We start from the raw sequence: 141,033 nt of genomic DNA on the forward strand, positions 1-141,033 counted from the left end.
AAATAAAACCTTCCCGTGACCCACAAACACACAGTATATTGACAGAGGCTGTTCTGCTCTGTTGCCCTGTTGTAATAGAGGTAATATAACATTCTTCTTCCACTCATTATAATGATGTTTATGGATTTGGTGACATCAAGGAACATATGCAGACTTCTGGCAACAAAACTTGCTTCTTTTCAGCAGTGTTGGGGTATTACAAATTTGTAATTTTTCCTGCAGGAGAGGGGTGGGAGGTACCCCCATCAACTGTAATCAGAGGCGAGGCTTTGAAATGAGTTGATCAAACTAAGTGGTGCTACTTAGGGATGTCCGAAGGTGCGTTTCCAAACACCAGTGGACTACGACAGGGACATCTTCCTTCTGTAGAGAAAGTTGATCTGTTAAGATCTTCCTTCCTCCCTACCTGCCTCCTCCAAGTAGAGGGCAAATGGTAGGAGGAAGACAATTCAGGTCAATTGATCTTAAAATGGTCTTCCCATTCCTGTGAGGAATTCAGTATTCCCATAAGGCGCTTTGAAAACTGGCTAATGCTCTGACCCCTGCTCTTCGTGGGCTAAAATGGTGTTGCGTTTCACTACAGACCCTATCAAGTCTCACCACCACCACTGAGGATGACCATTGACCATCAGAGCGCTGAGGCTGTCTGCTGAGCTACCGGTAGCCAACGCTGCCAACTGGGCATGATGCTGTTCCCCATCAGGGACTAAGGGAAGGGGGCGTTCAGCATCTCATGTTTTGGTGGGTCTGACAAGATGAGAACCCATGTACATGTTTTGTTCAGCTTTAAGACAAGCTTCTGTGTGAATCTGATTAAAATGATTCATTTACTTGCTAACATCAAACTCTAAACCTTAAGTACGTTATAAGGAGCCAGGAATCAGGGTCTGAGTTTCTCCTGCTAGTTTGTGTGTTGCTCAGTCCCCCCGTGCCCTGATGAAGCTCTGCGAGGTCTGCCAGGTGAAGGAGCTCTGGGGCTAACGTGTGTAACGGGGAAGTCCCTGCCAGTGACTGGCCACCAGTCACCGTTGGCTCAGTTGTCCTGATATCCAGAATAAACAAGGACTGGCCTCTGTCACTGCAGCGGACGTGCAGCCCCTGCAAAGGCTGTCCCTGGTGTCCTGTATTTTTATAGCTAATGTAATTAATGCCAGGAATAGCTGAATTTTATCTGATACAGCAAAAGCCCTCCTCTGAGCTCAGCCATTAGAAAGGCTTGGTATTGTCTTGCTGGAGTATGCTGGGCAGGAAGGACAAGGAAAAAAACAGGATTAGGGTTATATTTCTGGGTAACTTTAGTATTATTACCATTTTAACATTGCTTTGGTGGCATACAGTGGCCTCGTAATGCGAACGCATACCGAAGCGCAGCTATTGGGCCACAACCGAGCATTGGAGAGTCCCATGCTTTCCAGGGTCCCCCAAAAACAGCCAGACCCCTCTCCCTGCCTTGCCACCACTCTCCAAAGCAGTGCTAGCCACAATCCCATGGGATGTTTGCCCAGCTAGTGATGACAGAAGGGCTCGGAAAGTCTCTGCTGAACAGTGCGGAGTCGCTCAGGCGGCTCTACACATTGTTTCTGTACTGCTTTTACTCCCCTTGTGTCCGGGAGCGATGTGGGTAGAGAGATACGAGCTTGTAGTGCAGCGATGGTTATACCTGTAAAAAGGGGTTTCTACCGGTCTGGTTCCATAAATTTGTAGGAATGTGCAACACCTACATAAAGGCACCTTTGTCTGGATGCTGCTGCATCGAGCTAGGAGAGTTCCTGCTTTAATTATGCCATCTCATAATGGGAATGACTTAAACCAGTAAAAATACTATACGTAAACATAGTCTGAAGACTACATCTAGTCTTCAGCGGAGTCTGATGTCCGAAGTGAGGAGTCTCTCTGTTCTCCGACAGTATTTTGAAAAGCAATGATGTTATAAGTTCACGCTGAGGTTACTGAGCCTTCATCAGGGTTCAGAGAAACCCAAAAAACTCCTTTTACTCCTCCTCCCTGCGCATGTACTCCTCAGCCATAGAAAGGGCAATACTTGACGGTTGCCATAGTCGTGACATGAGGAGTCACTGCATTTCTGTTCTTTAGAAAACACCTGTACCACCTGTGCAGCGTCCGGGTGCTCCTGAGGGTCAAGTGAATCCCAGAATAACTTCTGTGGGACCAGCAATAAATTATCTGGACAATTAGTTGCTACCTGTGTTTTATATCCTCAGTCTGCGGCATCCTTGAATCGGCAGAAAGCTTTTCTAGGTTTTAGATGTCGCCTCCAGCTTTTTGTCGTCATCAAATGAGGGATTTTGGCAGTTCCTAATATTTTTTACTCTCCCATTGCATAGCCACTTTGCATCTAATATTTCTTGGCCGATTCTTCAATAGTAGCTGTAGTCAGGGGACTAGTGAGAAGTCTAATGCATCCCTTATCTCTCTCATAGTGCTATTTATTTCAGTGTCTATCAGCTCCTTGTGAGCAATATTTTAACAAACAGGCTAGAGGGAGGATTGCTAACTTGTGAATTATTTTGATAGTTGTTCCTCCTCTTCTTTTTTTCTTTTAACTCTGCAGATGCTATTGAGTTTGGAGGCAGTGAGACCCCAGAGATCTACCAGGGGTCACCATGCATCAATCTCCTCCCACCAGAATTGACCGTGAGATACAGATGTTCTGTTGCTCCTTAGCTGGTCAAATGCAACACAGACACCATGCTGGAAACTATTTGATTTTGGTCTCTGGTTCCTGAGGGTCCTCGATTATTTCAAGGATTTCCCCTGCAGGGAAAGAGCCTAGACCTCAAGCTCAAAATGCACCAGCTTGCAGGAAGCCTGGGGTGGGATATTGCTGGCAGCGAGGCTGAGGATAATTACGGCAAGCAGGGAGCCCTGAGGGAGTCAGGCACCGCGTTTTCTCATGTGGCTGCTCCGCTTGCCAAGGTTAGCAGACCCCTTTCTATGGCGGCACATTTCATTGATCAAAGTAAGAACAGGGCAGCGATTTATGGTGTATGACAGCTTGAAAAGCAATGCTTTTCACCAGATGCTGCCATACATGGAGACAAGATCGACAACCCAGCTGCTGCCTTTCTTTTGAAAGCCGGCTTCTTCCTAGGTGGTCAGTACCAGAGCCTGGCTGGAGCGGCTACAGCATCATCCAAACCCTCCTCCGCTGGGACAACTTGCTTCAAGACCAGCTTGAATCACACAAGAAGTTACCTTTGCATTTTGCTAGAGGACCAAAGAAAGATGTTTGCCAAGAGCTGGTGGATTCGCATTTAAGAACGGCTATAGCTTTTCCAGTCTTTGAATCTGTAAGTATCTTCCCAGAGACATGAAAATGTGTAAATAAGTCTGCCAGCTCCAGTTTTCCCTTTCAGTGCCAACTTCTTAACAAAAAAGTCTCCATCTGAAGTCCAACAGCATTTCACAGAATCACAGAATCAGTAAGGCTGGAAAAGACCTGTAAGATCATCAAGTCCAACCATCGACCAACAAACACCACCATGCCCATTAAACCATGTCCCACATTTAATGCTTTATCATTAACAAACCATTTGCTTTTCTCCTGTCCTGAAAAAGGTATTTGATAATATAAAGGACGCTTGACCCTATGACATGTTTTGATGGGGTCATTTATATCCTTCATTTTAGCAACCTCTACCTTGGTGTTCTCACCGTCTAACTGTTGGATCTACTTGCAGTAACCCATTAGACACTTATTTCACAGCACCTCACGGACTCAGAAATGTCCAGGCTTTGCAGAGTTGTACCCTCGGCAGTACTTTGCCGCTCCTTTTGCTGGGCTTTATTTTGCCGGGTTTGACAGACAGGTTGGCAATGTGCAGATTTCTCTGCAATTCACCCTGCTCCTGCTTCCAGTGACTGCAGCCAGGTGAGACCTTGGCAAGGCAGGGCTCCACTATCCCCCTCTGGATACATCTGGAATAGGTGGACCTCCACGAGGCCACATTTTCAATAGTGTCCTTAAATGTTCCTGGTTGCTGCACATTAAGTGTTCATTCTCCAAAGATTCCCATAAAAACCATGTCCTCCAGCGTAGCCAATATATCCCTTGTCGCACATAGTCTGAAGGCGACTGAAAGAGGTGGTGGGGACAGAGAGGTGGCTGGATGCTGGTGAAGTTGGGGACAATCACAGAAAACATGGTAGCTTGTAAAAGCTTTGCCCCGGAGCCGGCACCGGTTTTAACCACGGCCATCTACACCGCAACATAATGCATGATCTCGCATTTTAACTATGTGGTAGTCTCTGCTGCAGGGCGCAGGACCAATCCATACAAGGGCAAGGCAAACCCAAAGACGTATCCACTGACTTTTGATCAAGAGCCTTGTTTCTCCAAATGAGCTCCTTAAAGCACAAGAGTAGGAATGATTTTCAGTCTTTTGTATGTCTCTTATTTGGAGCAACGTAATCCTTTGTAGCAGGATTCGGAGATGGACCTTGGTCTGGCTGAGTGACCCTACCCGCACAAATCTGATCTAATAAGGTGGTTTTATCCCCTTTTTGTGTCTCCTCATTTCCATGAGAATCTTCTCCGTTTCTTTTCTTCTTTTCCCAGCTCTTGCATAGGAACTTGATGATACCCATGAAGACAGGAGTGGTGGTTCTGGGGCATTTTGGCAGAGCTGCCAGGGTTCCCCGCTCCTCATGCCAGGCTCCTCGGGGAAGCGGTGACCTCCGCTGTGCTCTGCTGGGTGGTGGCTGGAGACGAGCTGGGGTGGCTGAGTTTGGTATATATGAAACAACATTTACAATTTTACATATTTGTTTATTCCCTGTTTTTCAAGGAAACGTGTAAATACAGCAGATTTAAGCATCTGGTAGAGCATTGTATGACCAGTCTGGTTCATCAGGGAGCTGGGGCTGGTATCACCCCGTTAGCCCTTCATAGACGTGCCAGCCTTCATTTATGGAGCTCTCCTGAGGACTCCTGAGAAGCAACCTCTGTACCAAGGTGAGCAGACAGCGTCCTGGGCAAGCAAGTGGCGTGAGATATGGTGGGATGGAGAGAGACGTGAGGACGGTGTGCAGGGCACGGCTGAGACTGGATTCTCTCTGCCAGACCCATCCTACCTCCCAAACATGTGGAGCCTCTCTCCCCTCTCCGAGTTTCCATGGCTTGTCCCCTTCTTGTCACTTTTTGCAACGTCTTCAGAGGACTCGGGCAAAATGGAGAACACCCCTTAGAGGTCTCAGTGGATGATCTCATTTTACATCTCTGCTAGCTGCGTACACACACGCTTGTTATTCCGGTGCAGCCCTAGATGTTACTCGTGTAAGTTTTGCTGAAAGCTGCATGTTTGGAGCCAGGAGCAGGAGAATCAATGAGAGTTGTTTCCCTCCGTGTTTGCCTTTCACGCTCGGATCCCCTGCCATTTCATCAGGTGAGAGCGTGAAGGTTTTCCTCCACCCCAGCATCCTGGCTACGTCTAAAACCTCACCCAGCCTGGCAACTCTTCCGCTCTCCTTTAAGGAAATTCTCCTTAAATGACCATCATTTTGTCAGCACCGGGCACGCTTCGTTATTAATAATTGAGTAGGAAAACTGCCTTAGTATCAGTGCTGCTGACACGTGTCTTGAGTTGGAACCAGGTTTCCAAAGAGAATTGCTTGAAAGGGGTAGTTAGGGAAGCAATTTCCTCGATGGTACGCGCTAATGCACATCTCCAAGCCTGTCTTGGAGCTGCTGGAGCCGGGGAGTCGAGCAGCTCCGTTGAACGGTGCCTCCTTGGGGATCAGTGTCTTGTTTCATCAGGGCCATCTGCTTGCAACACAGCCTCACTCAGCTCCAAGTCCTACAACAAGCTGCTTTCATTGCTGGCTGGAAATGGTTTGAAAAATCTGAGTGTTGTAGGTAAACATGACGTGAGGTTATGGGATATAGCCATCCAGGGAGTTATCTCGCCAGCAGGCATTTACGGGGTGTTAGCGCGCACGAAGAGGGGCCCAGAGCTGCTTCAGGCATCTTGCTGCAGACCCACCCGAGGTGTGAGCTGGAGCTGTGCTCCCGGCCTGTGCCGACGGCCGGTCGGAGGCGGTGGGATGGGACATCTCTCGTGTGCCGCCCAAACCAGCACGTCTCATAACCAGGCTGCCCCGAAGGCCCAGCGGGGCTTGAGTCAGGCTTTGCCCTCAACACGCACAGAGGTCTCAGTTTTGCAAAAACAAATTCTGCAAATATTCACCCGCTGTTGATGGGACGATAAGGTTTTGCAAGGCAAAAGCCTGCTTTTATATTCAAGGGGCTGTTTGAAACTGGAAGAGCCCAATGGAACTGACTGCCTGCCTGGTTAAATAAATCCTTCGCAACCCCTTCTTCCTCAGCTCCTCTTCCTCACCGATTCTGCGTGCGTCACCGGGCGGGAGAGCAGCCTGTGATACATTTGCAAGGGGCGCTTTTTTGAGGTCCATTTGTTAAGCTGATTTATTTTGTTGCCTCTGTGTCCCTGGGGTCCCTGTGAGCCAACTCATCACCGGCACGGGGCAGAGCTGACGTTGCTGGAGAGGCAGATGCCAGTGCCCTCACAGCACAACATGACGGTGTTCTCAGTGACGAAACAGGGTCTTCTCAAAGCAACCTCTTGACAACGGCTAAACAAATATAGCGTGAGCAGTGCTTCCCACGCAAACCAGTATTTCCTAGTGCTTTCACCAGCACCCAGATGCTGCCGCTTCTTCTCTTTCCCCTTCAGCTGCGCACCTATCCCCCGTTGCAGCTCACACCAGAGGGTTAAACGCGCTCTTCCTCCCAGCCCTCGTCCCCCATCGCCTGGCGATCACTGCCTCCTGCATCGGGCGAGTCAGCGCGTGCCGCTTTCGCAAGGATTTAGGCTGCAACGCCTAATTTACCACTAACGGGGCTTAAGAAGGAGTGTTTGTGCATCCAGACTGAGAGCTGATCGGCGTGGTGGGGTCATGCGTTCAGGCTGGAAGATGGGCGTTTCGCACCCTGCTCCAAAATGTGCTGTATGTAGAATTAGATTAGGTATTCCAGGCCTGGCATCGTCTTTTCTTCTATTTTCTTCAGTGCGGAAGAGATCTGTGTCCTCCTCCTCCCCAGCCCCAGGTAGGACAGACCTTGGAAGATCGCTGCTGCTTTCACGGTGAATTCAGACCCGAGGTCATCCCCGAACCCCAGACTGGGCACAGGAGAATGAGTATAAATACAAATTTTTAAGGGCTGCCCCATCCACTTTGGATACGTAGACCCATGTAGGTTTTAGCGTTTACTTTTTATTTTTACTTTTCTTATACATCTTTTTTTGTGTTTGTTTTCGGCAGGGCTTATTTGTATGAATTGCACTTCACCATCCAAGGTAAGGAAAACGCTAGCATCCCAGCGGCCAATTCCCACACTTTGTTTAGGAATAAATGGAAGAGATGCTGTGTTTAATTATCTCAGCCTGCCTACCATGATATTTTCACTAATACTTGGCTTTAATGAGCTAGGAAATCTGGGCCTTTGCATGCTGGTGGATATACTCATCCTTTCTTCAGCTAAATATGTTATGGGATCGCTTCCACGGAGATGAGCAACTGCTTCCTTTGAACTCATGAACCGTCAAGATTCACTAATTTGCTTAGACCACCTGCTTGGCTAATATTACTGCAGGCCTCTTGTTTTCTCTCTGAATAGGTAAACAGAAACGTAGATGGTGCCTAGACGGCACGCGTGTTGCCGGACCAAGCCACCCCGGGATGCCGGCAGCGGAGGTCGGTCAGACCACGCCATCAGCTCTGCCCCGGCCAAATAACGACAGCGCGGGCGACGCCAAGCCCCGCCAACAGCCTCCGCTCTCTGCCCCGGGACTTGCAGCCCTGCAGAAATGCTCTGGCTCGATCTGTGAAGATCCCGAGGAATTGCCATCTAAAATAGAATTATCCTGCTGCTCCACTCGCTCTGCCTTGTGTTTGTGCAGAGCTGGCTGGGGTGTCTCTGCTCCCGGGGCACACTGTCTGCACATGGGATGGTCCATCCGTGGGGAAGAGAGTTGACCACGGAGGTGGTGACGAGTCCCTCCACCCCAGCCGATTAGCCCCAGAAAAGGAGATTTGCTTCCAGCCAGCTTGGGGATCCTTCTATCGCACTGATCTGCACGGGCACCCGCCCCGCGACGCATCTTGTGATGCAGCAGGGTATTTCTTCCACGAGTCGCAGATGTATTTTTTAATTACCATAGAGACCTCCAAACGTCACAGCGTACGCTGTTACGTCAGGATCTCACTGCTCTGCGTCTGCTTCCTGGGGACGCTATGGGGAATAGCTGCTTGCAGTCTCCCGCGTGGCGGATGATTATTTTGGGGTTTATTATCAGGTGCGCTCTTGATGTCTTCTGGAACACGGGACGGACTCTGTGGCTTCGGTCCTTTTACTGTCACTCATTCGTGACTTGCTGTATGTGGGGGGACACCATCTCTCGCCGATCTGCCCGGCCTCGCAGAGGGCTGTGTTTGATGTTTCAGCCCTAAATATTCTTCCGATCGCTGCTATTACCGCTCTAGACGTGCGAAATGCAAAACCTGAGAGGCGTTATCGGCAAAGCAAGCTTGGCAACCCTTAAATTAGCAATGTGCAAGCTCACGCCGTTCTGCCTGGAGCTCCTCGTGCTGTTAACGCCGACAGTTTAACGAGCCTCGCTCCGTCTTCCCGTGCAAGACGTGCACACCGGCGCGACAGATGGGGTATCCTCCCAGCTCCGCAGGCCCCCCCTCAGCACGCCCGGACGGCGGGAGGGCTGTTGGCACCCAGGTGAGGAGAAGGGGACTCTTTGCTTGACCATTTATTAGGAAGGTGCCGGAGGATGAGACAGATGGCTGGGGTTTGTTGGCAGGGAACTCCACTCCTGTTTGTTTCATTAGTCACCAGACGTACGGAAAGCTAAAGCGCGTTACGTGCAAACTCGTAAGCGGGGTGAGATGGACCGTTCGCGCTTGGAGCTGCTGGAAGTGACTCGGTGATCCTCATCTCGCAGTCCTACTGCAGGATCACAGAATCCCACAGAATCACTAAGGTTGGAGAAGACCTGTAAGATCATCAAGTCCAACCATCAACCCAACCCCACCATGCCCATTAAGCCATGTCCCGCAGTGCCATGTCCACACGTTCCTTGAACACCTCCAGGGATGGTGACTCCACCACCTCCCTGGGCAGCCTCTTCCAATGCTTCACCACTCTCTCCATAAAGACATTTTTCCTAATATCCAGCCTGAACCTCCCCTGGTAAAACTTGAGGCCATTTCCTCTTGTCCATCACTTGTCACTTGGGAGAAGAGACCAACACCCACCTCACCACAACCCCTTTCAGGTTGTAGAGAGCGATGAGGTCTCCCCTCAGCCTCCTCTTCTCCAGACTGAACAACCCCAGTTCCCACTGGGAATATCCAGCCTAAACCTCCCCTGGTGCAACTTGAGGCCGTCTCCTCTCGTCCCATCGATGCTCCTGCACATGGGACCGGGCATTCCCGGTGGCGTCGGGCAGCCTTTAGCCACATGCTTTGCTTTTTAAGCCGAAGGGTGCACAAACCCGGAGTTTTCCTCTCTCCAGCACCCACCGGAGCGCGCAGCCACTTTTGGGGAGTGGATTCACCGGTGGAAGCGTTCAGCCCCTGGTTTGCCGGGATCCCATCACGTCTTCCTCTCTTGCCATCTCCCAATGCCTCAGCACGTCTCTCACTCACCTCGGAGCTTCCCTGTCCGTCGAGCAACAGGGACTGGAAATTGCTGCAAAGGTTCCAGTGTCGCTTCGTCCCTGAAGCCGTGCGGGGAGCAGACGTTCGACATCCTTCCGCTGTGCCCACGAATAAACACACTTTACGCCTTTATTTCGGCTTTATAAAGATTCTGCTCAAGATTCGCTGTTTTCTTGCAAACGCTTGTGCTGGGGCTTTGGGGGTGGTTCCCCCCCCAATTTCCTGTCTTGGATAGAGCGGTGGATAGACCCTTGAATAGCAGGGAAATAAAATCTGCGGGGGAAATCGATAGCCCGAAACACAAATCTCCGTGCCCCCGTTAGCGCTCGCGGGGTGAAACCCACCCAAACCCCGCGGCAGCATTTACCACCGATGCAAAAAGTCCCCCAAAAAATTATAAAATCATTTTTTTAAAGCCCTTTTTTAACGATGCGACATTTACCGCAGCACAAAGTAGCATTTTCCACACCCCCCCCCCCCAAAAAAAATAACCAACCCACCCTGCCATTACCCCGCACTCCACTAGATGGTGGTTTCCTCCAGCGGGAAATCCGCAGTTGGGGGGGGGGGGGACACACACACCGGGGCAGTGACTTCGGGCTAAGGGCCGTCCCACACCCCCCCCCGCACTGGAGGAGCACCCCGAATTCCCGGGGGGGGGGGATTGCACGGGAGCGCAGGGAGTTGCGCGGCGTTTGCGCGGCGTTTGCACGGGTTTGCAACCGGCGGAGCGCGCGCGCCGGGGGAAGGGGAGGGGAGGCGGGGGGGGGGGGGGGACGCGCGCGGCGCGCGCGTCCCCCCCCCCCCCCGCCTCCCCTCCCCTTCCCCCGGCGCGCGCCCCGCCCCTCCCCGCCCCCCATGACGTCACCGCTATGCAAATGAGCGGCATGTGGGGAGCGGGGGCTCGGCGCGCCGCCGGGCTCAGTCTCGCGCCGCGGAGCCGCCGCTGCCGCCGCTCGCGCCCCGCGCCCCCCCTTCCCCCCTCCCCTTTCCCCGCCATGGCACGGCCCCCCCCAGCGCCGCGCCGTCCCCCCCCGCTCCCCGGGGCCGGTGTGAGTCAGGTGAGTGTTTTAGTGCGGAGGGGGGTAACTTTTTTTTGGGGGGGGGGGGGGGGGGTGCATACGACGACTCACTTCCCCCCCCCCCCCTTTAGCTGTGCGTTGGTGCAGTGGGGACACCCACTGGATGCATTGGGGGGGTTGCTTGTCCCCCCCTAAACAGGGGTGCTGGGTGCATGGGGGGGTTGCTTATTCCCCCCCCCCGCCATGCGGTTCTGCATGTGGGGGGGTTGCTTATCCCGGGGTGCTGGATGCATTGCGGGGGTTGCTTACCCCCCCCCTCCCCGGGGGGTGCTGGATGCGCTGAGGGGGGGCTTCCCCCCACCCCTGGGTGCTGTTGGAGGGGAGTTCCCTCTCTTCCCCCGGGGTGCTGGATGCATGGGGGGGTTGCTTGTCCCCCCCCACTGCGTGGGGGTTGCTTACACCCCCCACGCCCCCGTGCTGCTGGGTGCACCCTGGGGGGGGGTGCTCCCACCCCGTGCTGGGTGCGCTGGGAGGGGGTGCAAACCGGGCTTGGGTGGGGGGGGGTGGGTGCTCCCTGCGCTGGGGGTGTCGGAGATCTCCTTGAGGGGGAGGAAGGCAGCGGGGCTGCGGTGCTCGGGCCGCTGCGTGCCAGGGCCGAGGGCGAGCCTTCCTCCTCCTCCTCCTCCTGACGCCCCCCTCTCTCTTCCAGGTGTGAGGCCCCCGGCGCCCCCCGCCGGGAGGAGGCCGCCCCCGCCGCTCCCTGCCCTGCCCGCCGCAGCCTGGCCGGGGGCAGCCCCGACGCTGGGCTTTTCCTTTTTTTGGCTTAATTTTTTGGCCGCCCCCCTCCCTCCCTCCCTCCCTCCCTCCGTGTCGCCGTCAGGGAATCCAGCACCGCACCGAAGCCAGAAGAGAGGGAGCAAAACCCAACCCAGGCCGAAAGCTGCGTCCGAACCAAAACCCACCCTTTTCATTGCGAAGGAGATTCTTTTCTTTTTTTTTTTTAAATAATTTTTATTATTATTATTTTTTAATCCTGACCCAAGGCGCAGGGGAGGAAGCGGAGTCGGGGCGGGGAGGCTTTCCCGGTTATTTATTTTCTCCCCCCGCAGCGGTGTCTCCTCCGGCCGCCGGCTCACCATGATGTTTCGAGACCAGGTTGGCGTCTTGGCCGGTTGGTTCAAGGGCTGGAACGAGTGCGAGCAGACTGTTGCGCTGCTCTCGCTCCTGAAACGCGTCAGCCGGACCCAAGCTCGCTTCCTCCAGCTCTGCCTGGAGCACTCCCTGGCAGACTGCACCGAGCTCCACATCCTCGAAGGGGAGGCCAACAACCCCGGTGAGTGGTTCGTGCTGCAGCCCTGCTTGAACGATGCTCTAATGCGGGCGAAATTTAAAAAAAAAACCAAAAAAACCCCAAAAACAGGCAATGAAGGAGGGAGGTCGGGGCGCCGGGGCTCCCCAGCTCGCTTGCATTCTTCTTATATAAATATAAGAAGCTTCTCTTCTTGTATTTGATTTTTCAAGCGGGTTGATGGCTTGTTGCAGTTTGATTTTTCACGGCAAACTACTCCGGTCTATGGCGCGGTGTAACTACGGTAGCATGAATGATTGGTGGGGTGGGTTTTTTTTCTTTCCATCCCCCCCCCTTCCTCCTTCCATGCAGTTTCCTGTGAAATAAGTAAGTCAGGTCACGTAGAGTCTGGATTTTCTAGGCTTCTTTTGGACAACGTGGCTTGCTTTGCTTTCTGCAACATGCAGAAGCAGCCCGTCACTACCTCAGACGAACTGTTATTTTCTAACAGTTAGAAAGCAGCTGGGTTATCCTTTTTTTTTTTTTTTTTTTAAATGTGGCAATTCCTATTTCATCATTCAGATCCTGTTTGGACGCATTTTTTCCTCCGGCTCTGAATACCCCCTTGTGTTTCTGTGGAGCTCTAAGAAAATACGCGTAGGCTGTTTTATGTTACCGAACGTACAGGGTGCATTACAGAAAATGTGCACGGCTACGAAAGCGTATTTTGGTTTTATTTATGCACCGTTACAAGTTACTCAACTCCGCAGACGTAAATGGAGTTAGAGCAGGATGGAAATGGCACGAGCGATGTGCGAATCGCGCTGTGTGTTAACGTATTTATTTATTGGGGGGGGGTGCATTACAAATGTGTATGTTCCGAAGTGTGTATGTGCAGATACATGCCGGGATGCAAGTTGCTTTAAGCAGAGTTTCTGAAACACAGAGTATGAGCCGGGGGGGTGAAATCTGTCTTTAAGTTGCACAGTTCTGTTTCCCCGACCTCTCCAAAAAAAAAAATAAACCCTACAAAAAAAAAAAAGCAAAGCAACCCCCCCCAGTTTGCAAAGCATCCCTTTTGTTTAAAATCCCGGGGGGGCCCCGGGAGCTCTCGCTTTTCAGGCTGTGCGTGTCGAAGCGGTGCCGGGGAGCAGCCGGCTGGGTTTCGGGATGGGTGGAAATCTTGCGGCTGGATCCCGAACAGAGCCCCCAGTGTTGACGGGGCGGGAGGAATGCAGGGTTCTTCTCCAGCTGTTCCCTATTAGAGCACCGAGCCGGCAGGATTTGGCAGCTGCCTCTGCTGCCATTTGATGACAAGGTCCAGCGCAACGCCGTCTTCGACCGAGGACGGATTTAAGTCCTTCTGCAGGAAACCAAGCCCGGGGCGCGAAGGGATCGGGGCTGGTTATGGCGGGGGGGGACACGACAAGGCTGGAATTGGCCGTTCCCTTATATAGCTCGCAGGAATGAGAGGGAGGAATGCTGCCGAGTGCGTCTGGGCGCAATACCGCTGGTTTTATAAACAGCTGAAGGGCTGAACCTCATCCATTTGGGTGGGGAGGCCCCGGGGGGGCCATGCTCTCTAAACTCAGCTGCTCCGGGATAAATGTGCAGCCTCCCATGCCGGCCTTAGCACAGGCTTGCTGCGATTCCCGCTGCAAATCGGCGTGAGCAATATATTTTTAATTCTACTTTTTTTTTATCAGCATCGCGATTTTTCATTCAACTTGTGTTTTTGGCGGTAGCCGTGTCCCCTAGGTTGGTCAGGTAATTAGAGGGGGGGTGTGATTTACCCCCTGACCGCAGAAAAGGTGAATTATGAAGGGGAAAACAGCGTTTTGAAGTCTTCCCAGATACAAAGTCACGTATGGCGGTCTGCGTGGTGGCATTTGCTGGGTGTAAGCCGGGGTGGAAACCAGGGGTTGGGCCCTCCCCATCTCTACTCGTGCGAGCGATCCCTGCTTGCCCCTGTAATCCCATTGACCTTGCTTGGCGCGAGGATTTCTCCTGCGAGCGAAGCTTGGCACCCAGCCTCCTGCCTGTCCCCTAGTGCCTTTCTGGAGCTGCCTGCGCTTTCCCTGACGTTTCTTCCAAAAATGAGCTGTTCCTCCAGGGCATTTTTAACTCCGATAGCGAAACCTGGATCTGTCGAGTTCCTCTTTCTGGCCGCACACCCCTCCGTACAGCTTTCCCATGGGATGGATGTATCCATGCATCCTACGGAGCAGGACGTGCGCTTTTCCGAGCCGCTCAGTCCTGTTGCCGTGGAGGGAAGGGTGGCTGAGGTTTGCAACCAAGAACCGTTGGGAAATAGCTTTTTGTCTCCAGTGTTAATGCTGTCTTCTTCGTAAAACCACCTGTATTTTTTTAAACCGCTCCTATTCGGTGCCCCTTTCGCAGTCCGGCATTCCTCACTTGCCTGGCAATGGAATCACACCGAGTTCTCCTGAAAAGCAGCGTCATCGTCTAACCTCGCGTTGCTCTATACTGTTTGAATCCCATTGTTTGCATAACTAATTTGGGCTCGATTCCCTCCCGGGCTGGGGGCTGAGGTGGCTCCTGGTCCGTTTTCCTGGTGCTTGCTGACTTGGAGATGGTGGCTCCCTGCTTGTCGGTGCCCCACCAGCATCCTTGTTGATGTTGGGGATGTGGCAACAGCGGTGTGCGAGGGACCGCGAGGTGACCGGGGTGCACAGCCTAGATGGGACGTAGGAGCTGGCTCTAAGACGTGGTGTGGTCACTTGCAACGAAGCATGGGTGAAATCCTCTGTCTGGCAAGCGGTGTCACCATGAGTTAAGCAACGCCGGTCTGAATGCAACGTGCTGGTCTCATGTGGCGGAGCAAGTGTCAGAATTGACTTAAACGGTGGGTCCTTGTGAGAAGAGAGTCGTTTCGTACATGCAGGACCTCTTGCTTGCCCCAACCCTGTTGGGGAGGTGGGAAAACTTGAACGTTATCCCTAGTCCACAGCCGTTAGAAGGAGGTGGCAGCCCTGCTGTGTTCCTTGGTGGATGGGCACCATCCTTGGCAATATCAGCACCAACAACTGAGATCAGGAGGGGGCCTAAAGCGAGACCGGAGTACGAAATCCTCGCCGGCTGGTGGAGCTGGGCTCATGAGCCTTCAGGTGTGTGGACCAGGCATGGAGGAAAACTCCTCTCAGCAAAGGTGTCCGGGTTGTTTCCTGCCTGGTAGACTCTAAGTGAGAGGTCTGCTGTATGGCAGATGAGATGGGAAAACCTCAAGGAAGAAAAATAACTCTTTTGAACTAGTTAATTGACATGGAGAAGCAAGTATATTTATTTTGAAGGGGTTCTATCGTATTTTTTTTCCACGTTGGAGTGTGTTTTTGATAACAACAGCCAAGCCCTCCTCGTTAGGACTGCAAACCCAGCGTGGCTCTGCTGCACACAGCCACGTATGACCCTCAAAAAGCCCTGAGGAGCCTCCTCAGGCTTCTGTGGCTCTTTGGATAGCTGCTCGAGCACGGAGGGGTGGATATAACCACATTGCCCACCTCAGAGGAGAGGCATCCTGCAGAAAGCGGCGCTGGTGTCTCGGAGCACACCGGAGATGTGGTGGCTACGTGCGGTGCAGGGGCTGCGCGACCACCTGCAATCCGTAGTGCATGTAAAGGTATTGCTTGATTGTAAAGGTAAAATAGAAGCGAGAAGCAAACACGGAAGGAAATCTATACGTTTCTTCGTTAGGTGAAGTGTACAGCTTGTGGTTATCCTACATGGTGGCTATGAGTAGCCTCACAGACCTTTAATGGTTTAACTGGTGAAGAATGTGGGTTGCTGCTAATTCAGTTTGAGTGCCAACGGCTTGGCCTGCCGTGCATGGGGAAGAATATGGAAACCATATTATCCGTGCCCAGAAATAGAAGTTTCAGGTATTACATAGCGCTATTTAAAAGCCTGCTATAACTTCCTTCCTTCCTTCCAGCCTGGCCTCGCCGGGCGGCTTCGGTCCCAGCTGCTCGGAGCCGTCAGGACGCGGCGACCTCCTCCGAGCCGCCGGTAAAGGTCAGGCAGGAGCGTAACGTGCCCCATGGTGGGACCGGAACCCGTGCTCCTCCTGTGCCCACCGGCTGGGGCTGAGGCACCGAGGGGTGCCGGGTATAGCTGCTCTACGGGGTACAGACCCTATGAGGAGACGGGGGCTGCTGTATCCATGAAAAGCGGTCCATAGGCTTTTGGCGTTGAGTGCAGGATGCGCTTCTGCTCCCGCCTGCGCGGACACCCCCTCTCTGATGGCCAGAGGTGTGACTGAGGCTTTTTTCCAGGATAGTCCCACATCCCATCCCACCAGCCCCGGCTTCGGAGCTGCCGTGGCTTCCTCGCTCCTGCAGTCTCTGCTGGCTGACAGAGGTGGCCGAAGGCTCCCGTGGGTCCTCCAGGTATCCAAACACACACCCGCACTGATGGTAGTGGGGTGACAGCTTTAAGCTCTTGGTTTTGAAGGACAGCAAGCTTTCTTTGCTCTGTGCACAGGACATTAGCTACTTCACGTGTTAAAGCCAAAATCTTTATTTCATTTTGGCAGGCTGTCAAGTGTCACAACGAGAGCATCAAACCAACCTAGATTTCTCGTCCTGGGAAGGACTGGCCAAAGGAAGAGACAAGGGTTGCAGGGAGTGGTAATGTCTTTAATTAGACCAAGTGATGCAGCTGGAAAAAATGGCCAAGCACGAAGGTGCACTGGCTCAAAGGAGGGCTTGTGTCGTTGTGGTTTGGTTTTTTTTTTTTCCCCAACTGTACCAGCTGGTCTATTAAAAGATATTACATGTTCCTGCAGACCTCGCCTCTTATATCCTTAGGTGGCTGTGGCTCCAGCCCTACGACTGTTGCTGCCACCCCGGCCGTGGACAGTCTCCCAGCTCGTCGGGAAGCTGCTACCCCTCCGCCATGTGAATTTTGCAGTTCGCCCCCAGTGACCCCCACTGATGGAAAATCATCCCGGTGCCCAATTTGAAGACGGTTCCAAGTTGTTTTTATTTTTCTTGGCTTACAGTTGCGTTGCAATACTGAGCTCTAGTTTAAGTGCCCTTGGGCTGTGTGAGAGCATCGCTGCGCTGTCCCGTGGAAGGGACCGGAGGGTCTGAGCAGGCATCCTGGGAGGAGGACGGGGCGAGGGGCTAAGCCCCATGCTCAACGGGATCGGTAGGAAGTTTTAAGTGCAACACTGGACGTTGGCATTGCCTGGTCCCCTCTGCTCACTTGTCTCTGCCCGGAGGGGGGTATGAGCAGCCCTGCCAGCTCTGCTCTTTAAAAATCATGAGCTGGGACTCTTAAATGGAGAGATCTGTTGGACACTGGCTTCTTTTAATCTGCATGCTGTTGCTTGAGCTGCTGCCATGCGTCTTGCCCAGGTTTTGTTTGCAAACTTGAGGGCTAAAAGTTATCTATGCTGGGTTTTTTTGGAGAATAGCAAGGGGAGGGGTATAGAGGTACAGAGCAATGTTAGCCAGGGGCTCTGAGCAAGGCTGCACACCCAGTATTCTCTTGCTATTCAAAGATATTTTTGTTTTTAAAGACGCTTTTCAGAGTAGCTGTGGGAAGCACCGCAGGCCAGCGTTTGGCTCACGCCAGCCTTGGCTGGAGGCAGGTCTGTGGCGCGGCATGAAGAAGGCTCTCCTCCTCGCCCTGTTGATGGGACCTAGAGGAGACGCCTCTGGGCTTGTGCTTAACCCTTCTGTATTTTCTCCTATTTGCTTAAAAACACCTTTCCTTGTGGTTCCTGGCACGCGTCCCTTGCCATCGGAGAAGGAGGGAGAAGCTCCCTGTGGCTCGCTCCCAAAGCACCGGCGGTACGGACGGCGAGGTCTCCTCCGCGGGGCAGAGCTGACGAGAGCTGGGTCGTTTGCGTGGCGGGTCTGCCTCTTCCCATGCAGCAAAGCTCGCCGGGGGAAACTTTTTTTAGTTTAAAACGAGAGGGAGGGAGGAAAAAGTTAACTAATGAGAACAGTGTGGTTTGCTGCCTGCAGCATCGCGTGGTGCAAACGGGTCTGCCCGCGGGTGGGCTGCTTTCGCCTAAAGAGACTTCTCCCTACTTTGCAGTGTCCTTTTAACCACTTTGTCATGTCATGCATGCCTCGGTGAGGGGCCTGATGTCAGGGTTAATTTCCCCGCTGACTGCAGTTGGGAAAAATCCCACTGTTGAAGTGCATGTGCAAGACGCAGAGAAGCATTTTGTGCATCGTTGCAGACCGGAGCTGGAGTTCTCTGCCTGCACCAGCTTGTTGTCCCTTGATTTCTATCCAAATGCCCCCCTTCTGTGCGGATATCTCGTGTTTGCGCTTGGAAAAGTAGTGGAAAATAAGTTCTGCCCCACAACAGTGGGCACGGGGAGGCTGTAGGTGAAGGGGAGGAACTGCACGGGCCATCGCTGACGGTGTATGGCAGTCGTCAACCTGTCAAGATATCTTTGACCTCTCCCATCAATCCATAACGTTAGATCAGCAGCTGAGTAAGAACCAACTGTAGAGCCATCAATGAAAATAATCTAGTTTGCGAATACACTTATCTTCAAGCGAGATTAAATGGATGAACGGGGAAAGCACTCTGCTCGCAGCCCGGGCCGTTGCCAGTGGATGTGGTCATGTCCTTTGGCGTCTTAGACCTCAGCATCTGAGCAAAGCAGCGTGCCCGTCTCGCCACATATATTTCACACGTTTGTGTTTGGGCCAGCTGCTTTTAAAACAGTTGACGTTCCGGTCAGCAAAAGTTTCTTGCAAAGTTTCCCTGAAGGAGTTGGTGAAGGTTTCTGTGGACCAGGTGGATGACGGTGCGAATTCCCGTCTTCCTACAATTTCTCAAGCTTTGGCCTTTCTTTTTCTCATTCCCATCAAAAAACACCTTTATTTAATTTGTGGCCCATGAAAGCAATTTTTTTACCAAGCTGGGAGTTAATGTTCGCCATCGGCGTGAGTAACTGAAATAGTAATTAGTGTGAACGCTTGCTTTATTTTAAGATGCATTCGTCAGTGCTTTAGCTCTCCAGCTTCGTGCTTGCGTCTAATGTTACCGCAGATAACTGCTTGGAGAAAGGGCACCCCTTGCACTACCACTGCATCCAAACCCCAGGGGTCAGAGCCGACAGCTCCTCGGGGTTGGATCCATCGGAGGGTGGAGAAGCTGGTGTACTACAGCGGCTGCTGGGCGGGGTTTTGGGGTTCCCCCCGATGGCCCCACTCTTCTCCCCACTTCTCGCGGGGTGCCGAGTGAGCGCGGGAGCCCGCGGCAGGGCACAAGTCAGCGTGTTTGAGACCCTTTCTGTCTGTGGAAACCTGGGAGTGGGAATTGGCTCCAGGGATTGCAGCTGGGATGAACCCTTACATGAGTTGTGTATATGCATGTATACCTCTGTGCACGTGCCCCTTGTATTTTCTTTATTTTCACTGAACAAACAAGAGGATTACTTTTCTTGCTGACTCTTGGTCACGCAATAGCTGCTAAGGGATCTAAAAGATGCTAAAAGAGGCTGCAGGCCCTGATGCAGGGGATGCACAGGCTTGCATGCTCACCCCTTTCCTCTTAAAAAAACCCGACGCATTTATCTTTGCAGTGCTCTGGTCCTAAGAAGGAGACCCAGAGATTTGCAGAGGTCACTGCTGAGCGTGAGTTCGGCCATGGCAAACAGCCAAGCCATTGGCTTTCCATCTCGGCCCCAGTAATTACAAATAAAGTTGAGGCTGGAGCGAGCAGATCCGTTCCCGACTTTCCGCCTGCGCGCCGCTTCCTCTTCCGCAGCAGATGCGTGAAGTGGAGGGGCAGGACCTCATCAAAACAAGGTTGGGATTGTTTCTCTGTTGGAGAAGGTGGTGATGGCTTTTTTTTTTATATATGGGAAGGGGTGTTACAGGCAGAGGGAGTTGCGTTTCTGGCACGGGGGGATTGCAGGCTGGGTTTTCTCTCCTGGAGCAGAGGGCTTGGGACGGTCTCGCCCATCGCGTGACGGCCGTGCAATTCGGTCTGCTCCGATTCTGGGTCATCAGCAGAAAATGAGCCTGGTCAGGGTCGGGGGACCGGCTCCGGAGGCAGAAACCCGGTTTGCTTTGTACCTGGCAGGAGTTAGCTGTGCGAGGCAGATGCATGGGCTTTTACCAGCCTTTCCGTGCAGGAGGCAAACGCCTCTGTCCAAGGCAAGAAGAGATGTAAGGGAAGGATTTATCAGTGCAGATTCACCCATCCGATGCCTGGTTCACAGCTTGCGGTTTTATTTGTGTGTTCGCATGCGCTTGCTGATGAAGCCTGTGGACTTCTGATCTCCGAGTTGAAACCGGGGTGATAACCGTGTGTTTTGCCCCTATTAATTCTGGCTGCTGCCCTTTGCAGACATTTCAGGGCGTTTGTAGCGCTTGAGCTGTTTGCGCAAAAACGTTCTTGTATTATATAAAAATAAACCACGGGGTCGAAAAAGACTTTCTCCTGTGTGCATTGCCGTGCCTGAACAAACTCACCATCGTTTCGTATTGTGAACGTGGGACTTGCCGTTAGGGAAGACAGGGATGGATGGTACTGACGGCTCTGCACCGAGGGCTGAGCCAGCTTCTGCCGCAATCCCTGCAAGCCTTCCCTGACGTTTGCAGGAGCTGGACGTGGCCCAGCGTGTTGAGCTATCATGCCTGAAGATGTTATTTTACTTAAAGTAATGTTAATATTGTGAGTGTCATCTGCAGGATTCAGCAGCTTTGCTCTTGAGCAGGGCAGCCCTGGCGTAGAAGCACAGGGCGCTTTAAAAAGCTTCTTTTCTGTTACTGGTCCTCCCAAGTAATTCGTTCCAGATTTCTCTTTTTCTTTTTTTTTTTGATAAAACTTATTTCAGACAAACCACAAACCTGCCTTACTTTTAACCAGTTAGTTCTCCTGCTCCTTGCCTACGCTGTTGCCTGGTGGGATGTGGGCATGTGCCGTGTTTGGAGTTTTAATTGTGATAAGGAGTCATTGAGTGGGTGGATAAAACAGGGTTTGACCAGGTTTAGCCACTGCCATGCCACTGCGTATTTTCTTGTTTCTGTGTTTTCAAAGAAGAAAAAACCCTGAACATCACAGATCGGTTCTTCTTGTCCTCAGGTTTTTATTATTGTCCCCTTCTCTCTGTCCCTCGTCTGCAATGGGAAGTGAAAAAGGAAGAAAATTGGGAGAGAAATGTGGAGGAAAAAACCCTCAACTCTTGTTGTGGCGAAACTTGGCTGATGTGACTTTTGCGAGCAGAACATAGTGTTTCTGCAGTGGCTGTGGTCTACGTTCATGCACTTCCCCGGTTTTCACAGTTTTCCTGTTGGGATGTATTCCCCTTGTTTCTCACGCGGCAAACATCAGTGTGATATTTTTTTTTTTTTTTTTTTCCCCCCTATCTTTTTTCTGTCTGTTCCCCGGTGTGCTCAAATTGCCCATGGAGTTAGCTTGGTTCTGGGTAGGTTTTTTTTAAATTCTTACAGTTCCAAAGAAGTGGATTATTTAAAAAAAAAAAAAAAAACACAAAGCCCCCAGGCTGTTTCCCTCCAGATAATGCGAACATAGATGAAATGTTGAGTTATAACTACCTGAGTGACCTTTTAAGATAAGAATTGTTATTGACTGGCGGTATTACGCTAAACTGATAAGAATCCTTTTAAAAAGAGGAGGAAAAAAACCCAACAAACCCTCCAGTAACCATAACAACTTACTCGCCAGCGCACAGCTCCTTGACGATGGTGCTGGGATCTCCCGGGCAGCCCCGTGGGGATCCCATCCGGCAGCCCCTCGGGGAGGGGACGACCTGGGAATCCTCCCCGGAGCTTCAGGTTGGTGCTGCGAGAGATGCCCGAGGTCACTTGGCTGTGACTGTCGCTGTCAGCCCCTGAATTTTCATCGTCCGTAGGGAATTTTAGCTGGAGAGTTGGCCTGGGGCTCGGTCCTGTGCTGGTGGAGTGCGGTGTGGTGGGAGGGAGGGGTGGAAGGGGAGAAGGTGCCGGGGGCAGAAGGATGCTTTTGGAAGTCAAAGGAGGATGCTTTTGATGGTCACTGCTTAAGAAATGAGCAGCCGGGCAAGGAAGGCTCTTCCTTACCATTTCTGTGCCGGAGGCACAGCGCAGCCCTTGGAGCCCCGCCAGGACCCGGGTCCCATCCCTGCACCCCGGCAGAGGTGCCAGCTCCTGTTTTGGGTTACTGTAACGGAGTTAGGAGTCTGGTGTGAGCATACATGTACCTAAAGCCTTCCTTCACCCAGCTGAGCCCTGCTTGGTGTGTTTGCCCATGCTGCTCCCGGGGATACCGTCAATTTAAGGCAGAATTCACACTTTTGCCATGGACTCGGTTACCTTCTGTTACCAGGGATTGCCGCTGGGATTGTTAGAGCTAAAGTAAACCAACCGCCAGCAATTGATTTTTTTTTTTTAGTTACCACCTGCTTTTCTTCTTCCTCCCCCACCCCTTTGCATTTGTATTACCTGCGTGGCGTGGGTTCCCACATTCCGTGGAACGCGTGTGTCCGCGCTCGCGGGCGAGCCGAAAGTTGAACGAGCGAGAAGCAGCGCCTTGGAAAGCGCAGAGACCCAGGAGGTCTGAAAGGAGAGGGGATAGGCCTGATAAAACAAAAAAAAATACTCTAAATGTCTTAGAATTAGGTCTAGGGGAAAAAAAAATACATCCATTTGAAGACACACCAGCAGAAGAGGCAAAGGTGTGCGACTCAGCGTGTCCGTTCAGGAAATCAATTACTTAAACCTGCTCGGTTAAAAGAGTCATCGCAGCAGCATGAATTCTTTTAACAATAGCTCTTAGCGCTGTGTAAAGGTGTCTTCTCGGACTGCGCTCGCTAACCTTTCATCACATTATTCTGAAGCAGTCAGTTGGATGCTGAATGCTTTTTGTAGCCGATGTCAAATCTCGGTCAGCCGGAGAGCCTTTATAAATAAAGGTGTCTGCTTGTATTCAGGCATACGTGGATAATAGCTGCTGTAATTCAGCTGTCCAGCTCGGCTACCCGGCTTTTATAAATGACTGATCAGAGATTCCACTGAGAATGAGTATTTAAAGCGATGGAGCTGCTAAAAGTGGTCTCTGTACTAATAAGTATAGCGAGCCTCTATCCCCAGGACAGGTGGCCGGCGTTGCCCTCCTTCCACCCATGTCCCGGGTTTATATTTCACACAAAGCAAATGTTGCGTTAATAAAACTTTTGTGTTGCGCTTAGATTGCAAGGCTCTGCATTAATTTTTTGCAAGCTGCACTCGAATCTTTCAGTTTGTCATCTTTTCTTTTTCCTTTTATATTTTTTTTTACGGGAGCGGGTGAACACTCGGCGATCTCTCTGGACAAGCCACAGCAGCTGGAGGATACTGGTTTCTCTATGGAGTGGAGGAATTTCATCAGAGGAGCTATTGTTCCACTGTGTTCTCAGCATTTTGGCAACTGTTCTTTAGATTAACCCTACAGAAAGGGGAGGGTGCTCTTTGCCGGGTCTGAAATAATTGCAAAAATGTGGGCAGATGCTTTTGCATTGTTAGAAGTCGATACTGGTTGGTAGTGGGGAAACATGGTGTGGGATTAAGGAACGAAGAAGCCCGAGTTCTTTAAATCCTTCCTAAAGCCAAACTGGATGTTAGCATTGATGTTCAGTTGGTTTCTGTTTTTAAAATAGGAATAGTTCGGGGTTTTTTTGCCCTACCCTGAGCGGTCGATAATCTCGGTGCGTAATACCCGGGGGTCCTGCCGCACGAGGGGCACGGAGCCCAGCCCTGCTGAGGCTTTGGGCTTGCCCGTGCCTTGCCCCGGCACCCCGTAGACCCCTGAGATCCGACTCCTTGCTGGTGTAACGCCCCTGATTTCGGCAGGTTTGCTCCCACCGTGGATTTGATGCTGTTTGCACATCTCTGAAATCAGCCTTTGGTTGGCACCCGGTTCCTGGGTGCGCAACTCGCTGGCAGCTTGCGGGGAGCATCGCCTGTCCCCTTGCAGCCCGTGGCCGGGATCGGGTGGCTCCGTCCCCGTGCCAGCCACTTCTGTACCCTCCCGGGGAGGGGAGATGCTGAGAGCTGCCGCAGAGCCAAGATTCTTGCTGTGGGGCTCCGTGGGCCATTCCTTCCCGCCCGGAGGGCTGCGCTGGGTTGCAGCTGGCACACCCAGCCCATGTCCCTAATGAACTAACACAGAATACGCACTCGCTGGATAATCCGTTTTCCTGGGCACAGGCTTGAAAAGGAGGAGGATTTGGTAGGAGAGCAAGCGTCCCACATTTGGCTTAGATATGGGAGGTGGGGAAGGAAACCCTCTTTCAGCTCTGAAATGTTTGTGCATAGGTTACCTCTGTGCAGGGCCCTTATTTTAAGATGTATTTCTCCATGCATTTATTTATTCCTATCCTGCAGCTTGAGTCGTGGCTGTTTATATCGCTGTATATCCACGGGCGGCATACCCCAGCCCTTTCACCACTTGCAGAAAACATCTCAGCAGAATGTGCCTTCTCTGGGGTGACTTCTGTTTGCTTATTTCTTTAATTAAAACAAAAAAAAAGGTTGCTAAAGCTTTCCCCAGGAGACAATCAGCACTTCTGAGTGACTTCTCGCATTCCCGGGCTCTTGGCCCCGTCCTGCGTGGGAAGGCAGGGCTGTCCCAGCGCTCAGCTGATGCTCACGCGCTGGTTCCTTTTCCGTCTCCCCCAGCACCGACCAGGCTTGGAGCCCTGCGCCCGTGCCACATTGCGACGGAAACGAATCCCACCTCGAGGATGGGAGCGAAGAGGGATGTAGTCTGCGGCTTGATGAACCACCCTGCTGAAGTCGGAGGTGCTTTTAGCTGGGTTTAATTCCAGCGAGTGAGTCGTGCTCACCATTGAAACGTAAAAAATAACTGCTTGGGGGTTTGAGTGTAATTATTCTGAATTTATCCTGCTGAATTTGGCCCCCTGGCACTGGTGGAAAATGGGAACAACCTCCCTAATCTTGCTAGGGCCACTGTGAATCTGGCAGCAATCTCCTTGATCTGGAGAAAACGCTTTGCGATGCTGAATCTCCCTTTCTACGAAAGCAAACCAAGATGTTCACAAGTAGATCACAGAATCACTAAGGTTGGAAAACCTTAGAACTCGCTGTGCACGGTAGCCTGGGCTCTTACCTCTTCATGCCCTGCCACGAGTGCAAGGATGCATCGCCCATCCGTGATCCGGCGTGGTCCCGGAGGAGACGGAGGAGCCCGTGAGCTGTGGCCAAGGGGTGATGAAACTCTTCGCTCGCTGTGCAGCACCTTCTTTCTCGGCCGGTGCCTGCAGAGCCAAATTCAGCCCCCAGCTCCTTTAGTTGCCAGCTCTGCAACACGTAGCCAAGGTTTGGTTTGGTTTTTTTTATCTGATGTGCATATTTTGGTTCAGTTTACCCGTACAATGACACTAATTTGCTTTATTATACGCAAAGAGATTAAAAATGCATCTGGTGGAGAGGATTAAAAACTAGTAATCTGGCTGTTAAGAAGCACGCGATGTTTTAGGATTTCCTTTCTAGGTGTGCAGAGCTCTGTAACAGCAGCAAATGTGATCCTTTGTAGTTGCAGCTTTCATAGGCAGAGCTCATTAAAGCTAGTGTGATTGTTCAAGTAAACAAGAAATGAATGAATTTAAAATATAAGATTATATCCTACCACATTAAAGCAGTAGTCATGATTTAAGAGTTGGATTAGGTCTGGTTTTTTTTTTTGTACGTGAACCTGGAGCAATAGGGTTGCTTTACCTTTTAAAGCATTTAACAATCGCTCCAATTTTCTTTTAATGTTGCAGTGCTTCAAAATAATGCGAGGTCAGACCGAGCGTAACTAATTCCAGTTTGAAAGCGGAGGGTAGCCTGTTCCTCAATAGACTTACAATTAGTGCAACAATGCTGCTGCCTTCAAGAGGGATGTAGCAGGAAACGAGACCGCTGGAATCTTGGTAAATAAAAATATGCGCTTGGGGATTTTTTTTTTCTTTTCCATTTTGTACGAGGAGAAGGGGGAACCCTATAAAAGCCAAGGTTTAATTTCATTTTGCTTGCTTTTACCTGTGCTTCTGGCCCGAGAGGACGCGTGGCAGGAGGTCAAGACGTGGCGAAAGTGCCCTTGCATCCTTCAGGGGCTGGCACGCCTCTCCGAGGGTGCTGTCTTTTGAGTCCTCATCGCTTGGTTTGTCCGGGTTTACCCCGTGGCGGGGTCCCACGGACGCCGAGAGCTTTTCTCCCGGGGTCTGAGTCAGTCTGGTGCTGCTGCATGAGCCCTGCGGCTCCGTCCCAGCCGGGCGCTGGGCTTTCGGGGTGCCATCGTCTTGCTGTTTTGCAAAATCTTTTTGTTGCACCGACGAGACTCGTTGTTGTGAATATTAGCTTCGTCATCTTGATGTCAAAAAACCCCACCCCTGGCTATTTTCGCATAGCTCTTGGTGTGCTACCCGTTCTGGCCTCCCGCGTAACAAGAAGCCCGGAGCATCCTCCCGCCTTCCCCGCAGTGAATCCCGCAGCGTGCGCGTGGCCAAAGCGTATCTTGCTTCAGTCAGGTCGCCCGTGGGGCTCCTGCCGCCTGTCCTGGCCGCGGTGCTGCTCTGATGGATGGTGTTAATAGCAAAGAACTGTCACTGTGTCACCTTAGTGTTTCAGGTGCTGCCCGGGGTCCTCCACCGCCGTCCTTAGAGAACCGTTTCACAGCTTGTCGCTTACTGCGTGTGTTAATTTTGCTTTCAAAGTCTGGACCACCGCCGCCGCAACCCGTGTGTGACCCTCTCTTCCGTACGTCGTGTTCTCCGGCTGCCGGAGGTGGCTGGGAGCCTGGTGACACCGTGAGCACGGGTGGGGAAAGGGGAGCTCCCGTGCCCTCGCTCCAGAGAGACTATTTTCACGACGTAGAGGTTGCTGGTGATCTCAGCGAGCGTTTGCTGCCATGTCCCGGAGGGGAGACGGTGAGGACGAGTCCCGTTTCCCACCAGCCTTCCCCGGGCGGGGGCTGTCGGGGAGCCCCGGGGCTGCCCCATCACCACCGGGATGCGGGTGCTGGTCCCTGGACCGCTCTGACTCTTCCCCGCGCGGGATGTGGCCGCCAACCTCCCGTCCCCCTCGGTGCCAGCTGGAGCCCTGCCAGCAGCACCAGACCTCCCTGGGCATCACCTTCCCGCTGGCAGAGCCGCGGCCAAATGAAAAGCATTTTCCTTTCTCCGTCTCCTACCTGCCGTGCGACCGCCCGGCCTCGGGGAGGGAGATGGGGCTGTGGGCATCTCTCCAGCCATGCCTCGGTCTGCTTTTCTCTCCCTTAAAATGCCTGCGCACCCTGGTTCGCAAATAGTCAGCTCTGCCTCGCTCCATTGAGGTTTTTTATTTTCGTTAACTCCTTATGTGCCCTTGGCTGATGGAATTTGGTCGTCCTAGAAATCCCAGCGTGTGCTCTGTGCTTGCGCTCTTTTTCTTTTTTTTTTTTATAGCAAAGACCGTATGTTGCAGCTCCCGGGAGCGGAAAGCTGCGTTAACTTTTCATCTCTGTCATCGCTAATTTAAGGGGTGAGAAAGTGGCCTGGGTCTGTGTTTAAGAACTGGGCATATACCAATAGTACCAGTGTGAGTACTGAATAACTCAATAAGCCGAAGAATGTAGCGATAGCTAAGATTAAATCTGTTCTTAATTGGCTGGGTTATAAATAGCGGCGTTTTCTCCGAATGGAATTAATTTATTATTTTTCAATTGCCGAAACAAGACTCAGCAGCCCAAACCCCACAGTTAGCATTAATACAATAATAAGGTGTTTCCAAAAGGTGCGTTTGGCATTTGTAACACAGAGTACAATCTAACAAACCAAAAGCTGTGTCAAAATACTGTTAAGGTGGTAATTAAAACTTTTAAAAAAAAAAAAAGTAGACTAGATGAGTACATTCCAAATTGTGACTTTTCAATGAAGCTCTTTCATAAAAAACATTGTTTCTTGCCAAAACAAATTCAAAGGCATTTTTGTAATTTCTGTTGGGGAAAGGAGGAGTGTTTATCCAGCCTTTCACGTTGGCTGGGCTTTTTGACTTTTATTTAAAAAAAAAAAAAAGGCAGTGCAAAAAGAGGTATTTTTGTCTGGATGTGCATTAAAAAGCCTCGCTCCTGTCCTCTCCAGAGCGCTGTGCGAAGCGGGGTGAAGGCTGGAGAGCGATGCGCCTTGGGGGTGCAAGGCTTCTTTAGCATCAGAGCCGAAATCCAGCGGCGATGGCATCCCCTCGCACGTTGCGTTTGGGGCAGGCGCGGGGCCCAACGTGGTTCCTAACGGCACGAGGATGCCGGGGCTGCTGCCGACATCGGTGGCGAAGCTCCCCTTGCCTCCGGTGGCTCCTGCTTTTGGAGGAGGAACCCCGCCGCGGGTGCTCGGGGTGGGGACGGGGTTCCCCCGCTTGCTTCGCGGAGCATCTTCTGCAGCGGCATGCATCCAACCGCTGCACAACGCAGAACTGCTTGAAGTATTTATAGTTTTTCCCTTCTGATTTTTTTTTTTTTTATCCTTCCCATTTTGGATATGTTTTTGACAGCTTTTACCTGCTGAGTCACCATTCATCCTCTTGCACGGGAGCTACTCCTGCCATACCAATTCCCCGAGCAGGCTTGAGCAACCATCACATAAAAATAAATCCTGTCAAGGAAGTGGTTTTTTCCCCCCCCCCCTTTTTTTTTTTTCATATCACCAACTGCTTTTCCTGCTGTGTGTTTGCTTTCTTACACAAGATGGCTATTTTATAGATGCGATGCCTTCACGTTGCTAAGGATGGCTTTATGATTTATCACCTCCCGCCGCAGCGTACCGTATGGAGGAACTGTATGTTGAAACCAGATAACGGCGCAACTTTTGAAGATAACTATATCTGATTCTGCAACAAGTGCTCTGGTTTTCCTAAGGTGGACTTTTTCGGTGGTAAACCACAACTTGAGCACAAACTGTTTGATTCGCGTCGCTCCGCTTAATAAATAACTCCCCGTCCGCAGCGAGAAGCCGTGGCTGTTGCTTCTGATGGGTGGGAAGGGAGGGTTGGTCTTGCCGAGGGTAACCCCACTATCCCAGTTGGTTTTCTTTCCCACTGACCAGGTTCAGATGGCACCAGTGTTTACAGCTGTTTTTGCAATGTTACTCAGTGCTTCATCTGCGATGACTGCCTGTTGACGGCCGCACTGCGACGGCCACCTCTCTGGAAAACCTCTTGGAAAGATTTTGGATACGTGCAACGCCGCTCATTTAGGGTGTGGAAGCACCTGCCTTCCTGTCGCTTCAAGCGCTTTCTGCCCCAAAAATGCATCTCGGATTTATTTGCTTTGCTTTATTAGCTGTGGTTTTGCACATTGGGTGGTAAATGTCAAGAATATCATTAGCTCCTTCCTGTCTCTATATTCTCACTGGTTGATATCTCTATATTCTCACCACGGTTGATGGTGCGGATGAAAGGGGAATGCTTTATGGCATGCACGGCTGTTCTGCCTGGGTGGTGTATTCCGTATTTTGTGGGTGCTCCCACCTTCCTTCTTTCCGGGGAATACACCGCAGAAATAAAATATTCAGTCTATTTATAAATTTCAGTCTATGCCTTAATCCCTCTATATATTAATCCTCCAGGTGGTTGCGTTTCGCTGTGATACAGCTGCTAGCGGGACGTTAATCTTGGTGAAAGTCTATTTTAGCTTTCTCCCGGTCGTACAGCCTGCTGTCATCGCGCGGGGCAAATCCTACCCCAGGAAAGAGGAAGGGAGACTATTTAAGGAGGAACAATTTGGGAGAGAACAACTGCAGCTGAAACCGAAGCCAGGTTTGGGAGGAGGAGGCTGGGAAGGAGCTATTTCAGGGGACGGCTTGCCTGGCCACGTTGGTCTTGGGCGCGGAGGTGTCCGTCCACCTCCTTGGTATCAATGATCAGTGCTAGTTTTGATACAAGCGGTCGAACGCGTGACTATTTCTTGCCACGCTTGCGCGGGGAGACGCAGAGATGTTGCGTGCCACTGGTGGTGTGGGTGCCGTGCTCGGACCCTCGGTGGTTTGGGGGTGTCTGGTAGGTTTTGTGGCATCCTTTGGGGTTCTGCTTGTGTGCAGGTACATGTTGCAGGCGCCACGGGCGTTAAACGTGTCGTGTGTTGCGTGCCTGCTCCTTCCTTAAGGGTTTTTATATATCACCTTCCGACGGGGTCGGATCACAAGCAGCCTCATCGCCAAACTGGAGTCTCATCCTGCTTGCAAAGATACACCTTGCTTTCTTTCTCCTGGTTTCTTCCAAGGATTGGCCCGTCTTTTCCATAACTATACATCTGATGTCCTGGGAATACGCTGTATTGATCGCCCAGTAAATCCTTGACCTCGAATTCATCAGGGCAGCTCACATCCCCGTAGGAGTGGGGTTTAAGTGTGAAACCCGCGGGATGTATTTGCCATCCCGGCTGCGATGCTCTAGCCCTTGCCCCTGTGGTTTTTCTTGACGACACGGAGGGCGACAAGCTTTGTACTTCTGCTGCTTTTAAATCTGAGTGAGTAATTCAATAACGAGTAGCTATCAGTTCGTTGCTTTCATGTTGAGGAGAAATCCTGTCCTTTGAAAGCCTTTTATATAAGAATTGGAGAGTGAGCTGATTTCTAATCTTGCGCGACTAACCAGTCCTCGAACATAAGGCTTCCCTTTATCATCGCAGTCTCTTTTGTTATAGCAATCTTCAGCATATGGTTTTCGGAGAATTTAACATCTAGATCAGTCAGACACATGGTGACACACTCTTAGTCCTTTCTGCGCATGGAAGTCTAAAAATGGCCTTTTTTTTTTTAAGTTTCCAGGATGCTTGTGAGTACTTAGCGCTAGAAAGGAAAACAAGAGGCCCACCAACACCAACAGTTTTTGCAAAAGAAGGTTTCTAAAAATGCATCTCCTTTTGGCGAGGGGAGCACGTGTGCCTGGGCTAGAACACAAAAATTGTTGACGCGCTTTGCTAAATTCGCGGCGGGTTTTTTAGTGCCGGGGATTTGGGTTTTTCTAACAGTTGGAAAAAGCTTGTAAAACTGGGGGTTGTATGCAGTGGTTTTCCCTCCGTTCTTATCCCTGCGGCTTCCCACCGGGCTCTCCACATCGGGGTCCTGGATCGTCTCCTTGGCGTCTGCGGTGATCCTCGTGCACCGAGCCTGGGCACGAGCTTCCTTCTACCCTACGTCTTTCTGCTTGTTTAAGATGGAGATTTTATAAATACAGGTTTTCCTTCCCTCCCTATCAGCCTACGCGGGGACTCGAGGGCAAGCGGCTTGTCACGTCCTGCATCCCGGGGAGAGCCGGGATGCTGCAGCCCCTCTCCTCTCTGGCATTAGGTGCTTTTGGCCGGGTCGAAAGGCTAAAATTGCAGTAGGGATGCGTTTAGGGGAAAGGGGCGGTGGTGACACTGGCTGTGCGTCCCCACTCCTGAGCGAAAAGGGTTTGTTGCTGCAGGAAAAAAAAACCTTCAGGGTTGTGGGGTGGGACTGGGCGGTTGGGGCTGGAGCTGGGGCCGCTGCGGTGGTACTCCTTCTGTCCAAAGGATTTCAGCTTCCTATTATATGTCAAATAGAAGGTGAATTGGGGCGTGCAGGATTTAAATTGTTTTTGAAAAATCAGCTTTTTCCCGGTTACTGTTCATCCTTCCTCTCAGATGTCCCTTTGGCTGGTGATGTGTGGTGAAGAGGAGAAAAAAAGAAGGGGAAATCCTACTCGGGGATAAAGAAAAGTGTATTGTCCTCAGAGCCAGGCAGCGAAGCGTGAGAAGGACTCGCGCAGGATTTGTTGTGGCCGCATGTTTCTCAGCTTGAGCCATTTTCCCGTCAAAGCAGAAGCTACACAAATATCTCGTTTTTTATGATTGCCGTGATAGAAGAAGCATTTTCTGTCTGAAATAATAGCTGTGGGGGATTTCTTGGGTAGTTCAGAGCGATAGTGAGCCTTTTCACCCAAGCTGGGCTCTCCGAGTCACCGAGGGTGATGGTGATGTGCTACGGCGTATCTGAACCTTGCTCAAAACATGCAAGCTTTGCTTCATTATTTTCTTTTTTTCCAGTGGGGTTACATCCACCACTCATTTTGTACGCTGCTTTTTTTTAGTGGTGAAGCACTGGAAGAGGCTGCCCAGGGAGGTGGTGGAGTCACCATCACTGGAGGTGTTCAAGGAACGTGTGGACGTGGCACTGCGGGACACGGTTTAGTGGGCATGGTGGGGTTGGGTTGGTGGTTGGACTTGATGATCTTACAGGTCTTTTCCAACCTTAGTGACTCTGTGATTTTTTTTTTTCTAGTGCGTGCATGTGCTTTTTCTTGGTTCGTGCGCTTTTTCTTGGTCCGCACACAACCAAGAGCTAATTCCCAGGGAAGGCTCCCTGTCGGCATCCCGAGAGGAGCGGGATGAAGGCACGCCAGGACAGCGGGGTGCAGAGGGGGTGTGCAGCACCCTGAGTTGAGAGATCCCCAGGCAAACCCCGCTTCGTGCCGTCCTCCCTCCCCTCGCTCAGCTGGGGGGTCTCCTCCGGCTCTGCCCTGGTGTCTTTGGAGACCTTCCCAGAGAGCATCGCCGGGGGAGACCTCGCGTAGCCGGTGGGGATGGTCGGATGCCAGCTTCCATCCCTGGAGGTATTTAAAAAACGTGTAGACGTGGTGCTTAGGGACATAGTTTAGTGGTGGACTTGGCAGGGTTAGGCTTGCGGTTGGACTCAATGATCTTAAAGGTCTTTTCCAACCTAAATGATTCTACGATTCCACTCTGGGAGGGGGACGGATAGGAATTGGCGCGTGGTAGGGCGAGGAGGTGCCTGCCCACCCGGGCTTGCTGCGGGGTGGGAGCAAGGGGACCCTTTGGCTCCAGGGAGGACCCCTCGTTGCCTCCCACGTGCCGCGGGATGACTGTGAGAGTGATGCCCCTAATCCAGACCTCTTACAGCTGCTGCTGCGCTGCTTTGGGCGGGGAAATGGGAAAGGTTTGGATGAAGGCACTGTGGTGGGTGCCAGAGCTGCTCACCCCGTCCAAGACTGCGAGATAAGCCGAAGGAAAGCGTGGGGATGTATTCCCTCCCTCCCTCCCGCCCGGCACGCACATAACCCCGAGGCTTGGCTGTTCTTTCAAAGCTGCTCTCTGGCTGTTTTAAATTTAGGAGCCGGCTCACGCAGACGTGGGCTGTGAGCGGCTGCGTCGTGGGGCAGGAGCAGGACGGGGCGTCCCCAAGGACCGGAGCTGCTCCTCCTCCCCCCGGCTGGATCCGCTGCCCTCCCTGGCTCCCGCTTCAAGTCATCGGGAATTAAGGAGTTTGGGGGGAGCTTTTGGTGTTGGGGGAAGAGAAGCAGCAGTGAGAGCGGCTCTTGGGGGGTCTCGAGGTCGGTGCACCCACATCCCTGCATCCCCCATGTACGACCTTGTTGTTTAATTGCATTCGGGCTATAAAACGTGCTCTTTTTGGCTTGAAAAGTCACGTTGGCGTGGACTCGCAGAGCACACAAGCACGCAGCTCCTGCCTCTGCAGGCATGGGTTGAAGTCAGAGTATCAGCATCTGTCTCGATGCTTGACCTTTTGTGTGGGGGGAAAAAAATGACAAATACGTAAAGATCTGTGCTAAAGGCAGTCCCGGTGGGATGGCTTCATCTTTAGCCCCTGTCTGTTTCTTGGTCCTCTCCTCGCTCTGGAAGAGGAAGATAATCTACCTGGCAAGAGTGTTGGGAGGCTAAATTAATTCACGCTGAGGTCTTCGGATAGAAAACGCTGCAGTAAGCACAGAGCGTGGGTGTCGGCACGGTGCTGTATAGCACTCGCATGGCGCCTGTTAACGTACACGTAGAAATGTGCTGATACTTTTCAGCGTGGCTTTAAAAATCACCTGTACCGTTGAAAGTGTAAATATAGGAAGAATAATCAGCCCAGCGGAGCTCTGTGCAACCTCCAGCTCCCGAAGCGAAGCCTTCTCTTTCCCTTCTTTCTGTACCCGCGTCCTCATCCCTGCTCAGGATGTGCACATGCAAGACTTTATTTTTCTCTATGTGATGGTCACAGGGGATTGCAGCTCTTCTTCAAGAGGCCTGACTCTGCTCTTGTCATCAGGCAGCCAGGTTTAAATAAAAGGAAAGTTTCTTTGGGTGGGAAAAATAAATAAGGCTCCACCTGAATTTCCTGGGTTGGTTTTTTTTTTTGTGTGTGTCAAGAATAGCCTGGAACGCTCCTCGCTAGAAACAAATAAGAGCTGAGGTGTCTGAGCTGAGTATAATAATTTATTTGAACAGAGTATAATAATTTATTTTAAGCACACTGCGGAAGCAGGAGGCTGCAATAGCTTCGCAATCCTTAATGCGGGTGAAGGGGGGAGAGATGGGGATGGGGGTTTCTGCTTTAGGGTGTGCCTGGACATGGCCATGCACATCTTGGCCAAAAAATGTGGGGACCCCCCCCGCCCCGCCGCCGTTTATCCAGCGTGCGAGAAGCGTTGCTTTGCTTCATCGCCATGTGGGTGAAGGTGAAATTGCTCCGCAGACCCCTCTGCTGCCCTTGCACTGAGGTTTCCTTGCGTAAGGCTTGGTGCAGCTTCTTGGCAGAGATGGGAGTTGTAGGAATAGGGTTCTCCTTAACAGAAGATCTTTGAAGATGAGTAAGTATGCCTTTGGTCTGGAAAATGCTTTCAGATCCTTAGATCCTTCGGCCAGAAGGGAGCATGCTGATCCTCTGGTCTGGCCAGACAGTTGCGCTCTGTCATTCCCGTAGCTGAGCTCCTGGTTTTTGGGTGAGCTGGATTTTATTTCGGCATTTTCCATCAATGCCGCGAAATGGGGTCAGCTCTTGCCCGCCGCTCTCTCCGGCGGATGATGTGCTGCTCTGGCAGGAAATCCTCTCTCCTGTGCCTAACCTCACCGATGGTACATGTCAGCAGCGTGTCGGGCTTTTATCGGGAGATGGAAGCAGATGCTCAGCGCTGGAGGGGGAAGGTGGTTCCTACGTGTTTGGCTCTCACCATCCCTTCTCCTGCCCCGCGAAGGGACAGTGACGGGTAGCAGCATCCCTTCTCCCTGCCCCTTGGCTGCCTGTTTCCAGCGGGTCCCATCCGCATCACGAGGGGCAAATAAATAAATAAATGCAGCTGGGGGGTATCCCCACTCGGAGCGACTGGCTGGCTTGCAGCCGATGGAACACACCAGTTGCAGGGACTTCAGCCGGGGCCAGCGGGTTTTCTTCTGCCAGGAAGAGCCAGGTTGGGCGATAAAGGCCCCCTTGTTAATGCATATTGCTGTAAGCTATGTTTCCACAGCTTTCCGTCTGTTTACCGAGAGTATTCAGACATGTAATTCCACCGGATCTGGCTGCTTACGGAGAAGGCTGGGTTATTTGTGTTTCATAAATAAGGCCAGAAAACGCAAGGTCCGGAGCACTGAAAGCCAGCTCTGCATCACTCCTAACGGGGTTTCTTTTTTGGTTCCACTCTCCTGCCTTTTGCTTTTTTTTTTTTTTTTTTTAATTATTTTTAATAGCCTCCCTTCCCTCTGGCCTATGTGTGCCCTGTTATCCATGTTCTCTCCCAAAACTTAGCGAAACCCTGCAAGCCAACCACGTTGCCACGGAAGAAGGCATTTCTGCCCCCTTTGCACCCCTTCTGGCTTTCTCCCATGTGCTTTAAGCCGCGCAGGATGCGGCCCCCGGCACAGCTGAGCAAACCTCGCTGCTGGAAGGAGGACCAGCACGGGGCTGCTTTTAGTATCCGCTCCTGCCTTAAATCGTTTGTGGCTCCATGTCCGGCTTGTGCCCCTCCGGAGCAGAGTCTTATATGGGCTCCCCATGGTCCCTCTCACCTGGAGGGTCCTTTTTCTGGTTTAATCCTGCTAGGGTGGTGGTTTGGGGGTTTTCGTATGGTAAAACCTTATTTTGAGCGGAGCCGGGATTACATATAATGAGACCTGGGTGCCCCTGAGGAAGGGAGGAGCGATCCATCGGGAGGAGATGGTCCCGGTGCATCCCCTGGCGAACCCCTTCCTGGTATGGCAGGGGCGTTGGTGGACCTGCTCTCATCTTGGTGCTCACCAAGATGCTCCCCACCACCTTTTGCTCCCCACCACCTTTTCCCACCTCTCCCGGTTGTCCTCCTGGCCGTAAAACCAGCAAAAGGAAGAGAATGGTTTACGCTAGCACCTGTGTGAGTTGAGAGCTCTGCATCCATCTGCCTTCCGTGGGGCACAGCATCCCTCCCTCATCTCCGGTGGAGCCCATGGGAAAAGCAGCTCTGTAAAGGTAAACGAGCAGTTCGGTTAATTAGAGCTCTCTGGACCTTTTCCAGCTGGATGCCTGTGGAAGCAGGGGACAGCTTGTGTCCTCAAGCCGGGCACCTGGACCACGGCTCCAGGGCTCGCAGTGGGACCCTGCGGTGATGGTCGGGCTCCGCAGGGAAAAGAAACAAACCCCTAAAGCCTATTTTTTTTTTCATAAAAAGGTCTCTAATGATAGTTTAGCAGTCCAGCCTGTCCTTAAAGCACCTTGTAGGAGCTGTTAAAGTAAAAGCAGTGCTGGTACAAATGCAGCCATATGTTCATCTGAACAGGGAGGTGTTGATTCAATTAGCAGAAGTGTTTGGAGGAACATCTGTGAAGGGGTGGGAGAGATTTCCCATACCACCGGCACGGCAAGTCCTGTTCCTGTCGGACCCGTGCTTGGTCTCCGGAGCCGAGCCAGACTCCTCCTGTGAGACTGTCTCACTGCGATGCTGCTGCCTCCCTCAGAAGGGGAAAAAAAAACCCCAAAACCTGTGATTTTCCAGTCTGCCCTGCTGCTCAGGGAGGTTTGCAGGACAACCGACGGGCACAGCAATAGCATGGCCTGTCCTTCAGCCAGGCAAGCCTCGGTTTTCCTAAGTTGGAAGGAATTGCTTTGGATAAGCTCTGTAAAGTCTGGATTCGTGTCCTGTTGGAGTCAGTGAACAGATGCCCGTTGTTTTATGGAGCTGTGGATGAAAACATGAGAGCTTTCCTTTGGCCGTAGCCTACGGGGCTCACAGCTGGGGATGCCCCAGGTATGGGAGAAGCACCGAGCCGAGGTCATTTACCTGCGCGCCTGGGACCCTCGGTGCCGAAATTGGGGAGGTTAAAAGTAGCCTGTGTATGTGTCGTCAAACTCCTGCCGTACCCGTCCGGTTAGCTGTATCCCTTAGCCCGCAACCTGCCGGGTGCCGTGTCCTCAGCCTGGTAGGGGATTTGGGCTGGGGACATCCCGACGGGACGTGTGGCCAGCTGTATTGGTGACTGACTAGCAGATGCATGGGAAGGCCTCCCAGTAGCAAGGCCTATAAAGTGATGCTTTCCCAGTATAAATTCTCATTTTCCAACAATCCAGCATTTCTGGGCACTTCCTTAGGTTCTATCCAGACCGGCTGGGCCGAGATGTACGTTTGGGAAACAGACCCCATGAGCAGAAGAACAATAGGAAGCTGTTCGGGCTACTTCTTTTCTAATGGAAAACAGACTTAAGGACTTTGTTTCTTGTTCTGGGGGGAAGTAAATGAGTCTTTGAAGCTTTGCTCGCTCTCTGTCTGACTTTTCAGCATAGCAATTAATATAACCCCCCATTTTAAATGTATCCTCAGAGAAGAGCATCCATGGTGTCGGACCGTAGATTTGGGGATGATGGATCACCACGACCGTAGCAGTTTGGGGATGATGCAGACTGCACTTGGCAACTTCTGCGTTTGCTGGTCTGGGCTGCAGCAGGGAGGAGATGGGGCTAATCCTACAAAATAACGACGTGCACAGGTTCTGCGCTTTGTCTCTTCAAAGCATCACGCAGCTGTGAACTAGTTAACACCAAACTTTTATCCGCTCGGTCACGAAATTGTAGACCAAATTGTGAACCGCAGGGGAGCGATGGCAGACCCCGGGTCTCGCCCGGGCTCGCTCTTCCCCTGGCTTGATGTGCAGCTGGATATCGTGTCACATCCCAAAAGCAAGGAAATATTAAAGTCCGTAAAATGTTTGACACCCGAGACATGTTTAGGAAGGCGTGACCCTCCAGGAGAAGGTTTGCATTAGCAAAGAGCAATACGTGAGCTGTATAACCAGCATAATCTTCAAGCAGGCTATGTCCAAGAGACTCTAGATGCTGATAATAAGCCCAGTTAGACTCTTACGGTGTTTTTTTTTAAATGCCCCATGGGATGTTTCCAATGGCATTTGATGTTTCAGACTTCCTTGGTAGGACAGCAGTAGGATCTAGAAATATCCGAGGCATTAACAGTGTCTCTGTCTCTCTTCCTCTTCCCATCCAAAGATAATAAGAGCTGCAGGGTTTGCCCTTCCCCCAAAGCTGCAGGGCTTGTATTGCTCTTCCTTGCATATTTTGGCAGGGAGAAAACAGCCTTGAAGTATGGTAAAAGACAGAAATATGCTGGAGCATCAGGAATCAAACCAGCCTCTTTGAGGCTGGAGTAAGAGAACATAAAGATTTTTCGTTCTTTCTAAAGGCGTTACGAGCGAAGCTGTCGGTTTGGGGGATGGAGGATCACAAAGCGCTTTCCTGGACCGGAGAAATGATTCAAACTGACAGATTTCAAAATGAAAACAAAACTGGGGAAAAGCTGAATTCTTTTGCACGGTTTAAAAACCAAAAAAACTGCGTTTGCTTTGCAGTTTTTGCCGATGTTATTTCTCAAGCTGTGCATTAATGATTTGAAGGTAGCGGTAACTTCTTGACTATTCCGTTGGCTTTTAAACCTTTTTTTGCTGGGCGGGGTGGCTGGTTTTTCTTCCCTCTTGTGCCCATGGGCATCAGAGCGGTCGCTGTGGCTCTGTGCTGATGGGGGGAGCTGGCGATCCCCTAACAGAGGGGGACCAGGAGCTTGGGTTTGGCCGCTGCAGGCTGTCGTGCGATGCCCAAGGTGTCTCGGGCATTGAAAGGCCTTTGGGAGCGAGAAGTAGGAAAAAGGTAAACTTGCTGCACTGCGTGGACAGTTTCAGTCCTATGTGGCATATGCTGGTACCAGGAATCTCTCGGCTTCGTGTGCTGAAGATATACGCAATTTGAACCTGTGTGTAAGTGATTTTTAGACACAATAGTGTCACTCAACAGTGAGCGTAGGGAAGATAAAAAATAAAAAAAAAACAAACAAAAAACCCCCAAACAGAACAATGCATCTATGCACCTTTATTTTTTTAAAGGAGACCTCGTTAGCTGGTAGCGCTCGTCCCTGCTGTGGCTTTGCAGAGGGGATTGCGGTGGCTCAGGGGGAGGCAGCGTGAAGGGCTGCGGCGGGGTCCCCGTCCCCTGGCCAAAGTGAACCGCGGATCCCCCTGTACGGGCGTCACTGCCTCGCAGCAGGCTGTCACCCCAGGGAGCGAGGATGGGGCGTTTGGGAGCCGGCAGCTTGCCTTTTCCCTCTCCCCAGCCCCCTGAGCATCACTCGGGGCTGATGCAAGGCTGTGCCCTGCTTGCGGGGGATCCTGGCTCGTCCCTGGACCCGTGGTGCTCCGCTTCAGCCCGGTGTGTCTGCAGCCCAAAAGAGCCAGCGGGCACAACACCGTCGTGCGGCATCGAGGATGACCGAGCGTCGACTACGGTGACACCCGCTCCCCACCCGCGGCACCGCTCGCTGAGGTCAGTGCTCCCGGTGTGCCCGTCTTGGGCTCAGCGTGGACGTTTTATTTTCTGTCGCCAGCCACGAGTACTCCTGTGTGCTCCCAGATAAGTCGCTGTTGATCTGGTGTGGCCACAGCTCCCGCTGTTCCCTGCAAACCTGGCTTGGCTCCATCGGGAGCTGGTCACGTCGCCCAGGGCTCCAACCTGGTGCAGCAGCACAGAGCTCAGCCTGGGAAGAATATATGATGGACTGGCACAGGAGAGTCGCTTTACTGCGTTGTTTAATGGATGTTCAATTTTTTCTATGACTACATCTATCATGATGACCCCGGAGTGCTGACGTTCAAGTTGTGAGCGCAGTCGGATCCTAAGGGAGGAGAGACCTTTGAGAAGTGACCAGAAAGTCCCTGTTCATAATAGAGGATGCTCTGATTTAAACCAGAGTTCTGTAGGGGGTTTTTTTGGGAAAAAAATAGGCAAAGAAGAAACACGTGATGTGTCAGTAATGCCTTCAGAAAAAAAATTAGAATTATTCCAGATCGAAAAGCACAAGGAATGTGGTGCGGAGCTTTTTGTGGTGCTTCTGGTGCACACCGCGCATCGCTCCCTCCCTCCTGTCCCGTCTTTTGTTTTCATTTCCCTGCAGGCAGCGGTGCATCCATCCTACGGGTTTGCTCCTGAGCAATGCCGAATTGCGTCTGCCTGCAATTTGTCTTTCTGCAGAAGGGTGTTTTTGCCGGTTGAAAAACAGATCTTCAGTCTTTCAAAGATGAGGTGGCTTCAGGCGCCCACGGGTTTTGTCGGATTCTTTTTTTTTTTTTGTGGCATGTGTGCTTCCAAAACTGAGCGGGAATCCTTCCAGTGATGAGCACTGTAGCTTCAACTTTTGGGAAGCTTTTTTTTTTTTTCTTCCCTAGTTCTATACATATTGTCACTCATTAGTGATGGCAGAGAGCCTGCAGGTATTTATCACAGCGTCAGCCGTCCGGCTTCCCCGCAGCAGCTCCCTGCCTTTGTATAATGCTGAGGAATTCAGGGGAAATTTAGAATTGAAATACGGAACGGGGCGGATAAATAAAAATTAAGAAAGCCCTGTTTGCTTAAAGCATATTTCTATAAGAAAAGAGTGAAAATTAAACTTGAAATGATGACAGCGTGCGTTAAGATAAAAAGGTACCGCGATGAGTTGCTGGGCTTCATATTAAATATTCAAGCGCTGCTTGTTTGCTGCCAGGGTGTTAAAGTCAAAGTGTCAGGCGAGGGGTCGATAGCAAAGTACCTGTACAGAGATGGCTGAAGCGCTAAATTTTCTTCCTTTCTGTTGAGTTGCCCAGTTCTGTTCAGTGGCTGGTCCCTTCAACGCAAAGACAGTCATCAGGGGCTGAGACGAGGCTGAGGATGGTTTCCTCTTCAACTCCCAAGTTAAGGTGAGATCTGTTACTTCGAAACTCTTGAGACCGACCAGAAGAAAATTTAAAAAATAATAATAATAAAAATAAGAAAAAAAAAAAAGCAGGTAGCGTGAAATACAGGCAACATAAGCCTCGACCCCCTTGCTTTCTCCATATGGATTTCGCAGTGCCGAAGCTACCTTGCCATTCTGCTCTCGGTTTCCACTTGAGCGAAGTTTAACACATCGCTGAGAAGAATGAGTGTGTAGTAAATACAATGATTCATCATTCCTACCGTAGTGAAAAAGGGAGGTGGGGAATGTCTGTCAAGTTCTTCGAGTCCTTGAATTAAATGTGTAGGGATTTTGAATAACCTCAGAGTTAGCAAATAAAAGCACTAATTTTAGTGTCGAGATGATATTTAATTGAAAAGCAACCAAAGGGACGTACTCATTTTTAGGCAACTAACAAAAAAGTATAAATACAAAATAAGTTTAAAATAAAGTAATTGGAAATTAATTGAAATTTAATTTTAATTAGGTGCCTGAAATTGGATCGTCTGGATCCCTGGGGGTCCTATCTTTGTCTCTTCCCTTGTTTTTTTTCCCCTTTGTAAGGCAAATGCCAATTAATTTTTTAAAAGTGCTTTAAATAACTTCATGTCTGCAACCTGTTGCAAGTCAACGGGACTCAGATGTTCAGAGGTTTAGGAATCGGTGTGCAGTTGTAGTTACAGAATAGCTGCAAAGGGGGAGAAGCATTCAGGTCTCTGTCTTAGATGCCCACTTTTCCTTAAAAGCAGGAGAAAAAAAAACCCCAATCTTGCTGTTCTGCTCTGGAATATCACCTGTACCGGTTTTCTTCTCCCAGCTGGTGAGAAGAGGGTATGGTTCAGACCTCTTAGCGAAGATCTTGCGTGTTTTTCTCTGGAGTCCTAATGTCTGGAGGTGGATGTGTGATTTTCCCGACCCCTCCAGCTGTGGTAGCACCGTAAGACTGGGCAATGGTACAGGATCCATCCTTTGTCCTTGGGGCTTTGATTTCCATCTAGCAAGGGTCCAGTCGGGCATCTAGAGGGGCTTTCCGCTAACGCTGGTGTCCAAGGTGTCTGGCCAGGCGCTGCCTCTCCGCAGAGAGCTCCCGGGGCTGGAGGAGATGCCCGAGCGTTCCCCTGCTGCACCCTCCACGGTCCAGGGGATGCAGGTGCCAAAACATCTTCTTGGGGCATCGTTGACTTTCCTGGGAAGATCGGGATGCTGCTTCTGGCCACCCTGAGGGATTTTGCCGCGGAACCTGCCCTGGACAAGTGAGGACACGGCTCGTACCAGCCGCCGCCGGGCTGGTGGTGGGGTGAGGAATGTCCTCCGTCTAGACGGATGGGTCTGACTCAGGGAGCGCGCGGTTTTGGGAACGGCCTCGCCGGCTCCCTCGGGGCAGGGCTCAGGTGCACCGAACCGCTGCTATTTTTGTACCCGCCGAGAGAGCGGAGGCTCGTGGCTCATTCAGGCAGCCCAGCAGCAAGATGAGCGAGATGCTCCAAAGACGAGCGGACCCTGGGGTGCTCCCCCGTGCTCGGGCCAAGCCGTCTCCCGCTGTGGCATCCCCAGGGTGGCCTTGTTGGAAGAAGAAGGGCTGAACGGGCGCAGCCTGCGAGGCTGTGGGATTTCCCTGTGCTGGGTGCAGGGGGAGGGAACCACTTCGTGGGACCACCTGCACCTTTCCCACCTCCATCGCCCGCCCTGTTGGGTCCCCGCTGCTCGGGGAAGCTGGCAGCATGTTCTGGCTCCTCGCCGAGGATGTCTCTTGATGCTTATTGACTCCAAGCTGCCTTTGTCATGCTCGGTCGGAGAAGCGGGGTCTAAAAGGGGCGTCTTTAATGTTAGTGAGGAGCTGTCGCTTGATGGCTTGGAACCACAAAGTTCGTTATTGTTGCGTAAAAAGAAGGAAAAAGTCAAGAAAGAAGGAAAACCAAGTTTTCCTGTCCTTGCGCTGCGTTTGCAGGACCTGAGCTGCTCTGCGCGGCAGCTTGCACGTGTCATACATGCACAAGCCGGCACGTGTGTGCTGACGGGGGGACGGGGACAGCGTATGGAGGAGCAGGTCTCCGTTCCCCTCGCCCGGCTGTTGTGGAGTTCAGCCGCTTGCGATCAGCTCCTCAAGTTGACGCCGTTTCCTTCCATCTCTCGGAGCTCCAGAAAAGATGGGTTTCACTCGGGAAGTCAGAGCGGCTGTGTTATTTATAGAAGAATTATTTGTTTGGACGTGAATAACCTCGGCGTTTGCTGGCAGCGAGTCGGAGATCAGCTTCCCCGTCTGCTGCGTTATTGCACCTTTGCTGCCTGGGGAGACCCTCTTGGATCCCGGGGTGTTTTCCTGGGCCAGATCCCTTCCTCCCCGTATCCCTGCCCATCCCAGGGCACCCCTGCACCCGCCTGGGCACCATCCTGGGGTGTCTCCTCTGCGCCGGCTGTCCCACGCCGTCCCTGTGATCCCTGATGGTGGTGCGTTTGCTGGCACGCAGCTCAGAAATCCTCTTTAAAAGCATCTCCCCGGGCATATTGGATAAGGCGGTCCCCCCAAAAAAAAGCTGATAAACCCCTTTTTCAGTGCAGGCTTAAGAAAAGACACAAGCCGGCGTTCAGCTGCATCTTACTCCTTTTGCTGGTTTCCCCATTTCAGCTCTGAAGTGAAATCATCCCTCAGCCTTTAACTAATGGAAACATGGTTTAGGTGCCAAGATAGAGGCAGCAGAACCTGAAACTATTTTTCCGAAGCGCTGGAAACATTGTGCAGCTACAGCTACCATAGGGCAAGCAGGATGGAAACGTTCACATCGGGTTTGTTACCTCTGATACCAGCTTTCCAGAGATAAGGTTTAAGTCCCCTGCGTCGTTCTGCAACGAAGTGGATGTGTTTGTCGCTTCGATGTAAGCGGTCTTGGTTTTAAGCTGAATTACCTTATTTTGGCTGAGCGAAGGACCCTCAGATGATGAATGGATTTCTCCTGCACGCTTCCCCGTGCTCTGTTTCGTAGTCAGAGCAATGTAAAGACTCCTTAGAGTAATTAGGAATCTAGCTCTTCATTTTCCTTTTGTTTTTCTCTTTTTAAAATTAGGGGAGAGGGCTCATTCCTCCTATTCAGCTGAGAGCCCACATGAAATAAAATCTCCCAGAGTGCGGTGTAGGGTTGAGTAATGTCACGTGTAACGCTGACTTGAGCATCTGCCTCCCCTAACATGCGAATCGAGAAGAAAACAGGGGTTTTTTTTCATTTCTTTAAAACGAGGTGTGTGGTTTGTTTGTGGAGGGTTTGGAAAAACCTCTGGAGCTCCTTTGCATGCATATGCAATCCTCGGACGTACTTGTCTGACTGTCCTAGCTGCTAATTTAAAGGTCAAAGTCTTGGAGGTTTCCCAATGTATATCGTCTACCGTGATTATTTTTTCAAAAAAAAAAAAAAAAAATTAAATTTGCCCGTAATGTTTAATTATTTTCCAATTCATTTACGCTCTGGCAGAGGGGTTTATGTTTGCACGGGCGGGGTATCGCCCGAGCGAGAGCAGCGTGTCCCGCTGGAGCTGCCTCCAGTGCAGGGGAAGGGCTTTTTTTTTTTTTAATTCCCTAAACACGATTCGAATCTCAAGTACGAAAGTCTGACGAGGGGAAATGCTGCACCAGAACATTTGCTTGTGGTTTTTTCTCTTCTCTCCCTCCCTTTCCCTGTGCGTGCCTGGGAGAGAGGGAGAGCGAGGGTTTGTGCGGAGGGAAGGGGGAGGCACCAGCCAAAATTTTCCAGCGGGGAGCTGCTGGGGCTTGGCACGCCTGATGCGCTGGCTCCTTGCTAGGATACTTAGAGGGAGGTGGAATAGCTCAAACTGGGGTAATTGGGCTTTAACCTACTGCTGTGCAGACAGCAGCTTCTCAAGAGGAGCAGCTCTCCCTGCCTCTCCTTTTGTTCCCCGGCCCCCCCTTTTCCTCCGACCCCCTCTCCCCCCATCACCTCCAGCCGATGCGCATTTTTGCTTGGTCCCAAATGGCTTTGTGTTTGGGACGGGCGAAGATGAAAAGGGTTGCCGCCATGGGATGGGGAAGGAGCGCACCAGCCCTGGGTGACAGCCCCCAGCCCCCGAGGTGGATGGTACCACGTGCAATTTCGCTACGGCAAGATTAAAGGAAGGACTGCTTATCTAATTACCCCAAAGGATAATTATAGCAAGGAGCAAAAGTTGAGGGAATGAACTTTCTGGGTCTGACTCATCCACTTTGCTCCTCTCTGGCAGAACGAGTGGGTGGGGATGTCCCCAGAGATGATTCCCAAGCATTTTGGAAACGGGGCGATGGCTTCACCCGAGCTATCTGCCCGGCCTCCGGAGCTATGGGACCCATGGGGGTACCTAAGGATGCAAGTCAAGTTTCCTTAACGCTGGGTCATAATACAGCCCTGGGAGAATCCAGGAAAGTCCTCTTTCCTCTTTCAGGCATCAGTCTGGGTTTGGTGTTTGGGGTCCGAAGGGTGGCGGGGGGATTTACCGGCATGACCCCTTGCATACCGTGGGGCTGGAGATCACCGCTGGGCGGTTCCCCAGCCGTGTCCCCTGCCTGTTCGAATTGGGCCATCTGCACCTAATTAGGGCAGAGTTTTCTTCCAAGAAGCTTGTTCTTGAATGAACGCTGTTGAAAGGTGCGTTCGTTATGTAAGTACTTGTCGTAGGTCCTCCCGGGCTGTCCGCGGAAAGAGCCTCGAGTAAGAGATGCCCCATTGCCCATCCCAATTATTTTTCAATTTTTATTTCATTCACTTACCCACTGGGCTACACCTTGCTTTCCCAGACCCTTTCGTTAAACTCCAAAGGAATTAAAATGTCAGATATCTCCCCCCCCCCCCCCAGCCCGATTTCCGTTGCCGTGCTTTATAACTGGAGAGCAGTGATGTACCCACGAAGGAATGCCGGGAACCGCTGCCGTTCGGGATCTTCTCCCGGCCCACGGAAACTCCGCATTCTTCGGCCAGCTTGCGGCACGCCAGCGCATTCCTACTCCATGAGGTGGAAGCAGTACTGGTAGTGTGAGCTGTGATTTCTGCGGCTGGGGTGGGGAAACGCAGCTTTAAAAAGCCTTTTAATTATATTCTTTCTCGGCAGCGCATCAGCGCCGTTTTTAGCCCATTACGAATGCTGCGGTTTTGCTCTTAAATCACGCCTATTAGCTGATTGACCTAGTTCTTCTTATTTTATTTCTTTTTGCCATCACAAAATGTTCTATTTTCAGGCACTTTACAGCCCTTGAAGAAGAGGCGGGGGGGAAATAAGCAGCCCAGCCCTGTTTCATACCCATCTCCTCGCTCGCCTGCCGATGGCGGCGTGCGGTTCTTCACCTGGAAGCACAGATACAACGCGTGTCCCTGCGCAGCCTGGTCGTAGCTGCTGCTTTGGACTTCTCCCTAATCCCCTAATTTCTTCGGGCAGCGATGCTGCCGGCAGGACTTGCCCCTGGCCGTTACGTTGCTGTGCTGCGTCCATCCCTTGCTGGCACCCAGCGTCATGGTTGTGCTGCAGACCAGCCTCTTCGCTCGCTTGAAGCTGGGCGCAGAAGGGTGCAGCTCCCATCACCCACCGTGCAGGACGAAGCGGGGAGACCAGGATGGGGAGGAGATCTGGGGGTGTTCGCGGAGACGGCGAGGGACGATGCGAAACCCTCCGTGAAAGGAGAAGAGCATCCTTGAATTTGCCCTGTGGGTGCGGAGGTGGGAGCGAGGTTTTTGCCTCTCCTCCTTGTGAGCTCCTCCGCAAGGAAAGGTGAGGCTCCTCCACACCGTTGCACCCCACGGTGCTGTGGGTCGCATCTCCCCCGGGACGCCGAGTGCCAGGGTTGCATCGGGGTTGCATGCCTGGAGGAGGGAAGGATGGGAGAGCTCTTCCCTGCCAGTCTCATAATAAATTCCTTTGGGAAGGTGTGTTGGCTTCAGGTTAGGAGAGGACCGGCTGCTGGAGACACTAATCTGGAGTCAGATGCATGTTGGGGTGATGTACCTGCTGGGTTTGTGATCGATATGACGGGTGTATTTATCGTAATTCCTCCCCTTGTCCTTAGACCTGGCGAGTCGGAGCCCCGCTGCGCTCCGGCAGCGACTTGCCCTCGTTTAAATGCTGATGAAGTTGAACAGAAAGTTGATTTCTCCGGTTTGCATATTAAGCAGGGCTTCCTTCGAGGAAGCTGTTGAATGCAATCGTTACCGACCATGCGGGAGGTCGGGGCCGCTTTGGCCAGGGATAAAGAGATGAATAAAAGATGTGCTGCCGGGGGGATAAATCTCTGTGTTAGTCCCCTGTCAGCAGATAGTGCACCTGGGAGAAGTATTTGTGGCAGCCGGCATTCAGGGGAATGATTAAGGAAACTCAGTCTATTTAGTTTATCCAGGAGGACACGAAGGATTGATCTGTCCGTGTATAAATACCAAGGCGGGCGGTTTCAGCGGCAGTTGGTAGCCAGTTGTAAAAACACGAAGCGTTGGAAGTGGATGCTGGAGACATTCAGGTTGGAGATGGGGTTTGGGTTTTTAGCTCGTCGTGTCATTAAGCTTTGTAGCAGCTTACCAGGGACTTGGATGGATTCTGCATTAGGGCGATGGAGCTGGTGAGGGGTCTGGAGCACAAGTCTGATGAGGAGCGGCTGAGGGAGCTGGGGTTGTTCAGTCTGGAGAAGAGGAGGCTGAGGGGAGACCTCATCGCTCTCTGCAACTACCTGAAAGGGGGTTGTGGTGAGGTGGGTGTTGGTCTCTTCTCCCAAGTGACAAGCGACAGGACAAGAGAGAATGGCCTCAAGTTGCGCCAGGGGAGGTTCAGGCTGGATATTAGGAGAAATTTCTTTCCTGAGAGAGTGGTGAAGCACTGGAAGAGGCTGCCCAGGGAGGTGGTGGAGTCACCATCCCTGGAGGTGTTCAAGGAACGTGTGGACGTGGCACTGTGGGACATGGTTTAGTGGGCATGGTGGGGTTGGGGTGGTGGTTGGACTTGATGATCTTACAGGTCTCTTCCAACCTTAGTGATTCTGTGATTCTGTGCATGGGGTTCAAGTCCGGGATGTCAGCTTCCTGCAGGGTACCTGGTGTAGATGCTACAGAGCAGGGTGCAGGGCTTCCCGGGTGTACAATTCTCTTTACTCTCTTAATTCAGCAAATCGAAGTAAATGACCACAGTACAGCCCTTCCTGGCCCTCCCATCGACCGGCTTGTGAATCTGTGAACGGTCTCATAACGTGGGTTTTTTGGTGGGTTTATATTTTTAGCTGGCATGGCAGGTGTCTTTCCCCAGACCTGCTGTGTTTCTTGCCTAGGCTTCAGCCTTGTCTCAAAAATGCACGTTCTGAAAATACCGATGCCTTTTCGGGGAGAAGATGGGATGTTACAACCTCGTGGCAGGCCCTTAGGTTACCCGGCGGTGCCTGTGATCTCCCTTTACTTCTTCCCTATGAAGTTACCTTCATGCAGTGCCTGGTGGGACCTTTCTTCACACTCCGCGTTCCGACGTGCGTGTTCTAGACAGGTCTTACTTTTTTTTTCCTCCCTATGCTGTGACAAGCAGATCAATAACTCTTTGCTTTCAATAGGGCTTTTGATCCCTTCAGACGGGGAAGACGCTCGCTCATGCTCTTGCAGGCACACTCCTCTCCCTGTGGGGAGCGCGGTGTTGCAAGAAGCCTTCCAGCTACAGCCACCACGCTCATTTTTCTTGAAAAAGGTGTCAAAATGAGCCCAAGGCAGTGATGCTCAAGAAGGCTGTCCTGCTGCTGGCTTCCCAGGTACTGGGGGAAGCAGCAAAGCTTACTGGTGCTGCTGGCATCACCTCGTCATTCCCTAGGGATGGATGCTGCACGGAGCCAAGCGCGTAGATCCATCTCGCAGGGCTGGGCTTTCGCAGTTGCAGCCTTTGGTAGGCGTGAAAAGATAAAACAAAAGAAAATCCTGTTGCAACAGCTTCAGCCATCCCCCCCGCCCCGTCTATTCTTGGCCTGCCGTGATACCGCAGGCGTATTTTTAGATCTGCGGTCATGTGTTTGCTGTATCTAATGTGCTGCCGTGCCTGCCGCCCAGCCGGTCACAGGGATGTGCGCTTCCCTGTCAGGTTGCCAGTCTTGGGGGTCCTTTCCCTGATTACAGATGGCTGGTTAAAAAAAAATAAAAAAAATAAAGCCTTACAGGGCTCCTAGCAACCTGTTGGGTTTTTTAATTGACCTGTGAAGACAAAAAAAATCCCATTTGTAATAATGGGTCCTGTACTAATGCATTGTAAGAATACATTGCAATACAAATGTGCTCTGTCTTTAGGTGCTTAGAACGATCTTTTCTTGGCAAGCTTGCCTCATTGTCCAAATACCTACGTATGTATTAGTTGAGACTGCACGTATCAAGCCTTTTTGTTTAACATCCTTTAATCATGGTGGTCTTGCATATTTGTTCTAGCTATTCGCAGATAACCGCCTGCCTGAAAACTGTTTATCTGATAAAACTGTCAAGTTGTGGTATCCTTTTTCTCCTTGCGCGCTGGCAACAGGTCTTTTCTTTTGAAGGATGCTAACGATGGGAGCTCTGATTCCTTTCCTGTTGAGTATATGGAATCCACTCGGATGGACAACTTTTTTTCTCCACCTAGAGTCTTACCTGCAGGCATGAAGATCTTAAGGGAAAGGGCAACATGATACAAAGAGCATGTCAATAGGATAGCTATAAACCAGAATATATCCACTCAGAGTGATGGAAAATCATTCATAAATCACTGGGGGATCACACATACTCCAGAGGAGCTGCTCTAGACAGGCTTCCTACATGCCAGACAGATAGATGGGAGTGTAACATTTGCTCAGGAATAAGAAATGGAAAAACCTCACCCTAACCTTTTAATACCGGCTCCTCTAAATCACATTTTTATTGACTTGTTTAAAGTACGATGCAGGCGAAATCTGTTTCTCAAGAGTGACTTATGCTGGAGTTAAAAAACAGAAAGCAAATTTTGTCTGCCAGCCAAGTAAAACTTGGATTAGCTATTAAAACCAGGATTTTGTTGGCTAGCATTGTATCTGATTACATGAAAGTGTGGGAGCTAATGCTTTCTAAAGCTATTTTTCCAGCCTTTCAGATGTTCAGTCGTATCACCTACTGTAGCTGTTCAGCAAGACTCCCCTCCCCACCAGCCCTACGCCTTCTCATCAAACCCGCCTGCCTCAGGAAGCTCAGGAGAAGCACTTTTTGTCCTACATATTTATTTTTCAGTAAACGTAGCTGTCGTTCTAGACAAAGGACACTTGTCTTCTCTGCTCTCAAACTCTTCCTGTGAAGAAGGTTGTCCTAACTCCTTGGTCCAATGCTTTGGTGCCCTTATTGCAAACAAATTTTCCCTAATGCATAAACTAACGCTCTTTCCACCACATCGCACTGAGTCCTCTTTGTTTTCTGGAAGCTAACCTTTCATTACAAGATGAGGGCCAGTCTCTGGGAGCTGTGGTTTCTGCGGGACACCTGGGGCTGTGGGTGGGAGACTGAGGGAGTTGGACTTCTCTGTCTTAACTGGAAATAATTCTGTGGGAACTGTTAATTTCACTACCGTAGGTGCTGGTCGATAGAGATGATGTTTTCCAGTGCTGCTCCTCAGGGTCATGAAGAGCTCTTCCATGAAGTGTACATCTTTGGGGCTGGAGCTACCTTTCTATCCTGTGTGATAACACGCTTAAGCAAGGGGGGGTCTTCACCAAAGGAAAGGTTTTGGTTTGCTATGGTAATGCAGTGAGGATGATGAAGATGGCATGACACGCTTTGCAGAAGGACATCAGCATTCAAATGGCTGAGATGGTGATAGCTAGGGAGGATGAGCAAAGTTTGGGTTGATACTGTGAACGTGCTGTTTATTTGGGGAAATTCAGTTGCAGGCTGAGATGTTTGATGACCCTCTTCGTCCCCTGGGCTAGATTTTGTTTATGAAAGACAGGTTTCATCAAAGAAACGCTACAGGCATAACCTGAGATGAAAAGCAAGTTGCCGAATGCTGGTCGCTGAGGATTTATGTGATTTCATACAGTGATGGAGGTATTTGCTGCCTTCTTCCCTACCTGTTCCTCTGCCAGCACCGAGGGTTTTCTTCAGCTCTGAATGTACAGGAGATGTGATTCTCTGAGATGGACTGATGTTGGTGGCAGGTTTCTCTTGGTGTGACATGGGTGGCCAGAATTGCACCAGCAATTGGTTTTGGGGAATGCCAGGTCCAGATCTCCAGTGCTTTGCAGGGCTGTGACCAAGGTTGGGGACCATGTGTTCTGCACTGAAAGGGTAACACTGACTACCTGGTGGGCTTGGCTTGGACGTTCCTAAAATAGCGGTCTATCAGATGGGTCCTGTCTCCCCACGTGGGCTCATCGGGCACAGCACTACCACAAGAGCAGCATTTTTCAGGGTGTACAGCACTGGGGCTCTGCGTCAAGTCTGCAGCAAGGTTGACTTTCCTGTTGTTGGCTCTTGGGTGAGGTCTTCTTGCCTGTTGGTGTTGAAGTTTCAAGGGGGTTGGTGCCCACAGCTTTGATCTCTGTAGCTGGCTGCAATCACGTTGCCAGAGAGCTTTTTTTTTTCTTTTTCCTTTCCTTTCCTTTAAGGCCTCACCCCATGTGCTGTGAAGGTGCCTGGGGCATAACAGTAACCACAAAGCTTGTGAAATAGGCCAGGAAGAAATGGCAAACATGTCCTTACTCAAAGTCATGCGTTGGCTGATCAGATGCTACTTCTTATGCTGGCAGCCTTGGCTTCTCGTAGAAGTTTGGGGAAATTTGCCCGGCAAGATACCTGGAGAGTCCCCAGCGTCAGACTGTAGCAAAGAAGGTGCCACAGGACCGAGAGCTCCCAAGGACGGCCCGGCGCCCATGTTGCTTGGGTCTCAAGAGCTATTGTGGGTCTTCACTATGTGAGGTGGAGAGGTGTTTTCCACTGGAAGGTACAGATCATTCAGAGCTTTCTGGGTCACGTTGATCCACAGTCAGAAAAGAACCAGGAGCCAACCTGCAGTGTTGCAACCCAGCGGAGGGCCGGGTTGCAAAGCTGAGTTGCATCCATCAGACATGTTTGTTAACACCAGCATCAGCTTGACCTCCGTCATGGTTTTGCCCAGAAAAATCCTTCAGGAGGAGGCTGGAAGATAAACCCCCATCGTGAAAGGCCAGGAGACTTCTGGGGAGAAATGGTGGAGAGACATCCCAGCCCCATTCAATCCGGAGAATCCCAGAGGACTTAAACTTTCCTGTTCAGGAGAAGAAGGTGGGTCCGAGTCCCCGAGTCCCGGCCTGGAGCAGCCCACTGTGGGGGGCACTGCTAAGGGAAAGCCATTGCAAGTGTGCCCTAATGTTACAGATGAATAATGCAGAAACTCTGAACAAGCAATATGTATATAGGAAGTATTTGGAAAGATGTTTTATCTTTAGAAGCAGGGGCGCTTCATTAATCTCACTGAACAATGCCAAGCCATAAATTATATTCATAACAGATGTATTTACATAATGAAAAGTAACTTCACTTGGTCTTTACATGAATAGAGATTAGAAGCAACTGTCTTTTCAGGCAACCCCACCAGTCTGTTAGAAATAGTGTGCTGAGAGGTCAGACGATGGAAGGACCCGGCTGTGCCCCAGAGCCGTCTTTGTGTCCTCCCACACCGCGGTTTGCGTCTCTTCTGCGGCATCATGGAAAACGCGCCTTCAAAAAACCAAGGGTTAAAGAAAATCGCTGGCTCTTGCAGTGAGCTTGCCTTGCTTTCAGCATCCGAAAATATTAAAACCAGCAGCCCGTACAGTCCAGACCACAACAGAATTTGGAGGCTGTGGTGCAAGTATCCAGGAAACTGGTTTCGTAGGGTAAGGCCACGTATCTGTAACCCAGTAATCCCTGATGCTGGGAGAGCTGGAAGTGGGTTGCATTTCGGTGTGGTGAAGTTGTTTAGCCAGGCTCGAGAAACCCACTTTTCCTTGCAAGAGCGGGGGGAGATAAAGCTCCTTTAACGCAAGCTTTGCACAGGACACAGCAGCTCTGAGGGGCTCTTGGGTACCTCCGGTTTCATGGGTTTACCCAGAAAATGCCTCAAACAAAAGAAAATGGTAGAAGTGTTCTCAGAGGTTGGATTGCTTTTTTTCCCCCAGCATTTGAATGTTATTTTCCTCTCTCAAAGCCCAAACCTCCCACATCCCCTTGCCACATTTGCCGTTCCTCTCCTCCGGCGGTTTTAGGTCCCTGGCTGGAAGGGGTGAGTTGCCGCAGGAGCAGCTTTGGCTGATAGGCACCCGCGTTAACCCGGCAGGGAGGCTTGTTCCCGATCCCATCAGCGACGCAGAGCCCTGTGAAACACCAGCAGTGGGTCACGCCATGACCGGTGATGCATGGGTCCTGCTGGACGTCACCCACCCCGAGGCAGATCTGAGTCACAGGGAGATGATTCTCCACCGCCTTGTTGGGCTGTTGCTTGCACGGGTGAATGGGATGGTTGAGGATGGGGGAATGTTTTTTTAACCCAATTCTGCATTCGTTTGGTGTAGTGGAAAATCACTGTGATACGGAGCAGTGGGAAATGGCAACCTCGATGTCGAGGAGGACAGCAGGGGTTGAAGAGCTCTGACTTTGCCACTCATCTTCCATTGACAAGGTGTCCTGCCACGTCTCCTGTGCCAGCACTCAAAGGCGCAGGAAGCTTTAAACTCCTGTCAAAGTACTTGAAAGACGGGAAAGGCCGGGCTGAGGATGAAGGAGATGCCGGCGAGCGCCAGCCTTGCAGCTCCACGGCTTTTGCAGGTAGTTCACTGAGCGCTAATGAAGCAGCGAGATCAGTCTGTCCACATCAACTCCTGCGAGCAGGAATCCCCGCTGCTTGTGCCGGGCTCTCAGCATGGCGGAGAGGAAGGGATGTTAGGAAGTCAGGCAGGGGGTGGAAGTCCTCTGGGATCCCCGGAGAAAAGAAATAATATTCTATTCTGTTATGTACTGTCTTGCGTTCAGCAGCTTCATCCCGTCTGGGTTGGCGTCAGTGATGCGGGCAGGCACCACGCGACACGGGGCGTGTAGGAGAGCGGTAGCAGGTAATGCTGATGCTGTGGTTTGGGCAGGTCCCTGGCAGCTACATCCCAGGGAGAGCAGTGAGGCGCTTCTCCCAGCCTTTGTGCCGGCTGCCCCGAGAGCCGATCAGGTTTCACCCCGAAATAACTTTCTTCTGCAAACAGTGGTGACCATTATATGGTCTGAAACCTGAGCGTGGCCTCACATTGGTTGCTCTATCAAGGCAGGAATTTATTGCCTTTGTCATCATCTCTGCCCAAAAACTGTTTTCCAGTTTTCCCCCGGTGGTATTTGGTGGGACTGGGAAACCAGGGCTTCTCACCACCTTCCCCAGCTCCTCCCTGTGCTGCTGCGGGCTGGTCCTGCTGAAGCTGGTGTGGTTTCATGCTCTGAACCTATTGTCAGCATCTGATGGAGAAGCATCTCTGGCCATAACATTCCCTCCTGCTGGGTTTCCATATAAAACTTCTCACTATTTATTTTGCAGCTTTTCTTGTCATGCTGCTTCACATTGAGAATTGCAATTTGTTGTCCAGTGACCGTATGTGCATATTCCACAGCTGCAAAGGGACCGTGGAAAGTGGCAGGTCAGGGAATTCGTTCATTGTGTCCATTTTCCGCCTTTAACAAATCTCTTGCTGTGTTGCTGTTTGTAAAGTAGCCCAGAAGAGGAACGGAGGCTTTGCAAGCGTTGCTCATGTGAGTGCTTTTCTTTATGGGATTGCCAGCGTGCGGGAGAGCTGCAGCCTCCAATTTCCCTCTACTTAAGACATTTCTCCTCGAGGGGTGAACCTCGGGTAGCTGGTGGAAGAGTGTTGTCAGCAGGCTTTAGTGAAAGGCTACTGACTGCAAAAGCAGCCCTCTACGTGAAATACTGTACTGGGTATACGTCAGCTAAGAAATACCATCTCCTCCTCGCACCAGGAGGAGACACCAGATGATAACTCAGAGTTGTATAAACCCCATCCTGAAACTTCCCTTCACACCACACGAGGAGAGTTGGAAACCTGAAGGACCTGAGTAGTTGTAGGAATCCCTTTGAGCTGGGAAGTGCCAGAGCTTTGGTCTCCCCGTGGGGAATGGGGATGTAGACCAGATGTCCTCCTGAGATGGAGGTTGCAGACATAACGCTGAGCGGGAGATGCTATCACCATATTGCGACACAATAAAGCCTTTCTCTGGCTCTTCCATGCTGGGTGGGTGCATGCATCTCTCCAGCCAGAGTCCGAATTGCTGGAGGTATTTGGCCATCAGGTCCTTCTGCAGGGTAGACTTGCCTGCAGCAGAGCCCAGCTGCATGGGATTGCATGAGGGTGGAATGGAGGGGAGAGAGGAGAGGAGGAGAGGAGAGGAGAGGAGAGGAGAGGAGAGGAGAGGAGAGGCAAAGAGAAGAGAGGCGAAGAGAAGAGAGGCGAAGAGAAGAGAGGCGAAGAGAAGAGAGAATATTTCCATTGGAAGGGACCTACAATCATCTAGCCCAACTGCCTGACCAATTTGGGGCTGACCAAAAGTTAAAGCATGTTGTTAAGGGCATTGTCCAATTGCCTCTTAAACAGTGACAGGATTGGGGCATCAACCACCTCTCTAGGAAGCCTGTTCCAGTGTTGGACCACCCTCTAGGTAAAGAAATGCTTCCTAACGTCCACTCTAAACCTCCTCTGGTGCAGCTTTGAGCCAGGTTGTGGCACCTTGACCTTGCCCGTGGTCCCCTGCAGCATAGGAGCTATTCCTCCCACCAGTTGCATCTGTATTTTTGGTTGCTCATCGTCTTACTGTGTTTTTCCAACTTTGCTTCTAACCAAGAAAAGCTTCTAGCACCATTTCTGAGGATCCAGCAGTACGCTTTTCTCTCCGCTCGTTTCTGCACGCTGTTTGCAGGGATGCGGTTAGGGCTTGAGGCATCGCAGGGACAACTTACAGTGACTGCCAGGAGCGGTGAGGCAGGACTTACCCACTGCAAAATCCCAGGGAGCGTTGCGTAGCTCTCCTAATTTACTAGATTTCTGCACGTTTACCACGGTGTCGCTGTAGATCGGCTCGGAGCAGCTTGAGGAGGGCAGTTGCTGATCGGCTGTAATCAATAGCCTGGAGGGTAAGAGAGGGGTCAGCGGCTTCCAGAAATCTGTCGCTTCTCATGTTCGTCACTTCTGAGTAGTGTAGGTTGAATCTTTCCATGTGGGTTATTGCAATGTAATGCTGCTCTTTAGGGGAAAACAGCAAGATGCACGGAAGGGGATTTTCCTCTGCAGGAAAATCTGTTCCTCCCTCTCCCTCCACAAAAATACCTGGTTTGCATTTTGTTGGAAATTTCCTCCCCAGTATTATGGAATTTGGTCAAGAAATCTCAAATCCTTCTTGTGGTTTTTTGGGAGATGAAAATGGATGCTTTAGCCAGGCATGGGGAGGAGGAGAAAGGATTTTGGTTTGACTGAAAACTTGCATTAACTGGTAAAAGCTTTTCAGGTTTCAGGCACTAGCAAGTGTCGAAATCATCATTGCTCGGAGCTGGGAGAGCGGTTGGTTTTCTACATCAGTCCTAAGGCTCAAAAGCGTAGTGTTAAATGGAGATTTTACAATCGAACAGAAAATGTTGTCCCGCTGGAGCCTTGCGATATTTCCCTAGGTGTTTAAGGATGATGTTTGCTTTCTCTCCTCCTTTGGTGTCTGCCCTAATGCTGGTGGTCAGCGTTGATAACACCAATGCTTGGACCACCGTTAGCTGTCGGAGCTACATCAGCTGCTGCCAAACGTCCCCAATGCCCATTAGTATATAAACAGTGGCAAAACAGGGCCGTATGAGTTTTTTGGGCTCCTCAACGTAATTTTGGGGACTTTCATTGGCAGCAGCAGTTATGGGAGAGGAACCAGTGCCTTCAGCACTGTCCATGGCCAAACCAACCAGCCGAGGAGCGGGAATGTGTAATTGCAAGGATTGGCCGTTCTTCTTTGTTCTTTAAGTTAAATGTCCACGTTGACCCGTGTCATGTTGTGTTCACGGTGGAAAGAGCACCATGGAAACCTTCCTGGTGAAATAGCTGTGACTGCGGCACCGCCAGATCATTTTAGCACCCCTCCCCAAATGAAGCCTTGCAGCTCCTGGGATGTTTTCGTGAAATATAAACAAAAATTGGGCAAACAGCGGTTTTATTCTGAAGGAACAATGTCGCTCTTTGTTTTGAGGTCCTGCAGCGTTTCGTGGGTATATGAGAAGCAGAATGTGAAGCTGGTTATAAAGGAAAGACAAGCCAGCTGCCTTTACGTGCCAGCCGCGGGCAGCACTGAAACGCGGTGAATTCCCCGCTGAAAGGTGCGTTTTAAGCCGGTGTTTCTGCCTTGTGAGTGCTTGTTCCAGCTGGCAAAGATACAGGGAGTCAGCTGGGTGCTGGTACCGCTGCTCTGGTACGAGCTGTTAACTGGTGAGAGTCAGCTCTTCCAGGCCATTTTCTTTTTGTTTCTTTGTAAAAACAAGAGGGGTTTTGCTTTGCTTTGAATGTCTCTGTTATAGCTGCACAGATTTTTCCGGTCCTCCCTGACTCAGCCCCCAGCTCTCCCCTCCCTCCTCTTTGGCATTTTAGGGCAGGATCAAAGTGGGTGAAATTAGAAAGTCTCCTCCTTACGGTGACTCATCGCTGGCTTTGGTCAAGTGCTTTGCTCGGGGTAAGTGAATAGCAGAAAGGGGAAGGGAAGGATATCTGCATTGCCTAACTCCTCCTGGGGCTTCTGCACCCAGAGCATGCAGCATTGGGGGGGGGTCTGCTCATCCTCACTTTGCACCCAAGCTATCGTAGTTTTCTGTTCATCGTACTTTAAAGCCAAAGCAAAATATGCAAATTTTTACCCAGCGAGGAAATCTTGTCGAATCTGAGATCTGCTCAGATCAATTAAATTATTTTTTCTTTTATTTGCTGCGGAGAGTTTGAAGCGGTGAGCAGCCAGGTGTTTCCCCAGGCTCCCGCAGGGCGGAGGGTTGTGGCCAGCTAAAGCCAGGGCTTGATTTTTACACCTCAAGCATTGCACAGAAATTTTCATTTTTTTTAAGTCCTGGGTACGTTTTCCCTGTGAGGAGCTTGGCAGCATAACAGGCTCTTGCTCTTCAGTGCGTGGGGTGCATGCAGCAAGAGGGGCTCCCCTGTACAGATGTTCTCTGTAGTCTTAACGCTGGTTTCCACCAATAGATTCCATGCCCCTGTAGCTCCTGAGGTTCGTAAGAGAGCTGAGAACCGGGCCAAACCTCAGACCGAACCACAACCTTTCTCATCTATCAAAAAAAAAAAAAGTCTTGGGAGAGCTGTGCAAGCTTTGTGCAACCTGGATTTGTGCAAGAAGTCAATTTGTCCCGGGAAGAGTTACCTGGGGCGCAGGAGCTCTCTTCCCACCCACCCCTGCTTGTGAATATCTTAACAAAGACGGGAAAATAATTATTTCATGGCTGGCAGATGCACAGATTCAGCCCGTTAGCCTGCGCTGCCTGTGGTCCTCCTGAGCGGTCCTGGACGCCTTTGGCTGGGACATGGAGGAGGATCCAACATTCATCCCAAGAGTAGGCTGAGCCCCCGGCATGTTGGGGGTCCCCCGTTGCCTTGCTGTGATCTCAGGGTTAGTCCGTGTGTTGCTGCGGCTGTGGGGGGTCCGTACAGTCACCCCAACCAGTAGCGTGTTGTTGGGTGCTCAGACCCACCTGAAGAAGCCAACCCGGGGCCACCAAGGAGGTTCTCCCCTCCCGTCTCCTGTCTGCTCCGAGGAGAAGCGTTGTTGAGGGCTGCGTTCAACTGCTTCAGGTTCAAGACGCAGAGGTTTGAAACGCCAGTGCCAGCAGACGTGGACATGACATTGCACGCAACCTTCTCCCGCCAGCTCCTGGTCTCCTCTTCCTGCCGGGGCTCGGCGGTGCCCGGCAGGACTGGAAGCAGCTCGGGCACAGGGGGGTTTGCAGCATTTTTATGCAGCGTTTTGCTAAGAGCAGCAGCAGATTGTGACGGTGACTTTCATGTGTAGCACTTAGATGGGTATAAAAACAAAATTTTCCTTAAAACTCCTTTTCCGCCAGGCATTGCGTTTCCTCTCAATAGGTGGAAATTACATTATTGGCCAGTGCGGTTCCAGCATTTTTATTTTTAACATTACCATGTCTGCTGTGGGACAGGAAGCAACGGTAGCAGTCCCTAGCATCCAAAGATTGGAACCAGTTTGTTTTATCTTTACTTTGGCCGTGTTAAATTTTGCTGAGCACGTTTTGGCCGAGCTCCAGGATGCTGGACCAAGCCCACCATATTCAGAGAGAAGTGAATAATTATTACTTTGCGGCCGTAACGCGGGGAGGAATGAAAAAGTGTTTGCAAAATGCTTTGAAGATAATGACACCCCCCGATTTTATGAGTGGCGGCGTTACAGGGCGTGCTGTAGATAGCTCGTTAATGCTCAGTGATCAGAGGACCGGACAAGAAACACCGTTTCCAACTGCGCCCAGTTTGGACTTCCTTGAAGAAGGGAGTGGTGAAAGGGAGGGCTTAGCCAAAAATAAACGAGCGTCTCAAAGGCAGATGGTCCTATTCACAGACCTAAAATTACACCAGCGGAGGGCCAGGCAGGATGAAAGGAATTTGCATCTGGTGGCGCAGGGAGGGCAGTGTCACGGCGCAGGGTGGGTGACCAGATGGCCCGGGCTCCGTCGGATGTCCTCCCGCAGGCGGTTTCAACCTTTCCCCGCTTCCAAACCTCTATATATTATTTTTCTATTATTTTTTTTTTTTTTTCCGGGGAGGTGTGGATTCCTCCGGAGCAAATGTAGGCTCGCTGGCAGGAGGCTCGTGTCTCCCAGTTACCTTTTATGGACCTGTTAACACCCTGCTTCTGCAAGCCGGAGCGAGCGAGCGCCGAGGAACCTTCGGCTCAGGCTGGGATCTTTCGGCAGCACAGCACCGCGGTTGGTTCCAGGGATAGGCACGGCAGCCCCAGCGGTGGGAAAGCCCAGAAAGGTTCAGGCACCTGGTTTCTTGATAAATGTGCAGCCGGTCACCTAATTTCTGCGGACTCCATGCGTTATCCTAGCTGAAATTAGGTGCAATGTGCCGCCGGTTGCGGCCACTGCGGATGCTTGGGACGCTGTCCTCCTGCATCCCGGATGGATGCTCGCCATCTGTTCCCCGGAGCAGCGTTTCGGGGTGCAGAGGGGCCAACTATCCTTGCTTAAAGGATTGTTTTCCCTTCTCAGCTGGAGCACCAAAAGCCTTTTGTGGAGCCGTGCTGTGAATCCCATCAGCAGCCCGATCTAGGTTAAAATGACCTTTTTTAGTTTATTCCCCCCTCTCGATGTTATTTTTAGCCTGGAGAAGGCCGATGACCTGGTTCATGGCACAACCCCATGAACGGTTGCGTTGGAGGGGTAGGGACGCAGAGCCCGGTGCACGTGCTGGCGTAAGGGGAACCCCTTGCACCCCATTCCCTGCCTCAACCTTGCGCCACGGGTCACACTGCACGTGCGTTTCTATAGTGTGGCTTCAGACCCTATTTGAAAACTCGTAAGGTTTAAAAGCGCTGTTGCAATGCAAGAGAACACCTAAGAACTGAGATTTAAATCCCTCTCTCCCTCCTCACGTATATGGGGGATATGGGGAGGGACTGGATTTGCTCCAGGGTTTGTAACTGTTGATTGTACGATACACCATACCATTCTGCAACGGAGGGGGCAGAAACCTCTGGAAGAAGTCGCTGACTGGTGGGGGTTTGCCTTCCTACGTAGCCACATTTATTTTTATTTTACTTTTGAGCTAGTATTCCAGGAAAGCCCATTAAAAGCTGGCAGCCGCCTGCTAGCGAGCAGCTTGCCGGAGCTGAGCGCCGACGTGTGATGCCGGAGGAGCCGTGCCGATGGTTGGGGATGACTGATGGCGCGAGGTGTCGGTGGAAAGGAGGGGAAAAGGGGGATGTTCTCACTCCGCTGAACTTCCTTCCTTTGTGTTTCCTATTAAGCCGAGGGAACCGCGCTGATGCGGCTGCTTTTGCAGCCTTCCAAGCTCCGATTTAATTGTGGATGATTTCATCCTGGCCTTTTTATGTTGAAGCCAGTGGCCTGCGTCATGCAGCAGTGAATTTAGGCGGATTTTATTTGCATGTGAGTCATTGAGCTTTTCCAGCTGAATGTCACCAACTTGGAATTTTTGTCTGATTTTGTTGTTGGTTTTGTCTCTTGGTGGTTTTCCACCGGGCGTTTTTCCGTACCCCTTGCTGCCTGCACCCCCTCGTCGCTCCGTAACCCCCCCAAAAAATAGGAAAAGGCTAAATGTGAGTTTGGGTTGGCAGTGCGGAAGGACGGGGTTATGAATGTTTGGGGAGGAGGGGGGAAAAGGATGCTTTATGTCGTGGGAGGGAAGGACCCAAGCCAAGTCAAATTGAGGGCTCTAATTTGGGAGCGGTGTTATTACAGGTCAGAGGGAGTCGGTTACTGGCTAAATTGGGAGAGCCGTCACATGCAGGAGCTGTAAATGCTGCTCACATGGCTGGGGCACACAGGCTCTTAGACAACTCGGTTTGATTTTGTTGACGACGCTTAAAAACAACAATAAAAAAAAAAAATCTGTTTATTTGCCCTCAAAATAGAGGCTCCGTAGCAGTGGCTCTCTGCCTCCACTGCCTGCTCGTCCCGGCCCTCGCCTGCCCTTTGCACAGAGAAGTTTATAAATAGAGCAACTCCTCCATTATGTGCAGCTTCAGTCTCTTTATTTTTATACTGGAATCTGTTCAATGATTAACAGTTTAAACCATGTGCTGTATATCAATACCTTACATACCCTTCATAACTTATTTTTAGTATTATTTTTCCCCCTTCTAAATCCTTTATCCATGTTAGGCAACACAGTTATGACGTTCGGATAATCTTTATTATTTTTATTTTAGCCTTTGAAGAAACTTGTCTGCATTTCAATTGAGCTTTTGCTAAAAGGCTTTTTGCAATTGAAATTAAGAAGTCAGAGGAGTATTTTCTCCGTGCCTGTGGTTGTGCCTGTAGTCTCCTCGCTGAAAGCAAGGAAGAGTTGGGCGTTTTTATGGATTAGGCTCAAAGAAGAGATAGAGAAATCGCATGTTTTATTTCTTTGGCTTCCTGTGTCCTAGGAAATTCCGCTGAAAATCTGGATTTGAGGGCGTGTGGAGGCATATGAGTAATATAACCCCAGCATAAGTGAAAGCAGGCAGTGAACTCATTTCCCACCTGTACCCCCGTGCTCCAGGAGCAGCAAACCCAGCAGCGTCTTGCCGGTGCTGAGCTCGCAAGCTCCGAGAAGTGATGGGACTTCTGGAAACAATCTGTAGCCCGCTCTTTAATTATGCTTTGAAGCCTCGCTGACCCATCCCGTTGCTGTGGGCCAAGCTGCCTCTGCAGGCCGGCTAAGCTCAGCTCACTTTGCGCGGCAGCCAACAAAAGCCTCTTGACCCAGGATCTCGTCGGGATATCTTTGTCCATCAGACCTGGCGCGGCTGCTCTGATATTTCTGTCTTCTTGTTGCATGCACGAGGGCTGATGGATTCCCTTCCACTCCGCTGTCCAAAAGGGACATAATTTTGGTGTCACTTCTGCTGCGATAGCTTTCTTCCACCCACCTCGTATGGATTGTGCTCCTGCTTTCTGCTGCTCTCCTGCACCAGTGGGTAGAGGTGGAGAAACCTCTCACATGATGGTATCCACACCGTTGATGGTGCTTTTGCAGTTTTGCACACTCTCTGTTGTCGGGTACGACCCAGACAGTAATTTCCTGCAGTTTCAAAAGACCATCCTCCCCATCTGAGGCTTGGGAGCATCATGCCCCTGATGCCCAGGAGCTTGTGTGCTCCAGCAAGGAAAGAGAAACCGGTGCTGTGCGTCCTTGTCCGGTGTCAGGCTGGCTTCACTCTTCAAGGACAGCTTCCATAGGAGGTTGGTTGGTTTGTCCACCAAGTGTCTGTCCTCCTCCTGGCCTTTGAGTGAGAAGCGAGGAGGTAGAACCTCATCCTTGCTGATGCCCCATCTGGCTCTGAGCTCTTATTTCTGACACTGAACCATTTCCCACGTTCTTCTGTCCAAGCGCTGAGCATTCGCACAGAACTTGTGGGATTTTCACTCTTGTTTCGCATCCGTTGGCACCGCTGTCATCGATGTAGTCATCACTCCACGAGACCATGCCGGCTGGACCGCAGCTTGTGAAATCAGTGAAGCAAATTCTTTTTTCCCAAGGTGTTCTCCACGTCAGTGCCAGCCACGTCACGTTGAGGAGCTCAGATGCTGTCATAGATGCGGTGTAGGTTCCCTTGGCACCTATGGGGCTTTTGATAAGGTTTCCCAGCATGTCGTCTTTGCTCTGAGTCAGTGAGATGCTCTCAATGTTGCAAAGCTCTGCACTAAATTAAAAGTCATGTTGCTAGGGAGTGTTGTGATAATGCATGGTATTACGCTCCGTAGCAAAAGTGTGCAGCAGATCCGGCCTAGAAAACAAACCCATAAAACCTCCCACCAGATGCACGGTATGAAAATTGAGTGTACTTCAGCTTGGTATTAAGTATGTCATGGAAAAAGACTCTCCCGCTCCTTCTGAATTTCCTGAAAGTCTGCTTTGGGCTGAAAACCGTAGTGGCTGCAGCCAATTTAGAGAAGGAAAAATCCCCGCTCTTGTTGCTGTCTGCAGAAGCACGCTTAATGATCGTGCCATGCGATTCTCCAGTGCTAAAAATATATTGCTTCTGGGTTTGTACAAACAGCCTCCTAATAACTGGAGCTCTGGCAAGCTTGCAAGGTAGAGGGGGAAAATAGTGTCAAAAATGTGAAAATCTTTTGTCTTTCTACTCGCTCTGCGGCACAGTAGGGCCGGGCTTGTCTGTCCTTGCAGCTCTCGGCATGAATTGCAGGATGTTTTGTCGAGGGATCTCCCAGTTCATTCTGTTTCTGACCAAAATAATGGGCATTTTGCTCCCTTTTGAGTTTACAACTTGAATGGAGAGCGCTGAGCTCCCTGCCTTGCTAATGTGTCTGCTGGGGTTGTTTCATTAGCCTGCTTAGGGTGATGGGATGAGAAGATCCGATCAAGGGTTGTCTTTGAGGCTGACTTCCATGCCGGAATTCCCAACTCTTGCTAACGCTGTCCCTGCTGTGAGGTTGAGAAGCGCAGTCCCAGCTTGAGATGCTCAGCCTGGGGACATCCTTTCCAGTCATTTCTTCCCCACAAGGAAGGGACCAACACTACAAAACGGATGCTAGACAGGGCTGCCGTTGCTTTGGAGAGCTTGATGGAGGGGGGAGTTGCCAGTAATAAACAGCTGAATTTGCTGCCCAAGGAGAACTGCCTTTAAAAGGGGCAACGAGTTGCATAGGGTCATGTCTTATTCCCCACAGGGTTTTTTTCGTTTGTTTTTTTCCCCAGAAGCTGCATGTCATACGGTTGCCTGCTCCTTAGCCTGGCTTCCCGAGGAGAGTTGCAAGAAATTGGCTGTTCTTCAAAAGCGAAGTGCATTCAAGATGCAGCAGCCAGCTCCCTGGGGCTCATCCACATCCACCTCACGCCTGTATCAGGCTACCTTTGTTTCAGAGCACTGCCCGGCAGGGACACACCTTTATGAAGCGCAGAAAATAAGGCCAACGATGGCCAACGTGCCTCTTGCAACCCAGCTGTGCTGGCGAACCCATCCATGCTGCCTTGGCAATGGGTGTCGAAGAACTTGTACGTTGTACACGGGGATGCTGGGGGCAGTTGCGAGAAGGTTGTGTCTTTTGCAAGACACAACAATTCTGAATTGTTTTCAGTGGTTAAATTCACACCATTACATTTAACAAGTCAAAGGGGTATTGCGTAGTTAATTTTCATGGAGCTTCTTAATGTCGGTCATTAAAGATGGAGAAGATGCTCCTTCCTGAAGTCCTCTGTGCTCCTGTCAGTGCTGAATCTTGCAGTATAATCAGAAACATTTTGCTTTTGATGGCTGTATGGCTCTTGCTTTTGTTTTTCCAAGGAACAAGTATCGCCTGCAGCGGGGACTTCCCCTGCCACCTCCTTCTGCAGGACGCGCTGCGCCTATTGCTCCATTTTTATGGCATCTCTTCCCTTCATCCACACTGATCTGTTCACCTCCCCTCCTGCTCGGAGCTTCTCTGCAGCGACTGCTCAGGTGGAAAAGAAACATTAGGAAAGTACTTAATGTATTTTTAGCTTCTTAGAATGTGATGTAGCTGCTGGAAACACGGAGCAGAGCCAGCACCATGTGAACCGATAGGTTGCAGCGCATCACCAGCAGATTTTCCATCAAGCACTGGTCCTCCTTGGCACCGTCGCGGAGCCGGAGGGCAAGGTGGGTCGTGGGCGCTGGAGAAGGGAGATCATGTACGTGCCTTGTGTGATACAAGGCGCAGATTGCTGTCTATCTGTCCTCTCCTTATGGGTGCTAACGAACAGAAGGTCATCTGCATTTAAATCAGCAAAGAAGCCGACCAGCTAGGGAAAGGGGGAATTCAGTGAAAGGGGGAATTCAGTGATTGCCTTTTGATATTTCATTATCGACTGAAGATGCTGGGGTAGCACTGAGCCGTGCAGCCAGCTTGGACCTAGAGGTTCGTAGCTCTTGGGGTGGGTGCTCCAGGAGGGAAAGTGCAGAGCCCTGACTGCCACGAAGAGCAGTCCCCAAGCCCTCCTGGTGTCCAGGGCTTGTTTGCAGACCTTCTGGCTGTTCCCAGCTCCTAGGCGAGGCTTGTTACAGGGAAAGAGCTTTGTCACTACTCCCCAGATTTCTCCCCAAGTTGGGCTGTTAGACCTGCATGGGAGGGAGCGAAAGCAAAAAGCCAGCTGTGAGGGTTTTTTGGCTTTTCCTCTGCCAAATCCCGCATTATCCAACGGGATGAGCGGTTTCAGGGACCTGGGAAGAAGCAGTCCCCGGGATGCAGAGCTGGCATCTCCTAGCCGCTGCAGCATGGAGACATGGGAGATGTCAGGAAGCCACGGGTGCCGGATCCAGCAGGCACAATGCTGTTTGGCACGGCTCCCATTGCCTTCAGACGTATAGGATTAGGTCCTCCCACTCCGCGCCAAGGTCAGCTCTAGCGCAGGCATAAATTCAAACCTGTTTGAATGTAGCAAGGGGAGGTTGGCGGGGTTTACACACCGCGCTGCGGCTGTAGATGTGCTTGGAAACATCACTGGTGTCTTCTTGCCTGTGTTAGCCACAGTTTTGCTTCAGTTTGGGTGAGATGGGGAGCAGGATTCAGGTTCACCGGCATTTCAGTGTCAGCTTGCATCTCTGTCTTGTGCAGTTGGCAGATCTGCAATAACCTTTATCGTCGAGGTATTTTTCTTTTCATTAGTGTCAGTTGCAATAACGAAAAGGCACATGCTGAAATTCTTATTATTTGGCGTCTCGTGGAGGGAGAAGGCTGCCAGGTTTAACGGCGAGGGTATTGATGTGCTCTGGATGGGGTACAGAGGGGGTTTCCAACCGGGTTCTCACTTTGTTTTCTTTAATGTTGGTCTTTTTAGTGAGGCTGATTTAGGAAGAGAATGATGTAAATTCGCCCAAACAAAGTATTGTGAATGGGTCGGCGTGCAGGTGGTAATTACTGCAAATAATAATTGAAATCCCTTCATCTGGAAATACACTGCGGTTCAAGCTGCTGCAGCAGGAGCCAGGGCAGTGGTTCGTGTCTGCAGCAGCGTTGGAGAGAAGATTCGTGTGATGGCTGGTGGGGAGTTGGACCATCTCACAGACCAGTTAATCCAGTTGTAGGAAGGCTGGGACTGGCAGCAGCCTGCCTTTGGTCGATACGCTTGGTGCAGATTCAGACTTCTGGTTGAAATCTTTTCATTTTTTGCTCTTGTGCTTTAACTTCTTCGCTGCAAACCACCCTGTGTGAGATGGGGTATGGTCTCTCCACCCTACTCAGGCTTTTCACCAAGCCAAATAAGACCCGATTCACACGGGTGCTGGAAGTCATAGAGCCAGCAGAAGTGTTGCCATGGGCTCAGGATTAACGAGCATAGAGCCATGACCTGTTAAAGACAGGACATTTAGCTTCTGCTGAGCTTACCAGAAACAAGAGTGGAAGGTGACTTGAGTGCTGAGTACCTTCACTTGAGAAAAAGCAGGACATCAGGGAGCTCTTTAATTCAGACCAGAGTTTATCCTGAAGCCAGGTAAACTCAAGCTTAAACCAGATAAATTCAACTGGAAATGAAGGCAAACTGAAGTGCTTGGGAGATACTGGAACAAACAGCCAGTAGACATAGGGTTGGGGTTTGTCTCTTGGTGGCCGTTCACTGGGAGATGACGTTTTGGCCAAACCGAGGTGGTTGGGCTGCGTTCATATGCAGGGTCATGTTTCTTGACGCCTTTTGCCCTGGTGAAGACACCCATGCAGCTGTAATAGGTGTTAGATACTGGGGCTGACTCTGGCGATGACCTCGGTTACCGCAGATTTTGGTGATTTTGATGGAAGTGCGGCATCTTGCACACATGTATGGAGGAGCTGGCAGGTAGTGATGTGCTACTGGGTCTTTATGCAGCAGGAGTCGTCCGGACGCTGACTTTTCTGCGTCTGCCAAAAAAGTGGGTGCCTCCATGTAGCTCTACCCGTCATCCGGAGCTGGTGCCACATCGGTAATCCAGGAAATGGCAAACAATGGGAACCTCTTCTGGGAGCTGCTGAGGAAGGCCTCCTGCAAAACCTTCCTGCAAACCCAGAAATAGCCATCGCTTGCACAGGGGCCACCAATTTCAGGCTCGCTTGAAGCAGTTGCAAGCTGCTGAAGCACGGATTGGATTTCTGTTTTGCTGTTGGCCGTCCAAGACATGAAAACCTTGGTGTTGTCCATCCCTAGGAGGGCTTGGTTGCCGTCCAGGAGCACCCAGTTCCTCCCTCCAATCCGTAATGCTGCAGCGTGTCACTTTGCAAGATCAGGGATCCCAGCCTAAATTTTTGGTACAAACTCCTGTTTTTTCACCCCAAATACATCTGAGAGTGCCGATCCATTCAGCCCTGCTGTGAAGGTGCTCTGTTTGGTGGGTGCTCTTCAGATGTGCACATCTAACTTTTAGTCATTTCTTGCTTGGACAAATTATCTGAATGGGCTTTTGAGAACTTTTTATGGAAAAAGTTGTTAAACTGAAAGCAAGGGCATAATAAAATAGTAATTTAAGAGCAATTTACTGACAAATGGAGACCTTGAATGCACTGACTTACCATTGTGGAGCAATGACACCAAGCCTGCTATGTGAACGTACTCTTTGTCACTTGGAATATCCTTGGGCAGTTTTTAAAACACTTCCAGTCTTTAATTGTTGTCCTTGTTACTTGTGATAAGCTGTTGCCTAGCTCACAAATTACACATCATTCATCTCACCCGCTTCGTCAAAACCCCGGTCAACATATTTGTCTACTTCACTTGTGAAATGTGGTAAGTCATAAATGACATCAGGATGATAACCCAATTTCTGCTTTTAAAATGAAAAGGTTTATCTTGGTTGGGGTTGATTGGTTTTGGGGGTCTTTTTAAGCACTTGAGAGGTATCCCGTATTGCCGTTGTTCCTTGGAGACATCTCACCTGGTGAGACATACGCGTTTGTGTGCCTGTGCTGACAACTCCTCTCGGCCATCCCTCCAGGCAGGGTCGGTGTTTTCGAGCTGGGGGCCAGAGACCTGTTTGCAAAAATCAAAAATAGAAGAAAAAACCAGGCAGTTAGGTACTTCAAGGTTTCTAAATGCAGCCATCGGTGTGCTGCCTGCGTTGGTTTTTGCAGGCGTTCGCAGGGACTGTGTGTATCCCTGCCTTTGTCCCTCCAGGCTGGCTTTACCTTTGGAAAACTGTGACTGTTCCCGGTACATCATTAACAGCTTCAGGAGCTCCACATGCTTGGCTGGCGGTTGAAATAACCCAGTCGTCTATCAGGAGACAGGTTCAAAGTAAAGACAAGAAGGTCCTTCACGCAATGTGGCGTTAGAGGTGGATCCGTTGCCGCCGGACATGAAGGCAATTAACAGTTTGCAGGGATCCAGAAGCGATTAAGCAGATTTGTAACAGAGAAATCCGAGTGCTTATTAAATTGACAAACATCACCTCTTTCTCAAGCCAGAAAGCCCCTGTTTCAGGGATAGCACTGGACCTATTCATAGCGCAGCACAGGTTTCAGCCTGGGAAGCAAGACCCGGCTATATTTGGTGCTATATTTATACGCAGACACCCTGCACATGCATCAGCTGTGCTCTATGGCAGCAAAATCGTATTGGGTAGGTGATCCTAAATTAGAAGGTAGTTTCACATCCCACCTTCATTTAGCCTCTCACCCAAGAAAGAGAGTCCTGTACTGAAAATTGGGATTTTCTGCTTCGGGGTTGCAGGGATCACAGGGCTGGGATGGGACTTGGCTCCTTAGGGTGCTTGTTGTCAGTTATTATTTCAGCTCATCTCCAAAAGGAGATGTCGGTGGAATGGCAGCAACAGGCAGGACAGGGATTTTGGGGAGTTTCAAAGCAACGAGGTGGAGTTTCTAACTTGGGGCTTTCTCTATGCTCGGATTTGCCTACTGCAAATATCAATAGTCTTGCCATCCCTTAGAGCAGCGAAAACCTTGTGACAGAAAGCATCAGGCATCCTTGAAGCGGCACCTGGGGGAACCAGTGAGGCTGTAATGTGATTAGTGCCTGCGACCCCGTGCACCACCGCAGGTAGCGTGCTGGGACCCTGGGACATGGGAACCCAAAACTGGGACACATCCTAACCGCGGCTGACCCAGGGAGGGGTGGACTTGTTCTGGCAATAAAGGGTGAGACATCCCAGATGTCCAGGAGTGCGTGGCAGCAGGTAGGGAGCTGAAGCAGGGGCTCCTGTGTTTGGGGAGAGGGTGGAGAGGGGCTTCGGGGGGGTCACCAACCCCTCTCCTCCTGCCCAGAGGCAGCTCCAGCTTTCCTCCTCCCACGCCGCCCTCTCCAGATCCCTCTATTTTCTGGCAGATAGGATTAAGCCTGACCTTCCGCCCCGTCTCAGAGAGAGCCAAACCTCTTTCAGATCTAATTATTTTCCATTTTTGTTTAATTGTGCACATCCTGCTGCTGGCTGAGAAGGAGAGCAGCTCCTGCCCGGGTCGGGGCAGGGAAGGGCGCCCGGCCCCTCACCGGCCGTGGGCTTTCAGGTCAACGCTCCATCTTTTGGGGCTGTGATTTCAAACCCCCAAATCTCTTGGAGGTCCGAGGCAAGTTTCCCAAGGAGCAGCTCTGGCACCATCCTGTGTTTCTGCAATGGTGACCTTCATGCTCAGCCCCCCTGCCAGGCGAGGAAGAGGAGTCTGGCCATGGCCACCTGCCTCCCCCATCCTCCTCCCCTGCACCGGGTTCTGCTTTTTCTGCATGTATTTTGCTACCTAGTTCCTATGTACAAGTGGCACCGACTTCTGTTAGCGGTGCATTGCATGCCTTTTTTTAATGATCTTTTGATTTCTCAGTTTATCCGAGCTGCTGCAAAATCCTGCGGCCTCTCCCCGCAGAGGGTGCCGGGCTGGGGTTTGGCTGTGCCAGCCTGAAAGCGCTGCCAAATCGCCCCGACGGCAATGGTAAAATGTGGGGGTGATAAGGGAAGGGGTGACATTCCTCTGCAGGAGGGGAGAAAATAAGACCGGGTTTCAACCCGCTGGGCAGCTGGCTGGGGGGGGGAAGAGAGAAGGGATGGAGAAATGAGATTAAGCGCGACAGGAAGGTTTGCCTGTAGCAGTTACATCTGCACATGGAAAACACGAAGACGCTCGGGTGGACCTCCAGTCCCGCTACGCTCGTGTATTTTTTTACAACTTCACTTAGGTTGAGCGTTGCTTTTCCAAATCCCGTTTTTTAGCACCAAAACAACCTCACAGCATCTCCGCAGACGCCGGAGCGCACCCAGAGTGCCAGAACTCGCTTCTGCTGCAAACGAAGCGGTTCCTTCTCTACCAAAGCTGTGCCATGCCGTGTCCCTTGCACCTCCCGGCACAGCGGCATGAGACGGCTCGGGCACGCAGTCGGACGCGTTGGGAAGCAGCTCTGGAGGAGGGGTGGGTCTGCGGAGAAGTAAATACTGCTGCAGAAAGTTCCAGCGAGAGCCGTCGGCGTTTCCAGCAAGCCATCTAGTGGCTTCCTATCAAACGGTTGCACGCCTTGAAACTGGGAAGGCGAAGCTGGAGTGGTGAGCGAAGCTGGAGGGGTGAGCGCTGCTCACCACCGCAGTTGTGTCAGGGAACCGATGTGCAGGGTTTAGCCCTAATTGGGAAAAGGTCCTACTGTAATAGCCCTCTTCTGGGTCACAGGGTGGTGGAAGGGTTGGGTTAGCTGCTGGATGGCACCGTGGGTCTTCCAGAGAACAACCCTGATGGGTGATCCTACAGATGGACGTCCAGATCTTCATTTCACCGGTGTGGGTTTGGTTACCGTAGCTCAAAAACAGATGAAGGATATAGGGATAATCAGTGATTTAAAGCAGCTTTCTCTAGAGTATGGACAGGAGACAGCAGACAGGGAGGGAGAATGTAAAGTTTTGGGGGTTTTTAATAACATAGAACTCAGGGCATTTCACCTGGTGAAGTTTTGGGCAGTGGGTTTAAAGCAAACAGAAGGAAGCCCTTTTTCACCAGGTGATTTGGTTGTGGCACCCTTAGGCACAGCCAGCTACAGGGACTGAAAGTTTGAAGGCTTCATAGAGGGGTTCGGTAAACACTGGAGGAGAGGCTGACCTGGGGCTGGGAAACATCAGTCGGGTGGTCTAGGTGGAGATCCTGAGCTATCCTTGGCTGGTGTTTGTACAAGCTGGTCAGAAAAACCTCCGGTGATGGAGATTTCGCAATTGTCTGTAGGCAATCTCTCCCTGCGCATCACTAGCCTTACCTGTAGGAGGTAATTCCTTCACGTCCGACCTCATTCACCTTTGCTGCAATTCAAACCTATTACTACAGTCCCCAGGAGACATGGCGAGCAGTTTGTCCGCGCCGGTCTTCACCTCTCAGATGACAGGCTGGCTGGTGCAGTTTTTATGTGCAACATGGCATTTTGACTGATGTTCAGGCTGTCGTGCTGCCTGACCCCAGGCTCTTCCCCCCCGGTACTGCACAGCGATTTGTTCCCAGCTGCGTGCAGATGTTTGCACCGACTTAATGCAGCTGTTTTTTTTCTGACTTTCCCCCAGGTCTCAATATTGTTTGACTTCTAATCCAGTTTTCTGGAGTGTTTTCACTTCTCCTAGCGTGATACCTGCACGTTGAATACACTTATCACATCACCCATATCACCGATGACATACTGGGTAGCGTCACGGCCGGGACAAGTCTCCTTGCTCAGCACATCCTCCCAGTTTGACGGTGAATCACCAGTAACAACTCTCTCCATATGGTTTTCTGATGAGTTGTGTGCCCACATTAGAGCAGTTTCGCCTGAGCGTGTTTTTCTGGCGTGCTGCTGAGGAAGCCGTGTGCGGCAGCACCTAATGAATATCAAGATATACGGCGCTGGCTGCTTCTCCAGCTATTCACAGGCCAGTTACTCTGTCGCAGAAGGAAATTAAATTGTTCTTGACAAATGGGTGTCGGCAGTCACTTATCATCTTGTTATCTTCTAAGTGCTTACAAATAGGTTGTTTCATTATTTGTTCCATCAGTTTTCCAGGAGTTCGAGTTAAGTGACCAGTTTGTAATTCCCTGGCTTTTCCTTTTGCATGTTTTTAAAGCTAAACCCTATGTTTGCTTTTTTTCTGGTCTTCTAAAACCTCTCCTATGTGCCGTGAGCTAACAGAGGAACAATAGCTCTGTGGCTGCTTCAGCTGAGCCCTTCCCTCAATACCTTTGCGGCAGCTTATCAGGCCAGACTGGCGGATGGACCAACGCCTTGGTTTGGTTATTGCCCTCCTGCTGGGATGCTTCTTCCCTTCGCCCCCGGTGGCTCCTGCCTGTGTTAGCTCATTTGAATCTTGACCTTCTCCATTTTCCATTTTTTTGGTTGAGTTTATCCATGAAGAGGTTTTGTCTAGTATTTTGTGTCATCTGCAACGATACAGAAAATTTGGGTCGAATTTTATTTTTGATGTTAATAAGGACGAGCAGTGGAGCTATGTGGCCATAGAGGTGGGTGTAATTCAGCTTTTTGAGTGATTTTCAGGAGTGTCTGGTAACTCTCGGTGTCCAGTTTGTTGGCACACCTTGCCATCACCTGGGTTTCCAGACAGCGGTGACCTCCCTGCCTGGGAGATGCTCACGCAGTGAGCATGCGGGCATCCCTTTGGCATGTCATATTTACCCTGCCAGAGTCTATTTATAGCTCTGTTTACCGATTTCTCAATTATCTTCTTTTTTTTTTCCTATTCCTTCAACAGGAATCATTAACCAATGGCAACAGGAATCCAAGGATAAAGTCATTTCCCTATTGTTAACCCACCTGCCTTTACTGAAGCCCGGAAACATCGAGGCAAAAGTCGAATACATGAAACTCTTGCCTAAAATCCTGGCCCACTCGATCGAACACAACCAACACATCGAGGAGAGCAGGCAGCTGCTGTCCTACGCCTTGATACACCCTGCCACCTCCTTAGAGGACAGGAGCGCCCTGGCCATGTGGCTCAACCACCTGGAGGACCGCACGTCGGGTGGCTTCGGCAGCCAGAGCAGAGGTCGGTCGGATTCGGTGGACTACGGGCAGACGCACTACTATCACCAAAGACAAAACTCCGACGACAAACTCAACGGATGGCAAAACTCTCGAGACTCGGGCATAAGCGTCAGCGCTTCCAGCTGGCAGGACAAAAACCTGGCGTGCGAGAACGGCCATCTGCCCCTCTACTCCTCCTCCTCTGTCCCCACAACCATCAACACCATCGGCACTAGCACAAGCACCAGTAAGTACCCACGGGAAGCTCTGGGGACGGCCACCCACGACCACTCTTCACAGCACGGTCCCCCCCATCCCACTAGAAAATACTGCTTTGCCGTGGTTAGCAGAGGGGCTAGGTTCATCCGGGCCATAGAAAACTCCTTTTTTTTTCCTTTCCCCTACCTGCTTTTTTATTTCCTGCCTGCCTTTTTTTTTTTTTTTTTTTAATCTCTAGTCCTGTGGGATTTTAAAGACCTGGCAGCTGGAGAGGAGGGAGAAACAGCCAAGCTGTAAGAGCAAAAAATGTGCGTAATCGAAGGGAACCCCTTATTTCACATAACTCCATGTAGATTTGCAGTTCACGTTTCAAGAGTTCCTAAAGCAAGTGAGGAGCTGATACTTCATGTCCAAAAGTGAGCTGGGGGAGTTGAGGCAAGTCCAGAAGTGACCTGGGGACTTACTGGGAGGAAGAGGGATTGGGGCCCTGAAGCGCAGGCATCGTTTTTGGAAGCAGGGCTGGGATCCACGATCTTCGGGGCATATCTCTACAACGCTCCCTTGTATCTGCAGTGCATAGAGGTGTGAAGCTGGTGGTGATCGGGGGGTTTAAATGCGCAGTCCTCAGTGTTTTCCAGGAGAGCTGGGTAGCTCTTCCTCCGCGGAGGCCCTGCCAGGCTTTGGTGGGAGCGGTGGACCTGTGCAGAGCCCAGCCCAAGGCTTGGACACTCGGAGACGCTGCAGAGCACCGTGGATGGAGTTTTATCACTGGTTTTGCTTGGAGATGTAGTGCAGCTATAACTGGTTTTTAAAGCAGCCGTTGATGCCTGCGAGCCATCCTTGGGAGATGAGGAGCAAAGCATCTTTTCAGCAGGGTTCAGGAGCTCCTCTGCCCACCCGCTCCCTCCGGGGAGGGCTGTCACGCCTGCCTTGCTGTCACCTCAGGTGACACCTCACCTCACCTGACAGGCTTGATGTCCTCCTTTGCTTTGGGGCATTCAGAAGGTCTCTCTCCAAGATACTTGGCATCTCCCTAGATAGAAGGGATGCAGAGAGCGCTTCAGGGAGGAGAGGCTTCTTGCGGCAAGGGCGCTGGCTTCTCTATCAGCGTGCGGAAAGCCACAATTAAATAGCTGAAAGCTTTAAAACGGTCACTTAAGGCTTCTGGGTTTTTCCCTCTCCTGTAATAAGTGTTTTTTCTAGGTGGTGTTTCGAATCGACAGCAATATGAAATGCGGCTCTGGGTTTATTGCGGTAGCACCCTGGTCCCTGCCTCTCCAGTATCCTGCTCTGGTGCCCGGAGATTTAGCAGAAGGGTCTCAGCTTCTCCACCGACTCTGAACATCATGCCCACCCCGTCCCCCGTCTTTAAAGCCCCGGCTCCTGCTGCCGTGGGATTGTGTGAGGTTCAGCTTCTCCGAGAGCTAGGTCCCTGCGCTGCAGAGGAGAGCTGTTTCAGGGTGACCAGGCTGCATGGGAAAGGCTTAACAAGGAGGCAGTGAGAAGAGTCACGCGTGTATTTGCAATTGGTCTGTTAAACCTCTCCGGGGTTTTTTTTTTTTGGGTCCCTCCTTGTGGTTATTGCACGCCTGGCGGTTCAGAGACTTTGCACACAGGGGAGGCAGTGGGAAGAGGTGGCTTCCGAAGGGGTCTGCTTCCTCGCATCATGAGCTGGAAGCAAGGAGGTCTGATGGGTGCAGCAGGTTAATTGTTGGCGGTGGCTGAAGCTCCACAAGAAGCACTAGATCTTGAAGGATGCTTCTCAAAAACCCCTTTGTGCTTCTTTGAGCCTTTTTGCACACACTTGTCTTGTAGCAGAAGTAGCGACCCACCTCTTGCCCAACGGGGTCCCCAAGTATTAGCAGAAGATGCTGAAACCCAGGCAACAGCTGAATTACCCAGCAGAGCCTGAGCTGCCGCACTGCTGAGGTTTTTCCTAAATTCTCCAGATTAGGTGTGCACAGCACCGGGACAGGAGCATTTGTGGAACTGTCAGCGGCGGCCGTACAGCCCTGCACTTTACCCTGGTCTCTTGCTGGAAAGCTGCATCCCTTTTCCATCTCTGCCGCTCGCTTTGCCGCAGCATCTCCTGCCGTAAGTCCCGACGTGGCAGCCCTTGCCCGGTCCAGTCCTTCCCGGCATCCCACAGTAGCTGCTTGTCGTGGCGCCTGGGCAGCTTGCTTGTGCCGTCATGCTCTGAGCTGCAAGGGCAACCAGGGGATCAGGCCCAGCCAGCACGGGTTTATGAAAGGCAGGTCCTGCTTGACCAACCTGATCTCCTTCTATGACCAGGTGACCAGCTTAGTGGAAGAGGGAAAGGCTGTGGATGTTGTCTGCCTGGGCTTTAGTAAAGCCTCTGACACCGTTTCTTGCAGCATTGTCCAGGAGAAACTGGCTGCTCGTGGCTTGGATGGGAGCACCCTTCACTGGGTAAAACCTGGCTGGATGGCCGGGCCCAAAGGGTTGTGGTGAACGGAGAGAAATCCAGTTGGCGGCCGGTCACAAGTGGTGTTCTCCAGGGCTTGGTACTGGGGCCGGTCTTGTTTTAATATCTTTATCGATGATCTGGGCGAGGGGATTGAGTGTACCCTCAGTAAATTTACAGACGACACCAAGTTGGGCGGGCGTGTTGATCTGCTGGAGGGTCGGAAGGCTCTGCAGAGGGATCTGGACAGGCTGGATCAATGGGCCCAGGCCAACTGGATGAGGTTCAACAAGGCCAAGTGCCGGGTCCTGCACTTGGGTCACAACAACCCCATGCAACGCTACAGGCTGGGGGACGAGTGGCTGGAAAGCTGCCTGGTGGAAAAGGACCTGGGAATGTTGATTGACAGCCGGCTGAATGTGAGCCGGCAGTGTGCCCAGGTGGCCAAGAAGGCCAACGGCATCCTGGCCTGTATCAGAAATGGTGTGGCAGCAGGAGCAGGGAGGGGATCGTGCCCCTGTACTCGGCGCTGGTGAGGCCGCACCTCGAATGCTGTGTTCAGTTTTGGGCCCCTCACTACAAGAAGGACATTGAGGTGCTGGAGCATGTCCAGAGAAGGGCGACGGAGCTGGTGAGGGGTCTGGAGCACAAGTCTGATGAGGAGCGGCTGAGGGAGCTGGGGGTGTTCAGTCTGGAGAAGAGGAGGCTGAGGGGAGACCTCATCGCTCTCTACAACTCCCTGAAAGGGGTTGTGGTGAGGTGGGTGTTGGTCTCTTCTCCCAAGTGATGAGTGACAGGACAAGAGGAAACAGCCTCAAGTCGCACCAGGAGAGGTCTAGATTGGATATTAGGAAAAACTTCTTCACCGAAAGGGTTGTCAGACACTGGAAGAGGCTGCCCAGGGAGGTGGTGGAGTCACCATCCCTGGAGGTGTTTAAAAGACGTGTGGATGAGGCACTGCGGGACATGGTTTAGTGGTGGACTTGGCAGGGTTAAGTTTATGGTTGGACTTAATGATCTTAAAGGTCTTTTCCAACATAAACGATTCTATGATTCTGTGATATATAGAGTCCATATTCAGGGAACCTTTTCCCCAAGCGTCACACTGGGGTCAACATGTATTTCTAAGGCTGAGTAGCTTTGCAGAGGCATCTGAACACATCTCCAGCCCAGCCTACTCCTAAATGTGAAGCTGTTGTAAGTCCTGCTAACGTATTTTGGTGGCAGCATTTTCAGACAACCTGCAGGCTGAGCTGGAGACCACCCCACCACGCTTCATGTGTTAGTTCATAAGCTTCCTTAACGCAATATTTGCTCGGACACAAGCGCAGTAAGTCCACAGACAGATGCTTAAAAAATAAACACGGCTGTCAGCCTTTGTCCCATCCCCTTGAGTCAATCAATACGTCCATTAATCTTTTATTCCAGAGCAAAGCCCTCAAACCGTTACTGTTTGTTTAGGTTTTAGTGTTATTATTTTTATATTCTCCCTCTTACTTGGAGGTTTTTATCTGGGCAGGGGCTTAATCCAGCAACACCCTGCAGGGCACAGCCTTCTCCGATCCATCCCCGCAAAGGCGCTGCCTGTTCCTGATGCCGAAATGGGGCAAAGTCTATCCCGGAGGAGTAACGTGGTGATCTTGCCCGAGGTACTTTCGTCTGGTTTTGTGGCATAATTAGGTGTAACGCTATTACAGCGTCGGGTTTAAATATGGGTAGGTGAAGCTCACATGACAATTTGCTCTGTGCTGTCTTTGTCTTTGACTCGACCTAGACCTAGGCTTTGAGACGTGGTTCAGGCTTCGTTCATCTCCAAGCTCTCTCTTAACGGAGCTGGCTGGTGTTAGCCAAGGTTTGAGGAGATGTTGCTGGAGTTCTCCAGCCTTTGCAGGGCAAGTCTGGAGTGCTCTGAAGGAGTTGCTCTGATTTTACACCAGTGATGGTGATCCAGGAGTGGGACCATCAGTTATGGGACCAACCCATAACTGATGGGTTTGGGTCCGCAGCGATCTGAGGGTATGGACTCACTTGAAGCAATGGAAGTTCATGCTCAGCCACTGCGTCACCGTAATGGCCTCTCTCTGCTTTCTCAGCCCATCCCGCAGAGCTTGAGCTGCAACTTTAAACCAAGCTTTAGTATTCCAGGAGTAAAGGTAGCCTTGGCACGGGCTTGGGAGCGCAGGTGGGCAGGAGGCCAGAGCTGCTCCAGGCGTGATGAGACAGGGGGAAGCCCAGAGCCCCGGCTCTGCGGCCGAGTCAGGCGGCGGTTGCAAAACGCCCGGGTTGCACAATGCCTTTGAGTGGAGACAGGGCCTGGAAACATCAGCTGGCTTTCAGACCTGCAGACCAAGAGCTTCTTGCACGAGGGCTCCAGCTCCTTCCTTTCCCCTGTGTAATTGGTTCCACCTGAGCATGATCTGATGGCATGCCTGTTTTGGTTGTCAGATGGAATTACAGCGTAGCTTAATCCTGTATTTTCCTCCTGCTCAGAAGGGAATATGTGCAGAGGAGGAGGAGGGTCTGCTGTTAAATATGCTTGTCCAGCGCCAAGAAGGTGGGGTGCAGGTACACCGGTCTGAATTGGACTGTAAGGTCTGCAAGCAAGAAAAGAGTAAGAAAAGCACAAGGGTTGCCGGGAGTGATAGCAACTCCAGTTGGCAATAGCGAGCCTGTAGAACCACAGCTAAAGAATTAAGGATTTGGTTCCTGGCTCTGACATGCATCTGCTGGATGAGTGTCTTGGTCCTCTGCTCCCAGTATATAACGCGGGGATAACAGTATTACTTCTTCTATCAGTGTATGGTGAGATTTTCCTATGCTCTCACCTCTGGTGTAGTGCCAGGGCACTTAAACTACCCATGGAGAGCAGGTTCCCAGGGACAAGTCAACTTCCCACCTCTGCACAGGGGTAGAAGGTCTGGGTTTTACTGCAGGAGCAACAGTAGTTTGCCCCAAACATTTGAAATAAGAGCCAGATGTTGCAGGCTCTTCCTGGCAGGGGAGCAAGGACCTCCGTACGCCAGTACCTGCCCAGAGTAAGAGGTGGCTCAGTGCCAAGTGCAGGCAGCACTTCAGCCAGGGTGTCTCCAGTTGTCACCCTGCCTGGGGGACAGGAGCTCTGCCCAGTCTCTATACGGGCTGTAGTGTTGCCATAAAGCAATGGCATGTTGGGTTCCCTGGTGGGTGATGGTCCTGGGGAAGGTAGGCAGCGCTTGGTCCTGCTGGAGCCTTGTGTGTCTAGGAGTCCATCTCCTGTGTGTCCTTCCAAACAGAGGAGGAGGTCCCTGGACTGGTAATGGTGGTATCTGAGTGCATCGCTGGTGGTGCCCCGCAGTCTTGCCCTTGGGTGAGCACCCAACTGTGTCCCTGGTATGTGCGCCCTGGGTCCCTTGGAGTGGCACCAATGCCTGGAGGCGTGGTGTGGGTGGCACCAGGGGACAAGGTGATGGTGTGCATCACAGCTCAGTGATGGATAGATGCAGTCAGTGATGGATAGATGCAGTCAGAGACCTTGCTGTGGAATATCCTGCAGAGCAGAAATCCCAGGCATTGGGACTGTGTTGGTGCAGGAGAGGTGTGGCAAACTCTTTGGGATTTCAGTGTCACTGTGCTGCCTGGGTTCCCCTACGAGGGAACAGAGAGGTCCTTGGACCAGCAAAGCTGTTTGCCAGTCTGTGGCCACCCTTCCGCTTCTGCACAAACGGGAAAGATGCCGGGTGCGCAGACCTGCTACACCCTTCCCATGGGAGTCTCTGCCAGAAAACTGATGTCGTTTGCCTACGAGGAGAGAGAGAAGGCGAGCAAACAGTGCAATGCAGGAGAAATACTTGCCTGTATAACCTCCTTGTTTTGAAAAAGAAAACTCTCTTATCTTGTCCTAGAGCTGAAGAGAAGGAATAAATCGGCATACTTCCATGCATGCCAGTCCGGATTCATGGCTCTCCCCCTGCCCCTGCCAGTGCTCGAGAAATGCTTATGTTTCAGAGTCATGCTCAGGTGGCACCAGCAAGTTGTACTGGTGATCAAACTCCACATAGCACAAGAAATGTAGAGACACTGGTGGCAGCAGGGCATGCTGCAGAAGGCAGGACCATCCCATGGACTCTTATGTGAAGATCCCACCAGGGTCTGCTGGCTCTGGAGCAAGCCCAGTGCCGGCTTGTGGAGACCCTGCCATCCTGGGAAGGGCTTTCTGTCGTGTTGCTCTTTCTCAGAAGAGACTCAATCCCAACTGCTGCTCTACAGGCAGATCTGCAGCTACTAAGCTGTACGTCGGCATGCGTGTGGGTGACGTGGCTGGCTGAATTTTGCGTACATTTGCCCCAGTTATAGACTGCCTAGTGAGAGAGCAGGTGAACAAGATGGTGCTCTTCCCCAGGTCATCAGGGACTTGAGGTGGAAGAAACAACACCAAGAAAGCACTTGTCATGAGCGGAGTGTGGGTTTCCTGACTCTTCCTCCCCTACACTGTTGTGCAACAGCTCACTGCCTACCGCTGGAGACAACCCTGTCATCGTACCCAGTATCCAAACTGAGCTTGATAGCGGGATAACCGCATGTTTTAACCCGCAGGACCACCCTGATTTGTGCTGGGTTGACAGGCAGCTTGCAAGTACAACGCTCTCCTCTCCATAGATTTGCAAAGACACCTGAAGGGGATTGTGTGTCCTCAGTGTATATTTGACTTAGGCAGGGTGCCACGTTTCCTCTCAGGCAAGGTGAGCAAAGCATGCCCTTTTGCTTGCTCAGAAATAAAGAGTGCAAAAGTCTTAATAAGATTACAACAGTGAAGCAAACAAATGTACTGTTCGTGCTGGGGAGGGATTAGTTTTGTACTCAGGAATTGCCTTCAGAAACTTGTTCTTTGGTTGGCCGTGCTGTGTACTGAGACTTGGCACCGTGGCCCTCGTCCTGCCAGGTGGGGACACCTCTGATGGTGTTTGCTTTTCTTCTTTCTCTCTGATGGACTGAGAAAGGCTTGTTGGCCTTTATTATGCTTCAGCTCTTCAGCGGTGGTAGACAGAGGCATCTGTTGTCTTGCTCATGCCCTCTAGTGTTGCACGTAACCGTCGGAGAACGTTTCTAGGAGTCACCCGTTTTGCCAGGGTCCCATCGCTACAATATTTTGCTAATTCTGTAGCTTAAAAACGGAGTTGTTGTACAAAAAGATAACATGTGAGCAGAGTTGTTTTCTCAGATCCATGCAGAACACGCACAAATACAACAGCAAAAGGGACTGAGAGCAGAGACAGCATCTTCTGCTCCACCTCTGAACAGCAGTTACAGATTTGCTGGCCCCTCTATAAAGTCAAAGCACTTGGTCCCTGGGAGATACGGTCTGCAGCTCTGCAGACCATCACTCAGCAAGCAAGGAGATGAACGGTCACCTGCCCTCAGCCTGGAAGCCATCAAGCATTGGAGATGGTAGCGGCGGTGGAGGACAAGAGCGATGACCTTTCGGGTGTCAGCAATACTGGGGGAAATCTGCTACTGCTCTTGAGTGGTCACTGCAGAGCTGTGTTTTAAAGCCAACATCCCTTCCTGCTGTTGAGGCCATGCCATTTGCCGTGTCCCTCGCCCTCTGGTTAGCAGGGAGGTGTCCACAATCAAAACAGAGCAAGCTGTGCCCGTTCTCCATGAGCTGGTCTGCTGGCCATGATGTTTTGAGTTGATGGGCCAGCTATGTGTGCTCATGCCACCGTCAGCCCAGCTCCCACGCTGCCCAGACATGGTCTCCAAGTAGGGTGGCCAGGTGAGCCGTCCCGCCCTGGGGCCACTGCACCCACCAAGGTGGTCGTTGGGCGCAGGGACGGAGACTGCTCCCCCCACGTCTGTGGGATCCGGGCGTGCAGCAGCCAGATACAGGCTGGGAAAATGGGTTTGTCTAAATGGAAGAGATCAGGGCAGCCCCATCATATAGTCAAAGTAACAAGTGATAGGACAAGAGTAAATTGCCACTGGAAGAGGCTGCCCAGGGAAGTGGTTGAGTCCCCATCCCTGGAGGTGTTTAAAAGACGTGTGGATGAGGCACTTAGGGACATGGTTTAGTGGTGGACTTGGCAGTGTTAGGTTTACGGTTGGACTCAGTGATCTTAAAGGTCTTTTCCAACCTAAATGATTCTATGATTCTATGAGGCCTGCTGTGTACTTGCTCGCAAGGTCTCAAGGTGAGGATGCTTGAAGACACTGGTCTGGCCCTACCTTCTGGTCTGTCACCTTTCAGCGTCCGTGTTGCTGTGTTCAGTGTTTCCTAACCCAGGGTATTGAAGTGTCTTGGTGGACTCTTATACTCAAGCAACGGTCAGAACCTGTTCTACCCTTGCGACTTCAGTTTAGCTGCCCCAGCGCTTTCTGTTCCTCCTTGGAGCCTGTTTCGGCACATTCCCTTCACCTCTTTGCTCCCAGAGGGTCTCTCTTCTCTCTGTGTCTTTGGCCAAAAAGGGGGGTGGCCAACAAAGGGCAACATGGTGCTGAGGTCCCCCCTGCAGTGCATCTCCACGGGGGTCTTGGACTGTCATCGAAGCTAATCAGCCTACCTGTTGTCTTCCCAAACACCACGCTCTGCACTGGAAGGGAAAAAAAAAGGGGGGGGGGGGGGCGGGATTCACACAGTGACACCGAGTAACCCATCAACCCTTGCCAAGCACTTGGCTTTGGACGTAGCCCCCAGGCCAGCGTTGGGGAGGGTGGCTCTCCTGTTCAGCCGGGACTCGCTGTTCCCAGGTAGCATCGCTCATAGAGGACGCACAGCCACGCAGCCTTCGGCGCAGAAGTGTTTTCTTGCCCACAGTGGATGGCTTTGGGGCTGCGGTTGGCAAAGCGGAGCTGATGTTACCCCAGGCATCAGACAGCATGGAGATGAGGTCCTCCCCGCCGTGCTCACTCTGCTCTCATGCGGCAGCAAGTGATGATGGGGGGCATATGTGCAGCCTACAGCAGACAGCTTTTGGGCTGTGCACCGATCCTGCTGTAGGCAGGGTGTCGAGCGAGTGATGGATACCTGCTTGCCAAGCAGAGGGAGTAGGCAGGGAAGCGAACGCGTTTCCCACCAGCGTGCTGCAGCGAGTGGGTTTTCACGTGGGCAGTGGGCTGGATCTTGTGCTCCTGCCTCTGCTCGGCCCCTTGTGAGCCACGATGCTCGGAGGCAGAGATGTCACCGAAAGGCGAAGGGGTCCTACTGCAGTCCCAAAGGGAAAGAGAGGAGGGGACCTCAATGGTGGGCTCAGCGGTGACTTGCACCAGGTGATACCGTGGGTGGCATGTGTGCATGCATGGATGTCATCGGTGGCTTTTGGCTGCTGGTAGGTACAGACCCACACGGGTGCTCCTCAACCAGCCCTCGGACACCAAACGATGCATTTAGGCACTTAAATAATCCACGTGTTCTGGCTTGGCATAGCCCTGGCAAACAGCCCCGTTGTCAGGGAGGTGGTGAAGGGGGGGGTGGTTGGTCTGGGTGGCCGGTGCAGAGGAGGGGAGCACTGGGCCATCCCTCCCTGAAGAGGACATGTCACACATGCATCCTCTGGGACCACTCCATTGCTTCCTCCAAACCTGGTATATGCAAGGTTTGATCCTTGCATGTACCCACACATCTCCTTACAGGGCACCGCTCCCAGATTCACGTACCCTACGCACAGAGCGATGGCTGCGCAGCTTCCTGGCTGGAATGAGGCCACCTAATTTGGGAACCTCTATTCCAGCAGCACCCGGGGAACGTTCCCACCCTCTCGGCTTGTGACATCCTGGTGCAATCACCGACCGTAAGCGCTGAGGGCAGGGACTGCGTGCCCTAGTTTTGCACGGCCGTTGGCGCGTTGCTTGTCCATTGGCAGTGGGGGGTAGGACACCATCCTTGACCTGCAGGTTGGGGTGGGGGGGATCTTGAAGCTTGCAGCTCCGACGCTGCCTCCACTTTCCTTACAGCAGTCCAGGTGTCTCGGGGAGGGGCATTAAGAAGCAGGAGCAATGATTTTGTGCGTTATCCTATGGTCCTTGGGATTCCTGTCACCAGTGAATCATGCTTGTGACCTGGAAGCAGCGCAGAAGCCGCCAGCGCAGCTGATTGATGCTCTCGGGTCTGTGGAGCAACGTCAGACACCCCCAGTCATTCTCCCAGACCCCTCCGCAGTCTCCCGTGTCAGCTGACGGGGAGGTTTTGTTGATGGATGGACCTTCCTAGACCTGGGTGTATTTTACCAGCCGCCCTGGTGCCTGTCAGATACTGGCACAGACGACAGTAAGCTGTGGTTACTCATTGCATAGGAGGTTTTTCCTCTCCTGAGGGAAGCTTTGCTTTTCCCATCAACCCGTGAGCATCCTTGGGTCCCCGTCTGCAGTTTGCATCACCGCCGGAGCCACCATCGACATGGGGCCGGGGGCACCGACTGGGAGCCAGGTACCTGGGGATGCTCCTCAGCACCTCCGCTATTAACTTACGTCCATACAGTGCCTGATGAGTAATGCCTTCAGCTGCCAACAGCCAGATATTGCTCTCACCAGCTCACCCCTGGGCTCCCACTTGCCAGCAGGCACTTCTGGGGTGCCCAGCAGGCAGCTGCAGAGGGGGAGGAAGGGTCCATGCTGGCAGAGGCATGTAAACTCCCCCGAAAACCCTTTTTGCTCCTCCACGACAGCCTCCCGACACCACCTTTCCCCAGCCTTCCCTCCCAACATCGTGAAAATCAGATTTGTGATGTTTTCCTGAGCACCTTTGTGGGGTGAGAATCGCCTTTCCATCGCTCATCCTTTGGAATCGTGCAACTCCAGGTTTTGGCAAGTAAAGAACTGGAGGCAGATGAGCTCTTCTTCCCTCCACCATCAAAGAGCAGCTGCAGAGAAATGGCAGGAGGGCAGCGGGGAGGGACAGGAGCGCTGGCGTTTGGATTCATCCGAAGCGACTCCCGTCTCCCTCCTGACTGCGGCGTTGCGCGGGGACTTGCTGTGTTCTCCTGACTCAGTAACATGCTGCTATTTAATTAACTTTTGACTTCTGGTTTAAAGGAGCAGTACACAAAATAGTTATTTACTTCATTTGGAAATTCTTTTAATCGTTACCATAATTATAGCTTCCTCCTCTTCTTTTTTTTTTTTTTTGTATTTTTCTTAGCGGGGGAAGGGAGGGCGGGAGAGGGAATATTTGCCATTCTCCTTGTGGTTATCACATCCTTCAAATTACTAAAAGAGGCTGGGATAATAGGTCTGGTGATTATATATAGGCACCATCTGCTCTGTGGCTGCTTCCTATCAAAGTGCAGTTAGGAGAGTGCAAGAAGGATATTTTCTCTCCAGCTATATTAAGACTCCGTTTCCATCTCGGCTCCAAAGCAAAGCTCTCTGCATGCAAACGGATCAAATGCGCTGTAATCAATGGCTCCGTTTTGGCAGCCTTGAAGCTGATTTTTTTGTTATATTTTATTTTCCCCTGAAGTTTGCTGTTCCCATTCGTTATGCAATTTTATTCGAGGCTGGTTGCTCTGCGTTCGGTGTTTTCTTGTAACCATAGTCCCCCCGTTTGCTGAGCAATCTCATCTCGTGTTAGCCGGCGCAGAGATCTGTGTCATAACTCAAACGCAAGGCAATAGCTGAGCAATCGGGAATGTTTCGGAGGATGGTGAAGGCGGATTTTTAGGATGCATAAGCCCTCAGTTTGTAGAGGAGGTGGGAAGCTGAGCTGAGTTAATTTGCAGCAATAATGGGAAAGAATGAATACATGTTTTATGGTAGCAGCCGTGGCTATTCCGTTCCTGCTGGGGACTGTCGGGGAGCATTGCAGAGCTCGGGATTCTGAGCAATACGGGGAGTCGGGGTGTCCGTGCTGGGCAGTAACCACCCAGTATCTTCTGCATCTTCTCACGTGGGGAACTGGATACTGCGTTTACCCCTCAAAGAGCCAACAGGCTTTTCTTCTCTCCTGGAGCTGGTAAGATTTTATGCTCTTGGAAGAAGAAGGTAGAGGAGGAGGAAAAGGACATTTCCAGCCCAGAGGGAGGGTGCTTGGGACGGGGCGCGCAAACCCTCGAGGGCTGGAGGCCAGAGGAATTTGTCTTGTGAAATCCAGGCCATGGTGCCTACGAGAGAGGAGGACTAAATGGCTTTTTTGAATGAGTGAAAGTGGGTAAAAAGAGACAAGGGAGGAGAAAATCCCAAATAAGTCATGGGACATGGCTTAATGGGCATGGTGGTTGGTTTTTTTTGGTTGATGGTTGGACTTGATGATCTTACAGGTCTTTTCCAACCTTAGTGATTCTGTGAAGTCGGTGAGGTTGGAAAAGACCACAGTGCTGTAGCACAGTCCTGTTTCCTTCTGGGTGAAATTTCCCTGACGACGACGTTGTGGGACGTACATCACATAAGACACACGTTGTCCTCCTATATATTTTCACTCCTAAAGGCATGCCGTCTCTTTGCACGCACTCCACAGATTTTTAATGACTCCATTGGATTATTGGATCCCAGTTTCTTGGGGCAATTCTAGAGGTTTCACATTCAGCCCTTTCAGTCAACTGCCTTGAGACCCTTCTTTTCTTACTCCCAGTTTCCCACAGGTTGCGTATTGCTATGTAAAGGATGTACGTCTTCTAGCTTGGCCTCCTGAAATGATTGTAACTGACAGCCGGCTGAAGATGAGCCAGCAGTGTGCCCAGGTGGCCAAGAAGGCCAACGGCATCCTGGCCTGTATCAGAAATGGTGTGCCCAGCAGGAGCAGGGAGGGGATCGTGCCCCTGTACTCGGCGCTGGTGAGGCTGCACCTCGAATGCTGTGTTCAGTTTTGGGCCCCTCACTCCAAGAAGGACATTGAGGTGCTGGAGCGTGTCCAGAGAAGGGCGACGGAGCTGGTGAGGGGTCTGGAGCACAAGTCTGATGAGGAGCGGCTGAGGGAGCTGGGGGTGTTCAGTCTGGAGAAGAGGAGGCTGAGGGGAGACCTCATCGCTCTCTACAACTGCCTGAAAGGGGGTTGTGGTGAGGTGGGTGTTGGTCTCTTCTCCCCAGTGACAAGTGACAGAACAAGAGGGAATGGCCTCAAGTTGCGCCAGGGGAGGTTTAGACTGGATATTAGGAAAAACTTCTTCACCGAAAGGGTTGTCAGACGCTGGAAGAGGCTGCCGAGGGAGGTGGTGGAGTCCCCATCCCTGGAGGTGTTTAAAAGACGTGTGGATGAGGTGCTTAGGGACATGGTTTAGTGGTGGACTTGGCAGGGTTAGGTTAACGGTTGGACTCAATGATCTTAAAGGTCTTTTCCAACCTAAACGATTCTATGATTCTATGATAGAGGGGTTTCTCCATCTGAAGTGTAACGTGTGGTAGAAGCCAATGCCGTCAGTGGTCTCAGCAGGCAGATGCTCCTCAGACCGGGGGTCTTACTACAGCTGGTGGAGGCAGTGGGGAGCGCTGGCTGCTGCTTGAGCGGAGCAGATGCTCTTGGACATCTCTTCTAGGTGGAAAAGGACCATAGGAAGGAGAGTTTCTGCATCCCAGCGCCATTTATCTGGCTTGATCTGTGAGCACAGAGGAATTTTCCCTGGGAGCCCGTAGCAAAAAATCAGTGAATTTTGGGATAATTACGGAGGCCTGGTTCAGCACAGCAGCATTGTTGTTAACGGACCGGGATTCCCCAGGGGTGAACACTGTTTTTTCTGTGTTTTGTATATAAATGTATGAGAGAAACCACATTTACTGGCCTGGAGATGAGGGTGTTGCATCTACCCAGAGAGCAGCGTGGTTTAGAGCAGCGCCTTCTTGCAACGTGCTTCCAATCCTCCATCCCCAGCACCGATTCCCACCTCCCGATGTGGACGCCGTTTCCTGTGTCCTTTTGTCTGTGAGTTAAATCGCGGTTGGGATTCACTCCTGGTCCGTCTCGTTCCCATCTCGCCAGATGCTCTGGTGGGAAACCCCACGCAAGGACCTCGAAAGCAGCTGACGAGCTCCTGCTCCTCGGCGAGACGAGCTGGGCTTACTTCCAGAACTGCATCCCGTCGGATTGCTGAAGCCACCAAGAGCGGCATTTACACGTCTTTAGATGCAGCCCTGCTCCTACTGCCACCCAAATGAGTAGATAACAATAACAGCAATTCCTGCTGGAGCCAAACAGCGGATCCACGTGTGGTTGTGCCACGCAGGGGCTCGCAAAACCCTCTGTGGACAGCAGAGACGTCCCCTTCCCCGGCTGAGCCGGGATGGGGCCTCGCTCGCATGCGCTGTTTGGAGAGAGCAGCAACAAACGGGTTATTGTTTCTCTGTCCAGTTTCTTGAACAGGAAACCGTGTTTAAAAACGTCATTTTTTAAAAAAAAGTTTGCTTGACAGGCTTTTCTGCAGTCTATGCTTCTTCCTAATGTCTCTGCTCGAGGCAGCAGTCTGCTTATATCTTTTTTTTTCTCCTAATACACACAAGTGCCCCGTGGCTGCTTGCATTTAGAACCCTTGGTTTCACCCCCCGTTGCTTATATCAGCCCCTGATTCAGAAGCAAGGACATGCTTTATCCGGCACCATACGAACACAGTTAAAGTCACAGCCACAAAACCTAGGGAGAAAAAAAAAAGGCACAAAGAAAAGGCTCCAAGGGTTAGGGGATGTTGAGCCGAAAAATGTTCCATCAGGTTCTGCTTCGGCCGCGCTGGAGCTGCCTGCCACGGTGTGGGGAGCGGGTGAATGAGGTGCCCAGGAAGGAGGCTGGGTGCCAACCGGGCAGCGTGACCCACCGCCGGCTGTTTCCAAGGGTCCTCGGCACAAAAACGCTGGAAAAGCCGCGAGCGCTGGTCTGCCAGCACGGGGGAGCCTTCCTGGAGGGGACGATGCTTCGTGACCGGGGTAGCAAGGGGGAGACGGAGGAGAGGACCGAGCTGAACTCGGCGGTTGCTTTGCCAGGGGGATTGCAGGAGCTGCTCAGTATTCCCCCTCCGTGGGGATGCCTCCGGGCTGCACAAGAGACCCTGTGGCCTCTGTGGATTAAAAACATCCCTGCTTCCTAGAGTAAATTGGGGTCAAGCTGCTGCTCCAGGTTCCTACAGACCAGAAAAGGAGTTGTGCGTGATCGGACACTGCCGGAGGATGCACCATAACCAGCTTTGCAGCCAAGAAGTGCCATTTTTAGACTAAAACAAAAAAAGAAACATCTCCCAAAGAGTTCAGCGTGCACCTGGCAGTGCTTTTTCCTTTCTCCAGCCACGGGGAGGACATTATTCCGAATTATAATCTGCTGTACGGACTGTACACTGGTATAAAGGGTAGTGAGGTGGTTGTAAAGGTCCTCTGGGTGTCAGGGACCCGGTGGGGACCGTGCAGCGGTGGAGGGCACCGCAGATGGTCTAAACGCACCTCTGTACCCAGCAATGGGTCTGGCTCTTGGTGCAAACGCTCACATCAGCCCCACGTGCGTCTTGTCGAGGGCTTTGGCAGCACTTTAAGCCAGGTTTAGTGAAGGGTGCGCTGGGGCAGCGGGAAGGCGAGCGCTTCGTCAGCCATCGCATGTCGCCTGGAGGAAGGTCTGCCTGCAGAGCCCGATTCCTCGGCTCTAATTACAGTAATGGGTGGCTTTTTCCTTCTCAGGCTGAAAAATTGGCCCGAAACCCTGAGAAACCACAACACAAATGTCTGACGCTGTTCCACATGGGCTTCAGCAAACAAAAACCCTCTTGAAATTAGCCTTTGCCTACCAAAATAGGCAACACCACTTCAAAAAGGAAGAGAGAAAAAAACAAACCCAAAACCCAGGGCTTCACGGGGAAAGCACTTGCAGCCTCGGAGTGTCTCTAAGCACGTTGCCGTGCCTGCCAGCCCAGGCAGCGTTTGGGCCCTGATAAAGCCAGTTTTGCCTGGGGAGGTGGTGGCCCCACAGGGATGCTCCTTGCTGCTCCATCCCTGCGGCAGCGTGGTCTGCAGCCGCCTCCTGCGACGGGGAGCCCTGCACGCCAGGACGGTTGCATCGTCGCCATCACTCCTTCTCCATCCTCTAAATTTTTTTCCCCTGGAAATATTAAGACGAGCTTGGTTTGAAGCCGAAGAGCGCTTTGGCAACACCTCCTACATCTCAGTGCTGTTGGCTCCAGGTTATTTATCATGTTTTTCCTTAGGATGCAAAACATCCCAAGCTCATCTCAAAGGTGTTATATTTAGCAGCATCCGCTGAGTTGCAGCTGACCCCAATCCAGAGGCCACGAGGAGCTTTCTTGCAAGGAAATGCAGTCTGGCATGGCCTGAGCAAAACCCCCACGGCTGTTCAGCGGAGCAAAAAGGCGATACCAGCCTGCGGATCGTGGGAGGACTGTGATCTGCTCTGGCCCCTGTCCCGTCGGATACCCGGGTGGAAGGAGCCGGACCAGGCAGCACCTTTGCAGAGCGACTGGTGGATCCCTGGGGAGCGGATGGCCCTTGCACCGCCTAAACGAGCCTGCGGCTGGCAGGAAAACACTTCTAAACCAGAAGTGGAACACGCTTAGAAGTTGTAGGGGATCCGTGTGCCAGCGTGGCTTGCACGTCGGAGAGGTGGTTTCCTCTCTTTGTTCGTCCGGCTCGCACCGCCGCGGCGCTCAGAAAGGCAGGCGTGCCTCTGGCCGCCTCCTGGAAGCTTATCTTACCCTAGAAGAATATATTACATTTCCTTTTTAAATTAAAGCTTAAAATTTTTACAATAATAAAAAAACAGAGGCTTGAGCGTAAGGTTATAAACTCATACTCGGTTTTCTTCTGCTGAAGTTAAAGCACACGTGGACTATTTATTTTAGCAAGAGACTGAATAAGTGACCTGTCCCAGCTCAGCCGTCGGCAGCCCTGGGTTCACCTCGGATCATCCAAAAAAACACACAGGGTTGTCAAAAGCAGGGAAGGACCTACACTAAGCTGACACTTTGAAAATCATTAGCTACATCCTCTCTTTCAAGAAGCTGAGGACAGGAACACAAGGAGCAGCATTAGTAAAGATGCACATTTATTAATTCCCTTTCTGAAGGTTACAAATGAGAAGAGGGAGAGGTGCGTGCACGCCAGGCAGGTGCCGTCCCGGGGTTCGCAGCATTTTTAAGCCCAAGCGCTGATGGAAACTGGTAAGAGGGTTTGCAAGAAACCGTGTTGCTCACCGGTGCCTATTACAGCCGGAAAGGCTTAAGCAGAGCCTAAAGTTAGGCCAGCGCTAAGAGCTCTTAAATAATCTGTGTCTGGTACCAAGAGTAGCTGGGGAGGTTTCAAAGCGCTGGTGGCTTTTTCTGCTTGTAGCATCCTTTGCAGAGGAATTATCCCCACCGCATCTCGTGAAGTTGTGTGAATTGACTCACAGTTCAGTAAAAATGCTTGTGGTTTAGTAAAACATGGTCTGTTGGACTCCGGCGTTGCGTTATCTCAGGGATAGAAGTGGAACTAATTTTTGTAGGTTGCACTGGATCATTTCTAATTGTTCCTGGCCATCCTGCGGAGTTCATTATTTCTCCTCCAGCCGACACCGGCTTCTAATTAGGGGACGTAAAATTAAGATGGAAGAGCAGCAGTTTGCAAGGGTATTGCTGCTCAGGAAGGAATCTGGGCTGGATTTAAGCCAAAAATATCCTCTTGTTTGCAAGATTTTGGTGAGGAGAGGATGGCTTAACCGCTGCAGGGTACCAGTTGCTGCGTACACCCTGTAAGAGGGAGCACTAACGGAGCAGCCCTTCGCCTCCTAAAAGGGGGCAATTCGCTCCTATCCTCCTTGCCCGTTCCCCTGCCTCTCTCGTTCATTCAAAGGGCACAAATATTTCCTAAACCAGAGTTTTTCCTACAACAAATTCGGGGTGGCTTTTATCCCCCCGGCTGTGCGACCGCGGCTGGGGGCAACAGGCACAGAAGGGGCTCTGGGCGGTGCCGCTGTGATGCTCAGCCCTGGTGATGCATTTCAACTGATTTACCGTTTTTTTCCCATATTTCCTCCTATAAATATTTTTTTTTAATGCTAAATATTTTTTTCTCCTGGGAAAGGTGATGTGATATCTACAGAGCCCCGTTACGATGCTGCTTTTGGGGTACAACTGCAAAGCTAAGAGCTGAAATAACTTGGCCAAGACCTTCTTAAATCCATCTCTTTCCCTATCAGGATGCATCACAACTTTAGGAAACACAACACTGCTCTGAAAACAATCCCGGGTCCTCACTGACATCCTTTTTTTGCCAGGAGACTTCTGGAGGATGTTTCTATAGTTATTCAATGGGAAGGGAACAAACTCTTCACCATAAGCCCTCCCCTTGCTTCCCTGGGCAGCGTGGCGTTAGTGTTAGGTGCTGGTAAAAGAAAAAGTTTTCAGAAATAGGAACAATTCAGACATTACAGAAATCCCCAAGTTTTTGGCCTCATCCATCAGCTGCGTGTGGCACCGGCTGCTTTTTACAGGTGCTTCATAAATGCAAACGAGCTCTGGTGTTTTTCTCTCCCCTCCTTTTATAACCTCGCTACTTGCTCGTTTTTATTCCGCTTCTGGTCAGCAGAGATGGCTTTGATGGCGGGTTTCCCCCCGGGCTTTAGCTGGGAATTAAACCTGGCTTAACTTTTACAGCATGGTACACCTGGCTGGGGGGTTTTCCACCAAGACTCGTTTATATTAGGAAATAACACGTGGAGGAGCTGTGAGTGGTTTTGATTAACTCCTACCAGTGGATAAAGGGGGTTAGGGAGCTTTGTGTTGGAGCTTGAGGAGGAAAAGCAAGAAAAATGATTCATTTTCCCAGGATTTTTTAATAGATTCAAGAAAATCGATTTTGAAAGAAAAAATTGAAAAGTTTTTGCTTCAATCTTAAATGGGCTGGAAGGTCATTTTAACCCCTCTGCCCTCAAATTTCCCCAGAGCTGAAAATCTGCTTTTCATTTCATCTACCCCCTGATGAAGCTTCCAGCCGCTAATTTTGAGAAATTAGTGTCTTTCTGCAGAATTGGCTCTCGCCTCTAGAAATGAGTCCTCGTTGCAAGGTGTTGCAAGATGTTTCGTTAGCCGTCACCATGTGCACCTCACATCCGTACCCAGGGGCGCGTTGAAAGTGGCAGCCTTGGCTTGGGTTTGATGCAGAGGACCATCCCGTAGCACAGGATCCAGAACTCATCCCGGTTATCCCAGCGAGCGATGAGACGCGGCTTGGCTGAGCGACAGCTAAATCCAGGGATTTTTTTGGTCATTTTTGGTTATGAGGAGACAGCCTCCATGAAGTTCAACTAATTTCATTGAGAGTAGCTGCAATAAAACATTAAACAAGTGTTTTATACCCTAAATCCATACGTTAAAATGCATTAACTGCATTTATGGTTTAACCAGCAGTTTAATGACTTTGTGAACGATGGAATTTGAATTTTGTTAAGCCAACAGACCAATCTTGTCATATATTTTTCATTACAGGAAACAAAGATAGTTCATCCATATCCATCTTTTCTTCTAAATACCATGTATTACCCCTACTAACCAACAGACCCGAGAAAAAGAGATCTAAATCTTTAAGGAGATAACTAAAAATGAATGAGACAGTACGGAAGAAGAGCAGTGAAAAATGGAGACCATTCAGTAAAAATTGTATTTAAAAATCTATTCAAGTTGCAACACGTCTACCAAAAATGGTCAGAAAATCTATGATTTGGCTTTTTTTAATACTTTACCCTACATAAGTCGTATTTCTGTACTTGACTGAAAGGCGAGTAAATACCTACCCATTGTAAAGCCTTTCTCGAGGGCTCCAAAGCACAGGAGCTGGTGCATCGCTCTTTTCCTAGCAGTGTTAAAGTTATTTGTTAAAAACAAATTGAACTTGGCGGTATTAACATTTCAGCTGGGAAACGCAAGCACATGGAAAACCAAATCCAAAGCTTTCCAAAGATAATTTGGGAGGGGGGGCTCGGCCTCACCTCTTCATCGTGGGTGTATTTCTACCACTGCTTTGGGTGTTTGCTTTTGTGGAGGGTTAAAAGACGTGTACTCGGAAGTGCACCTGACGGGTGGCTGAGCTGGGATGCTCTCATTGCTGGTGATAGCTCAACTAAGCGCAAGATCTTAGTAGGGCTCAAAAAGGCTTAGACATCTATATGGGTAATACCTCTGCGATGACGTTAGGCAGATGTGTAGATGCTCATGCTTCGGGGCATAAGCCAAGTCCTAACCCAAAGGGAGAGACGGAGAAGCTTCCCCTGGGTCTGCGTGAGGGCATCCCATCCTCGGGATTTTTATGCCTTTCCCAGAAAGATACGGGTCCGGATGATTTTAGCGGGGCGAGTTTCATGGCCTCAGTGTAGTCGCTTGAAAATTCCCGTTACATCTGCATAGCACCAGTGCCTTCCCTGCAAGGGAGGCGACCGCCCGGGCTCCAGGGTTGGCAAGAGGCAGCAGCCACGCACCCACCACGGTCCTGTGCTCAGGTTTTGCTGTTGGTACGTGAAAACCTCCAGAGCTGCTCATTTTTCTTGTTTTTCCCTAGAGATACAATCCATGCAACACCTTTCCTTAAGCAACCTGACGTAGCTCGTGTAACCCCATCTCCTTGCAGGTACTCCCATCCCCTTTGCTTCCCGGGAGGCAAAGCGGAGAGCTCAGGGTAGGGTTCAGGTAGCCGCAGGCACGGCGCAGCCATCGGCGAGGCACCGTGGCCAACCACCACGCATTTTATGATTTCCTTTAATTTTTTTCGGGGGGCTCTGCTGCATCCCGGGCCGCGAGGGGGGAATAACCTCTTTGATTTTTTTTTTTTTATTTATTTTTATTTTTCAGTTCTCTCAGGCCAGACACACCACAGCCCTTTGAAACGCTCTGTGTCCCTTACCCCACCCATGAATGTGCCAAACCAACCTCTAGGACATGGATGGATGTCTCATGAGGACTTACGAGCTAGAGGAACCCAGTGCATCCCTTCCGATCATGCCCCCCTGTCTCCACAAAGCAGTGTAGCCTCTTCGGGAAGTGGTGGGAGTGAACATTTAGAAGATCAGCCTTCCGCTCGTAACACATTCCAGGAGGAAGGGAGTGGGATGAAAGGTGAGTGAAAAACCAGACGCCTTCCCCCCCCACCCCCAGCACCCAGAGGCAGGAGGGGAAAAGCCGTTTTCCCGGCAGCGCGGGGGCTCGGTTGGTGGTTTTGGGCGAGAGTCCTCGTAACCAAACGGGGCCTTTCGGCGTTTCTTCCCGGCTTAGGAATTTAAGTTTAGGGGAATAAGTTAGGTTTTCTTTTAAGCAGCGGCTGGTCCTGATCTGACGTCTTACACTTGGGTGCCGGTGGGCTGGGTTTGCCCCCAAATCCTGCAAGCTTTCCAAAAAGCTGGATTTTTTCCACGGCCTGTGGCTTTTGGCTGCGAGTGGTGCTCTTTTCTCTTTCCTTTTTTTATTCCGGTGAAAAATAGCTTAGCGTAAGTTTAGCAAGCCACGTGTCATTTACCATTGCGGTGTTTGATACCCACCAAGTATTTGGGGAAGTTTTGCCTTAGGATGCTGGTTCGCAGTGAATTTATCCTGCGTACTTCTCATTACACCTGCATTTCACAGGGATTTTACCAATAAATATGTGTGATCCTGTTGGTAAGCAAGGCAGAAACGAAACCCTATTGCTGCAGTCAAAGATGGAGAGCAAACTTTAGGCTGTGGAGGAATAAATAGATAAAAACTGGGCAAATACAGACAGTGTATTCCTGTGAACAGACAAAAGGACTGAAAATGAACCCACAGCTATCAGAGACTGATTTAAACAACTGCAGTTTTCATTAGTGCAAAGCAGCTCAATTGCGTAAAGATCAATGATGTATCAGAATAAGGAAACAATGGTATTTTTTACATAGTCACGAGGTCTGATTTTATTCTAATTACAGATAAATGTAGATACCTATAAATCTCTGTAATGTGGAACTGCGTTTGACTTGGCACTGTGTAACTTTGATGTGCATGAACCAAATGCATGAAAAAACCCCTCACGGTTCCCCCGTGAGATAGATGCTCGGGTCTCAGCCCTCTCCCCGGCTGGACTTTGCACCGTAGCATTGCTCCGGGGTGGGGGCCACGGGCTGTAGATGTGACGGGAGAGTTTTCTGAGCGTGATGGCCTCGCAGAGCCGAGCTTTGCTTTTCAGCGGCTCCGCTCGCTAACGAATGCCTAATCAGGGAGTGTTTCGTCTCCAGCGCTACTGCAGGCTCGGTGCCTGCCTGCGGCTCTTGCTGCCTGCATGACCCTGCGGTGGACCAGCATTCAGGCTCGGAGGAGTCACCATGAGCATGTCGAAGCCTAAGCTGCAATCAGCGTGAAGGCACCCCAAGGCTTTCCATGCCTGGGGCCAGATCCTGCTGTCTGTCAGGTCAGGGAGACCCTTTTCGGGAGCAAGTGGTGCAGAGGGGTCTGTTTAACACCACATTTCTCCAGGTTTCTGCTGACGGAGCTGGGGAGGAGACCGTGGGGAGCTTGGCTCCCTGCGATCCACAGCTGCAGCTCCGGGACCTGCGTGGATAGAAACTTTCCGGAGCAATGCAATCGAGTCCACGAGCAATAATCAATTAAATAAACTCCACAGCTTAAGACAGCCCGTTTGCTGCTGCGAGCAGCCCCCCCGTGGGAGGCGGCTGCCCTTCCTCGGGCCATCCCTTCCCGGGATCCTCCTTCTCTGCAGGAAGGTTTGCAAACACCTAAACCTGATTCCCCCCGCTGCTGAGTCAGCCGGTTTGCTTTTGTCCTGCCGTCCGGGGACGTGGGAAACAGATGTCTATAGCCTCCGGTGACCACGACTGTCGTGTCCTCCCCCCTCCGCTGTATTTTCTTCAGACTGAAGCAATCCAGTTTCTTCCCAGATGTTTTCTTCTAAACTTGGGGTTGTTTTTGCTTCTCTCCGCCGGGTTTTTTCCAGAAAGTCCGTATTTTATTGAAGGTGGGTTGCCCAAAACTGGACTTGGGAAGCAGAGCAGAGACTTGCTTGCCATACAGAGAGCGTTCCTGTGGCTGTAGAGCTCAACGTCCTCAAATAACACCCCACCGCGGGCGGCGTATGACCCATTGTATCCCCACAGCTTTTCTGCAAAAAAAAGTACTGCCCGTTCCCTGCCCTCGGTTCGTGCCATTTCTTGTTCCTACAGAAACGCACAACTTTTTGTGCATTTTTATTGGGTTGCATCTTATTTCATCCAGACCGGTTGCTTGGTTTGCCAAGTCCCTTCTCTGAATTGCAGCCACGTCTCCCCGAGTGCCTGCAGGCTCTTGTGGCTTGGTGTCACCCGTGCCTCTGGTCAGCTTGCTTCTTCTTTAACACCCTCCGGGGCAGCCAGGAGGATAGCCGGGAAACCCGACCCACCACGGACCCCCATCTGACGTGGCTTAGCAGTTCATCTCCCCTAATGTCACCTGTTTCTCTCCTTTCCATCTCTCTTCCTACCCCATGTCACCTATTTCTCTTCTTTCCATCCATCTTCATGCTGAAGGAAAAGTGCCCTTTGGCTTTTTCCCAGCCCCTGGTTTCTCCAGGGGGAGACGCGGACACTTTGTTCCCTGCAGAGCGTGTCCGTCTGTCTATCCGTCCATCTGTCCCTTCCCCGGGCACAGCTTGGAGCACACCAGGAGGAGGATTTCAGTAGAGCTGGGGGTTCCTACTGTGAGTACGTCCATGGCTTAGCATGGTGTGCCATAAGGGCACTTCTGAAGATGTCCTGTGCATACATTGGCCTGTGTGTGTATATATATATATATATATGTATATATATGACAGGGTGAATTGTTTTCCTTCTAAATTTCTGAACTTCCATGCTAGCACCCAGATAGACGTGTGCTGGCCAAAGTCTGGTGTTTAATGCCTATAGGGGACAATGTATGTGAGCAGCATGGAAGTCCTCGCTTTGCTGCTCACATCAGACGCCGCGTTTCTGACAGCCGTGCCATGAGTTCGCAATTAGCTCCCGGTAATCGGTGATTAAAGTGTAGCTCCGCGGGTGGGCGGCTCACTGCTCCGTGGGGAGCGTTAGGGAGTTTGACTTTCCAAGGACCGTGAAATCGCCTTAGATGACCTTGCACCTCCTGGTTGCCTCTTCCCCGTGGGAAGGGGGAAAGCTCCACCACCGTCCCTCTGTGTGCTGGGGTGGCCTCGTCTTCCCAGCCCGCTCCCGGGATTGCCATCCCCACTGGCGAGGGGGCTCTGGGACCGTCGTAACTCCCCAAAATGAGGAGGTGGTTCAGGGAGGCTGATGCAAAGGGAAAGAAGAGCTGCTTCTGTGCTCTGACCCTCTGCAAAGGTTGGAGATAGGTTTTCTGCAGGGTTTAGTGTCTGTATGAAGTTGCAGCTCTCTTCTGAAAGTATCCCCGTGGGTTTTGCCATCGGCACGGACGTGCGCCAAAGGCGGATGTCCCCGGGGGACATGGGATCAGGTAGACTTTTAATGTGTCGACACTAAAATGGCGTGGTTTTGTGTTAAAATGAAGTTGAGATTCGAGCCTGCCAGTCCCGCGCTGGAAACAGAGGGCTTTCTGCTAATAGCTTTTGATTTTTTTAAACGGAATGTCGGTTTAAGATGCCTCCAGTAGCAGATTTTAGGACTGTTGCATGTCGGGACTTTTGGAAAATGGCCAAGTTCAGCCCATCCGTGCTCAGTAACTGCTTTGCCCCCGTGTTTGGTGTGGGGTTGATCTCTTCCTGTGCAGCATTTGAGGAACTTCACTGAAATGCGAATCCTGATGAGTGTCAGAGGATGGAGAGTGTGAGCAAAAAGCAGCATTTTGGGGGTCATTTGCATCACCTGTGCTTGGATGCGAGTGGGGTTTGGGGTCAGCCTGGGCAGTGGGCAGCAGGAGACTTCTGGCAGATACAAGAATTGCCTTAGGGGACCAATCCAATGATCCAACTTGCCCCGTCCCATCCAGCAACGAGGTGTTGGTTCGGGAAGACCACCCACACCATGGGATATCCCAGTGGGACTGTCCTCCTCACGTCTCATCCTTTTCCGAAGCAAGTCTGGCCTCGCGCTTTGCAGGCAGAGCAGCCTAGAAAACCTTTGAGGTTGGCTGCGTTAATGAAGGTTATCGGAGGTGTCCCTGAAGGTTGTCCTGATGCTGGTGGTGAGCAGAGCACCAGCACCCACAGCAGCCCCAGCCCGGCAGCAGGAGCATGTAGTGGGTAGAAATTCCTCCCGAAAACGGTGCAAGCCCCCATTCCTCCTTCCCCCTCGGTGGTCACGTTGGGCAGAGGAACCCCATCGTGGCAGCCTCGCCGCCAGCCATCGCTCCTTCCCCTTGGGCTCTCCTGCACCGTCAGGCCCTGCCTGCCGTGGGACGTGGGGTCCACCACCCGCTCGACACATACCCCTTACGTCGACTCGGGAACGATCAAAGAGAGGGAAGGTGTTGCTGCTAACTGGTATTTAGCCCCAAAAGAGACATTTCCCAAGCCTCCACCTGCACTCTTCATTCAAGGTGTGGGGTTTGGTGCTGTTTGGAGCTCAAACCCTGGTTTTTCACTTATTACTGCGGCCGACGCGGCTTGAGATGGGGCTCCTAGGTGTCTTGCTGGTGGGGAAGGGGACAAGGACTAAAGGACAGGGGTATTGCTGGGAGCAGAGCGCGTGAGCTCGGCAGGCTAAGGCACAGCTATTGTTGGGTTGTAGGTGCTAAATAAAGCAGGTCCCGATTTGGCACAGCATTTGAAGCCTTTAGGATGCAAAGCAAAAGCGTCATCACAGGCACGGTGTTGTGCTGCAGCACAGATATCTGCACAGCCCCCCCCTTCCTTGCGGGGTGTCACTGTGGGCCCCCCAAACCTGCAAAAGCCCGAGTAGCTGCTGAGCAGGCTGGAGCACGGGAGGCTCGTATCCCATTGCCTTCTCCCTGGAGGACACCCCATCCAGGGGTCTGGTGGGGTTTTGCATGTTGCAGAGGAAGGATTCCCCTCCCAAGTCCCTCCACACTGATGTCAGGAGGATAGAAGTATTTTTGGGTACCCATCCAGCCAGGCACAGAGGTCCTGCGCTGCAGATACTGAGTGGGAAGGAAGAAGTCATTTCAGTCAGTCTGAAACAGATTGTGGGACCATCTTTGATGGCACATTATTTTTCCATGTTCAAAAAAAAAAAAATCTCTATTTCTCTTTAAGCAGCCATTTAAATTTTCAGCACATACCATCTTCCCTCATGCCATAAATCAGTGTCTGCCGTCTGCAAAACAGCCATTTGCTCATCCTAAGCTCAACCACACTGTCAGCTTCAGTGGTTCCCATGTTCCCAGGAAAAGGGCAGCGAGGAGCTTGCCCATGCAGTGGCGTGACGCCGGCTCCCTGTGGGCTAATTCCCAGCAGCTCAGCCGCAGAAACCCAACCTCTGAGGATGTGTCCTCATCTAGGGGCTGGTTCCTCCTACCATAGGTATCCGTAGCATCATGTCCTTGTCCAGGGGCTGGTTCCTCCTACCATCCATATCCGTAGCACTATGTCCTCCAAAAGGTCCCTGAAGTTCAGTAAGGTGTTGAAGCACCAGTGGGATGGGTGTCGAAGCACCGGTGGGATGGTGGGTGGCACCTAATCAGCTCCTTGTGTTGCTCTTGATGCTATCGCACGTGGTTAAGCTGTGTCATGAGCTCAACAGGAGCTCTCATCTCCTTACCTTTGTGCTGCAGATGTCCCAGCCTGGCTGAAGAGCCTCCGGCTGCACAAATACGCCGCCCTCTTCTCGCAGATGACGTATGAGGAGATGATGGCCCTCACCGAATGCCAGCTCGAGGCACAAGTACGTCCCACGTCAGTCGTAAAGCAATCAGCTGTGGTCCCAACGCTTGTGCAGTCGGTAGATGAGACGCCTCCAACGCCTCTTTTCGTGCCTTCACGTGGAAGATGTTCTGCCCGCGGGTGGTTGGGAAGCAAACAGAGAAAGGAAAATTGGGTCTTGGGGAATGAAAAAAACCACATTGTGCCCAAAAAAGGCCTGTCCTAGATTTCTTACTGGAGTGCCAGCATGAAAGTCCCATCACTGGGAGCTGCGCTTGGGTTTTTTTCCAGCTGGGAGTAAGTTCAGGAGTTTCATGGGGACAGTCTGCAGTATCCAACTCCTTTGAAGTCATTGGAGTTTTGGTGGCCGATTGCCTTGTTAACCTTTGAAAATGTCCCGCTTTCACATTTACCTCTGCGTTATCCTCGGGATGAAGAGGGCCAGTCAGCACCTTTGCTTTCACTGTGTGAGATGAACCAGGGAGGGACTAGCTGGAAATCTCTACCTTCCGCAAGTCTCTAAGTGATCTTCAATGTCCCCCGCTAATCCCTGCACTCCGAAGTTTGATTAATTTATAGCAGCCCTTTTCATTTAGGGGAGGAAGGATCTGGGTTGACCCGGCTGTCCTGTGGAAATGTTAACACCGTTTTCTGCTGTTTTTTTGCAGAACGTTACCAAAGGCGCAAGACACAAAATAGTCATCAGTATCCAAAAGCTAAAAGAAAGACAAAACCTGCTCAAATCTTTAGAAAGGGTAAGTAATCACAACCACTTTTGTATTTCTTCTTTTTCAAGAAGATGGGAATTAATTCTGGGGTGAAGCACTCTTCAGTTACTCATGTTGTTGGGATCTTTTGCAGAGAAATCTGTTGCTGGCTTCGCCGCATCTATACGGTGTCTCAAACACTTCTGTACCAGATGCAGATTTTATTTGGGTCTGTATTTTGCAGAGTGGGTCCTAATCCATTTCCAGCAGTCACGCAGCTGGGATAGACATACCTTGCAGCAGCGGTGCAAGCCCTGCCCAGCTCCAGGGTGCTCGGAAACACCTGAACTCCAGGTGATGGAGGGCACCATCCCAACGACACTGATGGGAAGGTGGTCACCCAGCTGCTGAACCGTGGTGCAGGACCAGCTCTAGCCGCACCAGCCACCGTGGTCCTCTCTCCCGCTGGAGAACCAGCTGGGCAGAGCCTTTAACCCCTGGTTATCCCTCGGCCACTCAGTTAACTCTTCCATCTCAATGCCACTGTCCCTCTCAAGAGACCCCTCCATGCACAGCAGTCCTCCCAGGGTCGCCCAAGCCCTGCCCCTACCTCTCTGTCCCCAAAAAGTGACAAGGTTTCCTGGTGTCTGTCACGTCAAGGGCCACGGCGCTTTTCTGGAGCATCATATGGCCAACCCATCCCCAGATAAAAAGCCAGACACCCACATCAGTGCCTGAACAACAGCTTGAATTTCCAAGGAGAACAAATAGAAACTTCTTTGTCCCTTCAACAAAAGCTTAATCTCTGCAGAAATGGCTGTCGGAGAAGCACCAGCACCACAGACGGGCTGGGAGCAGCTCACCCAACCTCTTGCTATTTATTATCGCAATATTATATTACATTTAATTGCACCGTCTTCAAACAGCAACTTGCAGAGCCTCCCGCTAGGGGCTTTTAAATACTTATGTGGTGTGTTGCTATTTATTGGTGTTTTCGTTAGCTCACTGCTTCACTATTTATTTATAATACGGGATTGTCCTCGGAGTATGGCAGGAGCTAATAAAGCCGTATTTACCTCCGTATGTTAATAATAACTATTAAATCCGAAAGACAGCCCGCTGGATTGAGCTTGCTTCGGCGATGTGTTTTCCAGGCAATTGCACAGCCTCTTCCCCCGCTTCTCCGCTTGGGTTTTGAAATACGGTATTGATTGACTGGCGCGGTGCGGGAGGGTGAGCCCAGTTCAGCTGACACAACCAGCCACACATGCCGTAAAATAGGGGAGATAAGCGGCAGGGGCTGCTTTTGAGTCCTCGTGGGGTGGGTTTGGGCTGTGGGGCTGTGAGTGTGTCCCTCTTTGCTGGGGCTCAGAGCTGCCTGTGACCTGCTTTACTTGGGAGGAGATGTCTCTGGTTTTCCAGGCTTCCCATCCAATTTTTTTTTTTTTTTGCTAAACAAGAGCATGTGTTGGGACTTGATTTTTTTGGGCAGTGTCTCACTGCTAAAGATTGCTGCTTTCTTGGAAAGAGCTGCTCCACCCCTCTCCGCCGGTTAGCAGAGCAGGATTTTTTCCCCAAAAAAATAGTGCCCAGCAGACTGACACCAGGTCTTCAAGAGAATTCGAGCTGAGACATCCAAGAGCAATCTGGGGATGCAGCAAGAATCAGGGTGAACAACCATTTCAGGGCTTCGGCTGGCTCGTGCACTGCCTGTGCGCCCACTTTGTGTCTCTTCCCTGGGCGCAGCCAGAACTCACCCCAAAAGCTGCCCCTTGCAAAGCGGCGTCCCACGAGCCAGACCGTGCAGGAACCTGCGATGAGCTGTTCTGGTCCAGGCTACATTAAAAACAAAATACAGTTATTTCCCATCAGTGGGAGGAGGATTTGACTATAGAAGGGGAATTCTTCATCCACACTATAACGGAGAGCAAGGCTGGGGGTATACCCAAATCCTCTCCCTCCCAGGTGGACCTCCAAGCTGAATATTTTTGCTGTAGGGACATAAGTTTACCTGCAGCCTCATGGTCTCCCCTTCTGTGTCTGACCTGCTCCCCTTGAAACCTGCCCTTTTCCCTCTCCATCTGCTCCCCCAGCCCATCCCAGTGTGGACGGGGACGTCCCCACTTCACCGCTGCTGCAGTATGGGCTCCTGCATCCCAGCGTGGTCCTGGGCTCTGCAATGGTCCCAGAGCGTAAGGATGCTATGGCACGCTCTTTGGGGCGGAGCAGTTACGGAGAGCCCAGCTTGAAGGCAGTGCTGGAAACTAGAGACAAGGCCACATTAAAAAATATAATTAAAATTAAACAGGGCTGAAACATCACAATTGTGGGATTGCTGGGGAAAAAAGCAAGATACCTGCTTGTCTGGGCACTGAAATCTCACAGGATGAGTCGCTCTCATGGGGTTTGCGTCTTCCTGGTGGAAATTTGGAAACGCTGAAGCTGGATTGTCACTGGGTTTGGGTCGCAGTGGTTCACAGGGCATGTTTATCTCTGAGGATTCAGGTCTGAAGACATCCGCTGATAATCAGGTGCAGTCCCTGCAGTGGCTCCACACTCCCCTGGTCTTAGCAAAAGACTCGGCGGATTAAAGCCGGCTGTCGACTGTGGACTGCAGCAGGGACCTGGAGCAGGAGCGAGGCCGTCGGCTTTTCTGGGGATTTTCTGGGGGGTGATGGTAGGGGTCTGGTTCGTAGCTGATGTCCCGTTGTCCCTGCAGAGACAAACCCTCTTCTCTCCGCTTGTATCCGCAGGACATCCTGGAAGGTGGCAACTTGCGTGTCCCGCTGCAGGAACTACACCAAATGATCCTCACCCCCATCAAAGCCTACTCTTCCCAAAACTCGAGCACGGAGGAGCACAGCCGGGACGCGGACTCGCATCACCCCTCCTCCCTGATCGGCTCAGACAGCCAAGGCTCTGACTGCAAGGACTCTGCCGCGGGGGGGATGCAGCAGCACCATTTGCCGGGGTGCGAAGGCGAGTCGGGGGGGGCCCCTTTGCCCGAAGGCGACCTGCCCGGACAGTTCACCAGAGTGATGGGGAAAGGTGAGCGGCTGTCACTTTGTTACTGGCGTCCGCGCTAGGGAGAACTGCTTCGGGGCAGGCTGCGTGCGGTGGCGGCGCTGGCAGCAGCCTTTCCCCGCGCCCCTGCAAGCCGCAGTCCTGGGGGGATGATTTTTTGAGGCCCCATCGTGCGGTGGTAAGAGGTAAGAGTGTGGGTGGGAAGTGTTTTTTGGGAGGGGCAGCGATGGGACGGGCTCCTGCCCCAGGTCAGGGGTGGATGACATCCTCTCCCTCCCCGTTCAGAGCCCTGGGAGCATCTCACCGGTCCAGAGGTGTTTTCAGCAGCATCCCTCGGACTTGCTCTGCTTGTGGGGGGATAGCAGCAGTGCGTGGGCTTAGCGTGAGCTATCCTGAGTGCAAATCAGCTGCGTCCAAGCCCCTTTTTAAGCCTCAATTTAGGAGCAGGACATCCAAAATACTCAGGTGCTGTTCCGTGGCTGGTGCGGGGCACGGGGCTTTGCATCAGGATTAACACACAGGCGCGATGCGAGGTAGGGACCGACCTCCTGTGCCATATACAGGGCTCTTCCAGCAAATTTGTGTGAGCTTAGACGTGTCCTAACTCCCCTCAGTGGGATTTGAGGTGTCAGTGCTGGCTGCGTGGAGGGAGATCTCCCTGGGGAAGAGGGGAGGGGAGTCTCAGCCGCAGGCTCACACGGGAGACCAGGAACAGAAAAAAAATCATTGGGATGCCACGAAGAAATATCAGCCCTGTCCCTATGTCAGACCTTTTGTGCAAAAAACAGGTGTTTTCTTTATAAAAACTTGGTGCAAAATTTCTCACCAGCTAATTGACTGCGTGCACAGACAAACGTGGGTTTCTGGCCCCATTTTAAACCCGCTGATGAATTCAGCCCGTGACAAATGCCTCCGTCACACATGAAGCTGTACGTCCGGCACAAGCCTTGCCAGGGCTAGGTGTCCTGGACCGCCGGGCATCCCTGCCCAGGGGTTACGACGGGGGAGACTCAGTTCTCTGTGAATGCATATCCACTTGCTTTTATGGCATTAATTCCAAAAGAGATTAAAATCCATCAGGAAAGGTGGGAATCCATTTTGGGGGGGGGGGGGCAGTGCAGATTTTGGCCGTAGGAGCAGGAGCTCAAGCCAGCGGTGCCTTTGGTGTATTGTAATTAGGAAAAGGGAATAATCCTGCACCCCCGATTTGCTCACGTCTAATTTTGGTGACTCCAGTGGTGTTCTCTGGATTTACACCAGCATAGTGGAGAACAAAATGCCCTAAATATAGGACAGCACGGCAGGAGCTGGGGAAGGGCGTTTCATCTCATCCCTGCCCGTGGGACGAGGGAAACGGGACATCCAAAGCATTCGTTGGACCCCTCGGACCCAGCTCAGTGTCCCCATGCCCATTTCTCTTCTCTTCTCTTTTTTTTTTCCAGTATGCACACAACTTTTAGTTTCCCGACCCGACGAAGAGAATATAAGTTCCTATTTACAGCTCATAGACAAATGTCTAATCCACGAGGTGAGTCGTGAGGGATCATCTAAAACTGTTGTTCTCATCACTTAGAAACTGTTTCCAAAGTGTCTGTTTATGTAAACCTTTTGGTTTCTAACACAAATATTTTTGGGGGGTATTAATAGTAATTCTGACAGAACAGGGCTGGAGCGGGCGGTCGCTCCAACGTCGTGCATGGAAATGTTGCTCCCTCCCTCCACGCTCGCCTAATTGCCAAGACCTGGAGCTGGGAAATTCATCTGGCTCGTCATGGTCTGATCAGCAGCTGGATGAAAGAAAAAATCCCGGGATGAACGTGCAGACAGACCCGGCGATCCCTTGGCGTTGCCGCCTCCTGTTTTGCAGCACGTGGTCTTGGGATTTTGCAGCGGGGGCATCTGTTTCTGCTCCCCACGGATCTGCCTTTGCCAGGTGATGGCTTGGGATGGCCGAGGCTGTGCCGCAGGGCTCCGGCACGCTCCTGCCCGGTGGCAGGTAGGGATGGCCAGTGTCCCCAGTGTCCAGCAGCGTTTCATACCCGTGCTGCCTGCACCTGGAAGAACAAACTGCTTCTCATCGCCTGCCCATGTGGCAGGGGTCGGGGGGAGATTGCACACCCCCTTGTAGGAGCTGCAGGCTTTAAATGTTTCTCAGTTATTTGTTTATAAAAAAACCACACTGTCGAAGCACCGAAGAATCTCCTCCGGAGAGGGCTGGTGGCTGCCATCCCCAAAATGTGCTGCACGGTGCCTGGAAGGGGAGAGAGGTGGCTCGCAGCCCCTTTCCTTGCAGCTGAAGCCGGTGCCTGAGCCGCGCTTGTGCAAAGGTTTGATCCGCACATCTCCGCAGGTCCAAGCACAGGGCGTCTTGAATCGGGGTGAAATAGTTGGATACCAGGCAAAATGCAAGCGCTTCATCCTATTTTCTGTACTGCGTTCCTGGATGCCTCTGTCGATCATGGTGGGGGTTTCAGTGCATTTTGCTGGCAGCGCCTGCGGTGTCAGCCGACGTTTGGCCCCGTGCAATATGGGGCGGTGGCACCCGCTGTTCAGGTTTGCTGCAAAACAGGTTTAGAGCCGTGGGTATGGTTTTCTTGGTGCTTTACACAGACACAGGCAGTGGAAAATAGCTGTAGGGGCTGGAGGGGAGAGCATGTCTGCTCTCATTTGCTCCCCTCTCGGAGAGCATCGGAGCCTGGAAATGGCGCCTGGACTTTCTGGACAGCCGAGCAGGGCATCGCTGGGGGAGCAGAGGTGCCAAGAAAAGGACAAGGGTGGTGGGAGCAGAGCGCCGGGGCTGGAGAGCAATGCCAGGAAGACATCGAGCTGCAGAGGGGCTCATTTTCCAGGAGCGCCCGGGACGGACATGGTGACGCCGTGTCACCCCACCGGTGCCAGCCTGTGTCCCAGGATCACCGTCTGCATTGGCTCCGGCGTAATCAGTGCCGGGAGAGAGCGTCTCCCCCGGAGGGTGGTTTGAAGCAATCAAGTCAGGCACTAATTAGCCTTCAATTTGTCCTCCGGAGACCTCCGCTCCTCTCCGCCGGCGGTGCGGAGACGATGGGTGTCTAAAGTTAGCTGTGGTGGGCACGTGGGTGTCCCCGTAACCCACACCGCCTGCCTGGAGGTCTGGGGCGTTTCTGGAGGAGGTCTGTCCCCTGCGTGGGTGACCTTCGGAAGGAGCCCGGGTGGGTGACGGGGCTCACCCCGGCTGACCTCCCGCAGAGGCTCTTGGCGCCGGGAACAGAGGCGAGCTCTGCCCAGCCCTGAGAAGGAAGATAGGATGCGGGATGCCGCCGAGCAGCTCTGCTTTCCAAATCCCAGCGTTTTCCAGCCCTGGCAGTGTTTTCTAGAGCCACGTCTGGGTGATAAGTGTCACCACCCAGCGGGGAGCAGCCACCAAATGCCGCGGGGAGCTGTGCTCACGCCCTGGCAGCAAGCGGGGAGCCGGGTGCCTGTGCTGCTGCACGAGCGGTGGGTCGGGGGCTAGCGGGGGCTAGCAGGGCTAGCGGGGAAGCTTTGGGGAAGGCCTGCTCTGCCCAGGGGGGTTAGCAGCCTCGGGGCAGAGCCGAGCCAACGCTCTGGGGTGCAGGGGATGCTGCCGGAGCATTTTCTCGACCTGAGATGAGTAAATCCTCGAGAGAGACCAGGGTTTCCCTCTGGACTTGCCGATGGGGTCAGCTCATGCCACCGCCTGCTCCAGCTGCTTTTCTTTACACGCACACCCACATAGGCATCCCCGCTCGCTTTGTCCAGAAAAATATTCATATGTTTCCTATTTTTCTCTCTTTTTTTTTTTTTTTTGGGCAGGCGTTTACAGAGATCCAGAAGAAGCGGCTGCTGTCATGGAAACAGCAGGTGCAGAAACTCTTTCGGTCTTTCCCTCGGAAATCCCTCCTGGAGCTATCAGGCTATCGTCAGCAGAGGAGGTACGCTGGCTTTTGGGGAGGGATGGATGCAGCAGCCGGACGGGCCGGCAAGAGCATCTCGAGAGGGACCGATGTCTCCCAGCTGGGAGGGACGGATCCTGCCGGGTTCAGAGCCGCATTTCGGGAGGGAGGAGGTTTGGAAAAGTTTCGGCAATAAAACCCCAGGCGTTGGCTGGGAAGGGACAGCAGCAGTAAGTTTGCTTGCGTGTGTGGTCAGCGCCTACCCCACCGATTCCCACTGCGTCTCCCTGGCTCCGAACCCGGCGCTTCCCAGCTGTGCAGTATATCGGCAGCACTGAGCCTGCTGCTGCCCTTTGCTAATTACATCAGCGCTGGAGTTCCACCAAAAAGCTGTCAACTGGCAAAAAAAGGCTTGAAGCCTGCCGAGGGGGCAGAGCCGGGGGGCTGCTGTCCGAAAGCCTGCGTGGGGATGTGTTGCAAACACCGTGTTTGCTCACCTCCACGGTGATGCTGGATTTCGGGTCATCCTAGAAAGCGTTGGGGTTATGGCAAGAACAGATATTTTTAGATCAGTTTTAACAACAGCGTCAGCCTTTTGTTTCGTTCTGCTAAGTCTGTTTTATTGCAGTCTTGTGCGAGTTCTTTTTTCTGACAAAGAAAGGGGTTTGGAGATAACCGGGAGCATTGGGACACCCGGGATGTGAGTTCAGAAGGAACGAGCCCAGAACCAGAGTGTTAATTCCCCAGTGGAATGAAATGAAATATTTTGGAATGGAAAAACCGAGCAGTTTCAATGCTCGCAGCAGGATCAGAAGCAGAATAGACCAGAGCAAAGGTTTCTGATGGACTCGTTTGGTCTGGGCCGTCACCAGCGCAGCAGTTTAGCTGCACACCCAGGCCAACCCCGGGCATGAGGTGGGGCTGCCGGCTTGAAACGATCCCGATCCCTTTCCCGGGGCCGCCCAGGATGCTCTCCAGTTTCCTTGCTGCTTTTGGGTGGTTTGCGTTTTGCGTTTCTTCTGCCTTTTCTGCTCCTGGGAAGCTGCGAGCAAGGAAGGAGCACACAGCCAGTCCTGCTTTTCTCATCGGGATTTAATGGCAAGAGCATTTTTTGGATGAGGTTTAAAGAAACCCCGTCGTACTCCCGCCTAGTAAATTTATCCGATTTTGGGATCCCAGCGTGCTCATGTCGTCTGAAGCATGTTTGCAGCCGCCCGCACAAGCAGGAGAGGTGAGGGCTGGGAGGAAGGTGCGCTGAAACATCTGCGGGGGTGATTAAGTGCTGGAGAAGGGCAGGGGGAACGGGGAGCGTAAGAGGAACCGCAGCTGTGAGTTTGCAGAGTGCTGCTATCCTTGGCTGTGCTTAAACCTGATGAGGGCATTGCAGTCCTGCTGCCCAGCTAACGTTGCGTGGCGAGGAGACCCGCACTGCGTGTGTTTGCCAAGGATTACCGGATTATTTTTCTGTCATTCCTTTGGTTTGAAATGCGAAAACCCACATGGGGAGGGATGCCGACGTGTCCAAACCTCCCCTCCAAGGAGTAAAGATGGTTTCGTGTCCCAAGATCAGTGTCTCAGGAGGTTTGGGCTGCATGGTCTTGTGTCCAGATGGTTTTGCTCTGACCACAGGGAGCTGGTTGAAGGTTTGCAGTGCAGAGACGGGAGCGGGTGCAGAGTCAGTCCCACCTCTGCAGGAACGTGCCTTTCGCTCAGCCCCTCCCTAGGAAATCTTGGACTTGTTACGTCATTTTAACCAAGTTTTCCAGAACTTGAGAAGTAAAAAGTTCATAAAAATGAACCTCCTGAAAGGGGAGAAGGTCCAGCCCTTCAAGCGTTCCCGGTAAAGAAAACCCAACAGCATAAGCTGAACCTTTGTCAGACACTAGAGAATCCACACACAAGAGATCTCTTTTGTACAGCTCAAAGGCATGAAGAGTTTAAGTCAAAAAGCCAAGAAATCAGGCGCCGCTAACTTCAGTGCCCATGGAATTACCTGCGTTGTTTTAGCTTGCATTTAAGAACAGGCCAATTTTGCAGGAGTAAAAGAAACTTTTAAAAAAAATAACATGAATCTGAGAACTGCAGAAGGGAGGGAAGAAGAAAGGATGCTGCCGTTGTATGCCCGAACCTCCTCCTTCCCGCTGCACGTGCAGGACGGAGGACCATCCTCGGCGGGATGGGAGGGTCGGGGCAGGAGCAGAGCTCACGGTGAACCCGTGGCCGTGGGATGAGCAGGGGGTGGTGAGCATCGGTACGGGGCATGGGGCGGCGAGCATCGGTCCGGCGCTTCGCAGCAACGCAGGGGCACCCTCGGGACATTTGGCTGTTGGTCCGAACGCACCAAACCAGCCGCTCGCCCCTGCGCCCGCAGCACCGTCCCCTTGCAGGGGCCGATCTCTCACCCTGGGCGCTTTCTCTCTCCGCAGCCGAGGCTTTGGCCAGTCGAACTCCTTACCGACAGCCGGATCGGCAGGGGCAGGACTGGGCCGGCGAAACCCCCGCCAGTTCCAGATCCCCTCCCGCAACCTCCCCACCGCCCGGCTGGGGCTGCTGGGCCCCAGTGGGCTGCTGGGCACCCCCCAGCGCAGCCCCGCCGCCAGCCCCGCCATCCTCAAGCAAGGCAGACAGGTTGGTCGGCGTTCGCGGCATCTCCAGCTTTTCCATCCCTTCCCCACAAGCTTGCTTTGCTTTTCCGCCTCTAACTTGTCTGGATCCCCCTCTTTTTTCCCCCCATTTTCAAGCAAGCGAGAGCAGTTTGCAGGCGTTTGGGTTGTGCTCTCCTCTGTGCGGTGGGATGCAGAAGAAGGACCGATGGCGGGGGGAGCAAACCGGGAGGCGGAGGTGGGAGAGATGAGCCCAAGTGGGTTATAAATACATAGCACAGAGGGCTCCGTTTTACATCCCGCACCCCTTTTTTGTTTGCTTCCCGCAGAACCTCTGGTTTGCCAACCCCGGCGGCAGCAACAGCATGCCCAGCCGGAGCCACAGCTCGGTGCAAAGGACGCGCTCGCTGCCGGTCCACACCTCCCCGCAGACCATGCTGATGTTTCAGCAGCCAGGTAGGAAGCAGACATTTGCTTTTGCGCTTAATCCACAGCCCGGCGAGACGAGGGGAGGCTGGGGGAAAGGAGCCGCGCCGGTGAGCCTCACCGCAGGCGTGTCAGCCGCGCTCCCGCACGCTTGCAGCCGTGATCACAGCTCCGGCTGTCGCAGCCCGAGCCGGGTATCTTTGACACTAGTTGGATTACTGGGTTGATTGAACTGGAGACATCACTGGAGGGATTTTGACCCTATATATAAAGTCTTGGCCCTATATATAACGGTGCTGGTGCCTTACCTAGCTTGCTTCTGAGGGGCTTTGTGTCAGGCAGGGAAGGCAGTAGCTCATCCATCACCTTTTTTGCTCATGCACGGACACGGAGAGCTGTTGCGGAGGGACTGCCTTCATGCACTCGAGGGAAATTCTTTTCACAATGCACGTGAAGGGAAGTGGTGCTGAGTCGGTGCTTTCTTCCCAAACACCGCAAAAACACTCCCGTATATAGGAGCATCCTCTGATTCAGGGGGGTTCCTGATGAACCTGACCCTGAACCTGGAGGATCCTTCCCATGAAGACACTCATGCCTTTTTCTCTGTGTATCCCTTCAGTAGCCTTTAAGCGCGCCTTTTCTTACCAACACACTTACCATAACAAGTTATACCGCAGGACAGGGAGTTACATCCCCCCGGTAAACTAAACCTCATCCGTAAGCTTCTGCCATGGTTTCAGCTTGGCAGCTCCCCTCACATCACACGCCTGCGGGGTTTTAACTGCATCATTTAGGCGACAAATGTCCTGTACAGCGAAAGCAGCATCTGTTCTCGGGTATTGATTAAACACCAGGACAAGGGCACATTTCTGCAGGCGCTGAAGGAGAATAAATAGGTTTCCCTTTGCGTGTTAGCCTGCAGCGAGTGAGGACGTAGGAGGATTAGGGAGCTAAAGATGCGGATTGAGTCGCGAGGAAAATAAGCAATAATATGGTGCTGGGCTCCCAAAACACTTTTTGTCAGGCTGTGGGGACTGCAACCCTCCTGGACCTCATCCCACATTCCTGTCAGCCGGTGGCAAGTGGGAGACGTTGTCCGGCTGCAGAGGGGGGGCCGGTTTGGTGCTGTATGGGTCAGGCTGGGGTGTTGCAGCACACCAGACTTCGTCCCCCCCTTTTTTTTGTGCTCATCCCCCTGGGGACACGGCAGCAAGGCCGTGGGTGACCAAGCGGCGGCCGAGCCGGCCACGGAAAAACCGGATGGCGGCTCTGCCGGTCTGTGCTGCCATCCCACGTCCGAGCACTAACCCTGCCTGCACGCTGCCTGCACGGGCAGCTCCCGGCCCCGCTGCTCCCCGGGACCGCTTGAACATTTTACATGTAGCGAGGATTTTTGCAGCACCTGAGCAAGGGGGAGAGCCTGGGGCTGAGCCTCCCAACGCGGGGAGTCCCGCTCTTGCCCCAGCTCCCCGCCCCAGCATCTCTAACCGGCGCCTGAACCCCTCATTTCCATCCACCTTCTACTGCAATGCCATTGAGTCTCCCCAGATTTCCGCCTTATTGAAAAGAAAGAGGGGGCGATGACTAGTTTTGCAAACATCGCTTGCCGGACGTGATTGCACCGGGAAGCGAAGCGCTGCCAGAGTCCGTCCAGGCAGTCAGACCCTCCTTGGGGCATCTTTTGGGTGGTTTCCTACCCCATGGGCACCCACCCCAGTGGCAGCAGAGCAAGCAGTGGGTGCGAGGCGGGCAGGGTCCCTGCCTGGTCCCCTGACCGAGGTCTCCTGTCCCTTTCTCCCTGCAGAGTTCCAGGTGCCGGTGACTGAACCTGACATCAACAACAGGCTGGAGTCCCTGTGCCTGAGCATGACGGAGCACGCGCTCAGCGGTGAGCACTCCCTCCTCCTCGGGCTCTTCCAGCACGTTCACACCACCTCCGCCGAGCCCCCCGGCACCCGCCCCTGCCCCGCGCCCCCCAAAAGCTGGGACAGGCTGTGGCTGTGAGGGAATGGGATGGCGGCAGGGCTGGATGCGGGAATGCTCCCGGGGATGCTCCCAGGGATGCTCCCGGCGGGGGTCGGACGGGGACATTGGCTTCTCTCAGAGAGGTGGCCGGAGCAGAGGGGTAAAACCAAACGCAGGGATCGCACCCAGCACTAGTGGAGTCCGTGCTTATTAGCCACTAGTTAGCTTGCTAATAATAATTAGTGTTAGCTCGCTAGTCTGTTATTAGTTCTCGATAAAGCCCTTGCCACTGGAGCGCTCGAATGGTTCACAGGCTTTGGAGTATTTCACCCTTCTGCCACCGGTGTCCCCCGTTTGGCCGGGGGGGGCGGGAGCCCCGAGGCACGGGGCTAAAACCCTGCCGTGCCAGCTGCCGGGCGCTGTGCCGGGCGCTGTGCCGGTGGTGCCGGCAGCTCCTCGCCTGCGCCTGGGGCGGCTGCGGGTGCCAGCCTGGGCAGGCGGATAGCGGGCATGGGGAGGGAGCAGGACCAGATGGAAAAACGGGCAGGGAAGGTGGAAAAGGCAGCAGCAGCATGATGGAGAGGCTGGCACAGCAAAAAGCACCGGCAGCAGAAGCGCCCGGTGTCCCTCGCCGATGCGCTGGACCCCCAAGCATGAATGATGACCCCCCGGCGATGGGACGAGTGCGGCCGCTTGCATTGCCCAGACCCTCCTGAATAAGCAGCCCGGGTCTCGCCCCCGGCAATCCCCGGACTGCGTCGAACGGTTGAGGACGGGAGCCCTCGGGGAGGATTGTGCCGCCGGGTTCCCACCGCCGGCGCAGCTCTCTGCAGCGATGTGACAGCCCGTCCCAGGGTGACGGACACGAGAGCAAGGACTGTAAGAGGCAGCAGGGCCCTGGCAGTGCCACGGCAGCATCCCCGGCCGGGAAAACAAGGACACTTCTGTCACCCGAAGCGTTTCTCCAGCGTGTGCCCAGGCGAGGCTTAGCTGTCTTGTCCCTCTGCAGGGTACTGTTCCTCCGAGTTATTTTTTCCAGGTCGCATACCCCGAGCCTCTGGAAACCGGTCGTGCTATAAATAGCTCTTAAAAAAATAAACCTTCGGGGGAGAAAAAAAAAAAAAGGCGTAACAAACCTGTTTGTTTTTAGTCTTAAGGAGGGAGGCGGCGGTGATGCCCTGGGTAGCATAACAGGGAGTGCTCTGTTTGGGGGCTACGCCGGGAGCTGTGCCCCCCCTGCCGCTCTCCACCCCGGGGACAGGGGGGTTTGGGATGGGGGACAGGGAGCGGTCGGGGCTGGAGGAGGGCTGGAGGGTTGGAAATGCTGTTGGGTGTTGATTTGTGGCCCTGTAAGAGCTGCTGGCGGCCGGGGGGGTGGAGGAGAGGGGGGTGCTGGCAGCAGGGTCGTTTGTGCGGCTTTGGGATGGGCCGTGGACCCCTCGCTCCTGGGCTCAGGACTGTGGCTGGAGGCATCCCTGCTGTCACGGGACGCTGGGGACAGGGGCTCTGGGGAGACAGAAATGATTCCTGGGGTGGTTTTTTTTTCTGCCGTGATCCTCAGATGGAGGAAAATACTGCATCCTTTGCGGTGCGGGTGTTGCAGGGCTGGGTTAGCTGGGGGGGGGCAAGGCAGCCCCCCCCCCCGGGACCGGCTCCATCCCTGTCCCCCTCACTCCGGGGCAGTGGGTCATGAAGTTGTCTCTCTGTAGGGGGTCCCAGAGTCACACTTCACCTTGCGTCGAGTCCAGGCTGCCCAGGATCCCCCTCTGTTCCTGGGAAAGGTGCCGTGGGGACATGGCAGAAGGCCTGGACCAGTGTTGGGACAGCAACTTGCTGGGGGGGGGGGGCTGGGGGACTGTTGCGGACGGTGGCACAGCAGAGTGCTGACACCCCAAAACCCTTCTGCACCCCCTTGGGGAGATGGGGGCGGGCGGGTGGCCCCATGGTACCACCTCGCCGCAGGGGCCGTGGCTTGGGGGTGCTCTGGGGGTCCGTGTCCCCCCCGGCTCGAGGCGGGTGCCGGTGCAAGGTGAGCGGCTGCTCGCCGGGGCTGCTCCTCACTAACTCTCCCTTCCCGCTTGCAGATGGTGTCGACCGGACCTCCACGATCTAGAAGGCGTCGCGGCGGGGACGCTGGCCGGGAGAACAACTGCTGCGGGTCCAGCGGCGAGGTCGGGGCTTGCAGGGAGCCTCAGCGATAGCTTGCATCCTTTCTCCTCTCTCTCCTCTCCTCTCTCTTTCTCTCTCTCTCCTGTTTTAATTTTGTGAATGTGTAGATTGTCCTTGTGAACATATCATTAGACTTGGAATTTGTGTTGTCATTTATTACATCCATGCTGGGGGGGGGGAAAGGCAAAAAATCAATGACGACGATGAAAAAGCATGGGGAGGGCAGTGGGGGGGGGATGCGGCAGGAGAGTGCTGACAACGGAGGGTTCACCGGAGCACCGTGGGCAAACCCTGTTTCTGGATGAGGTTATGAATGAATAGCAAATATCACGCGGGTGTGTGTGACCAAAAACCCTTTGGGGAGGATTTGCTTGTCGCGCCGAGGATTTCAGGGCCGGTGGTCCCATCCCTTGAGTTTTGCTGCATTCAGGTACGGACTGGCCCGGCAAGCCCAGATTTTTTAAAAAAAATAATAATAACCCCAAAATTTCCTTTCAATTTAGCCAAGAGCATCCGCAGTTTCGAGGCAACATTGTGCGCAGGGCAGCGGAGGCGGAGGGTTGGGGTCAGCCCTCCCGTCCCTGCGACCCTGATGTGGGTCGGGGTGTGGGGACGTGGTGGGGGGCATCTCGCCCGGCGGAGGGTCCCGGGGGATGTCGGCGAAGGGGGGGGACGCTGGGTGAGTTTCCTTGTCTCTTGCCTTGCCTGTGCGGGTACCGGGAAGGTGCTGCATCCATGGTTTTACACATCTGCCCCCAACCTGCAGCCAAAATCCAGCCACGAGGGGCTTTTCCAGCCCCAGGGCGGCCACCGAAAGCTGAAGGAGGCTTGGGAGCGAGCGTGCGGTTTTATTTAGCCAAATAAAAACCAAGCCCTGAAGGGCACCAAAATGCAGCTCCACAGCCCCATTTTCATGGCATGAAACACGTGCCAGGGAGGAGAGGCGGATGTCAGTGGCTCGGCTGCCCCCTCGTCTGCCGCTGCGCTACTTCTTAGAGCGGAACGGGGAGCTAAATTTGGTCCGAGGGCGTTAAACAGGTTAATCCGACACGGCGCTGCTCGAGCCTGTGCTCAGAGCGAGATCGGGGCCGGAAAAGCCATCGGTGCCCGTGGTGATGCTCAGCGTAGTGCCAGCTGCGGTCCCGGCAGTCCCGATGTTGCTCTGGGTCCTCTGATCGAGTACTAATAAATTTAAAATTAATTAACGAAGGGAGGTGACGGGTGGGAGCAGCAGCCAGGGGGGTTGCAGCAATATTCCCAAAATGGGCTCGGCCGTGAGCACCGATGGGCAGCAGCGTGTGCCGGGACCGGCCGGAGCAGGGCTGGGGGCTAAGGGAGAACTGGCGCATCGGCGGGGACGGGAGATGTGTGAATCCATTTGCCATGCAGCATTTTTAAGTCGTTTTTTTTCTTAAAAGTGCCAAATGCGATGTTTTCTGTTTGCTGTTCCTTGGTGTCCTGTTTCCTGGCAGGCATGAGATGGAGGGGGGGTGTTCGGGGGGGAGCGGAGAAGGGAAAACCCGAAAGCAGGGGAGGTTGGGAGGTGGTGTGAGGAGGTGAAGGCCAAGCGGGGGCCGGGGCGGGGGCTGAGCCGCAGGCGCCAGCCGGCACTGGGGACCTGGGTCCCCCCCGAGCACCCCCAGGTTGTACGAAACCAAGGTGTGAACACAACCGCCGTGGCAGGAGCCTTCCCCAGGGGAGGCTCTAAACGTATATATAGAGCTGAAATTCTATTTATTCCTTCGCTGACTATAGAAACAGAGGTTATCTGATTGTGCAGAGAGATTATTTTGGATATATGACCTATTAACTTGCTATGGCTGGTAACCATGATGATGTCTGTTATTAACAACCACCAAATAATTCAATTGTTTTTTCCTTTTGTTTAAGAAAAAAAAGCTTATTTTCCATTGACAGTGTATAGGTTAATAACGACTTAGTTGTGTTTGCTGTTTTTTGGGTTTTTTTAAGTAAAAAAAAAAAAAATAAGTGGCTTCAGTTGCGTTCGGGAAGTCCTGCGTGGCTCTGGGCTGCCTGTGCTGCGTGCGGGCAGCAGAGCTCCAGTGAAAGAAGTTTAAAAAGAAAAAAAGACAAAAAAAAAAAAAAAAAGCTCGGATCCTAAAAGAAAATAAAAATTATTTATAAAAAGAAAAAAGAAAAAAAAAAAAACCAAACCACCCCAACAGTTGCATGAGTGAGGCTGTGAAGTCCAATCTCTATTACTAAAGCGGCAGTGCCTTTCTTTTTTGTATTCACCCATTCACCCCACGTGCAACTGTTTTGTACCACGCGCGCGTCGTGGCGAGGGAGATGTCGCCGCCGCGGGGGCCCTCGGCGTCGGGTGGGCATCTCCCCCCCGCTCTGCTCTCCCCCAGCGCCCGCCGGGGACCTTTAACTGGTGCTGTTCCCCTGAGCCGTCCCCGGCTGCAGCGGGGGAGGCCGGCCAGCTCAGCACCCAAGTGTCCTTGGGTCCGGCGGATGCTCCCCGCGACTGCGACACCCAGGGAAAAAAAGAAAAAAACCCAACCCAACCCCTTTTCTTTCGGGGTGTCCTCCCCAGGGACAAGCCCTGAGCTCGACTGGACTTGAGCTGGGCTTTGCCTTCGCTTGCTCAGCTCATGAAAGAAAAATCTTGGGCGGAGGGGGTCAAGCCCGGCCAGCATCCAGCAGGAAAATCCAAAACTGTGATTTGCGCCCGCCAGCGGCGCGGAGCGAAGCTCCAGTTTGGTCAGCACTTAGGGAAACGATTTCTGTTGTCACCTTTCTCCATGTCGGGGTGCGGCCGTGCCCCAGGTTTGGCTTTCTGAATGTGCCTGATGGAAAGTGGGTCCTGCAGACGTCTATAATTTGCACACAGCGACGATAACACTAAAGTTGATTTTATACGAGTCATCAGAGTTTGCAAAGTGAGTTTTATTTTTTGTATTCCTTTATCTTTACTTAAAGGTGAATGTGTATTCCTCTGGGAGGAATAGGAAGAAAAAAAAAAAAAACAGGAATGTTAATAATGTTAAACAGAATACTTCCTCCCTTATTAATATATATAACCCTTATGTATTTATGCATATTGTAAGCTTACTTTAAAAAGCTTTGAACTCTCTTCTGTTGCATGCCGTTCCCGGGCAGCCTTTTATTGTACATGCATGCCTTTAGTCCTGGTTTTTCTGTACAAAGTTAGTGCACAAAGAACTATTTTTGCCTAGTTAATGTTGCCGAGCAATGCATATTTTTTAAAATTTTTTTTTTTTTTTGGTCATATATGGAAATAGCATGTTTGTTACATGTAAAAGCTTCCCGATATAAAGAAATACTAATGTTTGGAGATGCCGGTCTTTGCAAGTGTACAGTTTTCAAATGTTGTTCCCAGTGAAACACCCTCGTGATTTCAACTTGCTCCAATGTATTTATTACTCATTTCCTCCCATGTAACTAGGAATCATGGCTATATTTCATATCAACGGTATATTGAAAGTGAAGGGAGATGATTAATACAAGGTTTTGTAACACTGGGGTGTGGCGCCTCCTTATTTACGCTCTTTTTGGCAGATGGCCTCGTACTTTAAAAAAAAAAAAAGAATAGAAATAAATGGCCAGCCCCGGGGGGTAAGAGAGGGGAGGAGGAGTTGCGTAGTTCTGCGGAGGGGTTAATATTTTTATATAAACCCATGGCAGGAGTTTGGTGCTTACAAATCCCTGGCATTCCCCATGCAGCCGCTTCTCTCTCCCTTTGGGATGCCCGCGCCTTGGGAGCTGGTTAGATACGGGATTTTCTTTTGCAATCGGCAGGAATCGGGGCTGGAGCAGCTCGGAGGCTGCAGCTGAGGCTGCGGAGGCACACGGAGGAGCCGGTTTGGCCGAGAGCCTCAGCGTGTGCGTAGAGATATTTGGGTTGGGTTTTTAAGGCTGAGCTGATTTCGGCCTTAAAACCTGCAAATTTCAGACCCGCCTCGGGCCGGAGCGGGCAGGGAAGGATGCTCTGAGCTGGCGCTGCCGCTTCCCGCGGGCGCTCGGCCGCAGGAGGTGCGGAGGGCAGGACCGTGACTTCTGGCCCAGGTTTTTTCCGGATTTTTCTCAGCTTTGGGCTCTGCACGGGCTGGTGCTGTTCGCAGCGTCACCCGTCTCGCTGAGGTCGGCGGGGACCCCCCGGATGGCCCCATCCCACCCCCTGCTCAGCGCAGGGGCAGCGCGAGCAGGATGCTCGGGGAGGGGGTGGTGACCTCCCGGGGTGGTGGCTGCACGACCTCTCTGGGCAGCCTGGTGCAGGGTTAGAGCATGCTTGTGGTTAAAAAAAGGCTTTTTCTGACATTTAAATGGAATTCCCATGTCTCAGCTTGTGGCCATTGCTGCCTGTAGCTCGTTTTTATCCCTCTCACCGTTGCATGCATCAGGAAGATCCCCCTGAGCCTCCACTTCTCCCAGGTGACCAAGCCCAGCTCCTGCAGGCTCTTCTCCACCAGTCCAAGCTCTAAATCATCAGCTTGGCCATTCGCTGCGCACATATGTCCCTCTCCCTCCTGTACTGGGGAGCCCAGCACTGGCCCAGCACACCAGCTGTGTCTCACCAGTGCTCAGCAGAGGGGCAGGATCACCCCCCCTTGACCTGCTGGAGATGGTCTTCATGCAGCCCAGGATGCTGGTGGCCACCTTTGCTGTGAGGGTGGATTGTTGGCTCGTGAGCAGCTTGGTGGCCGTCCGGACGCCCAGGTCCTTCTTTGCAAAGCTGCTTTCCACTCGCTCAGCCCCCAGTGTGCACTGGTGCATGGGCTTAGCCCTCCCCAGCAGCAGGACTTGGCCCCTTGCTGAGCTCCGTGAGGTTCCCCTCCGCCCATTTCTCCAGCCTGTCCAGGTCCCTCTGAACGGCAGCACGACCCTCTCATGCACCAGCCGCTCCTCCCAGTTTTATATTACTGCAGATGCGCTGACAGGTTCCCAACGTCCAGGTTACGAGGCTAAAGAGTGGTTGGCCCCATTATTGACCCTTGGGGTACGCCGCTAGTGTACAGTCTCCAGACGGACTTTGTGCCAAGGTCAGCCAGTTTTCAGCCGACGTTAATGTCAGCTTACCCAGCCTGTGCTTCATCAGCTCGTCCATGAGGGTGTTGTGGGAGACAGTGCCAAAAGCCTCGCTGAAGTCAAGATAAAGCACCCACCGCTCTGCCCTCGTCCACTGGGCCAGTCACCGCAGAAGGCTGGATGGGCACACGGTCCCTTTGTGAAGCCACGTTGACTGTTCCCCATCACCTTCTTGTCCTTCAGGTGTCTGGAAATGGTGTCCAGGCTTAGCTGCTCCACCACCTTCGCAGGTGTGGAGGTGACGCTGACTGGCCTGCAGGTCCCCAGAGCCTCCTCCTTGTCCTTCTGCAGGGAAGGAGTGACTTTTGCTCTCTTCCAGTCCTCAGAAACGTCTGATCACCATGCCCTTTCCAAGATCACTAACAACGGCCTTGCAGTGGCACCCATGGGTGCATCCCATCAGGCCCCACGGACTTGTGCCTGTCCACATCTCTCATGAGATCCAACTCCAGGTGAGCATTAGCTTCCCAAGCCCCATCCCTGGATGCCCACACAGCGTCCCTACGCTTCTCCTGGGGCCCCTACTCCTGCTTCCATCTCTTGTGTGCTTCCTTTTAACGTCTGAGTTGTGTCAGGAGCCCCTTGGGCAGCCAACACTGCCCCAAACCGTCACGTCCCCACCAGCCCTTCCTGGGTTGCACACATGAGGTGGAGCAGAGCATCTCCCCTCGCTTGCCTGTGTCAGGACAATGTCATGGGTGCCCTCCAGAGAGCTCCTGGGTGGCCTGGGCCCTGCTGTGGTGTCCCTCCAGCAGGCATCAGGGTGGCTGATGTCCCCCATGATGAGCACAACGCGCAAACAAGGGGCTTCTTCAGGTTGTTTGAAAGCCTCATCCACTGCTGCTCCTTGGAAGAGGCTCCTAGCAAGCTCCCCAAATCCTGATGAGGCCGAGCACCCCAAAAGCATGTCCTCAAGCCCCTTCTATTTAAAGATACTCCTGAGCATCGTGGGCCGGGCCACCCAAGGAGGGAAAGATTCATCGGGGTGTCTGGTCCCACCCAAATTACCCTGCCCAGGAGAGCACCCGCATCCGCAGCCCACAGGCAACGGCTCCCTGCACCCACCATGCATCAGCCCTCCCAACGCAGCTAAGAAAAGCATTACCTAAACCCCAGAAAACACCGTTTCCTTCCATAAACAGTTTGCCTTTCCACGTACGGGTGCCTGCCGTCTGGGTCTGAAAGCACGGGTTTGTTGCACGAATAGAGAATGAAAAGGGAAAAGAAAAAGCAAAAAGCCCTGGGATGGAAAATTGCAGCTGGAGGGGGCTGAAAAGGCTCCAAGGAAAGTCGGCGGCAGCCGTGCGGTTAGGGAGAGTCTGCAGGTCCCACCGACGGAAAGAGGCTTAAAAAAGGATAAGCAAGAGAAAAAAAAAAAAAACATTTCCGTGCTGTTGGGAGCTGTTGGATGAATCAGTCCTGGAGCCTAAAGGCTTTACCAACCTGTGCTCCCGGATTACGCCACGCTTGAGCCCCATCCAGCCCGGGCGAGTCGGGCTCCCGGTCTCCTGCCCTGCGGAGGCTGCAGCCCACATCCAGCCCAGCTCCGTGGGGGCAAAGGCAGGAGCCGGTGGCCACAGTTTTAGCAGCTGCTGGGCTGTCCTGGTTTCCACAACATCCCTGGCAGGCGCGGGATAACCCCAGGTTATCTTGTTCTCAGGGTCTCTTCTACACCTACCCCGAAGGGTGCTGGAGAAGGAGCCCCAGCCCTGGGAGCGGGCGCAGCCACCCAGGTGCCCTCTCCCATGGGATGCTCTTGTCCCTTCGGCCCTAACCCCAGGCTCCCGGCGCGGGTACAAATGCCTCAGATTTGACAGGGAGGGGAATAGCCAGGGGAACAATTTGTCAGCGGCGGTAGGTAGGGATTTCCCATTACAGGGAAGTTTTTAATCAAAATGGAGAGGGTTTTACTAGAAGTGCTCCTCAAGTTCAAGGAATAATTAATTCCCCAAGTCTGTTGGCTGCGGCTGTGCGGGAGAGGCTGGAGGATAACGGTGGGCTCCCTGCCAGCCAGGGACCCACTCCCGGAATACACCAAACCTCCGCTGCCGTGCTGCTCCTCGGAGCCCTGGGCTGGCAGCCCATGCCAGCAGCACAGGGCTCGTCACCAGCAGCGTGACTATTTTGCTCGACGTGGCCTCTGTCACCCCCTCGTGAGCGATGCCACGTGGCCCCCCGCCCCAGGGAGGAAAATATTCCTGGAGCTGGTGCATCCAAACCCGAGGCTGCAAGGGGAACCGGTGTTCCTTCAAACAGCGTGACCGTGTTCAGCAGCGGCAGATGCTTGACAGCACTTTCAGAGAGCGAAGTCACTGCGGGGCTCAGCAGCGTCACTGAGCGCTCCGGGGAGCTATTTTTAATTGGGATCTGCAATTAGTGCTTGGCACGGGCACCCCGGGGCTCGCACAGGGCGGTGGAAGCGGCGGGAATAAGTGGTCCCCACATCCACCCTGCGGGTCACGGGTCCTGGCATGGGATGAGAATGGATACCCTATATCCATATAGCTATATATGTCCGCAGGGGCAGAGTTTACAGCCTTATGAAGATGAGGCCTCCTCTCCGCATCTCCCAGCAAGGTGCCTGGTGAATTTGGTCTAGCGACAGCACCATCCCTGTGCAATTTGGGGGAGAAGGTCCTAGAGCTGCGCCGGCTGCCGTGGAGCCGTCGGCACCAAGGAAGGCAGCAGTCGGCGAGGGATGGACCACAGCTTCGCCCGGGCTGAGGAAGGAGCCCAAAGCCCAGCGCAGGCAGAGCCGGGGCCGGCAGCCGTGCTGTGGGCAGGCAGCGGAGCGGTGCTTACAGTCTGCCTGTGTCTGGAAAAGCAAAGCAGTGGGTTTTTTTTCCCCCTCTTTTCTCTAGGAAAACACCCCCGCTGACTGAGCCCGGTAAGAGGAGAAATTGCCCAGCTCAGCCAGAATTCCTACTTTTCTACAGAAAATAGATTTTTGGCCAATTTTAAATAATTATAATTTGGAAAAAAAAAAAAAAAAATCATCCTGGCAGGTTAGCCCCTGCTTTTTGACAAACAAGCTCCAGCTCCATCCCTGTGAAAAGGCAGCGCAGGCGGGTGTTCGCTTCCCAGGACAGCATCACCCGGCAGCGGGATGCAGCGGAGGGGCTGGGTGCCCCTCTCCCACCCCCCAGCCTGGCACCGGGGTGACCCCCAGGCCTCCCCAAAAAGCGTTTCCAGCCTCCATGAAAGCTCTCACTCCTCTCCCACGAAGAGCAGAGCTCGGGGCCGGGCTCAGCAGAGGGAGCCACAGACTGTGTGTCCCCGGGCACGGGTGGCTGCGGAGGCTGGGACCAGCCTGGCCCCCTCTCCCCGCATCACTCACCTTGAGCATCACCCAGCCGGAGCCAGGACCTTTGCAAACCCCCCACTAGCTATCCTTCCCGCTGCCGCTTCCCTACAAAAACCTTTCCCGTCCTTCTCTTTCTCTCCTCCAGCTGCACCGGCTCCTTGCGATAATACCCATTTCCCTCCCAGTTTACCCTCCCCAGGTGACGAGCAACAGAGAAGAGACTGGAGAAGATGAGGAGGACCTGAGGTGCACCCTGCCCGCGGCTGCGCAGATTTGGGTGCCCATAGGAAGCGCGTACAGAGTGCTAAGGGCTGTCACCCTACACGGCCTTAAAAACAAACGGAGATCCTAAACGTATCCCGCAGGTACGATATGAAAGTGACACCAACGGGGCAAATCTTTATGTTTTCCAATAATTAATGTATCTACAGGCCACACGACTTGCGGTATTTCTGGCTAGAGCAGAAGATGCACACGAAGGAGGATCCCTTACTCCCTGCAGTAGGTAAAAATAACAGGTAAAAACAAATTTGTTTTACCATAAAGATAGCCCCCCTCCCCAGTCATTCACTGGCTAACCTGCTTGTGATAATATCCCTAACGCTGGATGATGATAACATTAATTATATGGGAAACAGAAATTTTGCCTTTTTCCCATGCATCGATGCGCTGCGGCATGTCCCGGCTGGAGCGGCAGCGGTCATCTCCTCCACCCGCTCCCGCAGCTCTCCGTCGGGTCGGTGCGTGGCTGCCACGGGTGTTGCAGGACACGGGAGCTAAAGAAATGTCAGCTGTACGGTGAGATACAGCTTTTCTAGGGGAACGGCAGGACACCGAGAGGGTGTACGGGCACTCAGAGCCCGGGCAGGACGGAGTCGAGGTATCCACTCCCTCCCGTAGCAGCCGGTGGAGGGTTCCCCAGGTCACAGGTGAAGGTTGGGTGGTGGGAACCCACCCAGGCATTGCTCCCTTGGTGGCATTTGTACACCCCAGGCAAAAGAAGCACCACTGTGGTTTGCTTTAGCACTTTTAAAATAATTTACAGGCCTGTGTAGCTCTTTTAGCCACTCTTATGGTGGATTATTAACCTTTACTTTACTGTTGCAATCTCAGTACGGAGCAGCAGAGCAAATAGAGAGGTAACGTGGTATGGTCCACTCTGCTAGAACCACCCCTGCAAAGCCCCAACACCAAAAACAGGATAGTTGTTAAAAACAATAAATAAATTCCTCGTGATTATATTCTTTGGGTATTTTAGCAAAATTTCTTTGAATATTGTGATTTATTTACTGTACCTGTTAACAGCCCAGCCCAAAACTTATTAAGAAGAGTTTTAATGTTTTATATCCTCTCGACTACTACATCACGACTGCAACTTTAAATACAACTGGAAGGCAAAGCTTTTCATAAAGGTTATTGCCAGGAGTTCGGCAGAAGGGCTCAGCCAAAGCTCAAAGGGCACGGCTGACCAGGGGCTCTTTCCCAACGCCAACACCTCACTCGAGAGAGCAGGGGCAGAAACCAAAAGCCAGGTGATGAGCAATTTGAGCTCATTAAGCAACTATGAGCTGCTGGAAGGTTGCGGTGGCTGCATAAAGCCTCCGGGATGATCAGAGCCCTCAATTGCAGCCACTCAGAAGGCAGATTTTTTGGCTAAAAAGAGCCTGTTTTGGTATGTCTTGGCTAAAATGCTCAAGGAACGGCAGACGTCTTCTGATGCTCGCCCACAAGCGCTGACGGGTACTCAGCCTGGGTGAGACGTGGACAACAGCTCCCTAACCCGTACTGCAATGATGGACACCTCAGTCCTACTCTAGCTTGCAGCTCCCCGCTGCTGAACACTCAGGGCTGCAGGCTAGCCCTCTGCCAGGGGTTTCCCAGCTCGCTGGTACCGCCCGGGTTCCTCATACCTCCCTCTCCAAGACCTAACCACCAGGCTGGCCATGTTTCCATGAGGTCCCCTGGGGACAGGTTGGGTTGGGCTGGCAGCTCTCACATCTTTGGGAGGCACCATTTGTTATTCACCGCCTACCTGACCGATCTTGATGACCAGCAGCAGGATCTTCTACGCAACAGGGTGCTTTGAGGAAGTGCCCTGTACTTGGCGCTGGTGAGGCCGCACCTCGAATGCTGTGTTCAGTTTTGGGCCCCTCACTCCAAGAAGGACATGGAGGTGCTGGAGTGTGTCCAGAGAAGGGCGACGGAGCTGGTGAGGGGTCTGGAGCACAAGTCTGATGAGGAGCGGCTGAGGGAGCTGGGGTTGTTCAGTCTGGAGAAGAGGAGGCTGAGGGGAGACCTCATCGCTCTCTACAACTCCCTGAAAGGGGGTTGTGGTGAGGTGGGTGTTGGTCTCTTCTCCCAAGTGACAAGCGACAGGACAAGAGGCAATGGCCTCAAGTTGCACCAGGGGAGGTTCAGATTGGATATTAGGAAAAAATTCTTTACTGAAAGGGTTGTCAGACATTGGTATGGGCTGCCCAGGGAGGTGGTGGAGTCACCATCCCTGGAGGTGTTCAAGGAACATGTGGACGTGGCACTGCGGGACATGGTTTAGTGGGCATGGTGGGGTTGGGTTGATGGTTGGACTTGATGATCTTGCAGGTCTTTTCCAATTCTAATGATTCTGTGAAGTTTTGGGACTTGTGCTCTTTAACAGAGAAGAAAAACCTACCATGGCCTCGGGAGCACAAAGATGGGATGAGGTCCAGCCACAGGCAAGGCAGCTGGGCAGGAGACATCCACCCAGATTTTCCAGGAGAGGCATCCCCATCTCCAGCAAGCTCCTAAATCAGGGACAGCTGGGACACGCTGGCAGACCAAGCGACCCACCAGCCAGGTCTCTGTAGGGAATTCACACCACAGCGCAAGGTAACCGAGGCCACTTCTTCGCACCGTGAGATAAGCAGGACTCCTCACCTCCCGGGGCTCCTAGCTGTGAAAAGCTGCCTGAACCGAAATATAAACCTGCACCTGGAAGTGGAACACAATGGGAGAGGACCAAAGAGCCCATGCCAAGGACCGGGTTGGCCATGGCACCAAGACTTGCTGACCACAGCACATGTGCAGGAGATGATGGGAGGCACCGGAAAGACAACAGCAGTGGTAGAAAAACCATGAAGGAGCTATTGGATGGGGGAACTCTCAAGAAAAAAAACCTGAGAAGCAACACTGGAGGGTATCAGGAAATGAATAGAGCATGTGATAAAGCAGGTGGGATCTTGGGAGATGTGGGAGATCAGGGATGGGAGGATGTCACCTTAATAACAGATTTTGGTTCTTTTCCAGGTTTGGTTATCGCTTTCTTCTGGGATTTTTGAGCTGTAAACACTTTCAAGCTGAATATTTGACTACCCTAATGAAAACAGATTTTCCCATGATCACAAAACCAGGGAGGCTCCTTCCCAATCCCACACCTAAAAAAAATAAAGAGGCGGGGAATAGAAAATTTCTTGCAGAAGTGCCTGTTTTGACAAACAGGCTGTTTTCCACCACAATCGCCAGCTTTAATATACAACCGTGGGAAACACAGAAGTAATTCAGCTTCATGACAAAGACAATTCTTGACAATGCTCCTGGGGCTTCCCAGAAGGGTTCTTTCCAAATAGGACAGACCATTTGGAAAAAAAAAAAAAAAAAACACAAAGGGCTGGAGGGGGCTTTCATTCATTATTCCTTCTCCATTTCTGACTGCCACAGCGTACACCCACAAAGCCACGCTGTACCAGCAGATTCCCCATCCCTGCCTGCAGCCCCAAAACTTCTCTGGTTGCCTGGCTTGTCTTGTGCTTCAGCACAGGGAAGTAGGTAAGAGATTAAAGAAGCTGTGCTGGTGTTGGCTGGGATAGAGTTAATATTCATATAGGCATTTAATGTCTTCTTTTTCCTCTCCTTTTCTCATCCAGGCAGCAGAAAAGCCAGGGCCAACGCTGCCTGATGAGGGCTCCTACCAGAGGTCGGCACCTTGCAGAAGGTGAAGCTCACCTGTCAGCGCAGTCACAGCTCCGACCGCAGCGCAGACAGTGTCTGCCCCTTGAAAACTGCCTGGCAATACAGAAGAGCAAACGTTAAGCATGAAAGGGCTACAGCAGGACTTCCCCGCAGCACGCAGGCACAGCCTGCTTTCCTTCCTGTGGCTCTGGACGCTGAGAAGTGACGGGGGGGCTGCATGCTGTCCGTGGGTGCGCAAGCACAGCCACACACAGCCCGAGCAGTCCCCCCTTCCCTCTCTACTGCCCATTGGCAAAGCTTTGGCTACAATGCTCCTCGGGAGGCTGGGATCTGTAAATTATTAAATTTTTTTCCCCTGAATCTCAGCAGTTTCTGCACCCTGGGAGGCCAGCAGGGAGTCAGTGTCTTTAAGGCAGCCTCCCCACCCTAAAGGTGCAGTACAGCTGCTGCTGCCACAGGCTGAGCTCATTGCTATGCATGGTACGCAGTGGGGTGACCCAACCAAGATGAAGCGCAGACTTCAGCTTCAAGGTCTTGCATCACATCTCCTGTTACGATACATTTGTTCAGGTAATTTGAACATTTGACCAGGAACCAGGTATTTCCTCAATAAGATGTGATGAGGCATCCAGAATGGCTTAAGAAGTGCACAAGAGGACCTCAGCCCACATGAGCATTGATGCATGCAACTGCCACTCCAAAGCAGCCACTGCTTCCCACCTTCCCTGACCCCATGTTGATTCCTCTGGCACCAAGGACCAGTAAGAAGAAGGTGACACCAAATCTTGGGGGATTTTTGCTGCCCAGTCAACAAATGGGGGCTCATCTGGGGACAAGAGCAACTACTGTCCCAGAAGAGGAACCCCACATCTCATCACAGGCTTGGAGCATCTGCTAGTGCACAAACAACCCCCACCCAAGGAAAATAAGCTTGTGCCACCTCCTCGTGCGATGCCATCGCCTCCAAGTCACCAAGGATGCTACCACTCCAAAGGATAATACTATGCTTTAATGTTTTAGAGACAATGGACTTTTACGTGGTACAACAGCAGGCTGTACGTATTATACACACTGGATGTAGTTAAAGCTTGTGTGTTTGAACAATAGGAATGTTCCAAAAAATGCACCATGTCTTACAACAACAAAAACGTGAACAAAATCCAAGGCCACAAGTATAGAGAGGTATGTTTTAAGGACGACAGGTCACATGGAAATAAAAAACAGTGGTGGTGCAATGCGAACTTTATCCTGAATAGAGATAAGTGGTTAAAACGCAACCTTTTCACTACCTCAGGAGCAAGACAGCATTTTACAGAGACTTAATTTCCAAACTAAAGCAAGCAAAGAGAAACAAACGTACTAGCGTGCGCCCCTTTGGTCCTCAAATTCTCCTTCCAGTTGTTGAGCTAGAAAGTTTTACTCTGAACTTCAAGCAAGAAAGATTTAAGGCTTTTCAGCTGAAAAGTGGCAGTATCTGCTCTCAATCATTTAAGGAAAACAAATGCCATAGAGTTAGTGTATTTTATAAATGTGCAACACACAGCTTGTTTACACTAGCAGACAAACGCTTTTATAGCACCTAACTCTACAGAATCCAGGACAGGGGATATTATAAAAGATTTTTCCAATAACGCTGTGAAGGTCATCACAGTGAAATTAGTGTAATTAAATGCATGAGGTTGTTGGACTTGAAAGTTCTTTAGGCCCAATGGAAATTTGACCAGACATTATTTTCATTTCATTTCCATCACAGGTTGAAGCAAGAGACTGGAATGTTGGTAAGATCGAGCTTGCCAGACCAGGAACTGCCTTTTACGTTAGCGTACAGAACATCCTGGATTCGGCAAAGCAGATACGACTATGGGAACCTGCATTGTGGGCATCTGACACCCTGGCTGACATTTTCTTTTTTAAGTTTTGCCTCCGGTGCTTGGTTTGAGAAGGGTGGTTTTCATTTGCGCCTCATGTTTTCCCAATTAAGAGTTACAAAACACCCATTAAAATTGTAACAAAGTATAAGAAGTTCAGCCAAGTCCAGCCAACTGAAACTTTTTGTACCAATACTGCCACATACAGATGTTGCCACATAGACAGAAAAATGTGGTTTAATTCATTTTGATGTCCCTGGAAATGCTTTTCTCAATTGCTCTTACGAAACAAGTTGTCATTTCAGGTTACTTTGCCCTGAAATGACCTGCTGTCAGGCAGGAGAGGTACAGGGTGCTGTGGTCAGGATTTCAGTGCTCACCTTTGGTCCAATATTTATGAGATGCAAATCTTGAAATACTTGAACAGAAATCTTCATTTTCAGATTATCAAACTAGATTTAGCTTCTCACTCTAACCCATGGAAATCCAAGAAGGAAAGCTCAAGATACAAATATCATTAAAAACCTCTTTGGATATCCTAGCACTTTGCAGACAGTCTCTGAGGTTCTTTTCCTCCCCTCTGTTAAAGTTTGCTTAAGAATAGTAAGAAACTGACAGTTAAAATGGTCAGACATCCTGAGGCACAGAGAAAAATGTGCATAAAACTCTTTATATTGAGATAAGATTGTGCCCCAAATAATTTAGAAGTTAATTCCCTGCATGTTAAAAGGCTAGGAAAAATGTGTTTTAAAAGTCTCAAACAAACAAAAAACCACACAAAAAGGAGAGTTAATTCTAGCACGAATATAAAACACCACCAGAGGTAACATCTCAAAGAGGTATAACATACATATCCAGATATTGAAACAGCCACTGCATGACTTGTAACAAAATATAGTTAGAGATAATTCAGGACCATCCTTTGCAGCAGAGGTACAGTATTTGCAGCATAAATGGTCCTACAAGGATTCACAGCCTTTCAGTTGTTTCCTGTGCTGCTCCATATTTATTCTACTAAACATATCTATTTCATAAAGATCCATTTCACTCCCGAGCCCCACTTTTCTCCTAACAGCAGTACATTCTGCATTGTAGGTGGAAAAAACATTTCCAAAATCCTATTCGTAGCTTGTAATTCTGTGACATCAGCATCATTGGAAATCCAGGAGGAGCCTACCTCATCGTTACATTTTTCATTTGCCATCAGAAGTCTTTTAACTGCACAAAGACTATGACAACAATTCACAATGATTTAGTTTAAAAGTGAGATGTAGGAACAAGTAAGAACAGACAGTGACACTGGACAGAACAATCTCCAGAGTGCATTTAGAGAATAACACAGTTTCAGCTCCTGATAAGTGTCAAGAATTCTTCACGGGTCTTTGGATCTTCCCGGAATACCCCCAACATTGTGCTGGTTACTGTTTTACTGTTCATTTTCTGTACCCCACGCATTACCATACACATATGCCTAGAAGAAATGAGAGGGGAGTCAATAAATCAGGCATACTCAAATGAAAGAAGTAACCTTAAGAGAGATGTTTCTTACACGGTCACCTTAAATTCTGGGGAAGTGACAAAATCTCCATATCCAGAATGGACATCTGTCTGTAGTACCTCGGCTGTCCCCTACAGAAAAGAAACTCGAATTCCCAGCCCCCTGCCTTCTCTCCTCAGATCCTAGGAAAATCCCACCTTTCCTAGGTGCATTCTGACCATGGGGACATACCTGCTGCTAGACCCATGCTTTGCCCTACCTGAGGAAGCAGAAGGTGCACCGAGGCAAAGCACGGACCCAGTGCAACTAGGACAGCTGACCACACTGCCAGTTGCCACATCTCTGCAGTGGATCAGGTAGGCCCCCACTTTAAATGGCTCCAACCCACCAGGCCATTTTGCTGAACGAGCGAGGATCACTCCTGCCTGCACTCTGCCTCATAAACAAGCACGGCACACAGCTACCGCAGCCAAGGAGGCAACACACAACAGCTCTACAGCACACAGCTGGAGTCACATGCAGCCCATACGCTACCACAGAACAGCTCAGAGTAACTTACGTAGCTTCAATAACCACTCCAACTCCAGCGGGCTGTAAGGCTTCTGTGATGGCTATTGCAATTTGTTTGGTAAGGCGTTCCTGGACTGAAAGAACAAGAGGGAGTTCAGATGCAGTGTTAAATCCAACTAGCATCAATGCACTGCCACTATCTGGACAGCAACATTGCATCCTCACTTTCAAGTGTGCCTGTTCCTCACCACCACCGCCCACCCAAGTACTGCTCTTCCTAAGTAAATTTTCTTAGTACCAAATCCTACCTTATGTTTTGTATCCTGAAACAGACCTTCCATTTGCTTGTTTATATTGGGAATAATTTCGCATTACACCTTTGCAGGAATTGCATTACCATGATTTGTTGTAACAGCTCTTACACTTCCTATTATGCAGTTAGATGTTCTTGCTTCTCTATTTTCTTTCAGTTTTTATGTAGCTGTTCACTGCCTTACTGCCGCACTATTCATTCCCTACACACAATTTCTCTTTTTAAGGAAAGGAAATGGAGATAAAAACGAGCAAATTAAGAGAGCCTATTGTCCTGCAAAGCTTTACTTCCTGCAGCTCTAGCAACCTCTATTCACCAGTCTGACACCTAATGGTCACTAAGACTTCTGTCTCCAAGAACGGGCCAAATTTAACTGCAGGACAATGAGAGCAAGCTGAGCCCAACCCACGGCCTCAGATCCTGCAGCTTCTCAGGGGCAGCAGGGAGGCTGTCCGTAACATGGCAGCTCTCGCTTCATCTCTTCAGACAAGAATTCTTGAAGGCATCTCTCAAATTATCTGTAGGAGAGTACATCTCCAGCAGCATCCAACTAGTTTAATTATTCCTGGCAGCTACTTCTTGGAGCACATTTATCCTTTGAATCAGTTACTGGCTTCATCTATTTTCATAGGCAGATTTTACCCTTCACTGGAAATGCAGAGCCTAAGTAAGATGACAGATGAGAAACACCTGTTCGAGAACACTGTGTTTTTCTTCACACTAAAATTTGCACAGCTGTAGTCCACCTACAATTACCAGTACCCTGAGCTGGCTAGCAAAGGACTGCACACAACAAAACCAAAAAATCATCGGTTTACCTTGTAATCTTCTACTGTATATTTCCACGATCCTAAAGGAGAAAGGAAAAAGACAGTGTTATAGTTATTCCTATCTGACCATTGTCCCATCTTCAGAATTAACTTGACACTATCAAACAAGATGACTGTACTGATCTGTGTCCTTCCTGGAATTGCATTTGAGGTCACACTGCTGCTCAGCCCCTGGCTGGCATTGCTGAAGGCCTTCCCTTAGCACATCACTGTGGTTAGTGACAGGTTCCCCCCACCTGCCACCCCAGAGACTATTTCAGGGGCAAACCTGTCACTTCTCCTTAGAGCTTCTTCTGTTGGCTGTTACTTTTGATTTACTTGTACCACCACCCACCTGCATCACACAGCTGCAGGGGAATCCATGCCTGAAGACTCCCTGAAAGCTAATCCTTGAACTGAGGTCAGACTACCTCCTTTTGCTTCAATCTAAACCAAGTGCTGTTTTAAGGACAATTCAGATATTGGGATTCCCAGAAGGCGACTGAAATTAAGCAAGAGATGTTTTGGATTCCTGCATTTAACCACAGATTTAACTAAGAACAATGAGACAGCACTGTGGGTTTTTTAAAGCAGATACTCTCCACCCATATATCTCACCATCCTTCACATTTCAGTGCAGGGATCACCTTAGTGCTCCTCTTGAACATGACTTCAAATTTAAGCCATTTGTGGGGCAATGGAAGCGATACTACCATCATTTATCACCGCGGTACTATAACCCACACATTTAAGAAAAGTCTTATAACTGCTCTGTAACTCAATGGGTTATTCATGCCAACCTCAAATGCTTAAATTACACATCAAGTGGCCATGTGAAGAAGTTGCTGTAGAAAGCTTCAATACCCATCTGGTCAGACTAGACAAAAAACAGACACTGGCTGGCAGCCTGAGGCATTAGTTACAAGAAACATTTCTGACAATGAGACTTGCCTGCTGTTTTGGAGAGAGAACTGCATGCAGACACTCACCTCCAGAAAGAAAATGGTTGTGTTATAGCTATTCTAAACAAAGCAACGTAATATTTAGATTAAACATATGGGTAGGAAACAAGCTGATGCTCAGAAATTTTTACACTGGTGTTGCATATAAGAAGTCCTATAAACGTTTTTATGTAAAAACAGTTATTTGCATTAGCATTTTCAAGCCTGAGCTTAAAATCCAAAGAAAGATGTTTGTTTACTGAATACAGGTCATCCACAACAACAGAAACTCACCACATTAGACTAATCCTATTATGAAAGATTAGGCCTACAGCACCAACAGCCTCACAAATCTTTGTTTGAACACTGGTTGCATTATATAGGGCACGAAAGAGAAGCACTATCTGGCCCACCAATCTCTTCATGGTAAGCACTCAAAAGCGAGTGAGGACTGAGAACATTTTGTTATACAAGAATCTAATCTTTTCATTATTGCAGTATATGGGAGTTTCACCCTAACTTGAAAAAGAGGCAAGATTTAACCTTTCAAGCACAGCGTAGGAAGCCTTGCACATATTCATGCATGTTTCTATACTGAGAATAAATAGTAGGAAAACTGTACACTTCTAGCACCATGTTGCCACTTGCATTAAAAATCACCAAAGACAGGTTTGAGCTCCTTTTTATATCTGCAATTCAGAGGTAACTAGAGACCAGAGCAAGCACACATCAACCGATGCATCTTTCAAACGCAATCCTTAATCCTGCATTCAAGCCCTGCAGAAATGAAACCAAGTGCTAAAGACAGTCTCTTCAGGAAGGATGTTCACCTTCAGAAATCCAACTTAAAAAAAAACCCTCACCACTTAAAAAGATCCAGCCACACGAGTGCCAGCCAACACACGACGCAAGCCATGAACTGCCACACAGACATCCCCAAGCATAAGCAGCTACAGAAGGCAAAGTCTTTCGCCCAGCAACTGCAGTGCTGTCAGCTCAGAACCTCATCCTACAGTTTCAGCACTTAGGTACAGCCACAGAAAACACGTACAAAAAAATTTAAGTGTTGAACTGCCTGTTTCAGCCTTTTAATCAGAGCCAAGTCCACTCCTATAGGCACTGCTAGAAGACAAGAAGATGGCCTCCCTGTAATATGAGTTATGTTAGCAAAGACGTAACCTCCAAGGGCCGTTCCACTTCCAAACCATATTCACAGTTGTGCAAGCAGAGCACAGAACAGAGCTGAATGACTTTAAAGAATTTTAGTGTCATATCCTACACATTTCTTACCCGCTAAGAGAACCCAGCAGGCATGCAGATTTACAAGGCTAATTCTCATTAGTATTATTGGAACTACAGCAAGATTAACAGACATTATCAGGGAAAGCATAAGCAAAACCTATGTGGTCTTTCTGAACTACAGCCAATTTTTCAGATTCGTTTCTCAAAAGAGACCCTTCCACTCTGGTCCCCAATAATCTGCTTATTGAAGAGGTCTACCATCCCCTTCCTCACCAGAACTAGAAAATGTCACTTGATAACAAGACTCAATGTAACAACTGATCCAAGGGCACTTGCTGACGAAAAAGTTACTTTACATAACAAATGGATTTCTCAAATGTATCATAATTGCTTTGTTTCTTAGGCTGAACCTTATCTGTAAAGTCTACCCCATGGCTCCCTCAGCAGGTCTCGAGTGAAAGAAAGAAATGCCAAATTTATCTGAAGAGTCAGCTAACAGATGAAAGCTTTAGATTCAATTTCTATCCATAGAACGTGGTCATTTACAGTTTGGAAGTTTTGGATTTTTGTTCTTATCGATCAATACACACACAAATAGTAAAGAGCTAGAGATGCCCCCTGGTTTTGGTGGCCTGCCTTAGAACGTGACCAAACTCTGTTGTTCTTGCTTCTGTGCTCCCTCCTGCAGACACCAATGCTTTGGATGAATGTACAAAAGCATTACAGCTCTACTACAGTCGACTGATATGAATTAACACAGAACTCTAAGACTTATCTGTCCTCTCCACAAAAAACATAATGCTGAGGATTGGTCTAAATCCAAATCCAGGACACAAAGTGGGCTGAGCTTTAGAGGGGGACCAGATTAGAAAGATTAGCACAGTTAGCACAGCTTGGAATCCTTTTTACAAATTAGCATCACTTTCATTACATTAACACTTACCTAGCAAGCTTGCTGAGGCCAAGTACTTGTTTGTTAGGAAGATAGCCAATATGTACCTAGACAGAGGAGAACAAACCATTAACAGAATCAAAACCACACTTCCAAATGCATATGAAACTCATGCAGAGAGAATGAGATGTACATTAGCCCCAGAACTAACTCTGGAACAGTCCAGAAGTCCTAGCATGTGGAAGGAACATGCCACCATGCAAGCCTGAAAAGTTGTGGAGCTAACGGAGACTGTAAATGCCTGGTGAGGTCAGTGTCCTGGTGAAGAGTAAGTAAGTTTTCTGAGGGGGAGAAAAATCACAACTCTTCAAGAGTCAAGGCTTATGTTCCAAGTCTCAGGAATGCTACAGAGTTCTACTACAATCGGGTACAAAAAGCAGTCTATTACTCAGCACAGTGCTGTTCATCTAAAATAAACATGCTTTTCTTTCAAGACCTAAAATGGATTTAGGGAGCGGGAGGGAGAGAGACTGTACTTTACTTCCAGTGAAAGTTCTGATGGCATGAAATACTTAGCCACCAAAATCAGGCTGCACTTACTGATTTTTTATTTTTTTTTCTGCTTTGGTAGTACCATAGATCACTGTATGATTAAGTCAACTGCCATCCTGCTCAAATACAGATTCGCTGAACATTCATACTGAACACGTAGTTGCACTAAGTCAGAATAAGTTCTTGAGAAGACAAGTGCTCAGATACGAAGGTAGGGGGAAAGCTGTTGAGCTTTTTGTTTTTAGAAAGCAACATAGGCTACTGAATTCGAGTGGGTTTACAGTTATAACAGATTATAAGCCAGCATTTGTGTCACTGTACCAGAGACTTGAAAAATTAGCCAAGATACAGTAGGGGAGTGTCAGTGTAGGATTCTGTCTTAGTGCTTTGCCTAGAGGCCCCATCTCAGAATCCTGTGTTGCTGTACCTGCAATTAGAGGTACCACAGTGCACCTAATTACCTGGCTAACTTGCTCATTCCTATCACTTCTGTTGGGTAATCAACCCACTGACACCTGAAAAGACATGAAACATTTCAGATAAAGTAAGAGACATAACTTAGAAATAAGCGTTGAATCCTGTTCCCCATAGAGTATTTTTGTGAATTTCTTAATTTCATTTAAGATAGAACTGCAAATACAAGACCTCCCGGTCAGTATTTGCAGCCTGTTTGATGTACCCAACAGGAGAATGGTTAGTCTGAGAATATTTAGAGGCATACCAAGTCATTTAGCAGACCATTATACGAGCAGGACCAATTCGGTGTTTGCGAGGAGATTTCTCCAAACCACACAGGCTAAACAGCTAGATGTAAAAAGAATGCATATATTGCCACAGGAGTAACGAAGAGAATATACACAGTACGTGTAACCAAGAATAACAGGCAAAATAGAAAGCTTGCACAGAAAAAGAAGTTACCTTGTTTTCCAGTATAAAATACTAGCAGTAAGAAAAGAAAGCAGATGAAATTGAGTTGACTCAACTAAATAACCAGGTGGTTTCTGTTCGGGTATTTTATTTTTGGGAGACAGTTTACTTGGAACGTATGTGGTACTGATTGAATTTTATAGACAACAAAAGCACTTGTTACTTTCTGGCCTGTGAGTACTTTATAGTAGAAGAGATGGATCAGAATAAGCTCCATCCTTCTGTGCTGAGATGGGAGTGAGGAGGCTGGGATCTGCAGAAGGGGCTACCCACTCCAAACTCTTCATGACATTTACAGTGGTTAACTTGAGAATTTTTATTTTATTTTTAAAGTTGTTGGCATCACAATTTCAACACCATCTGCAACACCAGCCCCCTTCATGGGAGTCCCAACCAAAGCAGCCTCCTGCTAGTCAATTTTGACCATCCCCTCCTTGACTGGGCTTGCTTATTTAAGATAGGGCTGCTAATCAGAAGGTTGTTCCACTCATGGGGGTTCCCAAAATGAATGTGCACTAGATAGCTCTGAGCCAGAAGCTGAATCCATGACAAAGCCAGCGTACAGGGTGAGCTGGTTTAATATCAAGATGTCTGCCCTCAAGGCTTGCTGCTGCTTCACAAAGAAGAGCTTTGATATGAAATGTCAGAAACCATTAGATTACTTAGACTAGGAAAGGTTGAGCATTACATTTTAGGAGCTTAAATCCAAATAAAACTCACATTAAGGAGGTCTTCCTTATTTGTATTCTGAAGATTAACTCCTAGAATCATAGCCGTAAGCAGTATTACTTACAGCTTTAAAAGCTTTGTAGTTACAGCTACAAAGTCTTTTACATGTACTTTAGGTCTTTTATCATGTATTCCCACATTTGTTTTGTGAGGAAGAGTTACCTTTCCAACAAATGGAACGAGGTGATGCTCACACAATGAGAACATGTCTATGTCCTTCACAATTACCATCTCATCATGATCTTCATCAAAGATGGCGTCATTCAGAACATCTGAAATTAAACATTCGCATTACAAAAAATAGATACATGCACAAGCATGGAAGGTTCTTCCAGCCAGTATCTGAGAAAGCTTGTAGCAAGAACATAGCTCTCTCAGAACTACAGATTTTAGGGTTAAGATATGGGAGGCAATTAAGGAATAACATCACAAGCACACTTTGGTTTGCATACGATCACGCAAGTGCCACAGTGCTACGTCAGACTACCTACGTGCTACAGCAGAAGTCAGCCTATAGTGTTTTATTTAAATAATAGATTGAGCCCAGGTTAGAACAAGTCTAGTCTTTGCAGAATTACTGACATCTTAAGAGCAATTAAGACTATGGCTGATAAAGCCAGTGCTGAGGACGAGAGCATATCTCAAAGCGGGCTTCCATTAGTGCTTCCACATACCACCAGCAAAGCTGAGCCTGAGGTTTAAGAAAAGCTAAGCCATCACAGCAGTTTCTTCAAACACCTCAACACCAGCATCACTGTTTTCAAGGAGACTTTGCATGCAAATAAGATATTCTTATTTCAGTCTGAGGCACACCAGCCAGCAGCTGTTTCGGCATACACAAAAGTTGGAGTCAGATCTGTATTCACAGACTGGGGAGACATTTGCTGTCCTGAACTGAAAGCAGGCATGCATATGCATGCTCCAGCCTAATTCTGCCTCAGAGTTAACAGAGAATTGAGGTAGAGAAACCCACAAAGATAGAAGGATGAAAAGACAGCTCAGTAAGAAAAGGAACATATAACGTGACACTTTGTTAGTCTCAGAGCTCAGCAGAACAGATCCTCGGCTGATTTTCCAGGTTTAGCAGTCCCCTGGTTACAGCAGACTATAGTCTCCACAAAGACTGCAGCGAGCTGGACCGTGCTTGCAGAGGTTAAAAGTAGAACAGTCGCAACTTAAGAGACCAAGCCTTTTGAAGGACAAGAGAGAAAAGCTGCACAGAAGAGAGAGATGAGAGAGAGAACAGCAAGAGAGGACTAGCTGTACAGAAGGGCTTATAATCAGAACAAGGAACTCTGGAAACAAGTTAGCTTGAAGCCACACTGACTACTTGGAGTTACTTCCAGGAACCAGAGTCACATACACCATGGCCAGAAGGGGAAGCAGGGTGCTCAGGGACTGCCCTGCTTCATCCGTGGTTGAGCTTAGCACCTGCAGTGGCGATTACACAAATCTAATAGTTGTGTCTGCTCTACTTGCCTTTATGCCTTCCCCTGACATGCACGTACACCTAATGGCCACCATCTGTTGTCGATAACGTATCATCATCATGGAGCATTTTAATTTCCTGCTTGCTATCAGCACTACACAGGTAACCCTGGAAACTGCGCAAGATGTTCTGCCTGCGACGCACGTTCTTTCCTGAGAACGGCTGGCAACCTGCAAGACAGTGAGGCTGAACCCCTGAAGGCTTTTGATCAGGTCAGAGAGCAGGAGCAGGGGGCACAAAATAGGCCAGGAAACAACTCTGTAAAGGCACACGATTTTGTTCTTCAAATTTCAGAGTCTAGTCTACACCAAACGCTGCCAGAGAGGATTTTGATTGCATTGGGAACATCATGCAGGTGTATAACTATGAATTCAGCCAGGAATAGCGCGAATGCAAACCAGAGAAGGGTCATAGGAGAGGGAAGGGAAGACAGGGCAGCCGTCTGGGTTCTTAGCTCCCTCCTGCAGCACTCTGCAGACGTGCCATTTCTACAGCACAAAGGCAAACAGTAGTTTCACAAAACCTGATACTATGCCCAGCATTATTAAAACAAAATCCAAACGGATCCATGAAGTGTCTCCAGAGTGACTGCTGCTGTTATTAGACCACCAGCTTCATTCATACCAGCCTTGCCAGAAGCGTATCAGAGCCCGATGTTAGATATGGATTTACGTCAGCATACTCGCAAAGCAGACTGTTCAGAACAATTAGAAATGGCCACGTTCTTATCTAAAGTCATGGTAATATGTGATGCAGCATAAGGCCAAAGCCTGTGAAGTCTTATATATATATATATGTATGTGTATACATATAGAAACTTATTCATATATAAAGTACATCTGACTAGATCCTTACAGACTTCATCTAAGGAACCTAAGTCTATATTGGAATGCTGAAGAGCCACACTGTATCATGGAGACAGCTGTTAGCCCTATTTTGATGCCAGGGGAAAAAAACAAGGTTAAGTGACCTGTGAAGTACCACACAGGCAACTTCAGAAACAAAATGCATCCTTCTCATGGCTAAAGCAATCAAACAGCAACACAAAGGTCATCCATCCTTCTTGCATATCCCCTCTTAGACTACAGCCCAGAGCCACAGCAGTTTGGGCAATGCCCCTCTCAGCCAAGGGAGTTTTAGAGGTGCGTAAAACAGATCGGTGCATCAAGAATATAACCACAGAGCCGTGGGGTGCTTCGCTCTTCTCATTTATATAGGTCTTGCCAATTTTGCATCTTAGATTTGTTGAAT

At 51.3% G+C, this 141,033-nt stretch overlaps 2 protein-coding genes across 4 annotated transcripts in view; one reads left to right on the forward strand and one right to left on the reverse strand.

The window, feature by feature from the left end:
* Positions 1–11,598: 11,598 nt before the first annotated feature.
* On the forward strand, positions 11,599–115,887 carry SAMD4A (sterile alpha motif domain containing 4A). 3 transcript variants are annotated; one of them, XM_059819313.1, is made up of 12 exons: positions 11,599–12,066; positions 73,346–73,864; positions 94,966–95,229; positions 100,816–100,925; positions 101,572–101,658; positions 104,364–104,658; positions 106,077–106,162; positions 108,445–108,563; positions 110,951–111,152; positions 111,457–111,583; positions 113,358–113,441; positions 115,603–115,887. In XM_059819313.1, exons 1-12 carry the CDS (start codon positions 11,871–11,873, stop codon positions 115,629–115,631), a joined length of 2,118 nt encoding a protein of 705 aa, XP_059675296.1. In that variant the 5' UTR covers positions 11,599–11,870; the 3' UTR covers positions 115,632–115,887. The 3 variants fall into 3 exon arrangements, with proteins under 3 accessions (XP_059675296.1, XP_059675297.1, XP_059675295.1); XM_059819314.1 differs by lacking the exon at positions 94,966–95,229; XM_059819312.1 differs by lacking the exon at positions 115,603–115,887 and having other exon boundaries at positions 113,358–113,912.
* A 15,337-nt stretch (positions 115,888–131,224) lies between these two features.
* GCH1 (GTP cyclohydrolase 1) overlaps positions 131,225–141,033 on the reverse strand; it is a 19,752-nt gene continuing 9,943 nt past the window's right edge. The window contains exons 2-6 of the mRNA XM_059819895.1: positions 138,456–138,565; positions 136,137–136,192; positions 133,020–133,051; positions 131,938–132,022; positions 131,225–131,351 (exon numbers count right to left, since the gene is read on the reverse strand). Of these exons, the coding sequence (XP_059675878.1) occupies positions 131,225–131,351; positions 131,938–132,022; positions 133,020–133,051; positions 136,137–136,192; positions 138,456–138,565 (410 nt within the window). The remainder of the gene's footprint in view (positions 131,352–131,937; positions 132,023–133,019; positions 133,052–136,136; positions 136,193–138,455; positions 138,566–141,033) is intronic.

This window comes from Gavia stellata, chromosome 7, assembly GCF_030936135.1.
Source record: "Gavia stellata isolate bGavSte3 chromosome 7, bGavSte3.hap2, whole genome shotgun sequence".
Taxonomy (NCBI): Eukaryota; Metazoa; Chordata; class Aves; order Gaviiformes; family Gaviidae; genus Gavia; species Gavia stellata.

What these genes read in the sequence shown, in the direction of transcription:
- SAMD4A (XM_059819312.1), top strand. Translation starts at nt 11,871, where the DNA reads ATGATGTTTCGAGACCAGGTTGGCGTCTTGGCCGGTTGGTTCAAGGGC. An exon ending in TGCTCAAATCTTTAGAAAGG is followed by an intron (nt 101,659 to 104,363) that starts GTAAGTAATCAC and finishes TTGTATCCGCAG; the next exon opens with GACATCCTGGAAGGTGGCAA. An exon ending in ACAAATGTCTAATCCACGAG is followed by an intron (nt 106,163 to 108,444) that starts GTGAGTCGTGAG and finishes TTTTTTGGGCAG; the next exon opens with GCGTTTACAGAGATCCAGAA.